Source organism: Rattus rattus, chromosome 4 (assembly GCF_011064425.1).
Source record: "Rattus rattus isolate New Zealand chromosome 4, Rrattus_CSIRO_v1, whole genome shotgun sequence".
NCBI classification, from domain to species: domain Eukaryota; kingdom Metazoa; phylum Chordata; class Mammalia; order Rodentia; family Muridae; genus Rattus; species Rattus rattus.
Window position 1 is genome coordinate 30,739,979 of NC_046157.1, and position 144,179 is coordinate 30,884,157.

Here is a 144,179-nt window from a genome sequence, read left to right on the forward strand (position 1 = left end):
TATCCCTCCGCCTTACACTCACTGTGGTGAAAATTACCCAGAAAGCTCTACATTTTCTGCAAACCACGGAAGCAGCAGAAACAGGAGCGCTAGAGAGGCCACAGAAAGGTGCTGCGGCTCGTATTTGGATAGCAGCGTCAAAGCCAGTTGTGTTTGAAGCATTGCAAACTGACAGTTCTCCTGCACAGCCCGCTGAAGCTGGTCAGGGCCATTATTCCCATTTCACAGAGGGGGAGATAATGGTGCTTTACATTGGTGTTGCTGTTGTTTGAAACCTTTTGAATTATTTGTGTCATCTGCTCTTTAAAGGATTACCACAAGGCAAAGAGGGTTGCTGATATACTTCCTCTTAATGGATGAAACAAGCCTGAGGCAGGTCACGTGGGGCAGCCTTTGCAAACTTCATTTTGAAATGAGGTTCCCTAACTTGGTCTGTAGAACAAAGACCCACTTCTCTGCTTTCTGAACTGTTCCCACTTCAAATAGTATTCAAATATAGTACAGTTTTATAATCCGATGTAATTAGTTAAATTTATTAGATGTATATATTTCTTGTATGCGTTTATCTGCGAGAACACGCATGTGTGGAATTCAGAGGACAGATTGCTCCGGTTCGCTCCTTCCATGAGGCAAATCCCAGGACTCAGATCTTCAAGTTTGACAGCAAACACCTTTAGCCATTGAACGACCTCCAAGACCCAACATGAGTACTTTGCTAACAAAAAAAAAAAAAAAAAAAAAAAAAAATTACAGTACAGGCAAATTTATTTTAAAATTTTTAAATTAAAGTAGCCTTTTATGGCAAGAAGGACCCTAGAGACTCAGGAGGGTCTTAGGGGAAAAGAAAACAGTGGTCAGAACTCAGACAAGTAGAACGCCTTAGGCTCATGCACAGAGTCCTAGACCAGCTGTCATTTAATCCCAGATGGCCTCCATTTTATCCCTGTTCTCCAGGCTACCTATCTTAGGGTTTCCATTGCTGTAAGACACCAAGACCAAGGTATCTCATAAAAGACAACGTTTCATTGGGGCTGGTATATAGGTTCTGAGATTCAGTTCATTATCCTCATAGCAGGAAGCATGGCATTGTCCAGGCAGGCCTGGCTCTAGAGGAGCTGAAAGTTCTACATGCTGTTACAAAGGCAAACAGCTGAAGATGGCCAAAACCCACCCCCATAGTGACACACTTCCTCTAACAAGCTCACACTTACTCCAGCAAGACCATACCTCCTAATAGTACCACTCCCTGGGCCAAGCATATTCAAATCACCACATTTCATACCCTGGCTCCCATAGGCTTGTTCAAACACAAGTGTCTATGGGGGAGGGGGGCACAGCTGGCCATAGTATAATGGAAAATACATTTAGTTCAGCTTCAAAGGTCCCCCTAATCTATAGCAGTCTCAACAATGCTAGAAGTCCAAAGTTCAAAGTCTCTTCCAACATTCATCCAATCACTTAACTGTAATCTCTTATAAAATCAAAGTCCAAAAGCAGCTCATATGCTTCCAACACCACAGGATATACATTAGTATTCCAAAACATTATAGTGAGGAAATATTTTTCCAAAGCGAAACTGCAAACCAGCTGGGCAAACTCCAAAGTCATCATCTCCATATCTGATGCCAAAGCTTTCTCCAGAGCTCCAACTCCTTTCATCTGTGTTGACTGCAACACAATTCTTTCTTTTGGACCACTTCTTCTCCCTATTAACAGCTTTCCTCAGCATGTATTGACGTGCATCCCACAGCTCTGGGACCTCTAACATCTTGAGGTCTTCTGAGATTCATCCAATTATTTAACTATAATCCCCAAAGCAAGACAAAAACCAGCTGCACAAACTCCAAACTCTGCATCTCCCATGTTCGATGTCAAAGCAGTCTTCAGAGCCCCAACTCCTTTTTCATCTTTGTTGACTGCAACAAACTTCTTTCTCCTGGGCTGGTTCCACTTCCTCTCAGTAGCTTTTCTCAGCAGATATTGTTTAGCTCTGGCATCTCTAACATCTTGGGGCCTCCAAGGCAACTTCAACGTTACAGTTTCTGTTTCAATGTCTGAGATCCATACATGATCTGGGCTCCTCCAAAGGGCTGGTGCCACTTCTTCAGCTCTGCCCTCTGCAGCTTTCTCAGCTCAGGTTGATCCACTCCCCTGCCTTTGCTGCTGTAGGTGATCATCCCATGGTACTGGCATCTCCAATATGTTGGGCTCTTCCCCTGCAACTAGGCTTCACCAATAGCCAAGGCTTCATGGTGCTAAGCCTCAACTTGTTTGCATGACCCCTTCAGTCCTGGCCCATCAACCTTCACCAATTGCCTTGGCTGGACTCTCACAGTGCCAAGCCTCAACTACTCTCCCCAACCCTTTCATGCCTTCAAAACCAATACTATCTGTGTGATTCTTATGTATTATCAAGTCCAGCTGCAGCACAAGGTATAGTCTTGGCAATTTCTGAAACATAGTTGCTTTGTTCTCTCAGAAAACACTTCCGAGAGATTTCACCTCAGTGATGCTGGTGTTTTACTTTTCACTGCTAATTTCCTACCTCTAGCTAATCAGCATTAATTGTCCCAGTAGCCCCTTGTATTCTTGACTCTAACAAAAGCCAGAGACACATGCTGATTTCGATTGCTTCCAGGGACATGGACCCCTTGTTCTAGTACAGTATCACCAGCTTTCTGTTTTCCAACTCCTTCACTGACTAAACTTGGCTATCCTGGAACTTGCTATGTAGACTGACCTTGAACTAAGAGATCTGCATGCTTCTATCTCCCGAATTCAAATGCTGGGATCAAAGTCATGTACCACCATCCCTGGACATAAACTTTTCTTTACCTTGAACTTGCACTGTACCAGGCTGGCCCTGAGCTCAGAGATCTTCTTGCCTGTGCCTCCTGATATTAAAGGTGCATACCAGCATGCCTGGGCCTAAGCTTTTCATGGCCACTCTACCTCAAGTTCCAGGTCAAAAGCCTATGTTTTCCAATTCTGTACTGTAGTTCATTCCAGACTAAAAGTCCAAAGGAAAAAAAAAATAACCAAGTAACAGTAAAGCCCAACATGATATAACTATTCCTTGCTCAATGGTAAATGGACAAGCAGTAAGTTTAGCTGGGTGGGATCTTGCCCCAAAGTCACCATTCCCTAATCTGTTTATCTCCCTGAACACAGTACTCAGCTCTGTTCCACTTCCTGGTGCCCCTTCGATACTTGAACCATACATTTTGTATTTTTCATTTCTCAGCTTGCTCCTTTTCATCAAAATATTCCTCATAACAGTGAACTTTAATCACCACGCAACAGAATTTGCATCAGCCTGTTTGGAGATTTCTTTCACTAATCCAATTAGTCTAAATTTCTTCACCTTAGCCTCATGCAGACTCTTCAGACAAGAGCAAAAAACAGTCAGATTCTTCACCAAAATATCTTCCCAAAATTCTTCACAAAAATAGTCTGTAGGTCACATACTAACATTCTTCCCTTTTGAACATTTTGAGCCAGGCTGCCACAGTTCAAACCACCCTCGGCAACAGTGTCATCTATATTCCTACAAGGATGGCCCATTAGGTCCCACTTAGCATTCTGCTGCTTTCCAAAGTCCCAAAATCTACATTTCTCTAAACAAAAACATGGTCAGGCCTCTGGTACCAAATTCTGTCTCACGGTTTTCAATGCTGTAAAGAGACACCAAGACCAAGGCAACTCTTATAAAAGACAACATTTGGTTGGGAGTGGCTTATTTATTCCAAGGTTCAGTCCATTATCTTAATAGTGGAAAACATAGTAGTAACCAGGCAGGCAAGGCCCTGGAGGAGCTGAGAGTTCTACATCTTATTCTGAAGGCAAACAGAAGACTGGCAAAACTCACCCCCACAGTGACACACTTCCTCCAACAAAGCAACACTTCCTAATAGTGCCACTCCCTGGGCCAAGCATATTCAAACCACCACACTACCATCCCACAGCTGTAGCTCCAGATGCACAATTCTGCCTTTTGGCATTCACAGCTGAGGTTTTTGGCTACTCTCAACATTCATTTAAAACAGCTTCACTGAATAAAATTACTAACCCTTCATGGAGAAGTGTTGTTTGACAGATCACTAAAAGGAAGTATATAATATTTGTCTTGTGGCTTCTGGTGTTTAAAGAGCATTGAAGTATATAAGGTTCTTATAATGATGCCAAAAGGTATTAGCAAAATGTCAACTAGCTGTTCGACTCAGCAAAAACCCTCCCATAAAACAAAAGTCCCTCTGTGGAACAATATCTCAAGATTTGTTTTGGAAACTCCATCTTCTGGTCTGCCTTTGAATATACGTGTATATATTTAATTCCCGGATGTAAATCATTTTATGGATGTTAAAACAAACAAAATGTGCTCTTTAAACTCAGCTGTAAAATGTCCTTTAAAACACCTTTTCTCCTGTAGTTTGTTAATGAAGTGACAATATTAACAAACAGTTGAGGGTTTCTGCTCAGAAACCCTCCTTATAAGCAGGGATTCTTGATTTACACTGTAGAAAAAAACTTCAGGACAAGTCGTTATGTAGCAAAGCTGATATTTAATAAAATTTGAATAGGAATGGCATGTAACTGAAAGAATGCTTGCTTAGCATGGACAAGGTCTTGAGTTCCAATTATAGCACATCATAAATCAAGTATGGTGATAAATGCCTGTGATCCTAAGTGCTCCAGAAGAGGAAGAAAAATGGCCTTGCTTATGACCTCATCACAAACTTATGAACTTGCCAGATAATCTCAACATGAGCCTTAGGTACATAGTGAATTTTAGGATACCCGGGTTAATGAGTCTCTCTCTCTCTCTCTCTCTCTCTCTCTCTCTCTCTCTCTCTCTCTCTCTCTCTCTCTCAATATAGATTTAAACACCAACATTAAGAGAGAAAGATATGGTATATGGACATGGTAGGTCATACCTGTAATCTAAGCACTTGGGAGACTGAGAAAAGATGATACCAAATTGGAATCCAGTCTAATCTACATCAAGACCCTAGGTCAAAAAAAAAAATCAACAACAAAAAAAAACAAAAAAACAAAAAACAAAAAACAAACGAAACAAAACCAAAGAAAAAACAAAAACAAAAACAAAACAAAACAACAACAACAAAAAAACTGAAATGAGGAGAAAAGAGACAAAAGCATTTAGGAAAGACTGTTGTATGTTCCCAAAACTGAGTGTAGGTTTCTTAAGAATAAGAACCTCTTCAAGACAAGGGCCCCATTATGTAGCCTAGGCTGGCCTTCAACTTTTTGGCACTTTTCCTGCCTCAGTCTCCTGCCTAGAATCAATAGATGAGTCAATACATCGATTGACTTTTGGTGGCTTTTGAAGTTATACTTGTCAAAAGGTTTTAAAGATCAATCAAAATTGGTTTGGTATTGTCTTTGTTAGGATCACTATTGCTATGATGAAACACCACAACCCAAGACAACTTGGGGAGGAAAGGGTTATTTGGCCTATGTTCTCTTATCATAATCCATCACTGAAGGAAGTTGGGACAGGAACTTAAGGAGGCCTGAAACCTAGAGGCAGGAACTGATGCAGGGGCCATGTCAAGGTTCTACTTAGTAGCTTGTTCCCCATGACTTGCTCAACCTGCTTTCATATAGAACCCAGGACCACCAATCCAAGGATGGCACCACCTATAATGGTTTGGACCCTGCCCTACAGGCTTGCCTAAAGCCCAATCATATAGAGGCATTTTCTTAATTGAGTTTCCTTCTTCTCAAATGACTCTAACTGGTGTCAAGTTGACATAAAACTATCCAGCACTTGTGTCCTTATTTTCACTTTTTGTTTCCTTTTGTTTGTTTGTTTGTTTGTTTCGTATGTGTATATGTATTTGAATGTATACAGGCACAGTTGTGTATACTGTACAAATGCAATGCACACATGAAGTTAACACTGGTGTCCTCTTTGGTTGCTCCACTTTATTCATTGAGTTAGGGTCTCCTACTGGACCTGCTGCTCATCAATTCCAGCTACCTAGCTAGCTTGAGAAGCCTTTGTCTCTGCCTCCTTAGTGCTGGGATTACAGGTGGCTGCCTCATCTCCTTGGCTACTTATATGGATTCTAGAGATCTGAACTATGTTCCTCATATATTCAGAGCAAGTGACTTAACCACTGAGAAAGCTATCACACACACCCTTTTTAAGGAATGGTTTTTAACACTTGTAGGTAGGGCTATCCTGGAATTTACTACATAGCCTAAACTGGCCTTGAATTCAAGATAGTCCTCCTGCCTCAGCACTCAAGTGTTGGGCTCACACTCATTAACCACCATACCCAGCTAGGACTTTTTTGAAAATTAATAAAACTTCACTATGCATAAGAGAGTTGTTTAGTGTCATATCCTATTACTCTGATAAAATATACTAAGTTAGATTTTTTTTAAAAGGGTATTTAGCAACATAGGAGAAAAGGGTTTATTTTTTGCTAAGAATTCCAGGTTACATTCCATTATAGCAGGGAAGCTACAAAAGCTAGAAAGAACTGGTCACATATCCATAGTTAAAAGCAGAGCACAAAGAATTAATTAATGCAAGCATATTAGTATTCAACTCTTTTTCTACTCTCACACAGTTCAGAATTCCCTTCCTAGGGAATGGTGCCACCCACAATGGGCAGATCTTCCCACTTTACTTAACAATACCAAGATAATTCTGGACAGATAGGCCCATAAACCAATCTAATCAAGACAATTCGTCTCTGAGACTCCTTTCCCAGATCATTCTAAACTGTGTCAAAGTAACAATTAAGACTACCTATCACTGAAATCAATATACTGTTTTAACTCTAAATATGTTCAAATCTTGTACTGTGCATAGGGTCAGGTCACAGCCTATGCCTTTACAAGCCAAGTTCAGCCCCTGTTCTTGATAAACTAATTAAACAAGCCAAAATAATAATGAAAAGAGGAGAAAGAAGATTTATTCAGTGAGACCATATACATTGGAAGATGTAAAAGGGATACAGTGATACCCCCTGACCCCCACTAAGTCCATCTTCAGGGTCCTAACAAGGACCAGGTATAAATAGAAGGTAAGAAATATACACCACTAAGCAGTCCAGACAAGCTCTGTGCTCCCACTCTTTTGCATGGTCTCAGCCCCAAATTTCTCCTGCAAGGCCATCTGGCAAATTGTACATCTTTCTCCAGAGATGAAAATTATATTTTTTGGGACCCATTGCTTCAATAGCCTGATAGCCCAAGAGACAGGTACATGTATCTCTAGACTAGTAAATTCCTGCCAGGCAGGCTAGTTCCAATCCTGATTGTGTTGAAGCTTTCCCCCTTTTCTTTCCCTCCACTCCCTCCTTTGTCTTTTCTTTCTCTTTTTTGTCTTTCCTCTTTCCCCTCCTTCCTTCCTCCCTCCCCTATCCCTTCCATTTTCTTTCTAGAAAGGGTCACAAATTGCCAAGCACACTCTGGAACTTACTGTGTAGCTAAATAGGATCTTGGACTCCTGATCCTCATGACTCCCCAGTGTCCAATCACAAGTTTTACAGTTATGGACCACCATATCCAGCTTGTAAAGTTTTCTTGACTATCCTGAACCAGCAAGAATAAGGTTTTCTTGATTATCCTGAATGGTGAGGTGTTGAGTGGGCGAGGCACAGAGGAGAAGAAGTGAGAAATAGCAAGGGACTAGGGGAAACAGTCAGGTCTCCAGAAGCTGCAATCTTGACTCCAGTGAGGTGCTATCTCCCTCATCAGACTAGCCTTGCCAAGTGCATTCCTGAACGAGGGCACAGACCTAAAGTTCCCTTTGTCCTCTCATGAGAGCCTCTGAGGAAATCTTCGGTTGGCCTGACTCCCCATTCTTGATTCCCAGCAAGCAGCATAGGAAGCTGACTCTTCCCCCTCCTGGGTTCTTGTTCTTTGCTGTTTTCTTTTTAAAAATTCTTTATTAGATATATTTCTTTACTTACATTTCAAAGGTTATTCCCCTTCCTGGTTTCCTGTCCATAAGCTCCCCATCCCTCCCCCTCCCCCATAGAGGTATTCCCCCATCTATCACCCTTTACTGCCCCCCATATTCCCTGCACTGGGGTCCAACCTTGGCAGGACCAAGGGCTTCCCCTTCCACTGGTGCCCCACAAGGCTATTCTCTGCTACATATGCAGTTGGAGCCCTGGGTCAGTCCATGTATAGTCTTTCGGTAGTGGTTTAGTCCCTGGAAGCTCTGGTTGGTTGGCATTGTTGTTCTTATGGGGTTTCAAGCTCCTTCAACTCTTTCAATACTTCCTCTAATTCCCCCCAAGGGGGTCCTGTTCTCAGTTCGGTGGTTTACTGTTAGCATTGACCTCTGTATTGGACATGCTCTGGATGTCTCTCAGAAGAAATCTATATCTAGTCCCTTTCAGCATGCATTTTAAAGCTTCATCAATTTTATCTAGTTTTGGTGGCTGTATATATATATATATGCTACATGTGGGGCAGGCTCTGAGTGGCCGCTACTTGAGTTTCTTCTATCCTTCATCAGAAGAAATGTTAAGGAAGCACCAATGATCTCCACAAGGCGGATCATGCCTGTAATCTCAGCACTTGGGTGATTGAGTCAGTAGGACAAAGAGTTTAAGACCAGTGTAGGCTAGATAGTGAGTGAGTTACAGGTCATGAAGGGCTATGCGATTGTTTCAAAACAATGACGGCAGCAACACAAACTAGACTATAGACATACACAAACACAACTTTTAGTTTAAAAAAATTAGTATTCAGAAGTCGAATAGTTAATATTTTCGTGATTCTGCGTTGTCAAAGTTGTCAAGGGGAACAGGAGACTTGTAGGAGAAATAATCGAAAGTCAGTTAACTCTAGTGAATAATTACAGCCCACGGGAGTGCTTACTACGTCCAAGTCATTCTGACAGACATCAGGACTAGAAAAAAAGCTAAACAACTTCCAGAAAGTGCATAATCATTAGGAAAAAAAAGGAGAGAAAGAGAGAGAGAGAGAGAGAGAGAGAGAGAAAGAGAAAGAGAGAGAGAGAGAGAATATTAAACAGGGTTCATTGTTAAGTACTGGGATGACACAGGGTGGCCCAGAGTTTTGAGGACACAGTGAAGGGGTATAGACAGAGAGGAGGGAGAGGCCAAAGGATGTAGGAAACATTCAAGGAAGAAGTTGGGTTCTATGAAGAGCTGTTTCTGGAAAATGGGGGTGGGGTGGAGTAGAAAGACAGGTCTTGCAGGGAAAGCATAAGCCAAGCTAGGACAATGAGTATAGGAGAGAGAACAAAGTCACACCGGAAGAGCACGTGAGAATAAATGGACACACAACACTAGTACTTTTAAGTTAACCTTCACAGCAGACTAAGGAATTCAGACTTCTGCTGCTCTCTCACTTGGGGGCTGAATGCCTCCCAGTGCCTTGGGAGCAGAGCTGTGACTCCAAGGCTCTCCACTATTACGCCAAGGGCTCTTCACTCTGTGTTACCTATTATTATCATAAATCAGGCAAGCTTGTTTATGACCAAAGTGCATTAAAAAGTTAGCCCTTTTCTTTGGATGAAAGAAACGATTGTGAGTTTTTAGAACAAAAGGAAATAAAATTACATGATATTGTAGAAAGATTACTATGGCAAAGAGGTAAATAATGGGAAAACAAATAAATCATTTAGAGAAATGACTGAAATCAACTATCTAAGCAAAAATAAGTGGGAGAGCTTGGCAGCAAACGCATGGGCTTCCTTAACTCCGCGGCTTGGCCTACACATTCCTTCCAAGAACCTATAATCCTAGGACCTGGGTGGGCGGCCAGACAACCTCTTAAATTATATTTCATTACTTTAAAGCATCATCAAACTTTCATAAGCTAAACCTGTTCCTACCCCACAGATTCCATCTACAAATTTTTTTTCTGAAATGCCTTGAGTAAGGAACTTAATGGAGTCCTGAGAAGACGACTAGAGCACTTGGACCCTCCTTAAAGGCTACACTATATTTTAAAATATTGTATTCTGAAGCCAGTGTGTTTGCTTTGTTTGAATCCAGGCTATAAATGATGCGTGGGCGTTTCAGGACAGCTGCCTAATGGCTTACCATTCGGCTAAGTCTGTTTGGCAGGATACCTAGCCTGAGTTTTACATAACTGAAAGCATTCGATGATTCTTAGAGGAATATATTGTCTTACTGGTATTAGGGCTGTCTTTAGCTTCCAGGGTAAGATACCATGTTTCCTTCCAGGCTTTGTGCTAGATAAAAGAAAGAAAGTTCTAGTCTCAACAGAATCAGGACCCAGGTATGTCTGGTTCAGAGTTATTGCTTGAGGTGAATGAGGCTGTGTGATGCTTTGAGTTCTACAGTGATCTCTCTCTCTGTCTTTGTCTCTGTCTCTGTCTCTGTCTCTGTCTCTCTCTCTGCCTCTCCCTGTGTGCCTGTCAGTCATTATGTCTCTCTCTGTCTCTATGTCTCTCTTTGTCTCTCTATCTCTGTCTGTCTCTGTCTCTCCCTGTCTCTTTCTCTGTCTCTATATCTCTCTGTCTCTCTCTGTTTCTCTACCTCTCTGTCTTCGTTTATCTCTGTGTGTCTCTTTGTCTCTGTGTGTCTCTTGGTCAGGGTCACTCAATCTGTCAATCTGTCTGTCTGTCTGTGTTTCCCTCCCTCCCTTCCTTCCTCCCTTTCCCCTTCCTCCCCCTTCACATATATGTCTTTCCCCCTGTGAAGGTATGAGGAGAGGATAAGGCACTGAGATGAGGATGCAGGATCAGCCTCTTTTTGGTTTTGTCATGTCACATCAGTAAGGTTTATTCCAAATCATTTCCAACTTTCTTTCTCTAGTTCAAAGAAACAGCAAAATCTGCTGTGTAATAGGGACCTCCAATAGGAGGTCCCTATTACAGAGTCTCTATTACATAGAGTCACACAGGCAGTGGCAGTTGCTTCTAGGAAGAATGTCAGCACTGTAGCAACTGTGGACCTTCAGGAGCAGAAAGGGAAGCACAGAAGTACTCCATCTTGGAAACACATACGTGCCTGGCCATGAGGCAGCGGAGCTGTGTTTGGTCCATTTATTTTGTTTTCAGATCTTGAGCCAAAAACCATTCTTGGCTGTGTGGCCCAACCCTGATTGCACCAGGGGCTGGCTGACCACTGGAGAAACTGGGTAAGACAGCAGAGTCTTAAGCAGGAGATAGTAATAGTCTCTTACCATATGCCCTCCCTGTGTTTGTGGTCCATCATTGTGACCGCATAGTGAGACAGATGTACCCTGGCTACATTTGTAAGCTCGGGATCTAATCGGAGCCTTTGAGCTTTTGTGCTTTTCAAATGTGTTTGGCACGACAAGTTTTTGTTTTATGGAGAATTTCCTCTAGCAATAACAGTGTTCCTATAGAATATTCTAAAGGAGATTCCCCCACATTGATGGTGATAATGTTTGTTTTTATAACAGGTCTTCCTCTTATCCTGTCTCATCCCTGCAGCCAGACCCACCCAACATCTCATGCTTGAAAGCCCTTAGCACTGAGACAGACACTGTGATTTCAAGTGCTAGGGAGCCACCTGCTGGTACTGAAGCCTCACTTCACACGTAGAGATTACCATGCAGTTTCCAAATACACCACCAGGTCTAAACCGCCAGCACCAGGAGCCAGTGAGATGCTTCCTGTGGTTCCTAGCTCAAATGCTCAAATCCTGGGTGTGACGCTTCCTATCCTCTAAGTAAACTTCCTGGGAGGTTTTATGTCCTAAATATTTGAGACTGAATCTGTGAAAAAAAAACAAACAAATTCAGACTTGGGAAAACAAAAAAAGAAAGAAAAAGTTAGGAAGACAGAGCAAGCAATTATTATTCAGTCCAAAGTAGCAGAGCTCAGCTTATGTGGGTAAGACATGTTTACTTTTTTGTTAATTATTTATTCCACCAGGCATTTTCTTCCTCCTAATCGTTCGTTCTCTTAGCATTTGCCATTCACTCCCATAGCATTTCTGTGGAACACTTGTCCAGGTCTTGACCCTAAGCTGGGGTCCAAGGGCAGCCTCCTCAGTGCAGAATGGCTGAGTCCACTCTTTTTGCTGTTGTTAATAAAATGCCTTGCTTTCATGTGTCTGTGTAGAGGGGTGCGGTGTGCCACAGTGTGCACGTGGGGTCCCAAGACAATTCATTGGAGTCAGTTCTCTCCTCCCTTGTGATTTCTGAAGCTTGAACCCCAAGGTTCTCAATCTTGGTGGTAAGTGACTTAATTAACCAGCTTGCTGGTATAGCCTTGCAAATTTTAATTTAAATGTTAGACCTCGAGGTGGACAGATGGTTTGGTGGTTAAGAGAATGTTATGCTTCTTTGAGAACTGGAGTTCAGTTCCTGGAATCTACAAGGATATCTAAGACCTACTTCTGTTTTTCCCTCTTATCACCATATACACAGAGGGACAGAGATAGAAATAAACAAGTACTTTTAATTCCAAAGCAGCAACAGCAAACAAAAGTTTCATTTTAGTAGAATAGAGAGTAAATGCAAGTTAAATATTTATTACCTATTTACTGACTTCTTTATTTATTTAAGACTGGATCTCATGTATCCCAGGGTGGCCTCAATATATAGCTGAGAATTACTTTAAACTTCTCATTAACCTGACTTCAGTTTCCAAATGCTGGGACTAAAGGTGTACACCAGTTTAGGAGATGCTGGAAATTGAATCTAGGCTTCATGCATACTACACGAACACTCTATCAATTGACCCACATTCCCAGCCGCTGAAGTTTTAAGTATTTGTTGTATAAGTAAGTAATGGTCAAGCCCCATTCCCAATGTACAGGTGATGGTAAGAGGTCCTGTGGTGGTTTAAATAAGAATGGCCCTTATGGGTTCATGTATTTAAATGTTTAGACATCGGGGAGTGATACTACTTGAGAAGGATTGGTGGTGCTTTGTTAGAGGAAGCAAGTTACTTGGTGTGGACTTTGTGTTTTCCTACAGATCAGGATTACTGAGTTCATCATGGCCTCGGTGGGGAGAGAATGACAAGATTCCTGCCCCTGGGACAGAGACAGCGGTGTGGGCTTCCATGAGTGTCAATGGCTGCCACAGGCATAAGGCTTGTTTGTATAGTAATGTACATATCTTTACATTCCTCCTTCAAGGAATGTCCTCCCTGTTATCGATTTCATGATCAGAGTCCAGAATCTGACAGTACCAGGCAAGGAGATGAATGTGTGGCAAAATGGGAAATGCTGGGACCTTCAAGATAGCCCTTAAGGCTGTGGGAAAGAACTCTAAAAACATGAGTTTGAAAATATATAATTTCTCAACTATGCAAAAATAAGTATGCAATATGAATTATGAGGGGCTTCAATAATCTAAAGGAACAGAGGAAGCTACAGTATGAGCTACCTTCTCAGAAAGATACAAAGATAGGCAAATTCCTGAGTTCAAGATCAGCCTGGTGCACAGCTAGTCCAGGCCCCGGTTGATAGAAATGGTAATTTCAGGACGGAGTCCCACCCAGGTATCTCATAGTCAGGAAGATCTCTGACTTCTTTTGCAATATTGAAAGAAAATGTGGGCTTGCTGTTTCTTAAGAACTAAGGGGCTTGGGTCACCAGACCCTGATTCTTAGGGTAATCAAAAGGAAATGTGGAGTAAATGACTGGATTGATATGTAAAATAAAAACCTGGGTTTATGATCTGCAGTAGGTGACCTATCCATAAAAAAAGGTTTTACAGGAGAGAACTGCTTGGAGACCTGTCTCAAGGACTGCATAGATAAAGAGCTGTTTAGAGATTTCCAGAGAAAGCAGATCAGAGGAAAAGAATGCAGAACAGAGAGAAAGCAGGCTAGAAAGTTGTCTCCAGAAGAGAATAGACTGTCAACTTGTACCCACAATTTGACTTCAATTTGCTTTCGCCATTCTCAGACACCCCTTCTCTCAGAACCCATCTCCACGCCGAGGCTGGTCCTTGACAATGGATCAGGATGTGGCTTTCAGCTACTTCTCCAGCACCATGTCTGTCTGCCACCAAGTGCCAAGATCCCCATGATGACATTAGACCCACCTCTGAAACTCTAAAGAAGTCTCATTAAATACTTCTTTTATAAGAGTTGCTGTGGTCACGGTGTCTCTTCACAGCAATAGAACACTGTGACTAAGCCAGGTCTCTAGGAGGAGAAGGGAAAGTGAGTACAGAGTCTGTTGTTCCAGCTCCACTTGGGTACTCAGAGGTGCTCTGAACTGCAGCCAACTTCCGCTGTGCTGTGCTGTGCTGTGCTGTGCTGTGCTGTGCTGTGCTGTGCTGTGCTGTGCTGTGCTGTGCTGTGCTGTGCTGTGTGCGTGCGTGCGTGCATGCGTGCATGAGTGTGTGTGTGTAGGAATCTTGTTGTGAGACTGATGTAAACTGTGCACTATTTCCATAGTTCCCACTAAGGTAGCAACCAAAAGCATTGCCTCAGGGTTTGGGTGAAGAAATGAGGTTTTACTCTTGGTTGAAGTCTGGCCAGGCACAGCATAACTTCTTTTGATATGAAATAGTTTAATGGGGGGGAGGGGCTAAGTCTGTCCTGGAGTTTTAGGGAAATCAAAGAACTTTATTCATTTTTTTTAAGAAATAAAGGGAAAAAAATGATTGAAGTTTTGGTGGATCCCAGCCAGTACCTAGGGCAGAACAAGTCTCAGAAATGAAATGAAAGGAGTGAACTTGCTAGATAAAGACTCCTTCATTTCCTTCTGAACTTTCAGATGAAGCCATGCTCAGAAAACAGGGAATTCTCCCTCATAAGCTTGGCCCCAAGAAACAGGCTTTCGCGCTTGACTCCCAGTGTCGGACAAATAGGCTGTTGGTGAGTCAACAAGCGTGTTCTCTGAGGTCCTCGCTTAGGCACTTTTTATTTAAACTTTCTGTCAGGACTTGGGAGCTGGGGATAGGAGAATTAAACTTTTGTGGCTATCCTGGGTAGCATATTGAGACCCCTATCTTGGAATGAAACCAAACCAAAACAAATTTGTATTTGAAAATAGTTGCAAACTTAGAACAAGGCTGAAATAAATAAGTATACACAAGACAATATTTTCCTGTTCCTGGATTAAAATGATTTTTAATAATTCACTCCCCTCACACTACCATTTGCTTCCTTTCTCTGGTGTGAATATGAATATTTATATATGTTTAGGCAGTCATTTGCAAACACACCCATTTGATGATTTGTGTATATGCATATATACGCCTTTGATACTCAATATCTCACTATGTATTTCCTACAAATATTAATGCTCTCCTAGCACAGCAACAGTTGAGTTGGAAGTGCAAGATTTGCAGATTTTCAGCCCACACTGAATTGTTCTTAGATGCTCTAACACCGCTCTTCATAGTATTTTCCCCCTTTTAGCAGAAGATCCAGTCTGGTACAGCAATTATCATGTCTCTCTCTCTCTCTCTTCTTTTTTTTTCCATCTAAAATATTTTTAGAAGTTTTCTTTGTCTTTTAGATAGTGACACTTTTGAAAACTACAACGCCCTGTATCTGATTCGAATAAGAAACATCTCCCATGGACTGAGTATCAAAGCTTAGGTGTCTGGCTGGTGGTGTTATTATGGGATGTTCTAAAACTCTCGGAAGTGAGGATGAGCTGGAGGAGGTGGGTGCTTGGGAATGCCTTTCGTTGGACTCGTTCACCTCTGTTAATCTTTCTGTCTGCCATGATATGAGCCACTGCCAAGTGTTCCCATTTGCCATGAAGTTCTGCCTTCTGTGGCATGGACTCATGGTAGCCAACAGCTATGGCTGCAGACCTGTGAACCTATGAGCTAAATAAACCCTCACTCTCTTTGTTTCTATCAGCTCTTTGGTCATGTGAAAGACAAAACCAAAGCACCTTTTCCCTCTTAACTCTTTGTTTCTCATGTCTTAATGGGATGTTACTTTGTGTACGGAGTTAGTGCTTTCCTTCTCTGTCCTAAGACTGCATGGGGGATGTGTGCCTCCTAGACAGGCACGGGGAGGGGCACCGTGTCCCTGTGCCCTTCAGTGGAGACATATTGTGGTCAGGTAGTTGTTTGATGTCTCTACTGCTTCCTTTTCTTCTGCTACCTCTAGTGAGCATCTACAGGAAGACAGAAACCATACAAATATCCTGTTCTTCACTCAGACTTCCTCCTTGGTTTAGCATCTGTGAATGGTTCTACAGTGCTTCAATGATAATGATGACTACAAACTGATAGCCTTCCAATTCTAGGGCACCCATCACATTCCCAGGCTACCTTCGTAGTCTGTTGTAGGCCTCCACTTGCTTACCTGCCGTATGCCGGTTGCCTATTTCTGTGATGATTTGTGTGACAGGTCTCAAGGAGAACTGGACCCTTCTTAAGGGATGAAGTGCCATCAGCTGTCACTGGTTTTCAGGACTCAGAGCCCTCAGCCTCTAAGTCTCTTAGTTTAGTCCATGAGTCCTTGTCACTCAAGTGGCCCGAGTGACTCCCAAACCTGAGGAGGTTGCTCTTCGCCCAAACACAATTTCCATTGAAATAGTGCAAAATACCCCAATCAGCTGACTGGTAAGAGAGTTATGAACTCTGGTTTTACCCAATGGTTTTGAAACCATTACTAGGCTTAATTATGCTAGTGTTTAAATTATCCTAGGACTGTCTGGTGGAGTCCCTTGAAGCTGCTTCCTTCATTCTTTTGAAATACTCTAGCATATTCGACTATGTTATTATCTGATAGCATTCCAAATGGGCGTTTTGGACCTATTTATGCCAAGTTATTTTTGATTAGATATTTCTATGAGAAATTCTAGATCCTTTTCAGTATAAACTTATGTCAGAGGTTGCTGGTATAGCTTAGCAGAAAAATACGCTTGTCACCAGGCCTTATGACCCATTTGATCTCTGGGACTTACATGGAGTAGGAGAGGACAGGTTCACATGGATTGTTCTCTCTTCATATACACAGCAACACACACACACACACACACACACACACACACACACACACACACACACACACACCATACACACACATACATGAGATTTGGCTAAGATTGACAACAGCAGCATAAAATATAGATGAACTTCAAGATGGGCCTCAAGGTATGTTATTTTCGAAGAACAACTATGCATCTTCAACTATGCATGTATGAATACATATATACATGCACATGTACATACACACACACACATATATTACTAAGGAAGTAATGAGTTCAAACTGAGTTTTTTTTGTGTGTGTTCCTTTTCTTATTTCATAATTATCCTCTCTTTTCCCAGAGTCAGACCTGAACTCTCATCAATAATATATTTATATATTCACTCAGTTCTATTATATACATATACAAAGTAGTTTAAAGTTTTGCTTTGCTCATAACCACAACCAAACAAAAATAAATTTTATTACAAAGGATTCTAGATTTGTTTCCAGTTTTCCCATTTTTCTCTCTCACTTCCACCCTACATCAAAATAAGAATGAGTAATCAGTATTGTCTGCCTAAGTTCTTGAATTAGTTCTTTCTTCTTTCCTTTCATTATGCTTGTGGTATTTATCTGAAATGCAAGTGGATTAGTCTGTTTCCATTTTCATTCAATGCTCTTGCTTACGTTCCTTGTTCTGTTTTCAATTTTATTATTCAAATGGGTCAGATAGTAACATACTTCTGTCCAATGAAATTATGGACACTCCCTTCTTATTTCAATCTGTGCCTCTTCTTTATCATCACAGAGAAGCAATCGCATGATCTTTTGGTTTATCTTTCCTTTATTTCCTTCTGCTAACATATGACTACATAAACAGCTTATCTCTTAATAAACCCATGACCAGTTGGAATAAAACAATTTCAAAGTACACTCAACACACCTAACACATTGAGCAGGGTAACTTGGCACCACAGAAGAGTATAGGGGCTTCACTGCTTCCTGGATGGGGAGTACAAGGAACTGGGCATTGCACCTCAGTGAAGCTGACACGTATCAACAGAACACATCACACTCAATATTTCTCATCCAGGAAGAGATCAAAATCTGGAATAAGGTTCCAACTGAACATATATTGCTCCCACACCATCGTAAAATTGAAACATTACCCTCGTAAAGTTGAAAAACCACAAACTGAATCATTGTAAGTATAGACCCAACAAAATATTAAATATTTTTTCATTCTTCCTTCATTATACATAAAGAAAACTTATAACATATTTTTTGTACTTTGCCCTTTTCAGTTAGTAATGTCTCATAAAAATTACTCCCTCTCAGTTGAAGGATCCTCTCTCTCTCTCTCTCTCTCTCTCTCTCTCTCTCTCTCTCTCTCTTTTTAAAAAGCTGCACATCTACATTTTTTTCAATGTCTACAAGGACTTATGTGTAAAGTGAATAGTCCCAGGATCTTTAAGAGGCAGCCTCTAAAAGGTGGCTATTATCTCCTTAGAGAGTATGCTCCTCATAAAGGATTAACTCCCCCGATGCCCCTTTTCTGCTTGCCTTTTGAATTTTAGCTAAAGAGGGAGCAGTTTGTGACATGACACGCACACCCCTGCCGTGATGCATTTCTTCATCACAGACCCAGGAGGGATGGACTGAAAGCTCGTTGTGAGGCAGAACAAGCCTCTTCTCTTTGCAAGTTTATTATTACAGATACTTGTCATACAAACCAGAGTCTGACAGGCACAACATTACTCCATTTTAAGTATTTATAATAGTTCATCCGGCCAATCTCACATGTTTAGACATTCAGACGGTTTCCTATACCTGGCAAGTACAGTGATGCCAAGAAGAAGCCCTGTCTATATAGTTTGTCAGCATGGAGAGCCTCAGGAGAGCTCCTCCTGAGGAATTGCCAGGTTAATGGAGAACTGAAAACACAGTTTTGCTAGATGTTGTCAAATACCTATCAAAAGCATCTGCGCCACTCATTATCATCAGCAACACAGGAATGTGCCCACCTTCCCAACCTTGATAGCAATCTCACCACCTTCAGTTGTTAACTTGACATACCTGGGAAAAGGCAACCCCAATTAAGGAATTAACTTCCATCAAATTGACTTGTGGGCATGTCTATGGGACATTTTCTTAATTTCTAATTGATGTAGGTGAGCCCTGCCCACTCTGAGCAGAGCTCCTCTTGGCAGGTGGTCCTGGGCTTTGGAAGAAAGCAGACTGAGAAAACCATGGAGAGCAAGCCAGTAAGCAGCATTCCTCCATGCTCTCTGTTTCAGTTTTGCTTCTCCATTCCCACCTTCAGTTCCTGCCTTAATTTCTCTTGGTGGTGGACTATAATGTGGAAGTATAAGCCAAATAAATCCTTCCCTCCCCAAGTTGCCTTTGATCATGGTCTTTATTACAGCCATAGAAATCAAATTAAAACACAGCATATGGCTGCACTTGCTTGTGTCTCCATTGTTTTGGGGAGGACAAGTAGATCCCCTGAGTGTGCTGGTCAGGAAGACTAGCCAAACAGCCAACTTCAGTTTAAAGTAAGAGACTGTTTCTAAAAATAACATGGGAGTGGCTGAGGGAGGCACCCAGCATTGTGCTCTTGCTTCTATATGTATATATGTACATCTACTACTACTACTACCACTACCACTACCACTACTACTACTACTACTTCTTCTTCTACTATTACTACTACTTCTACTATTACTACTACTTCTACTACTACTACTACTATTACTACTACTACTACTACTACTATACCACCACTACTACTACTACTACCCACCTACCTATTACTACCTCCACCACCACATTACCACCACCACCCACCACCCCACCACCACCACCCCATTACCACACTCCACCACCACCACCACCACCACCTCCCATCACCACCACCACCCACCACCACCACCCACCACCACCACCACCCCACACCACCACCCCACCACCACCACCGCCACCACTCACCACCGCCACCACCACCACCTCCACCACCACCACCACCACCACCACCGGCCACCACCACCACTCCACCACCACCACCACCATAATCCCCACTCCCCACCACCACCCACCACCACCGCCACATCACCACTCCACCGCCACCACCACCACCTAATCCCACCACCACCGGCCACCACCACCACTCAATCCCACCACCACCGCCACCACCACCACCACCACTCTACTACTACTCTCACACACACACACTACTATACACATAATTTTATAGTAATATTGACTTCTTCTTCTTCTTCTTCTTCTTCTTCTTCTTCTTCTTCTTCTTCTTCTTCTTCTTCTTCTTCTTCTTCTCTTCTTCTTCTTCTTCTTCTTATCATTATTATTATTATTAACTTCAGCAATACAGGAATGTGCCCACCTTTCCAACCTTGATAGCTTTAATTGTTAACTTGACATATCTGAGAAGAGGCAACTTCAGTTAAGGAATTACTTCTGTCAAACTGATTTGTGGGCATCTCTATGGGGCATTTTTCTAATTTAAAAGTAAAGTAATTATCATGCTATTATCACCCATATTATTATTATTACTAATATTATTATACACAGTGGTGTGTGTGTGTGTGTGTGTGTGTGTGTGTGTGTGTGTGTGTGTAAGAAGAAATTTATCTCACAGACACCAATTCTTGTATAATAGCCTTAGGTTAGTGGGTCCTTACAAATTAAGATGTAAGACACATTTTTCTCATCTCCTTTGGCCAATCTGTTCTGGTGTTTCTGAATATTGTTTGTTAATAGATGAATGCCAAAATGCTGCTTCTGATGTCATCTTTCTTTTTGCTTGTTTTGAGACAGGATCTTAAAGTAGCTTAGGCTAGTCTCAAACTCACCATGTAGTAAAGATGATTTTGAACTTCTAGTCCTCTTCTGTCAACTTCCTAAGTGAATGGATTATAGACTTGCACCACCACAATTCTGTTTATGTTGAAACCCTGGGCCTACAGCGTGCTGAACAAGCACTGTACAAACAAATACATCCCTGGCTCTTGTCATCAGTTTTATTTAGTGATTTATTTTTCCTGAGAAAATACATTAAAAAGTTTGACAAAATTCAGGGCAAATGGGTGTGGGTTGCTGGCATTTATCAAGAGTGTCTGGTTTGGGTCCCCCATGTTGTTTCGTTTATACCTTGATATCTGGTTTATTGTTTTCAGTTTTGTTAGCTTGGGTTCTCACAGCCCTTATCACAATTTCAGTACACAGGCAGATTCACAGATAATTGCATTTGGTGGAATAAGTTACAGAAGCATTCTCTGTTCCTGCCGTCCTATGCTCCACTTGATGGCAATGCTTTCTGGATGCAGAATGCAGCCTTGTTAGTAACTGTAGCATCTGGACAGAAGCTGCCTTGTAGGAACTGGAGCTGAACTGCTTTCTTGCCCCGTGTTTCCAGCTGGAGCATCAGCTCGTTTCTGCTAGTTTGTGGCTTCTGTCCTGTGGTGTCAACTCTCGGTTGCCGTTGTAGCCGCCTCTGCAGGCTCTTCTCATCCTGTTGTTATTGGCATGGTCCTGGGTGCTACTGTCAAAAGCTCAGCCGCACTGTTTATGCCCCTGCCTTGGAGGAGAGTCTCTATGTTTCTGCAGTCTGCCTCCCAGTTCAAGGCAAATCTGCTTCCAAGAATCTCTTTTGTTTGGAAGCCCTGAGAAACATCCTTTCATCATCTATGACATTGGTAAATTGTTCTAGACTTTCTGTTCGCTTCCGGTTTTAATTACTCTCTTTTTGTGTTAGCTACTCATTTCCCCTTTCTTTCTAGGCCATCCTATCCTTGGGGATCAGTTATTTCTGCCTTTGTTCTGTTTTGTTTTCTGTCACAATTTTTGAAATATATTGCCTAGACAGTTAAAAAAATCAGTAGTAACTTAAACCTACTTGAAACGGGCTGTTTCTGTAGTGAAAATAAAAAAGGGGGTATGGAAGCAATCAAAGACAGGGAGCGCTATAGGTGGGAAAGTGGGAACTGGGCCACTGGACTGGTGTTGCTGCTTTCAGTTGTGTGACCTTGGGCAAGTCAATGGAATAGATCCTTTACCTATTTATTTGTAAAATGACCTTTACCATCCATCTTTGTCAAGGATCCTATGATTTTAAAGACTTAGAATGCAAAGTGAATTTGGTGAGATCAACCATATCTTCTTCAGGTAGAAATAAAATGTAGGCTAAATCAGAGAAAGAGCTCTTCTTTGATTGGGGAATACTCTTTATCCCTAAACTTGGGCATTTGCCATTAATAAAAATACACATCTCCTGATCTGTATGTTCAAATTAAATATTGCTACAACAGTGCTATATGGCAATTATAAGATTTCTGTGATATGCAAATATTTCCTTTATGTGCCTGATGAGCTCATAACTGAGAAGTTGGATGGTCTAACCTAGGCTTGGCTTAATGGGTCTGTTCTACACCATGAGTTTCTCACCTTACTCTTGGTATTAGCAAGGAATCTTGTACATGTCTTTCAGCAATGCAAAAAACAAAGAATAGGGCTGGAGAGATAAGGTTCAAAGTTAACAGCAGTGGCTGCTCTTCCAGAGGTCCTGAGTTCAATTCCCAGCCATCGCATTGTAGATTGCAATCATCTGTAATAAAATCTGATTTCCTCTTCTGGTATACATGAAAACAGAGCACTTGTGTAATAAAATAAACAAATAAATCCTTTTAAAAAGTGAATAATTCCAACATAGATTGAGTTTCCAACCTTGAGTTAGTCATACTACAATATTCCATTGATCAGAACAAGTCACATGGCCAAGATCATTGTCAAGATGAGATAATGGTACAAAGAGCTGAGAAACTTGATTTGTCCATATAGCAATGTAATAGAAGACAGGGTGACTCAAAATCGAGTCATAACATGTGTGTATGGCATTTTCCTAGTAAAAATGAAGGTGGTGAAGACATGTACACTACGGAGTTAAAACTTTGGTACTTCTGTAGAACATAATTGGATATTTTAGTGTGTGTGTGTGTGTGTGTGTGTGTGTGTGTGTGTTTGTGTGTGTGTGTGTGTGTGTGTGTGTGTGTGTGTGTGTGGTGTGTTTGGAGACAGGATCTTCATGTAGCTCAGACTAGCACCAAATTCTTTACGTAGTAAAAGCTGGTCTTGATCTCTTGATCCTCTTGCCGTCACCTTCTGAGTACATGGATTACAGGGGTGCACTCCTACTCCTGACTCTGACTCTGTTTCTAAGAAAGTAGTGTTGCTGTTTGAGACTGGCTGTATAGTTTTATTTGTGCACACTTCAAGCTGTATCTGAGAACACTTTCATTTTGCCCATATGAGGGCCATCAAACTAGTCAAACGGCAGAAGAATTTGCAAAGACTGACCAGAATAAGATTAAATAAGACCAAATTAAGCACTTCAAAAGAGAGCTAACATAAAAACACCAGCACACCTGTTATGGAACTTAAAAGTTACATAGACTTGTATTGTACTGTAATATCATCTCTCCCGCTACTGAAATTATTTATGCATCTCCAACTCTACCACTTTTTATCTTGACACATCTGCTTGTATTCATGTCTCCAAGTAGAGCAACAAACCAAATGAACAATCAAATTTAAACGCATTGCTGATGATTAAGTTGTTTAAATAAAAATAATAATTATGGAACAATAGTTACATATGAAGCAAGTGTTTGTTACTTCAGAACCCGTGAGGAATTGAGAATAATTAAAAGAGGCAAATGGTTTACTTTTCCATTTGTTGAGCTGTATTACTTATCTACTGTTATGTGGCAAATTAGACCCAAATTTGGTGGTATTAAGCTTTTTCTTTCTCTTATAATACTAACAGGCCCTAAATTTCGAAGAAGCATAGCTTGGTGCTGTGTCTCTCATGAGTCATAGCAGCCTTTGAAGCTGTAGGACTCTGGTATCAGAATGGCTTGCTTACGGGGTTGTAAATTGATAGATTGTGTTAACAAAAGGCCCTGTTCTAGAGCAGGTAGCTATCAGTAGAGCTGCTTGTCACCATGGCATGAGACTGGGCTTTCTCTAGAGATGGCTATTTCTGAAGTACCTTATTGGTTAGACCAGGTTTAGACCAGTCAGTAACTCTTGAAATTGTGCAAGTGGATGAGGACGAATGCAGTTACATCAATCAAAGGCTGCATCCCTAGGGTGAGGTATTTACTTCAATACTGGTTCAGAGAAGCCAGCTGCATTTAGTGTTGGTGGGGATGCAGAGGTGTGAACCCCTTTGACATTTTGATTTTACACCTTGAACTCCAAGTGAGTTTGTTGGGTCACATTCCTCGCTGTTGTGGGATGAATGCAGCCTATAGGTCACAAGTTGAACATGCCTGTAGAGAATGTGGATCTCAGGAAGGGCGATGCCTGGGGTCATCTTGGGGCTGAACACCATGAGAGCCAAGCATCTAAGGTTCTGATCTGTGAGCAAAGACTTGCACTATCTGTGGTTCTAATCATTGTCTTACCACGTGAGTCAGCAGAGAGAGAGCTGATGCTGGCACCTCTCTCCATAGAGAGGAAGGTTTAATGGATTGGGAATGGTATTAGATGGTCTTGGAATGCACAAATTCGAAGTTGTTTTCATGTGCAGTCAGGGATAAGCACATTGCCAATGAACAAAATGGTTCTCCTGGGGACTAAAGTCCACTCAATATTTTCCTCTGATTGTATCTGTCAACAACATCTGTTCTTCCCTCCTGGGGCAAGGAATGTGGGAGAGTTTGAGGTGGCAAGGGAGATCTGAATTTATTCAGTTGCAAAGTGCTGCTGAACACAGCATGTCTGGCTAAGGAGACCACTTTCTCCTTCGTTCATAAATTGTGCTTGAAATGTTTCAGAAAAGGTTGGTAGGATCAGGGTCAGCCCTTCCCTTGGAATCTACTCTGTTTTAAGACTGGTCAAAGCAGTGGGTTGGATGAAGATGACCATCTCCAAATAAAAGCCAGACTAATGGAAATCAGATGAGTTGGACAGAAGTTGGATTGCCTGTATACTTATGTAAGAGTGTCTTGGCAGAATGATGCATGCATGCGTGTGTTCACATGGGTACCCAAACACAGCCACAGTCAGAACAGATAATACAACTGCTCTTAGCTTCAGGCATCAGGGAATTTTATATCTAGAATGCAGCTGGCTTGCAGGCTCCTTGTCTTCCTAATCTTTCTCCATTCTGGTACATGTGGCAGGAGCTTGGGCTGAGTACGATAGAGAGAAAGGGTCAATGAGGATTGGAAATATACAGGGTAATGTATTATCCTTCAGTGAAAGCGAGTGACAGAATTTCAGCATGAGCAGCTTTCTCAAACATTTGGAATTACTGTTAGAACTCTGATGTTTTGTCTTGGGATTATCTGGAGTGGGGACGAAAGTCAGAGAGAATGGCAATTTTGGGCAGCTAGTTTAGGATGATAGAAGGCATTCAGAAGATTTTGTGTGGACACATCTATGGCTTGTTTGTAAAATATCTCTCACAGAACTTATGCTTATGCAATTTGGTCCTCAGCTGCTGACCATGTCAAAGGTCATGGAACCTTCTGGACATGGGATCTGCCTGGAAGATGTAAGGGGAGAGGGGAGGGGTTGAGGGGTTACAGGTTGCCTCTGATTCCAGCTGAAGTTCTGTTTCCTGGCCAGTGTCATGGAACAAGCAGCTGTCACATGCCTTTGCGACCTTGCCTTTCACCTCTGTGGTGGACTGCATCCCCCAAATGACAAGCTGGCATCAGCCCCTCTTTTATTAAATTGCTTGCTGTTGGGAATTTGGTCACTGCTGCAAGAAAATTCAACCAATACAAAACACATGCTGGAAATCACTGTCCTCCTCCAGTCAGAGCATTAAAGTAAACAATGGAGAGACTGAACTTTGAAAAAGATGACAGCAGCTTGATGTACACTTCTTCCACAAGCAAGCAGGTTTCTAGAACTTGCACTGGGTGTGGGCATTGCTTTATTCTCTAATGTTTATTTACACCTCGGGTGTTTGCAGATGAAAGGGGGGCAAGGTGCTGGGAAAACAACTCTTTTATTTCCAACATTCATTTGAGCTGAAGCAGAGCATGTCTGGCTGGCGGCGATATTAATATCGTACGATATCCCCCCTCCTACAGGACCCCAGTCCTGCTGCACTGTGTCGCAAGGCTCAGAAGCTTAGAGGACCTCCATCTCATGACAAAGCATGTTGCGTCCAGTGGGTTCCTGAATGCACATGTACTTGATGGGAGGTGGTGGTGGCTTGAAAGGTGGAGGTCTTTCCAAGCTAGGAAGGAAACATTTCTCTTTCAGTGCTGAGAATATGAGGTGGTATTTTTTTTATTAGAGATATACTTATGAGGAAGAGATACAATCTTCATTTTCATAGAATTTTGGGGAGCTTAACTCTGCAAATTATCTTATTATTTATTATTATCATATTATTAATGAATATGGAGTTCTATTTATCACCTATTAATTGTACATATAATAAATATAAGATGTGATATAACATATTGTAATACAATATAATGATAAATATACCACACACACACACACACACACACACATATTATTGTTAATGTTTATAGTTTGCAAAGTGATTTTTATCCTGGCATTATTTATTTTGTACCTAAGAATTATTATAATCACTGTTCCACAGACAGAACTGAAGCACAGAGGTTTTAAGACACTTGCTGAAGGGAAGCAGGCCAGCAACTGAAGTCTTGTAACCAGATCCCATAATCTCCATGGCAACTGCCTCCTAATGGAAGGAGTTTTACTCTTACATGGGTAGAACATCCCTCCTGAGACAGAAACATAAAATTCAAGGACTTTTTCGTTTGTTTGTTTGTTTTTGGTTTTTTTTTTTTTTCCTTTTTTTTTTGGAGCTGGGGACCGAACCCAGGGCCTTGCGCTTCCTAGGCAAGCGCTCTACCACTGAGCTAAATCCCCAACTCAAGGACTTTTTCAAACAGCAACATTGCTAACTCTACCCTCAACCTTTATGTATAGACGCACGTACACACTGAGGATCTGGTACGGGTGGGAGGCAAGGTGTTCCTACTCCTGGGTTAGTTGGCAGGAGAAGGCACTCTTGAAGTTGTCTTTGTGCAAAGTTCTATCTCATATTAGCACAATGCACCTCTGTCTCATGTACACCAAACGTCCGGGTTAGTGCCAGGTTTTATTGTGCCAATGCTCAAGTGTTTTGATAGCAGAAAATAGGTACATATTTGTTAGGTTGTTTTTATGTTTATGCTCTGGCGGTCAATAGCATCCCAACTTAGAAAGAGATTTGGCAAAGAGAATGGGAAGGAGAGAGAGAGAGAGAGAGAGAGAGAGAGAGAGAGAGAGAGAGAATATTTTGCATATTTTGTCCTTATATAATACATTTGAACAGAGAGTAATTTAAAAACTTACTATTTGTACTCCCATTTATTTTAATATAAATGTCACTAATTTTAAAGAGATTTATTTTTATTTTTGTCCATGCCAAGTAGGAGTGCAGAGACACTCAAAGACCAGAGGAGGCAATAAAGTAACTGCTCCATGAGGTTGTGAGTTACACAGATGCTGGGAACTAACCTTAGGTCCTATGCGAGATCAGCAAGTGCTCCTAAGCCCTAAGCACTAGGTCATCTTTCCATTCCTCTAGTCTCTAATTCTTATTACCTTGTTTGTGGATGCTTCAAGGGAGGCTTGGAAATATATCAAAAGGTGGACTTACATTTTTTAGAAAAAATATGAATTTTTATGGTCATAGAGTGGCTAAGATACAGTCCTTGGATTAAAAAAAATAGAATATTGATTTTATTTTTGAGACAAGGTTTCTCTGTGTGGCTCTACCTGTCCTGGAACTCATGCCGTAGACTAGGCAGGCCTCGAATTCATAGAGATCCTCTTGCTTCTGCCTTCCTAGTGTTAGGATTAAAGATATGAGGCACCACTGGCCAGCTGATTTTGTTTTTAATTAACATGAAATATTTGTTATACATAGTCACAGAGCAGGAGAGTTCACTTTGGCTTCATAACATGACATTCCCATCTTCAAACATGTTGGGCCATATTTATAACTTTCCTGGGATGTATGTGGTAGGCAGGATGCCTGTTTGGCATACCTGTGATGGGCTTCAGGGATACACTGGGAAGAGGATGTGGTGTAGCAATGGCTGCTATCAGAGAGCAGACACAAGGAGAGCAGCACTCTGTATTGTGCGGGCTCCTGGAATCATGGACTGGTTCAAACTCATCCCCAAGAGCTGAATCAGAAAAGAGAGCGTTACCATTGCATGTTACTTCAGACGCCTGAAGAGAGAATTTAGGAAAATAAAGTAGCCCTTTCCCCCTTCTTGTGGCAAAGGGGAGATAGGCAGGAGACACCCTCCCCAATGGAGAGCAGCTGCAAAGGTCTTAAAAATTATGTCTCTTATTCAATCTCACACTAGAGCATCTGGGCCCAGCTGATCTAGTCAGCTTAAAAATGCATGGAAATGAAAAAATAATGAAGATTAAAAGGAAACAATCAGTTTTAGCTCCGTGGTGAGGGGAGGCTCCGTTCTTGTTTCATGCCTACTGACCTGTGCACAGCATCTGCTGTTCTAGAGAAGCAAACTGGTGCAGAGAGAGAGAGAGAGAGAGAGAGAGAGACTAAGTCAGGATCTGTGCATTGAGCCCTCACTGAATGATCTTGGGAAGATTGTGCATCCTCTCTGAGGTTCTAGAAGCCTGGCTTGCTCATTAAATTGTGAGAGGAAGGCCCTGTAGTTTTTGTACCGAGTAAATATTTTATGATGGAAAATGGTCAGCGTCTACATATCTTGATATACTCACATTTCGTTTTGATACTGACACCATTTTCTCACTCCAAGCCCGAACAACAGTATGCAGAAAAATAGCAAAGTCGCGACAGCCACAGGCCAGGACATTCCATCTCTGGGTTTATTAACTGTGATTCCTGAAGTAGGCATAAAAAGAGATGAAGGTTATTGCCGAAAAGAGAGAGGGACCTCTGTAGCTCTTTATAGCCCAGTAGTTGAATATTTGCTCAGCATGCATAAGGTACCATGTCTGATCCTTGACTTCACAAAACCCATAAATTTTCATATGAAAGAGACATATTTTCCCCAAGTATTATGGGGTGTTCATCTACTGTGGCCATACATTCCTTCTTATAGAAGACGACAGGCAATAGTTGAATAAGTTTCTTGTCAGCAACATTCTAGGACTACATGAACACATGTCCCTATGGCTTAATGATCGTGCTTTCTGTGAAGGTTCAAACTTCACTGAAGCCCTCGCTCTTTCTAGGTGTAAAACAGGGAATTCAATTTTGCACTGACATAATTTTTATTAGTTGAGCTCCAGAAGTACTCTTTATTGCAACAATCTTTCATGACTCGAATTATGTTTTCATAATATTTCTTCTACTTTTCAACTAGCTAATTCTTATTCCCTTTCTCCTCCTCCACATTTTGACTTAAAATATAAGCACTTCATCAAGTTTCCTATTCTCTAGTTAAACCCATGTCCTTCTGTTAGATTGTGAAAACACTTTATCAAAACTCTTGTCACAAACAAGTTTAATTTTGCTGTATTTCTTTTTTACAGGTCATCTCCAATAGACCATAATCTGTCAGACACCAGCATCACTGTATACTCAGCAAGTGCTGAGTTTCTGAAAAGGGGCTCAAAAGTATTTGCTGAGTAAAGAAACAAAAAATAAAAGACCTCACCTGTGACGTGGCCATGTTTAATTTTAGTAGTTCCATTTGCAGTTGTGAGGACATCCGGAAATTCTTTGGTTGTATGGATGATGACATCTAGAGATATAAAGGCAACAATGAATCTATCTTGATAGTCATTTCAATAAGATCAACTGACACAAACTCATAACTGAATTTCAAGTATTACTAGGAAAAATATCTCAATTTGAATGGTCTCTGAATAGCTGACTGGGCTAAGGAAATGTTTTTTTACATTCAATTTAATTCTAAAGACCTTGGCAAAGCAAGGCTGGAGATCTGGGATCTATCTAACAGTTGCCCATGAGTGCAATTTCCTGACTGTTTAAAGAAATGTATCTGTAGATTTCTGAATAACAGCCATAATCTCACATGTTAGCTGAAATTCAGCTAATTAAAGTACTGATTCGCCATGCTCCAATAGAGTAGAAGGTCGTCTTCAGAGATTCTTCTGTGTCACTCCAACTTTCGCAGGTACTCACCGTGAGAAGTTAAGCTTGCATCTGAAGGGGCTGAAGTGTATGCGTCTGTAGGTATCCATGAAACTGCTCGTGGAAGAAGATAAGCAGAGTCAACTTTTCTAGTCATAGTTTTTTGCCTAAATAATTAATCGAATTTAACAATTTGGAAAAAGTGTATTAATGGACACTTAGTATAATGAGCATTCTTGCAGTATTTGATTATTCCAAATAGAGTGGGGTTTGAAGGGATGTTAATGGCTTTAAGCCTAACTAATTGGGAAATTAGTGGGGAGGTTGGAAAAGTTTTGATGACAGACGTGTTGAGATTTAATCCCTGGCACAGTGTCTACGCAGCACCTAGAGGCAAGCCTTTCTCTTGAGTGGATGTGCCTCCTCTAAAAGGTGTTGACAATACTAGACCAGTGAGAAGGGAGCCTTTTCGAAGTGTCTTTACACTTTACACTACAGGAGCTTCTCCCCTGATGAAGGGTCTAAAGACCCTCATGAAAGAGGCTTCTTATCGTGCTCATCCTGGTCTTTCGACTTTGTGTTATGTGAGGACCTAGTAAGGTCTTCATCAAATACCTACCTGTATCTTGACCTTGAGCTCCTAGCCTCTAGAGCCATGAGAAAAGAGAAAAGATATTCATTGTCTTTGTAAAACATGTGGTCTTGTTCTCCCATAAGAATGAAAGTGGACTGCATTAGTCATTTTGAAACAGGGAAGAATGGAAGAAAACTCTCCCAGAAAGCAGAGTAGGCTGTCAACTGCTTTCATGCTCCTCCCATGGAGAAGCAGAAAGATGGGAAGAAAGGAAAGCCCCCATGTGTTACGGTGGCTTTGGTCATGTGACCATGTCAGTAGAACTTGGACACCCTGCTGGAGCATTTGTGGAGAAGAAAGACATTAGTGCTTGTGGATCTCTGGCATTTCTGGTCAACACTTAACTGCGTCAGTAGTGACCTAACAGACCTCCGTAGCCACTGCCTGGCCTTGTTAGTCCTGGCACGGTGTCTATGCGGCACCTAGAGGCAAGCTTTTCCCTTGAGAGGATGGCAGTGAACTCAGACAGCATACATGCTTTTGGAAACAGAGCTATCAACTCAGTTTCACTCATTGTTCTATCTCTAGAAAAAAAAAAGACTCATGTTTTGACCGGCACTTGACTTGGAAAACAAGCATCCAGAAGAATGTAGAGGAAGACGACTACAGAGGTGTATGCTTGCCGTCAATAGAAACACTCTGTACTTATTCATTTAAAATACTACTGGTGTAATGTTTCCAGTCGGGGCCTTTAATGTGTGCCAAGACCTAAGCAGTTGAATGGATGAAACCAAAACGTTGTTTTCTTGCTGTTTCCTGTGCTTGTCAACAGCAGCTGCCACGATAAAAGCAGCATATAGAAGCTGCGTCTACTGCTGTATAACCCTCCGACCCTCCTCAGGGACCTTGAATAAATTTTGTTCTAGATAGTATGCTGAGATCTACAGATGATCGACTGATCATTTGCTTAATGCTCAATTTTTGTGGTTAAGCGATTATGAGACAGTAATTTTATTGACAAACACGCAATGACTAATTAAGAAACAATTGGGAACAGGTCAGGATTTCTGCAAAGTAAAGGTAGCAGCAGATTTGCTTTCTCTCTCTCTCTCTTTCTCTCTCTCTCTCTCTCTCTCTTTTCAGGATAAACTAATTTTTCTCAGTATAGTGTTGCTTTGATATCTTACTTTCACAGCCTGGAATCTTGTGGTATCCTTTCAGATTATATTTGCAAGAAAGGATGGAGTGTATTATTTTATGCTAAGGTAAAAATGGTTGAATAACTGTTATCAATTTAGGACAAATTTGTATTTTAAGCAAAAATATTTTTTCACTGTGTGTTTATTGTCAGTGAATCAATGAAGAACATTCTATAATAATTAGTAATCATTGAACACTAACGATTTTGTCCTAAATGTGGAAAGGAATTTTGTTTCTTATCACTACTGATTTTTTTCTTAAATAAAAAAAAACAAAACAAACTTAATACAATTCAAGAAGATGGTTAAAATCATCATCACAATCCACACCAATTATATACGTAGTGGTACTTAAAATTATGCAAATTGGTGATTCAATAAACTTAACTTTCCACCAGTGTAACATTTCTTCTGCGAATAAAACATATTACAAAATAGAATAAAATTAAAATGCAAAACCCACTTTGGAAAAGGAGAGAGTTATTTTTACGCATTTTATTTTATTTGTTTGGTCTCTGGACCTCTCTATAACCAGACTGGCCTCATTTTTGTCTTGATTCTTCTCTCTCTCTCTCTCTCTCTCTCTCTCTCTCTCTCTCTCTCTCTCTCCCTCTCCCTTCTCCCTCCCCCTCCCCCTCCCTCCCCCTCTCCCTCCCACCCCTTTCTCTCTCGTGCTGTCATTAGAGTCATGAGCCACCACACCACCTTGCTTGCTTTTTGCTTTAAGAGTTATTGTTTTATTTGTGTTATGAATTTAGTGGTAGTGAGAGAAGTGAAAAAGAAGCTTCCATTTGATGTGACTTTAAAACACTTGAAATGGGTACTGAACGAATTTCAACACCAAAGTCCTTCAGCAAGATGAAGAGATGACTTCTCCTATTTGCCTTCCTCTTTTCCTTGTGTATTTGGCATGTCTGCTTGTGGCATGGGCACATGCTCATGTGGATGTGTGTATACATGGAGGTGTGATTGCATACAGAGACTTGGGTTTAATTTTGAAATTATCCTCAATCGCTCTTTCCCCTTATTCATTGAATCAGAATCTCTCATTGAAGTCCAGGGTTTTCTGATACAGCTGGTCCAATTAGCTGGCTTGCTGTTGTTGTTTGGGCCTGGGCACCTGCCTTTTCCTTCCCATGCTAAACTACAGGCAGACTGCCACACCCATATCATATTTACATGGTCTCTGTGAGTTTGAAGCGAGGTCTTCATACATACAAGGCAAGCACCTAACAACTGAACCCTTCCTCCCGCTGCTATAAATAGTTTTTATATTGCTTTCTCCCAGGAGAGAATAGTCTTCCTGAAGCATGCTTCTGTACCGAATTCTCTATAAGGCAGAGTTGGCTTCCTCCAATGACCTGCCTTTTATTAAACTGGTAGATTTATGAAAGATCACCCAGACGTGTCACTTATATATCCAACTTTTAGCTATCTCATTTTCCAGTTTTTAGTCTCCCCTGGGGAGTCTTCTAGCATAATGATGCTGAGTTCTGTGTTTGAACAAAATGTTCTATGTTAAGACCGCATCATGATTGGTAAATACCTGAGTTCATCATCTTTTAAATATTTTGAACATCTGTATTCATTGAAATCCAGAACGAGCATGGCTTTGATGTGGGAATAACAAACACCAGAATGGTCAATAGCATTCTCTTGTATGAAACCAATATTAAGCCACAACTATGAACATAGGGATACCATGTTGTAGAAGCTCATGTAAGCCCTTATATCCTTTGGCTCCTGGTAAAGTTTGTTGATCAGGAGAGGGCACTTCTCACCTACAGTAAGAGTTTAATCAATTTCAGTGCATCCTACTTCATTAGGTACCGTCACTTTTGCTAGTTACTTAAGTCCTGTTGACAGTTGTCTAGGAAATTATAGCACATTAGCAACTGCTTCCAATTGTGGTTAAATCTACGTTGAGTCATATCTACGTCCATTATCTTCTGAGTTCTTGCAGTTCTTTTTAAGAAGTAGTTTTGTTAAACCATTGTCTAAAGTTGGCATATAAGCATTTGCACGCCTATGTGCCATTAGACTTTGTTCTAATGTCTGCAGTTCCTTTGATGAAACCACAGATAATTTCTGTTAGTCGTAGAGGGTTGTCGATGTCAACTGAGTATGTGAGAGCATTTTTGCATCATTTTATACATATGGATGACTTTCCTCATTTTCACTCTTGAGTCAGGGTCTCACAAATCCCATGTCAGCCTTGAATTTGTTATGTACTTTAGGATGACTTTGAACTCCTGATCTTCCTATTTGCACCTTGCAAGTGCTAGGATAGTAGGCAGGTATCCTGCCATGGTTGACTTTCAATGAGCTGTTTCTCAGCTGTCAAATCTTCGACCAGGGAGTATTTTTAAGTCCTTGATTATTTTGTATGGAACAATGGCTGAGGTGGCAAAGAACATCCATAGAGAGATGCAGGGATCTGGGTGGTCTTTCATTTGCCCTGCTTTTCCAATCAAGAGGGACATGTATGGATATGGGGTCGTCCTACACAGTGGTGCTAACTACTGCATCTGGTTTTGCCATGGCCAGTCAGGTCACAGATGGGAGCCTCACAAGGTACCCAAACAGAACATTAAGATAGTACCCACAGTCTTTGCAACTGCAGGAAATGACATTCTAATAAAGTAGAAGTTTCAATTGGAGATTTAACATTTTCTCTTGAGACTGACTTCAGAGGAAGCAGTGGAGGGATGGGAGGTAGACCAGGCTTTAGAGGAGAGAGAGTAGAATGGGATGTGAGCCAAGAGTGAAAAGTGGAGGTCAGGAACGTAGAATTTAGGCAGCCGAATCAACAAGGAAAACAACAAGGACTACAAGGGACACTGCATCACTGCCTGAGGTTCTGAGAGGACTTGATCCTGCCACCACTGACTCATTGAAAGCCTCCTCCCTTTCATTTCTGAAAGAGGCTTTCACTACATAGCACAGGAAAGTCTGGAACTCCTGATCCTCCTTCCTGACCCTGTTGCCTTATCTCCCCAAGTGCTGCGATTGTAAGTGTGACTCAAGTCTAGTCTCCTCATCTTCCTCTGCTGGAGGAACACAGAAGGACTGCTGTACAAAAAGACTGCTGTACAATCCTTAAGCTGTATTAATAACAAGAATCTGAAAAAGTCTAGCCAGGATTAGGGGCAGAGTAAGAAATACATTTGTAAAACTGAAGAAAGCAGCAAAACATTCAAAAGTTAAGTAATTTATGGTCTACGGACACAAAGTTTTTCAGGCATCTGGTAAAGAGGGTGGAGGGGGCAGGATCTAGTGATGGACAGCTGCAGCTCTAGACAGCCTGGTGGCCAAGCAAATACTACTAGGCTGGAAGCTTGTGTCTGTATGCTGTGAGGGCACTAACATTTCTGGAAATTTCTTTTCTTTTTTTCATTTTATTATCAACTAATTTAATAAAAGTAAAGTATTATGAAAATGGAATACTACTCAGCTATCAAAAACAATGGCTTTATGAAATTCATAGGCAAATGGATGGAACTGGAAAATATCATCCTGAGTGAGGTAACCCAATCACAGAAAAACACACATCGTATGCACTCATTGATAAGTGGATATTAGCCCAAATGGAAATTTCTACAGAAACCAGTTAAAGTACCTTGTCTTTCCTCGAAAGCTAATGAACACCGGCTCCTCTCTTGGCCCCTACCACTTCTGAGCCCCAAGCTGCCTGCCCCATTTTTTGGCACACTGTGTGCGGCATGTTGTCCCACAAGACAAAGTGAGGCCAGGCTGTCTGGGAAAACCTCAAGGTGTTGGATAGGATCTCTCAGCCTCATGACAAGAAAAGGCAAACAATGGCTCCTACTGCTTTCAAGGTTGTGCAACTGACATCTATGAGAAAGTTTGCTTACCTGGGGAGTCTGGTTCCTGGGGTCCGGTGGAAGTATGAGGCAGGGAGATCCATTTGGGAGGAGAGGTGGAAGGAAAAGGCTGAGATCCACTATCAGAAGAAGAAGCAGCTCGTGAGGCTACAGAAACAAGAAGAGAGGAACATGGAGAAGAAAGTCAGCAAGTTTACAGAGGTCCTAATGGACTCCTGGTGTGAGCCCAATAAGGATTGTACCTCAGAAAGAAAAAAAAAAGAGCACAATAAAATCTATAAAAGTCAGTAGTGGTAACTCTGAGTCCCATAACATGAAACTGTGTATGTATGTATGTATATACATGTCTTTGTATATGCATGTTTATATGTACATGTGTATGTGTGTACATGAATCTTTGTGTGTATATATATGTGTGTGCAAATGTCTATGTGTGTATGTGTACACATGTCTGTGTGTGTATGTGTGTGTGTGTGTGTGCACCCCTGTGTGTGATATGTGTGTATATGTGTGCATGTACACATGTGTACAGGGGTGTGTGTGTGTGTGTGTGTGTGTGTGTGTGTGTGTGTGTGTATGTGTATGTATGTTTGTTGTTGAGCATGAGCTTGCTGACTTTGGTACTATAATGAGTCAGAGGCTTCAGGGCATGGAGACCTGCAATGCTTTTTTGCTAGTCTTCCTCAGACTGACTGGTTTCAATGTGGCTTTCAGCTTCACTAGACCAGGTGGATGGCAAGGGAAATCAGGAAGAAAGTAATTAAGATTCAATTTTCCACTCCATGGCCTGATCACCTGAGCACTGAGGTGAAAATGTGTTCCAAGAAGTGATTAACCTCACCCATGGTGCTGTGAAGGTGGCCTGGCAGAATAGCCCCATTTTATAGGCCCTTAATGTAAAATAGGCATTTCAGTTCCAGATACCAGGAAATCCAGAAGCTGAAGTAAAGTAGGATTAGAGTCCAAAAAATTTAAATCCTAGCGTAGATCTCTTTAAGTTAATAAACAAAATGATAGCACAAGACTGCATTACACATATTCTTATAAATGCAGATAAATGCAATGCAATCAAAAGGGTAGCAGCATTTAAATATGCATGAGGTTCATAAAGTAAATCTCCCAAGACCATGTTCACAAGCAGCAAAGGACCTAGAAACAGAAATCTATCCATTATCATTCTTTTTCTTCTTGTAAGTACTTCATAAATCTATTGAAATAAGCATATTGAGAGGAGAAAAAAATCCCATTACCAATGTTTGTCCCCAACCTTGCCAAATGCATCATCCAATATTGCACGTCACATTACGGCCCGATTCAACTGGCAGCGACGTGTTTCAAAAGAGTCGAGGAGTGAGCAGTCAATTTCAGCTTTTTGGATTCTAATGGATTTTCGTGAATGATTATAAATTGAGCAACCCACTGGGATTTTTTTTTCTCCTTTTAAACTTACAGAGTGAGAACAATCATATTTTATTCGAGAAGTATTCAGAATGTGGGTCTGCACGGACAGTGAAACATCCTTTGTCGGACGGATGTCAGAGTCCCTGTCTAGACCTTAACTGTTTCTGAGTTCATTTGAGAATAAGAACACTAGGGAGATGTCCGTGGACAAATGAAGTTTTCAAATGGTAAAGAACAGAAAATGCGAAAGACCACAGCAGTTCGTTTCATTATGAACTGCATGAAAACAAAAAAGACTAGGAATGAAGTATATAAACCATAAATCAAGACAAAGCCACATGGGATCTTTGTTTCCTAGTTTCTGAGAGAGAAACTGCCTTGGATCACCGCTATGCCCTACCCTATACTGATGTATAGGATAGCAAGAGTTTTCTATTCGTCGTTTTCCTTCCTCCTTTCCTCCCTTTCTCCCCTCCTTCTGTCTGTACCTATATCCCTAACACAGTCTAATATAATAACAATATTATATTAGACCACCACAGATAGAACTAGGTGTGGTTGTACACAGGCCTCTAATCCCAGCACCCACGAGGCAGGAGGAGCTGAGGTCCAATTCAAGTCATCCTCAGGTTTATAGTGAGTTTGAGGCCAACTTGAGCTACAAGAAACATTGTTTCAAAAATAAGGTACACATTTTCCAATTAAGTAAATCCTTTCATTTTTCTGTGTCTCTCTGTGTGTCTGCTTGAATCATCGTCTGTCTCCATAAGCAATTATCCAGGCGTTCACTGTGTGCCCGTCATTGTAGATAGGAGGGTACGTAAGGCAGTGCACAAGAGGTCAAAAGTTCTAGGTTCATGTTCTTCCATATTCTATATCCTAGTAGAATTTAAGAAAACCTCATAAATAATGAAATGATCACACATTAAAAAGCATTATGGTGTGAATTAAAATATAAAATAGCTTATGTGCACAATGTAAGTTTATCTTGGAATTCGGTCTTTTCCAATAACAGCCTCAATAAACTTTTATGGTCACGGCTATGAAATTTCTACCCTGTAACCAACAAGTATTCTTTCGTTTATCTGAATGTCTGAATAGCTTTCAGTGGTGTTCCAGGGACTTGTGCAGGTGTCACTTTAGGGACTGAGGTTACAAGTTAAAAAAAAGTGCAGGGGAATGTTGAGTGGGGGCAGTAAGGGGGGATGGATGGGGGGGAACACCTTATGGGGGAGGGAGGAGATGGGGCTTATGGACAGGGGAACTGGGAAAGGGAATAACATTTGAAATGTAAATAAAGAAATATATCCAATAAAAAAAGTGGCTCATGACATTTGGTCACAGGGCAGTCACATAACAAAGAGTGAGAATAATGAATAAGAACAAAAAAAAAAAAATGCCCCAGTAGCATGAAGATTGTAACTTGCTAGAGTACCAGCCTATGGGAAATGGAGTGCAGCAATTTCCTGGGATAATGGATTTTAAAAATTTAAATCAGCATGCCGGCCATTGTTGCCTCTTCTCTATGCTGGGGTCCATTCTGCAGAACCAGATAATAAAAACTGTTTCACCTTTGTTAGTCTCTTGAATTTGTATTTAAAGAGGGAGGGTTTTATTTTTTTCTCATAGAAGGATGTCAGTCAGGGGTCCTCCTCTATCATCCCATTCCCCTGGCCTGCAACCAAGCCTTGGCAACCTTGTCTTTACCTGGCTCCCCCCCCCCCATTCCTCTCTTTACAGCTGGGCTGAAAGGCATGCATAGTTATGCCCGACTCTTGCTGTGAACAATGGGCATCTGAACTCAGGTCCCCATGCTTGCCCGCATTGCGCATACTGGTTCCCACTGTGCCAGCCCCTCCTGCCTCTCCATACACAGATATAAAGTTATTGGGCCCTTTCCATTGTGAGATTTGTGACAAGCATCTTCTCCCTCAGTGAAACTTGCATTTACAACATTTTAAAAAAATATCTTCTCATGAACCAGATTTCTTATTCTTTTTGTAATTAATTATTTATCCATTTTACATCCCAATTATAGCTCCCCGGTCTCCCATTACACAGCCCTCCCCCATCCCCTTCTCCTCTGAGAAGGGCGAGGACTCTGCTGAGTATCAATCCACTCCTTCATATCAAGCTACTGCAGGACTAGGCACCTCCTCTCCCACTGAGAGCAGACCAGGCAGCCCAGTTAAGGGAGTAGGATCCATAGACAGGCAACAGAGCCATGGACAACCTCTGCTCCAGTTGTTGGGGTACCATCATGAAGACCAAGCTGCATATCTGCTGCTATATATGTGTGGGGGGGGGCAGGCCAGCCCATCCTTATTCTTTGGTTGGTGTGAACCAGATTTCTTAGTTCTACCCTAACTTATCATTCCTTTTTAGAGCTAGGAGAAAAACCATACTTTTGATACCTATTTTAATGTTTTTATTTTGATATCAAGATCTCAAACTATTCTTAATCTTACTGTGAAGAAGTTCATTGAATTGTACAGACTGGTTAGTTTTGGTCTGTGAGGTTTTGGTTTCTATAGTTTTTTTTAATAATAAAGTTTATAAAATTAAAAAATACCTTCAACAATATGCAACTTGCTCCTGCATAATGTGCAGGGTAAGAGTGCATTTGAATGCTTCTTTTCTTACAAATTACCAATATTGCAGGTATGTTTGCTGCAAACTTCCTTCTTTTCACCATCGTCCACTGTGGCATACGTCATCTAAACCCCACATATCTGTGCATCTCTTTCAACATTCCCCCATGTGGGTACTGCATTTTCATGCCCTGTTTTGGGGCACTAAGTTTAAACACAGGTATCAATTATAATATATCCAATAAAATAAACATTAAATTATGGAGGGTATTCAATTGCCTAATGATGGAAGCATGCGATGAATGAAAGATTATGATTAATCCAGCTCTGGGCCTGAGGTCCACCAAAGAGATAAAAGAAATAAATAAAGGCTGATACTGTATGAATTCTTTTTTCTCTCTCTTTTCCTGAGGACAAACATCCAGGGACCTAATGACTGAGCCAGCAAGTACAGATTTTTTTAATAGGTTTTAGATATATAACTTAAATGCTGTTCAATGTGGGTGCTCTAGGTGCCACCAGTTAAATTTAATTTGCACCGGAGGAGGCCAGCCGTGCCTTCGCTTCTGTTTGTTCTGCTTTCATGTTGCCTCCCCTGTGCGACTCTTTGTCTTTTGTAATTAAGAGGCAGTATGTGTCCTCTTGGTTGTTTCTCGTTACAATGATGCCTTGGATAATATCTTCTATTTAAAAAATATAATGTTGAAATTTATTCTTTGAGAAGTTCATACATGTATACAGTCTATCTAATCTATCATATATCTCTTCTTCCTTTTTATTCTCCCTCTCTGTGTCTCTTTGTGTCTCTGTGTCTCTGTGTCTCTGTGTCTCTGTCTCTCTCTCTCTCTCTCTGTCTCTCTCTCTCTCTCTCTCTCTCTCTCTCTCTCTCTCTCTCTCTCCCTCATTATTGCTACCCATAGACGCATAAGTATGGACCGCCCATACTCATGGATGATCACCTATCATGGACCACACCCTTAAAGAAAATCAAGTCTTTCTCCCCAGCAGCCAGCAACTGTCTGTCAATAGCTCTTCATCCAGGCCTGAGAGTTCATTCGCTTTCCTTTTTATTACTGATATGCATATCCTGACTCACTTGGGCTTTCCTACACATGTACTACGAATGCTCTCTAACATACTCCTTGGTTTTTGGTTCTATCACCTTTCCTCTTTCCCACTCCCTTCCTCCTTCCTATGCCTTTCAGGAGACAGGCAGTAGTACATCAAGTCTTAAGAGCGATCTAAGCAGCAGAAGATGACCTTGAATTAGCTGCATGGCTGTTTTTGAAGTCTTTATCCTTGCTTTTCCACTCCCCAAATGCTGGGATTACAGGTGTGTACCATTGCACCTACCTTAGGCTCCTCAGTTTCATGACAATTTCCCAGGTGCCATGGCAGTCCCTGCTGCCCATCTGTGACTCTCCCCATGTCTGTGTATTGAGTTTTCTTCTTTGTACCATCAGTTACCATATATCTGTCTCTCCTCACAAAGAATTTGGGACTTAGATCTGCCATGTCTATGTGTGTATTCTAGTCACCTACATTTAAATATGGTAGGTGATTTATAAATGTTCAACAATATGGTTATGAACATAGGGCATAGTGGATGTTGAATACATGTGCTGGGGTGAATGAATGGAAGACCCATGGTAATACTCAACAGTTCTTGGCATCTGTCCCACTGGAGGGCTGGGAATAGTTGACATCTTTAGTTGTCATGCTGGAATTGCTGGCTGAAAAACAAAATTATTTTTAGAATCCACCTTTTTTTCCCTTATAAAGCTGTAATTTAGCTTTGCTTTGATGTACTGCTTTTAATGTGCAACTTTGGGAACAAGGCAAATGTCCTCTGCTCAGATCTAATGGTTCTGAGGTCAGTGCTCTGTGTTTCTAGTTTAATGTTATCTTGCTACCGATGTGTTTCCTTTTCTATCCTTGTAACTCGGTTACTTATATTACCTTAAAGTTCCTTGACAAATGAAAAGTATAGTATAATACATACTATCAACTTTTACTACTAAGACTACAATAATAATCTTATCCATACCTAGTCACTACAGGCAAACTCAAAGTCAAAATACCAGCACCAAATGAAAAACATAGCCTTTACACAAACCTTAATATTCTAGATATCACAGTAAGATGTATGAGTTCTTTGGAAATGATACATAGAAGGAAAGACTTACTATACTCACTTTGAGGAGTTGGGTCTGGTGTCAACACATTTTCATCTACAATTGTCATTGAAGATGTAGCTAGATATCCTATTTTTAAAACAAAATTTTGAAGTTGCTATGAGTAATTATTGCCACATATTTAATGAAGACACTAAACTTAACAAGATCGTCGTTTGAAGTCAATGAGTCTAATGACTTCATTTTCCAAATGGAAAGAAAACCAGCACATGAGACTATATGCTTACAGTTATATAACAAATATTCACATCATTCCTTAGTTCTTCTGTTAAATTCAGACATGTTATATTCAATCTTTGAGGCATATATTGATTCAGTGTCTACTCTGTACCAAACACTGTTTGAGGTCCAAAGGTAGTAGCAATAAGTGAAACCAAAGTTTCTGTCTTCGTGAAGTTTACCTTACATTTCCACAAGGATCAAACATTTATACACACTAACTATGGTTTCATACTTATATTGATTCTTAACTTACAATAAATTTTCATAAGAATACATTTCAACATACCATGGTCTCATATTTATTTCAATTCTTGGCTTACAATGGATTTCCATAGGAATGTATTTTTACATACTATTTTTTTTCCATTTTTCATATTTTTTTCCATTCTTAGCTTATGGAGTAAGTCATCTTCATCTTTGCATCATACCCTTCCTCTCCCTTTTTGCTTCCCCTGCCACAAAAGTGTGCTTCAAATTCACTTAAGAACTGAATGCTTCTCTAGAGAGGAGGCTAGAGAGACGCAGGAGGAAAAATACCCAACCACACTCTATCGAAACCATGTCTGCATCTCCTTGAGAGACGAACTTTTAATATATTTTTGTTGTGTGCATTTTTCCTTTTTTCCCTAAACATACCTAAGGTGGCTTACATAAATATGCAGCAAAGAAACAAAACACTGAATAGCAGGGGAAATAAGGACAGAAAAAGTTGAGTTCAATTGAAACCAGAATAAGGATAGGGCACAGTATGTATCACTTAGTGTTTTTGTTCTCTTAGCAAATAGAATCCCACATTTGGTCTGGATTTTCTAGGGCAAATGTTAGAAAATAAAGAATGTATATTGTTTGCATGATGTGTACTATAAGATAAACTAAGTCAAATTTATAAATTATTCTTTTTATCATAATAGACAAGAAAGATTTCCCAAGTTTTCATAAGATGAATGCTGTGTGAGTTGTATGATGTCCTTAGAACATCCTTGCAGTATCATAGCAGTGTTTTCTCATGCTCACGAGAGTAGAGAACAGTGTCCCAGATTCCCAAGTGTCTCAATTATACATATACATTTATATAATTCATATATACATATACACACATACACATATACATATATATGAGTATATATGAGTACACTGTAGCTATCTTCAGACACATCACAAGAGGGCATCTGATCCCATTATAAATGGTTGTGAGCCACCATGTGGTTGCTGGATATTGAACTCAGGATCTCTGGAAGAGCAGGCAGTGCTCTTAACCACTGAGCCATCTCACCAGCTCCTGCCTCAATTTTTTAGGAAAAAATTTTAACTGCTGAGCCATCTCTCAAGTCCTAGAAAACTTCTCAATTAGAGAACATGGATAATGAAACTTTTGGGAAAATGTGTACAGTAAATAAATGGTGCATGGTTTGTACATCTACCAGTGGTTCACATGCAGAATTATCTACAGTAATCAATTCTGCAATGTGGCCTGCTAGTGAAGTCCAAAGAGATGTGATATCACGTATCACTGCATACAAACTGTCGACTGTAGGGGATCGCTTAGGAGATGCTTTATGCTACCTGGAAACTTGAATAGGCAGCAACATCAGTAAGGGAAGACCTAGGGTTGGGAAGGACCTCAGGTCGGCCATGTGTACTGACTTATGCTAATGTTACTGAACTCATTCAGAATCTGGGCCACTCCATCATCTATTCACAGACAAAACTATGGCATTTGTTAAGGACTTAGAACATATGAGCCCCAGGAAACAAACGGATCAGTGAAACCCAGCCCCTATCTCCAGGGCACACAAGGCGGTTTCGAGTTTATTGGGCTTCTGCTGAATTTTTGTTTTTGTTCTTGGCCTGTACAATTTCTCATAGGTTGTTGAAAGAATGACCATTCACTATAAGCCATTATTAATCACATAGAAGTAGAGTTGAATCTGTTTGGGAAAAATAGCTGATTTTTAAATAACTTCAATTTATTCTCTTTCCTGCCAGTTTATATCATGGCTTAGGATTAATATCTGTTTCTGTTCTTGGACTACATCTTTTTCCTGTATTTATGATATGGCTTTCTAGGGTTGGGAATTTTTAATTATTTCTTTTTTAAAAAATTTATTGATTTTTTTTTACACTCCAGATTTTATTTCCCTTCCTGTCCACCCTCTGACTGGTCCACATCCCATACTTTCTCTCTGTCTCCCACTACCCACCCTCACCCCCATCTCCACAAGGATGCACCCACCCCACCCACCCCAACAGACTTCTAAATCCCTGGGACCTCCAGTCTCTTGAGGGTTAGGTGCATCTTCTCTGACCGAACCCAGATCTGGTGTCCTCTGCTGTAAGAACTTGTAGACCCCACCCGTTCTGCAGAAAGACAGGGCATCAAGTGAGGGATGGGGTTGCTATCCCACAGTCAAAACTCTGACCCATAATTGTTCCTATCTGGAAGAACTGCAGGGATGGAAATGGCAAAGAGCCTGAGGAAAAGAAGGTCCAAGGACAGGCTCAAGGGGGCATCCAGCTCTAGGACTACATCGTAACAGTCAACCCTCTGCAAGCACTCGGATTGGCAATTATTTGCAAGCTTCTGTCCTTCTGGTACTGGAATTGAAATGTGGACAATTACTCATCTGCAGCCTACATTCATGGAGGAGACATGAATAATTGGTGCAGACATGGATGAGTTTGATAATTAACTGAGGAGTCCAAATATGGCAACACATAAACCTATGTTCTCAGACCAGAAATGTCATGGGATAATTGAACCAGGGAAGGGCAGGTGGAAACTCCCCCTACCTGAGTGGTTTGGAAAGCTTATGGCACCTGCCTGTCCCAGGGTTGGATGCCTCCCATTCCTCAGGAGTGCTTTGTCTTTCTTGTGTGTGTAGAAGATGGTCCATCACAAGGCATATCCCCAATGCCAACAGCAATAGGAGAGCATAGTTCAAACCCAGGCTACTGGTGATAGCAACATCCTTTCTCCCTTAAGGCTTTGGATTTGAATTAGTTTGTAAAAGTTGGGTGGGCAGGTAGGGGAGCACCCTCATAGAGTCAGGGGGAGGGAGGAGGGTATGGGGGGTTGTAGAGGGGAAACTGGGAAAGGGGATAACATTTGAAATGTAAGTAAGTAAAATAACCAATAAAAAGAGTCATTTTGTCCTAGAACCCAACCTGGAGATTTAGTAACTCTAAGAGATGATGTCTGGTAACAGGACCACTGCATTCATGAACCTTCAGCAGTTGTGGTAGGCTGCACAGGACCAAGGCACTCAGTGTCTGTGCTTGAAGGGAGGAAGGGCTCATAGGCCTTCACTTCTAGCTGAGGTTGACAATTGATGGCTTATTGAGAATGGAAAATCAGTTTTCTTTAAAGGTGTGGCCCTTGATAGGTTGACCAGGTTTCAGTGAGTGGCCAGACAACTATGAGTACACAAACTGAAATCACTTGGCTAATTAAAAATAAAAAGGCACAGAGGAGTTTGGAAGGGTTGGGGTGGGGGAGAGGGTGAGGAGTAGTTCTTAAGGGAGTTAGGGGGAGGAGTCAAGGATGAATGATTAAAATTCATTGTATGTATGTATATATGAAATTATCAAAATCTAAAAATGTCATAGTTTTAAAAAGCAATCATGTCTGTCTCTTGATAAGCAGGGAAATATTTAGTTATTTACTTTGCATCTCAATATCAGCCCAAACGGAATTTTCTTTTCATTTCTTGAAACATGAACACCAGTCCTATTTCTCAGGATTCGGATGGGGCACTTGACTGCGGTCTTTTCTGGTTCAAGGGTAAGAAGGCCTCAGCACAAACCTCTTGATTGTCAGTGACTGATTTTATATTATAACACATCATATAGGCAAAAAGTATGACAACCCAAATGATTGCTATGTTTTCTGGCTGTTTATTTGTCCGTCAATGTGAAGACTTATTGTTATTAAATTTTGCAATTGTTCAGACATACATCATTCTGATTGTTGTTTCTAGGAAGAAAAACCAAACCAAACCAAGCAGCCACTCATCCGATTTGTTTTGTTTATACTTCTTCAGAACCTTCCATGAGGTTAAATGAGGTTTAAAGCCTTCCAGTCCATTTTGTTTTAACTCTTTAAAATCATCTCACTCTTTTATAGTTTCTGTAGACTATTCCTGTGGTCTGGGTTGAATAGAACAAACAGAAATATGTTCTATAAGAGTTAATGCTGCTGTCATTTGGCATTTTGTCCACTGCTTCTTAGCTCACCTCCTTGTTCATCTTCCTAGAGACTGACCACCTGCCTGCTGGAGAAAGGGAAGATGGCTAATATGTCAGAAGCTCTATAGTTAAGTAACTTTTTGAAAATTCTGAAATATAACTCCTACCTAAGTGTCCGTGAGGTGACAGTGGCCATTTTATGTTTTATATCCTGAGTTGCTTGAATCAGATTAAAGTTAGCCTGTGAATGGAAGCCCCCTTCTTACTTGCTCCTCTTCTCTTTTCCCTAACTCATGTTCCCCAAAGGAGAAAGGAACAAAGATTGGGGGTGGGGGGCGCTGGAGGCAGACCAAGGCATGACAGAGCTGTTTCCTCAACTTCACCTTACACAGACATAAAGCACAAAGCCAGTTCATATCCACTCTTGCAGCTGAGGCAGACCCACACTTGCAGTAGGGAGAGAAGAGAAACTCTGGACTAAATGAGCTTTTTCAAGTTTTGACACTACATTTGACAAGACTTTTAAATTATTGACATACGTCTGTTCTAGTGTCTGCAAAGGACCAGACGACATTTATTATATGAAAACCATCCCCCCAAAGCCAAGTAATTTGTCTGAAATTTCTTCCAGAGGACAAGAAACGACTCAACAGAGCTCATTTGAACAGAAAATGATGGAGAAAAAAAATTTTTTTTTGCTACTCAGTCCAGCTTATGTAATCAACCAAGTACAGGAATAAAAATGATTTGCAAGTTCAGTTAGAACAATGTGGTTTGTCAAACTCACTTATCTAAGACTTTCCTTATATTCCTGCGATATTGGCTGAAAATTAAATTGTTTTTATATTACAGTGTTTTCTTTTGGCCTTCTACTTCATCACTAGAGCATCTACTGGATGAACTTGAACTATTCTGCTTTATTTTTCTGTGCAAAGGGGAATTACTCTCCATCAGCTCCCCTGCCATTAAATTCAGTAGGGAGACGGTAGAGCTGTACTTAAGAGTATCTGGGCCACATAAACACATTCAAAAGAGCCTTACCCATCCCAGTGGTCAGCGTGAGGTGCAAACTGCCCTTCAGAAAATGTGAAGAAGACACATATATAGATATCCTAAAATCATCACAAGACGTTACAAGGGAGGTGGCTTGCCTAACAGATGTTAAAGGGTTAAAGGGACCTTATAACACTATATTATTGGTCTGAAAATGGTTTGAGACCAACTCAAAAAAGATTACAGCACTTAAGGCAGAGTTCTCCACATGTGCTGTATAATTGTAGACATGATAAGTGTTAATAATAGTAAAAGTTGGTCACTTGGGGCTGACAAGATGGTTCAAGCAGTAAAAGTATCCACCATGCAGTCAAGGTGACCTGAGTTCAATACCTGGGGCCTAGAGTAAAAGAAAAGAATCAACTTCCAAAACCTGCCTTGCCCTCTGAGACACATTTTTGGCCCAGAATTTTCTAGAGTTAAAAGACAGCACTGACTTTCCTTCCTTCCTTCCTTCCTTCCTTCCTTCCTTCCTTCCTTCCTTCCTTCCTTCCTTCCTTCCTTCCTTCCTTCCTTTTGGTATGGATGTTATAGAGTCATACCCAGAACAAGGATTGTGTTAAGATTGCTATAGGAAGAGGCAAAGAATGAAAGGGAGCTTTTTCTTCTGACATGTTACCAACAAAGGAAACATGAGTCACAGTTCCTGAGAATAAATTTCTCAGGAACCACAGGTTTGCAGAAGAGAAAGATTAATGGAGTTTTTCTGTGTGACTTCTCTACAGCAGCAATAGCAACTTCAAATGAGTTTGGGTTTATCCACCATAAAAGTCATTGGTTGAGCCAAAATCGGAACTGACAGAGGCAGTAGGCCTAAGAATCTGACTGTCTAGGCTCTGTTCTGGCTTCTGCATGACTTTGCTTTTGCTATTTAACCTTTATGTCTTAGTATTCTTTCCTGTAAAGTAGGGGGCAATAGTATTTCAAGTTTGTGCTATTGGGAGGGTGAAACGAAGCAATGCATTTATAGTTTAGAATCATCCCAGACACTGGAAGAGCTCAACCAAAATTAGTGCCACTGATCAGCTGTTTGACATAGCCATGGCAGTGGGGGAAAATGGCTAGATTATTGCTAGGAGAAATCCGTAAGGCACTTGTGTGACAGTTGCCTAAAAGCTTTTACTTAACGCCATATTTAGTCGGACAATCTTGATACATCTTTTGTCATGGGATTCTCCATCTCTACAAATGCCTTGCTGCGACTGTCATCAATTTAGGTCACTTTAAATCAGCATCACCAGGTCAGTTCTTGAAGCTACCATTCACTACACACATATCTTCCTCTTTGTTTTCCTCACAAACTAAGCAAGAAGCCACAGTGGAACTGCTGGCATCCAGCAGTCTAAATCCACAGCCCATTGGTTTACCTCATCTCCAGCTTCTGTTCTTCTCTGTGTTACATTTATTTATGTCTGTGCTTAAGATGACAAATGCAATCCTTGGAACTGGTTAAGTTCAATGTGTAGTTTTTAAATAACTAACAAACTTTTCAATAATAAAGTTGAGCAATTTTTGAAGGGTGATAATTTTTTTGAAGACCCATTTTGCATCTCCTTTATTGAGCCTATCCTTCCCTCCAGACTCTGTGCAGACCTCCTCAACTCCATTTGCTTACTTAGCATGGTACTCTGAGTATTGCTGTCCTAGTTGTTTAGAGGGGTGGTACTGATGGTGCTGGAAGGATGAAATCCATATGTCCATCGAGCATTAGATCTCTAAGCCACACCCAAGCCCTCTCTGTGGTATCCTTTTTTTGTATCTATATATGTATGATGATGGCAGAAACTAAAGGAATTGCCATCACACATGGATCCCCAGTATCCTCTACCACCTTTCAACTCTCTCTGGAGCTGCCTTGCTTTAGAACTCTGTCCTGACCTGCTGGTGCTCTTTCATGATGCTTCCTTCTGATCTCCAGTAATGTGTCTCCCAGGCCTGTTCTCCACTCATTTATGATGTGTGGGTTTGTAAGTCTCCAGCTTTGTTGCACTCCCTGAGTACTTAATTTCTTCACTCTTTGCTGCCCACACACGATCGTCCACTTTCTAAAAACTGCCTGTTGCCACAGGAAGAACAGGCCAAGGGCTAGAATCAGAGCAGACCTAGTATTTTACTCAAAGTGTACAGAGTTGGAAACCAGACTGCGAGGACCAGATAAGTGATTGAATGGGGCATAACATCAAAATCAATGTCATTGGGTCAAAGGGTTGGGTGTAGACATAGAAACAGGAGGCAGAGCCAGAGACCCTATGGCCCAATGGGCAGAGCGATGGGAGTCAAGGAAAGACTCATGCTTATAACTTTTAACTATAAGCTCTGTACAATAGAGGCACTGTCTAGTTCCTTCATCACTATAATATGGCACCTTAAGAATCCCCCAGTATATTGTAAGCACTCTGTATTGTTTGTAGAATGAATAAATATCTTGAGCGATCGGCACAAAGACTGCAGTAGGGACTCAGCAGCGTTAACTGGCTATCATGTAGTTGAAGGAGGCTTCCCTGGGTGGCTCTTGAGGTTTATTTGAGCTCCATTGTTCTTCTGGAAGTAAAGAGTATTGTATCTTTGACCCCCTATATTTGTTTTAAAAAATTGCCTTTCATTGGCTACAAGAGTAAGACGTGTATGCTTGCAGGCAGACATGATGCTTTGTAATGCTGATTGAACTCCCTAGCTCCTTACATCTTAGAGTTTAGAGTGAATCAGAGCCTTCTGAAGTTGAGTTCCGTGTCGTGCTCTGTCTGGATTCCTTTCTTGCAAAAACCTTCAAAGGTGGCTCCTATGAGATTCTGACTCAGCAATCATGAGTCTTTTACAATGACCCTCTATGGTGATAAGATGAAATGGGGATTTCTTCATAGTAATCCAGTGATTGGGACAAGCAGAGAAGTTTAATTTAGGTATGTTTGATCGGTATTGATTTAACACGGTCTCTGGCATATAACACTCCGGCAGAAAACTGTTGCAAACATAATCTGTAGTGTCCATCCACCTTGATGAGCTCTCAATTGAATTTTGTAAAGCAAAAGGTATCTGTTCTAATTACACCTGGGTCTGATTCAGACTTGGCTCTGTTAGCATTTTGAGCTAAACACTACTTTGTGGTGAGAACTGTGCCATCCTGTGTTATACAATGGCAAAGAGAAATCTTCACTTCTGCTCACAAGATGCTAGTGGCATCTTCCCACCTCACTGGGCCAACACCAAATCTGTCTGGACACTACCAGATGCTCCCTCATTGTGAGGAGAACACATTATTAAACTCTGATCTAAGGAAGTTCTCAGGCCCATGAAGTGGCACTTTACTTGAAGGGGGGCTTGGGTTCACCATAAACTTCTCAACTATAGCACCTTACTTGATCTCACACACACACATACACACACACACACCAACACACACACACCAACACACTACATATAAATAAGTATACTGCAACTTCTCTATTAAATTGGAAGCTGTACTTTTTCTGTTTTATATTTCTTCAAATATGAGTGGTCAAATGTGACACTTAACATGTTGGCTAACTCCACAAACAAGCCAAAGAGAAGGAATTCTTCTCAGGATGTAAATGCCAAGAGAGTATTTTTTTCTATTTTATTTATTGCTGCTTTCCAGCATCTAGAATAACACTTGATGCTAGTAATAACTGGTGAATGAATTGTTACTTTATTTATAAAATATACTTTAAATTAAAATACAATTATATTCTTATGAAAAAAGCTGTTTACAGAAGACCCATCCCATTTCCTAAAATATTATCAGAGTGATTAAGTTGAGCTCAATACTATCTTTAGCCTGTATTTTCCAGTCTCCTTCCTTGCTTCTCTGATGTATGAGGTCATCTCCTTGACCAAGCTTATCTACTGATACTTTCTCATGTGATCCCAATCATGTCATTTTTCTCTCAGAAAAATTTCAAGGTCTTCATCTGGTCAAATAAATATGGCACACACAAGATTCCCCACCCCCGTATGTTTTCTCCCACGACCCATAGGGGCCATTGATTACTGAAAGCATGGCACTTCGTGCTTTGAATTATTATGGCCCTATGTGCATGTCATCTCTCATGTAGCCTTCAAACTTCCTGAAGGCAGGATAAAAATGCCATTATTTTAACACCATGGGATTATTATATATACTATTATATTTATAGCATTTCAAATATTTGATGACATGTTAAAGTACGATATTCTATTGTTTATTTGTTGAGTTATTCAATGAATATTTATGACCACCTAGACATCTTACCCAGGTATGCGTTAGAAGACAAAACAAGTATATCCTGGGCTCTTTGAGTATTTATATTGGTTGGAAAATAGTGTTACTGAGTGCAGTAAGAAGCAGATTCAGAGTCAGCAGACTGGCATAAATACAGCCTCTGTCACCACTAGGTGTTGATCGTGTTCACTCTCAGTGTCTCCGTGTCCTGTCTGGGGTAAGGAAGGGCATTTGCTTTCTCTGTTATGCATATATGCAAAGGAGGGCAAACAACATTTCACTAATATAAAAAATTCAAATGATACAGCCTAGTGACTTATATTTGTCCACAATTCCTACTCTTACCATCTTCAACAGATGGCGTCTCAGCCTTCTTCCCTGAGAACAGACTTGTTTCTAATAAGTTAAATAAGGCAGAGGTGATATGCAATCACTAGCAGGAGAATAGAATACGACAAGTTAATAATAATAATAAAAAAAAAAGGCACGTTTCGGTAGCCATTATTCCTTGAAGCATTTTGTCAAAGGGAATCAAGCAGCTATACTGGAAGCAACCCTAGTGAGAGAACCATGCAGTCCGTCTAGCAATGACTCACCACACTAAAATTCCTAAGTTGCTCCTGGATTCCCAGCTCCTGAAACCATTTGAGATGCTTTATAACTTATTAGGTATCAGAATAATTTTCACATAGCAATATAAAAAATACATAGGATACAACAGAGGTTTAAGATATGTATGATTATTATTATTTATTATTATTATTATTGAATCTGCTGATGTTTGCTAATGAACATGCATGTCTCAGTTTGTTGTAATTCATTGGTGAAACAACGGCCATTGGAAAATGGTAGCTTCAAAGAGAAGGAGGAGGGTGAAGACAGGGAGGAAGGAGAGGAGGAGCAGGGGAGGAACGGCATAATGAAAGACTAAGAACAAGAAAAAGTCCGCTGGCTTTGAAGCTTCTGATGGGTGAGTTGCAGGCGTTGCTCACCTGCCACCTGCTTCTCACTTTCTGCAAGGTAGCTGCGTGTGACAGTGACTGTAGGCGAAATGCAAAATGCTACCAGCTAAAGCAATTATTCATTCCAGCAGCCCGCTTTTATTTTACTCCATTTCGGCTCTCATTTCCAGACAAAATTGATAGTTTTAATTAAATATGAAATGAAAGTCATACATATACTTTAGTTTTTTTAAATCCGAGAAGGTCGCCATGCATCTCTGTAATGTACAATGGACACGGACATGGCGATTGAGATTTATTTGTCCCAATGCCTACCTCTGAGATTCCCTGCCATTTATGACTTTGCCATAGCAACGCTGACCAAAGGCTCCCACAGTTAATGATGCCATGCTTGGGTGGGCTGAATTCACCGCACTCACTAGCCATCTTGGTGAATTAATTTGAGGCCAGACAAATTTAACATAAAATGCTCTGTCTTGGCTCCCACTATCCCGATTTGCGGCTGTTTTATTTAACTCCCCAGTGAGAATACAGCTGTGGAGGATCGTCAGCGTATTAACTATTTAATAATGAATAGGGAATTTAAATTCCTCATTGAATATTTACCAAACTCAATTTTTCCACAGCTTCAAGTGTTAACTCTTGAAAACTTTGAGGACAATTACTTTGCTTCAAATTCCATAGCGAGGAAGGGCATAAATGATGCAAATCTGCTAGTTCCAACCACCCGATTAATTAAAGGATTAATTGATTATGTAAATTAAAAGTAGTCTGAGAACATTCTTACTTGTAGGAGATACTTCGGCATCTGGAAAAGTTTGTGCACCCAGGGTAGAACCTGTCACATTGGGTAGACGTTTCGTTGGGGCAGTCCCAGAATCTGAAAGTGTAAAGCAGATATTTACAATGGATAAAATATTGTAAAAAAAATACTTACTCGGCTCTAAAATACTTTAATTTCCTCATTATCTAGCAAATCAGTATTGAGGACTTGCTATGGGTCAGACAGTGAGATGCATTGGTGAGTGGGGAAGGCAGTAAAATGTTTTTCATTGGTATGCTTGCATGTATGCATGTAAATTGAAGCTAAGGTGTGTTGTTTTATTTACATTTTATATTCATTCTATTTCCTTCAACCATCATTAGTGTGCTTTACAAATAGTCCCACTGGAGAAGATTTTAAACACTCATTTTGTTTTATGTACATGGGAGTTTTGCACGTTTGTGCAACCTTGTGCACCAGGCAGCTCCCTGGGAAACCAGATGAGGCACAGGAACTCCTGGATCTGGAACTGTAGCAGAGTAAGTGTAATGTAAGTGGAGAAAGTTGTCCACTACGTGGGTGCTGGGAATCAAATCCAGGTCCTCGGGACGAACAGCATATCCCAACCGCTGAACCATTCTCCTGCCCCTGAAGGATTTTTTTTTAAAATTACAATTATAAGGAGGACTTCTTGACTTTTAAAAAATACATATTAAGTGTAGTTGGTTAATTTTTTATTCTGGATGATTTTCATGACTTTTCTAGACACAACATTACTGCTTAGGAAAATCATTAGATTAATAAAAGGATCATACTCTGTTTTTGCTCGCCATCTAGGATTTGTTTGACCTCTTCAAATGATATCCCAGGCTGGGGCCATGTCACATTTCCAACTTTATGTCTTGGTGTTGATTAGCATGTTTCCATCTCTCATGAGCTGCATCCAAAAGGCAGATGTTTCAGCTCAAACACAGGAGACTCATGAAGACTTACTGGTCATTGTGCTATTTTCTGACATTTTCTCATTTTCAAGCTTTTTTAATATAAACCTTTTTTAAGATTGCAGAGTTCTAAGGGATCTTTGTGCTATGCTCTTTTCCCTTACTGTTAGTGCTAGCAAGGATCTTGCCACTACGTTCCATGGGTCATGCCCCTCCAATGAAACAATGGGCTTGTCCCTCGCTGTATTTGCAGATGTTGATAATGGAAATGATGTACATAAAAGTGGCGAAAAGTCAACCTTATGTGTCTGTCTGATTGCTTTTAGATTATCATCATTGTCTTCTAATACAGCAAGTTGAGAAGATGAAGTGTGGAGCTACAAGACAAATGCCTACATGAGCTTCTCAGTGGAAGGCTTTTACAAAGCCTGTAATCCAATGTCAACACTCAAATCCCACCCATGCCCTATGCTTATGAATAAAGTATGCTTGGATATACTCATACTACTTTGTTTACATGTTGTCCATTATAGACTGTGTGCTGTAGTCCTTAGTGGAGAGTTATGATCAAGTTAATATTATTGACTAAAAAATAAAACCTTTACTGTCTCATCTTTTACAGATGAAGAGCTAATTCCTAGAATTAAAGGTATTGATTATGTTCAGTTCCAGTTCTCTACAGTGCAAGGCATTGATATTTCATTGATGAACATTTTTGTTTAGAACATAATTCTTCTGTATATAATACACAAATATCTTTAGAAGCTGAGAGGATTAGCTTCTCAGTTCATTTTGAAGATTTTTTTACATATTGATTTTTATTGCATATTGAGAAGAGTTCTTTGACCCATGTCTAGATTCCACAAGAAATCTGAACCAGAAAATATCTGTCTGGTTTCAAACTGGACTGAAAAGTAGAAACATTGCCTTGGTCAAAATAAAATTCAGGGCTGTAAAAAAGACATGTTTTCAGCCTAACAGAGAAAAGTGATTTTCCCAACACTCGGATGTACAATCTGCACAGTTGCCTCATGCACATTTCCAGTCATTGCATGGGCTGCAGTGTTGGAAGGGGTGGGCTTCTGGTCCTAAGCAACTCCATCCTTTCTGAATTCTCTACTGTGTGAAGTCACTCTGCTGTAGGCTCAGGAACTCTCAGAAATCACTTCAGACACAGCAGCAGCCTTGAGTCTGGGCCACAAGAACTGAGTCAGTTAGTTTTGAGCCTTTCTGTGAACGAATATCAGTGTACCAGAGCTTAAATGCTCTACCTAAGAAATGAGCTAAATCATTGGGCATGTGGGATCTTTTCTTCCTAAAGTGTCACCTACAGACAAGGGGAAGAGGTTCCTCTCAGGGTCTGGTTAGAAATGTAGAACTCAGCCCCAGACTTACTGAATGAGAATCTACATTTTAACAAGCTCCCTCAGTGATTTGTATGCATATTAAATTCTTAATTTAGGTTTTCAAGAACCCTGGGAGCAGTCACAAATAGGAAGCTTGTCTCACTGCAGGAAGTCATGAGGCAAGAAGTGTTTATCTAGAATCTTCCATTTTAATGCTTAGTGTTCCTCTTCTCTCGGCTATAGGGGTATATTTCTGGCTTTCTCTATATGCCAAAATGATACATGATAGAAATTATGCATCAAGTACACATATAGTGCACACACACACACACACACACACACACACACACACATCACTAGTCAACCTTCAGCTCTATCACAGATGGCTTGATTTCAACAGTTATATCTGGTATTAAACCCTGATCAATGTTAATGACTGCTACGATATTTACAAAACCAGAGAGATTTTATAATCAACTTTTAGGTTAAAAGCAAACAAAATATCCTTCTCCTCCTTCTCAAAGAAGCAAATAATCTAGAGATGCTCCAATAAGAGGAGCATCTCAGAGGAATATTACCTCTCAGCCTTCAGTATTATGATCTTTGTCCTAGACCAAAGGACAAAACCTCCTAGAACAAGGAGAAAACTTCTCCCATTTCCCCACTGAGTTTCTTTTCTTTTCTAGAAAAGTCTCTCAGTTTCTCTCTTCTGGCCCTGAGAGGGTAGGTTTTTCTTCTCTTTTCATTTCAGTATCTTGTCAGCAATAAAAGCTTGGTGTGGCAATTTTAATGAGAAAGGTCCCCCAGGGGTTCATGTATTTGAACACCTGTTACCCCATTGAAGGGTGCTATTAGGGTAAGGTTTTCAGAACTCTTGAGAGGTGGAGCCTGGCTTCAGAAAGTCCATCACCTTGGAGAGAGTTTGAAGGTTTATCTCACCTCACTTTATTGTGCTTTCTGTTTTCCTCCACCCCTCCCGTTCTCTCTGTTCTCTGTGTGTGTGATTAGCCTTAGTGTGTTCAGTCAGCTTCCCGTTCCTGCCAACATGCCATGCCTTGCCCACCACTGATGGTCTCTACCCATCTAAAACTCAAAACTCTTCCTTTTCAGTGATGCTTTTGGTCATGGCATTTTTGTCATAACAACAACAAAGTAACTGATACACATGGCAAAGCAATAATTTATGTGACATGCACCAGGGGTGTACTCCAGAGTTCAGAAAGCATCTGGTAGGACTACCCCAGAGAGCATGTCTGCCAGCAGTGCTTATGAACCTGGAACTCATAATGAAACATGACTCAAGAATGCCTTTGCTGTACGGAGCCCTGATTGTGCCTTTAGACTCATTCACAGTGATTTGTGTTTGAATGGGATCATAAGGGAGCTATAGTTTTGCAAAACTCCAAGATTTACTGTGTTCACTATCTCATTGCACAGGCTAAAGGTTCATTTGGTGATTAAAATTTACCTCATGGCTCTGAGTTTAAACTTATACAATAAGAAGGGCTTCCATGAAAAATATGAATTACAATGAGTTCAGGGTATGATAATCGGTATTCTATTTTACTTTAAAGTCTTTCATTATTTTCTGATATTTAAAGAAAGCATGAAAAGACATTGGTTTGGGGTGGTGGTGGTGGCGGTGACACATGGGAATAGTATTTTGTTTAGGAACCAAAGGTTTTAGAGTCTTTTAGGTCATGGCTTCAGATACTGCCAAAGCTCTTGGCAAATCCACATGCAGCATGGTAAACTTCATATTGTTCCAAGACTGCAGCCCTCCTTATGTGTCGTCTTCTAGGAAAAAGCTGTGATTATTCTTTAGGGACCTAGGTAAAGTCGAGGAAGGTTGTTTTCATATAAACTCATCATAATTTCTGAAGGAGTGCCTCAGAATTTACAGTGATTCTTTCTCATGTTTAAATACATGCACACAGCCAGAGTCACAGGGGATAATGGCTTTGACTCAGCATGGAATGGAGCCTGCTTGTGAGTAGTGGGAAAGGATTTGTGTTAAGACATGTAGTCCTTCGTCTAAAGATCCAGTAACCAACCGTTATATCTGTAAGGACTCTGTCAGGGCACTATACAAACTGTCCTGTGTAAAAGCCTTCCTGTATAAATTAGTATGGTTTTATGAATATGATATAGACAACATTTATGAAGATAGGATAATAGTTAAAGTCCTACAGAGCTATAATAGTGATTTACAAAGCTGTTTTCTTTGGTCCAAGTACTACTAAATATGCACATTTGATGGCTATCCTTACAGGCTTTCTGAAATAGTCATAGCCATTGTTATTGTGTTTGCCAAGACATTTGTTATATTTTATATAATAACATCTCAAGTATTTTTTGTGATTCAGGGTAGTAAATCTTCTGGTTATTCAAATTTTGTAATAACTGGAGTGGCTGAATATATTAATTTTTCTAGTCATAAAAGTCTCCATGTAGATATTGTGCTTCTAACAAGGGTAATGAAGTTATTATGGTTTGCATGTGTTGCCCATATCTAAATAGTGAATTATGCATGCTGTGATTACTTAAATATTTTCATTGTTTACATTTATTCATTTGAGTGTTTGTTTATGTCATAGCACACATGTGAGGATCAGAGGACAACTTTCCAGAGTCTGTTCTCTTCTTTCACCACATGGGGTTTGAGGATGGGACTCCATTGTCTGTCTTGACAGCAAAGTGCCTTGACCCCCCCCTGAGTCACTGACCAGTCCTAAGTATTTTTATGACTTAGGAATTTTAAGATAGCTTAAATTTCAATTAATCATAAGTGCTATTAATGTTCATTGGATGATAAGTGAACCAGAATGCTAGCTTGTTAAACAAAATAATTGGTTGGCCGTGTTGCCTCATGGCTCTAATTCTTGTACTTGGGAGGCTGAAACAAGCAGATTGATAGAAAGTAGAGACCAGCTTATGCAAGATACTGAGTTCTAGGCTACTGTATCAGCAAACTGTAAAGCCTGTCTGGGAAAAAAAAAACAGAAAGAAAGTAAAAATGAATATGATAATAATAAAAAATCACTGTAATTGTATAGAAAAGGAAATCATCTGATTTTTTTTGAAGAAATTATTTTTAGATTCTACATATGAATTGTTTGGGTTATATAAAGAGCTTTCTGGTAGAGTACTGGTGTGAAAAAAAAAAACTTCTATCCTTTGTAAATTAGTCATGTTCTGAGTTGGTGGCATTCGTGGCTAACTCTTACTGACTTTATTCAACAGGCAACTCACCCAAGGAAAATGTGATGGGTTGTGATGAAGTATTCCACATTTTATTTCCAGGGCCTGGCGACAGAGCCATACACCAAACTGTGATATTGTTTGATTGGGATGGTCTATTGTGCATCCTTGTTAGAACCGACTTCAGTTCCCGAAATCCGCTACTGCTATTTTTTTCTTCATGTGTAATGTATATTCCTGCAAAAGTCAAATGAAACCTGATTAGTCACGGACGTTTTCTGGATCAGCCAGACAATGATGCCAAGACACTGCAAAATAAAATTTGCTTTTACTTTGTTTTAGAACGAGGATCTCCCTTTGTTGCCCACACTGGCCTTTAACTCATGGCTCAAGGTGTCGTCCCACTCTGTCCTAGTAGAGAGTCCACAGACTTATTCTGCAACACACAATTAATTTATAGTAATGGAGACTCTCAAGCAGTTAGCCTTTAGCTTCTGAGAAGCAAGGCCCACTTCTTAAAGCTGGAATTAATCTGAGCCATTATTATTATTATTGACCCATAATCAGGCTGTAATATACATTCATTATATGCGTTTCCTTATGACTATGGGTCCAAGGACTTGCGGGTAGATTATTACAACCCATTAGTGCCATTTAGTAATGGTGAGATTGGTGATTTGTACTTGAATTGGTTTGAGCATGTGAAGGGCTCTTCTGTAGACTGCTCATACAGTAAGAATATACCGAATATATACAATTAATACAATATAAAAGCTAACATCCTGGATATGAGCCTCCCACTTTTGTGCTGCTTTGTGTATATTGGTTCCCTAATTTAAGGAAGTGTGTGTGAGTGTGGTTCTCTTAGAGTGAAGGCAGAGTGTGTTGTGTGAATTGGCCCTCCTCATCCTCATCGAAATGTAATGGATGATGTGTATTCTAATTCTGGTACTATATCATACTCTTTTCCTGTATATTGATAGCATTTCCAGTTTGGGTCCCATGAGCTTTCTCTAGAATCTTATAACAATCACTGTTAGGATAACTTCCAAATTGCATGCACTGTAGCAGTAAATTATGATAAAAATTATCTGTCCCCGCAGGACAGATCATTCTGAACTCACGCAGAGTCTTTACAGTAAAGCTCCTTTTTTCTTAATTTTTTGAGGCTGGGTTTCGTGTATCTCTGGCCTCAAACTCATTATGTAGCCTAGCATGACCTTGAACTCACGATTCCCCCTTTCTCTACCTCCCAAATGCTAGGATTGTAGGTCTATTCCAACGTGCCTGGCTCACATGAAAGGCGTTTGCTGCCAATTCCGCAGTAACTAGTTGGAAAAGTATTAGCTAAGTGCAGTTGTATGCTGACGGAATTCTGATCACAACATCTGGCCTCTTATTTGAGAAAGTAATAGGCGTATCCTATCTGGGTGCTTCATTTATACAGTGTTTACTTAATAGGAAAATACACTTACCATAACATTTAACACATAATTTTGGGAGGATGTTGTGTTATCGTTGGCATAAACTGCTTTTCAAGTGAACTCTTTAACCAGGAAAGAGTTCGTCAAGGGGATCGATATAATCGCCCAGCAGCAGAAGCTTTAATTTTAGAAATTAAAAGACATAAATGAGCAAGAGCGACGTGACTCAGTTATTTTTCATCGTGGTAAAGGGATGAGTCAGTGGGAGGCCTGTTGTCCAGGCACAGATGCTGGATGTTATGCTGCCATGGTTAGCACCTATGAGAAGTACTATGAAAATACTCTGTGAAATTGTCTCAGTGTGGATTCCTGCCCCAGGGACTTAATCCTTTCCAGGAAATTTCTTCCTTGTAAAGGAACTAACTCTTTTATAGCCATCACTCCTGCTGCACCCTTAGGTCCTGGCCCAGATATTTACAAGAAACTGGGAATTATTATCACTTGATTTCAGTGGTGTCAGGAAAATTGAAGATGATCTATTAAAACAATAAAGAAACATCAGAGCAGATAGAGATGCTACAAAGGCAGAGATATTTTTTATAACTAATTATGTTTATTTCAATGGTTTTGTCCTCATACGGGATATTTGCTTTTACTGACACAAAGTTAATAAAGCGTGCGTTGTCTGAAGAAATCAACTTTTATTCTGAAAATGTTGCTTTCTCCTCTCTTGGAGGAACAAGATGATATATCAGAAAGTGATACCTAGTAGGGAAGATGATGTTTTCCTTGGAACAATTACTTTCAAATGCCAAGGTCAACCTGGACACCATGGCTTTCTAACCCTTGGTAATGCCAATCCATTCCCAGGACTTTGTTTCTTTACCTTCTTCACTGCCTTGAAAAAGTCTTCCATCTATTAACCAGATGATACTTGCTTTGGGGAAAACATTCTTCAGAAGGCAGGTAAATACCCTCTACAATGGATCAAAAAAGGATTATTTGTACATTTGGAAGAAATTCATGCTCACTATGTCTCCATTTACATAAGACAAATTAGTAAGAAATGATTCTGTTTACCTTTACCTGTGCACAGGACATACAAGGGCTATTGCCATTAGGGGTCTTCGCAGTTTTTTGGCTAGAATCCTAGGTCAATTTAGGAATGTAAGGCTATTCTAATGTTAGATGAGGTTTACGGTTTCTGAAAATCGGAACTGGTACTAAGTTAGTACTAAATGGAAATCAAAGTGTAGAAGGAAGGGACCACAGCAGGCACAGAACAGAGAGGAAATGTTGCAAGACCAAGAGGGAATTGAGCCATTATTTTTGTTTCTGAAATAGCATAAAATACAATCTGTAATAATGGTCGTATAAACAATTTTAAGGGAATATATGATTTTGGAGTTTAAAAGTCTTCATAATACTTCTTGCCTTTGGTCTCGATTCTCTAAGGCAGAGCATGCATGCTTTCCATTGATAGGTAACAAATAGCAAAAATCAAGGTATCATGTGGATAAAGGAATTAGGATTAATTAATGGTCTTTCAGCCCAACAGGTTCCTTGGTAAAACATTTTGGTTTGAAATAAACAACACATAGAAAGATGAGTAGCACAGTGGTTTGTAGGAAAATGCCCCCACCCCCAGTTATACATTCTAGTTGGTGGACTGTTTAGGAAGGATTAGGGGTGTGGCCTTGTTGGATGAGGTGTGTCACTGGGGCTAGACTTTGAGATTTCAAAAGCCCACAGCAGGCTCAGTCTTTTTCTTTCTGCTACTGCCTGTGGATAAAATTTAACCTCTCACCTACTGCTCATGTCTGATTGCCTTCTGCTATGGTCCCCACTGTGACGGTCACCGGCTCACCCTCTAAAACTGTAAACAAGCCCCCTGCTTTCTTTAATAAGTTTCCTTGGTCATGGTATCTCTTCACAGCGAAAGAAAAGTAATTAAGATAGGTAGCTATGTTACTAAAGCAGAGAAATAGACACAGAGTTAATTAGATCTCATTTTCAACACCTTTCAGTTTTGGAACATGCTGATTTTACTGCATGTGCGGTGAACATACCCAAGTATGTTTGTTAGTTCTCATGATTTTGTCTTATGATCTATAAAATTGTAATCCCACTTCTAATTATCTATTTTCTTATTACCAATGTGTGAATTTTGCATATGCCTGGTCCTGTTCTTTGTACCTAAATGTTTCCCACAATTGTTGAATCTGATAATAGTTAACTAGTAAAGAACAGTGAACTCTCTGTAATGCTGGCATGCCAATCTACCAACTAATTACTCTAAATAAGTCAAACCTTTAAAGCTGGAACACTAAACTCAAGGGCACCAGGAGACATCTTTCTGGTAGACACCTCTTCACATGCAGTTTCCTGCCTCTCAGTATATTGCAGTTAATTAGGAAAAAAAAAAAGACTTCCAAAGGTTTGACTTATATATCTTGGATAGCAGAAATATTGTAGCTCTCAGTATTTCTGATTTTTGAAAACATTTGCTTTTGATTTTCAGACAATTTCATAAATGTGACTGGGTTGCGGAACTGAGAAAATTATGGGCTGGGGACAAAGCTCCATGGTAGAGTGCTTACATGGAACACACGGCACTCTTGGTTTGATCTCCAGCATGTTTTGAAGTGCTACTTTTCTCCCTTTTCTTAAAACATCAAAATTAAAACTAGGTCCCCTAGATTATATACTTGTACTAAATAAGAAAAATTTAGTTTACTTAATTTATCAAGATACCAAAAATTCATTTTTATGTGCTGCTGGTCCACAGGGGAGTAGAGTGATTTAAGAAATAAAATGTTAACAACAAAGTGGTTACACATTGTGTTAAACCATGATTTTAGATTGGAGAGCAAGGTTTATATAGCATCACTTGGTGTATGTGAGGATCTGTTCACTGGGGGCAACTAGATCTTGGGGGCCAGCATTTAACATTTGAATGCACAGCTCCAGACCAGCCCCCCAACAAGACCTGGTTTAAATGAGTAAGAAGAGACATGCTAATTAAATCAGAAAGAAAAATGGAGTAACTATGTATAGTAGTGTACATGCACACAAAGATTATTTTCACAGACAGGACAGGTATGGACCTAGATAGTATGGCTATGCCTGTTAGGAAGTGGTGAGCAATGCATGCCTGCATAGGTAAGATGGGTTCTTTAGCCAAGAGGAAAAAAGTACAAATTGGAAATGTGGTCCTGGAATCTGGGACATTCTGGTAGATGACTGAATGTATGATTGCTCATTTTGTAGCTGGGCGTACAGTCCAAGGAATCTGGCCCCACCTCCTCTGTGTAGTATATAACCACATCTCTCTGATCTATTATGAGAAAACACCTCTAGGCAGCTTTTATTAATCATTCAAGGCATGTTTGTCTAAAAAGAGCACAAAATAGCACTGAGCCAAGATCTCCCCAATTTCTCGCCTCACCTTCAAGACTGATGATTCTAAGACCTACAGACCTAAGATCTACAGGAACATGATAGCCTCACAACTGTATGTAAAACTCATAGAATGCTAATATCCCCTAGGTTTTGTAGTCTCTGCTGGACAGATGAACTGTCGAAGAGATGCTTGGAGCACATCAGTTATTTCCTAAGCTCCCTTCTTCCTAGAGATAAAAAATAAAAGCATCAAACACACCATGTTAAGATGGCCTTTCACTGTGCAGCCCACCACCATCTTTTTGGCATTGTTGACTTGCCAAATAAATATTCTTCCTCATTCCATTATGACTGTCTTTTTTGAGAGGTGAGTGGACAGGCTAAGTAACAATTCATGCACAGATGAAATACTGAAATGATAAATGTCTTGTTTATCATCTATGAATATATCCTAATTACTATGAATGCATTGTGATGGCAGTTTTTTCCATTGTGATGGATTATTTTAAGAATAATTTTGAAAGCATTAAGGTTTTTTAAATGTACTTAGCTTACTGTTTTTAAAAAAAAAGATTTATTTATTTATTATATATAAGTACAATGTAGCTGTCTCCAGACACACCAGAAGAGGGCATCAGATCTCATTACAGATGGTTGTGAGCCACCATATAGTTGCTGGGAATTGAACTCAGGACCTCGGAAGAGCAGTCAGTGCTTTTAACTGCTGAGCCATCTCTCCAGCCCACAATAAAATTTTAAACTTAGAAACAGAGCCACTGATCATTGACCTAACTCTATTTTGTCTCTCTGTGTATTTCACCATCTAATTTTCTCCTTATGTCAGTGTCTCCTGCAGTTACCCTGGGTCCCAGGAGACAGAACCTATTAATGATCATCTTTTGGAGAAGGGGATGAGCATCAGTGAGCCTTGCAGGACAAAGAAGTCCCCAATGGGTATTGCTATCAATATGGTAGGGCACCCTGTGAGACGACTCGGCATTTCATGAGAACCAACTTATTCCTTTCATGTAACAACAGTGAGGTACATTGCGAGACCTCCTTGCAAGACCTGGAGCTGAGTAGTCACCAGCCACGGCACACTAGGACCATAGGGCTTCATTATTCACGCCTCACCTTCTGAACCATTCCAAACAATATACTACCTGTCGCTTGTATGTCAGGCAGGGGAGTCATGGCCTGAGGGGTCACCATGGGTACCACTGGTTTGAATCCCTCCTCCCTGACTGTTCCTGCTAGATAATGCCATCGGCTGCTATTCGGACACTACTGAATTGAACTGCTGAAAGTTCAATTGTTTGAAAGGGGATCCAGCTGCCACTGCTGACCAATGAACTGAACTGCCAATTTCCTGATAATGCAGATGGGTTTACTCCAAAGAACTGTTTTTTAACAGGTCCACTTCACCCATGTCCTTTCTTTTCCTCTACCTCTGCTGGGTAGTGGACTAGAAGGGAGGTTAAAGCATTTAATAACCATCATTAAGAACAGAATTTGGGGGTTTGGGGACTGTCGAGGGCTTCGAGCTGGATGAATGAATACATTTCTCATTCATTTATGAAATGGCCCAATAAGGAGAGAGACATCAGATGGGTTTTCAAGATGCAGTGTAATTTTCTATTTATTTATCTGAATTTGAAATGGGTCAAATAAGGAAAACACCTGTTGTGAAGGTGCTTAGGGAAAGTTTGGGTGCCTGTTGGCTTTGCAGGCCATTGTGTCAGGAAAGGAGAGATATGGGAGGCTGGGGCAGGACAACCAGGCAAGCCTAGTCTGAGGACTTGCCCATTCCCTTCTCCTCCTAGCCTGCCAGATGCTCCTGTTGAAAACAGCTAAGCTTGCTGTTGAGAACCTTAACCACAGAGAGCCCTCTGAGGGCCAACTATGCTGGGAAATATTTTACTTATATCTCAAGAGGCCTTTTGGTTTCTAGTCTCCACACTGTAGCAACTCTTAAAAAGCAAGAGTCTCCTCCCGTCAGCATGGCTGTGTGCCTTTTCACCTGTGAGGGCCTACCTGTGAGCACCCTGAACACTGTCAGCACGGAGCCTCTTCCTCCAGCCCTAAAATACAGTCATCTGGCAAGAGGCACAGGAGCAGGAGGCAGCTAAGAGGGGAAATCAAGGGAAAGCCTGATGTTTGAGTATTTAAACGCGCTTGTCATAATGGGTGTCTAAGAACACTGAATTCACTCAAGAGAGTTGTACTTGTTGCTTGTGGGGCAGGGAATGTCTTTGTTACTAGAAATCTGTTTGTTGAGGGGAGACCAGCTTGTATGGGGGGTGGGTGGAAATAATGAGTAAGTTGGCTATTTTGCTAGAATGCGACTCATTCTAGTATTCCAGTAAAGCAGAAAATTGAAAACTTCACATAGGCAGGTGTAGCCAGCTTTAGACCATTATTGTGAATTTCCAGTCCCTCCAACCATCCATCAACCTCATTGTTCCACTGAAACATTTTGCATACAACTAGGCACACTCTAGTGACAGCTGTGGAACAGGAGACATGGGGAGGCCAGGAGAGGATGAGGAAAAGACTAGAACCAGGATTCTGCCAAATGGAGCTTGAGAGATGAAGTCAGTAAAGTGGGTGACCCCGTATTCCAACTTGACCACTGCTGTCACTTGGGCCCCATCCCAAATATGCTATCTGTCACTTATGTGTCAGGCAGGTGAGTCATGGTCTGAGGGGTCACCATGGGTACCACTGCCCTGTCAAAGCATCTGAGGAGCACTGGCCGAGAGGAGTTGGATTAAGGTGGCTACATTCCCATGGGGCAGCACCATGATCCTGCCTCTGGCTCCTACAAATATGAAGGTTGACTGGAGCAAGCTCCTGGAGCAGGTGGATGCCCTCATTTTATGGGCCAGCCAGAGGGAAAAGGTGTTGTAAAATTATAAAAAATGCTGTCTTTTACCCTGCTTAGATCCGGCACTGCAGTGCCCCAAGATATCTGCTGGATATCTTGGTAGAAACACATCCCAACGCCATGGCGGCCCAGTGTGTCTAGCCGCTGCACACTCTCTTATTTAAACCGCCACATGAAAGAACACACAACACAATAAACTCTGATCCAATTGATGAGATAAATTGCCCACCTAAATATACAAAGCCCTGTACACATCCATCCCTTAAGAACATTCATAACAACCTATAAAAATTCATCGTGAAATTCTAACCTTAGACTCCATATTATTTCAGCGGCTACTCTGCCACTCTTCTGTCTCCAGACCTTTCCATTCCAGTCTCCTCCCCTTCCCTCAAACTTTTCTCCAGCCCATCCTTCCTTCTCACCCAATGACAGACCTTGTTCTATCCTCACCTGTATGACGTCCTACAAAAAGGAAGTGCTAAGGATGGAGAGGACCATAGAATGGTGGGAGAGGAGTGGGAGAGGAAAGGAACAAGCATTGGAGGAAGAGGGAATGGCCATCCTGACGATGAAGTAGGGGAGAGCTGTGAAGGAGCTATGCCTGCAGCCAGAAAAGGGCCTGCCTGCAGCAACACATCCCATCCATTCTGTCTAAACTCTGCTTGTTCTGAAAACACTGGGTTTCACCATATTGGTTCTTGCTCAACTATGAAGCAAAATACTGTATGGGATGCTTTGAAGAAATGAGCAATCACTTGAGGTAATCTTTGCAGGTATGGGCAGACCAAACACCTATCTACAGGTTTCCCAGGGTTTGCTCACCTATGGATAGGACTTCAAAAGTCACTAATGAGACACGCAGGTTACTTTGTTGTGGGTGTCGAAGTTGTTTCAGGTCAGAATGCGTTGGTCAGCATTTTTGGCCCCTGGTTTCAGTGGAGTGGAAAATGGGAATGGAATGTGCATACCTGAGATTCTCACCCCCAGAGAAGCAGAGACTCTGCTGCAGGATAGAGCATTTGCTTCCATTCTGCTGGTCACCCAAGACAGAGGACAGGGGTTATTCCATGTGACACAATGATGGGAGGACTCAGCCTTCCACCTGAGTTCTCTGGACCTTGCATTGATCTCCTTCTCCTCTGGCCTTAAGACTTTGTTTTGTTCCCACATCAAAGGTATTTCAGCTGTATTACCTTTCTGCATCTTTTTGAGATTTTCAGCAATCCAACTAAAACTAATTAATGTATAATTAGGGCAGAGAAAATAAGAATACTTCTTAGTTCTCTGGGCTTAAATGTTAGGAGTAAAAAAATTGTATGTTGGCCATATGGGTCAGAAATTCAAAGGCACCTGCTGGACAAGCCTGGTGACCTGAGTACTGTCATTAGAACTCACTGTGGAAGGGGTGATTAACTCCTGAATGTTATCCTGTGATTTCCACATGTGCACCATGGCACAAGTGTGCCTGTACTCACACATACATAACACACACACACACACGCACGCACGCACGCACACATAAATAGTAATTAAAATAAAAATTAAAGAATGAAAATATTATAACTTTCTCACAAATATATAAAATTTTAATCTAATACCACATTAAGGCATGCTTTAGTTAGGTTTTATTATTGTAAAGAGACACATGACTGAGGGCAGTCTTATAAAGGACAGCATTTAAATGGGGCTGGCTTACATGTTCAGAGGTTTAGTCTGTTATCACCAAGGACTGAGGCATGGCAGCATGTAGGCAAGCATGGTACTGGAGGAGCTGAGAATTCAAAGTCTTGACCCAGGGCCAGACAGAAGACTGTCAAAGCTCACCCCCACAGTGATACACTCCATTGAAAAGGTCACAAACTTCCTAGTAGCATCATTCCCTGTGGGCATTCAAACCCATAAGTCTGTGGGGGACAAACCTATTTCAAATCACCACAAGGTATAAGAGAGGAAGAGTTAGTGAGTGTTATGTGAAACCCAGGAAAATAAAGGAAGGCAGTCTAAGGAGAAGCGAAGGAGAGGTAATTATAAAGAAAATGTGCTAAACAGAAGTCTGAAGAGAGGGAAGGGAAGTGATGCTTTAAGACAGTTTCATTATGAATAAAGAAAAGAGACTATGATCACTAGGGAGACTGAACAAAAGAGGACATTTTTAGGTCCCCAAGGCACAATTTTAATGCATTGACTTTGTTTCACGCCCAGAGACCAGACATTTATTTGAGAAGTAGGTTTTCGATTTTCCTTGTACCTCTAAAATATTAGTTTCATGGCAAGCCATTGTTCTCTGATATTTTATTAAAAGACTCATCTTCAAATGCTCAGAGATGCTTTGAAAAAAAAGAGAGAAATGAAAAAGACTCTAATAGTCCACATGGAGTGAAAATTTCCTGCGTTGTTGAGGCTATGTCTAAAATATTAACTTAGGAAAAGAATAAAGCCATTCCAGATGGGACTGTGGCCTCTGTGCTGGGACTGCCGGTTATGAGATGTGAGTGAGCTGACTCCTCTCAGTATTCTCCCTCCTTTGGATGAGTTGATAAATCCTCATTTTCACCTTGATAGGATTTAGAATCTCACTGGAAACACACCCTGGCTGTATCTTAGAAGGGTGATTCCAAAGAGGTTTAACTGAAGAGATAAGACATGTCCTGAATGTGGATGACAACATCTGGACTAAGGTCCACACTGGACAAAAAGGAAAAGGAGCTGAGCTAACGTCTGTAACCCCAGCACTCTGGAGGTAGAAGCAGAAGGATGTATCGCTTAAGGTCACCGGTGATTGGTGACATAGTGGGGTTGAGGTCACCTTGGGCTGTTTGAGACACAAAAGAGAGAGGGAGAGGGGTAAATTGAACAACAACATTCATCTTTCTCACTGTGGACACAGGGTGATCAGCAACTTTACACTCCCCTCCTGCCACCGTGGTTTTCTGAGAAAATGACTGTATCCCCCTGTTAAGTGGCAGCACATCCTCCTTTAAGTTGTTTCTGCCAGATATTTTGTTATAGTAATGAGAAGAGTAGCTAATATTGGCAGAGAGCTAAGGATGGACAAGAGGAGGGGAAGACAGTGTCTCCTAATCCCATTGACAATAGATGCTCTAGTATCAGCCTTCTGGAAACTGATGGAGGTATTGGTTTAAAACAGAACTGTAGTAAAATTACAGTTTTGCTAACATGCCATGCAGCTTGTATTTTAGAGGTGAAATTACAGTTGAAGTAGCAACAAAAAATAGGGTTGGGGGTCTCTACAACATGAGGAACAGTGTTAAAGGGTCACAGCTTTAGGAAGGTTGAGAACCACTGCTTTAGAAAGTCTCATGTCATCAGGTCCTTTCCTGTATGACTGACTCTTACTGACTTGTTAGGCAGTGGTGATAGTGAGACTGATTTTTCCTGTAGCTGTCTGTGGAACAAACAGAAGTCTGGACACCAGGCCTGTGGAAACTCAGGCTACATTGCAGCCCTACAATACAATTTGGTTTTCCTTTGAAGAATTGAATTTTTCCTGCCCACATGGTTTCCCAAGGTTAAGGCCGCTTTCAGGGCCATGTCTATCTGTTTGGGCTAAAGCTTAAGGTATTTGGCAGTGCACATGATGATGACTATTGGAAGTCACGTGCTCAGACACTTGGAGCCAGAGCCATTTTGTGTCACAAAAAGAGGTTGTCAAACCCAATCTCTTAAAAACAAATAAATGAACAAATCACATGCATGAGACTTAACGTTGAGGAACATATAAGGGTACAAGCTTTGCAACACTCGAACTAAATAAACACAAGTAACTGAATTCTACAAAAAGCCATCCAAGTTCTGCTAATGTCAGACTCTAACTGCCGTATTCATTTTATTTTTTTTTGTTATGGTCTGCTTTCCATGGGTTTCATGAATGCATATTCTCTTCCTCTCTAGATACCATAACCTTAACTTGTGTTTATTTCCTATGGTTGTGTTTATCATTTGCTTTACACATCAGTTTTCTAGATTTTTTTTATTAAAATAATAAAAGAATGTAATGATAAGGACATTGCCCATAGGGGTCACCAGGTTAAAGCAAAAAGCACAAGTCTGAAGGAGACACTGTGGCTTTTGAAAGTTCAAATTGCTCAATAAATTCTGGGGATTCTCTTGCCTTGGTGCATTAGCAGCTGTGAAGTGTGGGACTGTTTGGCCTCGCATCTTTTAGTTTAATGAAAAAAATATGCTACATGGAGGGACCTTAAAATTTAGGGTAAATCTACCTCTGTCAGCTGAAGGAGTGAATCTGGATGCTGTGTGACAACCTTATGAAGTCATGTCCACAAGAGCACAGAAGATAATATGCACAGTTAGACTATTCTCTATCGCTAGTATATCTGAGTCTAAAAGGCATCATTGTTAGAGTAATGCTGGGTCTTGTCTGTTTTACAGAAAAGATACACTAGTCACAAACGTTGCAGATTTAACTAATAACTGTAAATGTGGATTTTTATTTCCTCAGATAAAGGCATGAGATGAGAGCTATATCTAAGTTATGTGAATACATGGCTTGGCCTAAGCCCAGAGCATTTCTCTGTTCTAACTATCCCTAGACTAAGTCCTGGAAACCTTAATACAATCTAATCTTCCAAGCTGACTGATTCAATCCAACTTCTCTTGGCTGCTCACTGAATTGCTCTGCTTGGTCTCATACTAACTTTGGTAATATGTTCTAATTTTTGGCCTTTTCTCATTCTCTGGTATGTTCTGTCTTCACTCATGTCCAGCTTGTTCTCTTTTCAATCACTTTCTTTAAAAATGTTCTGGTAAAAACACACACACACACACACACACACACACACACACACACACACACACACACCCCTACTTACCTGCCTTTCTCTCCCTCCTTTGCTCTTTAGTAACTTATTCCTGTGCTGTTCTTATGAGAGTTGGGCATATCCTATCTCTGACTCATTCTGTCAAATATTTTTGTAATTCATCACTTTGTCTGCCCCTCAATTAGACATCACTTTTAAACAAGGCTGCTTCCTTCTACAAACTAACAACCTTCATTAGGGATTAAAGGTGTGTACTAAGGGTGTGTCTATCTTACAGTCAGAGCACATAGACTTAGAAGGTCTTTAGATGTGCTTCCTTGCCAGAGCAGCCATATTGCTGGATTAAAATTCCTCTACAAATAGTAATGTATCACATCTCATAACATATCGCGTTCCGAGCAAAATCTTACACCGAGGGCTCCTAAGCTTGGACCTTAAGTAATATATGGATTCTAACTTAATTCCTTTCTAGGAAATGAGAGGATAGAATTATCACCAACCCTTGTGGCTGCCAGGTGACAGGTGCTTTCCAAACCATTTGATCATTCCATCACCCTTATGAGGTTGAAGTCACCCAGTGCCCTCTTTTATGGATGAGGAAGATAAGGAAGTAAGGTTCTAGTTTCTCAGGTTATTAGACAGGGAGATGTCAAACCCAGTTCCAGTGGATTCTACCATGTGTCCTAGTTTTGCTTTTCTTTGCCTTATTTTGTGTCCTAGAATTGATCACAGAACAGATGTAGAAAGGCGCAAGTCGAGGAAGCGATGGGTGAATCAGGGTGAGACTCACAAGTGATTAGGGAAAATATACCCAAGCTATCTACTATGTGCCATGGACTTGGGAACTGTATATAGCTTTAATTCTCCTAACAATCTTATCAAATATTTATTGTCCCAACATTTTGGAGGCTCACAGTGGTTAACTATTTCCTGTAGTTGGATGGTACTTTAATATACCATCCATCAGATCCAGGCACCACGTCTTCTCATTGTCCCACCCTCCCTGGATGTATGCTTAAACGCACATTCCAGCTCAGCCTCCTTCTAGTAACTCAGCCAAACATTCAGGGTTTCCAGGCTTCAATTTCCCATCTATAAAATAACAGATGCTCTATTTTGGAGCCTGGATGAAAGCAAAACAAGAGCATATTAAATGCTTGGAATAGTTAGCGAGCTATTAAAGATGCAACACCAAAACTATATTAGAGTAAGGGGTTAGTAATGTTTGGCAAGATTTTCAAGCGTCTCCAGACATGCCATGGTTACGTGGAGTTGGAGAGGAGATGAATATTCACTGATTTCTCAGGGAATAATGCCTGCCCCTTTGCTTCCTTAGCTGACTTGCATGGGTACTGAAGAGGAAATTTTACAGCCGTGGGATGCAAGGCAAAGCACTCCTTTTTAAATTTTCAACTGGGATTCTTGGATCTGGTTTTATTGTTTCATATCTGCTCTGACATCATCTTACTCAGAATCACTGGCTCCAAGAATCTGCAGGAGGTTCTAAGAAGAAGTGAAAACATCTAGGGAAAGCTCTGTTGTTGGGTTATTTGTTTTATTTAAGACACTAAAAAGAATGAAGTTTATTGATAAACTTAGAACTTAATTGGAACAGAACATAAATAATTAAATCTGTCTTTATTATGTTAAAAATTATACTACCAATTATTAGACCCAGCTACTTGGATAATACATGTTTAAGGTCATTCGAAATCACCAAACAGAATTTGAGTCATGGTTTATGTACAGCTATAAAATTAAATGACTGATATCCAAGAAGATCAAAAATCATAATATTCTTGGGGTGAAAAGCAGCAAAAGTATAATCTGTCCATACCATGAAACAGAAAATACATGAGAAATTTTATTTTACGTTGGGTTTGGAAAAGCGTAGGGGAAGGAAGTCACAAGATAGCAAATGAAATCAGGTAAGTGTTGTGGGTCACAGTGGCACAAGCCTTTAATCCCAGCACTGGGGACAGAGGCAGCTTGAGGTTAGCCTGATTTACAAAGCAAGTTCCAGGATAGCAAAGCTACAGAAAGAAAGTGTGTATTAAAAAACCAAACAACCAAACCAAACAAAGCAAAACAACAACAACAACCACCACCACCACCACCACCCAGGAGTAGCCATGGTAACAGCAGCAATATGTATTGACCATTTTGCCTCAAGCCACACACTCCTTTAAGAATTACTCAGACATTGATTTCATGAATGAAACCACAACAAGCAGATATTATTATTGAGTCTGTCATATAAATGGAGAATTGACTACAGAGAAATGAAGTGATTTGTCCTGGGTCACACCCAGCTGGGAAGAGTGTTCAGATCCAATGACTGAAGGCTACTCGGAAGGGGCGAACTCATCCTGTTTTGCTTTCCCTTTTCTCCCACCCTTCCACTTATTGCCAGGGAAATAGGCAGCTTTGGGAGGAGGACAAGAGGGCCCCATTCCTCTTCTCAAAGCATTGGGAAGGAGAACTCGGGAGAACAACAAATTAAATGTCAGCTGAGCAAAACTCTTTCTCCTACCAGGACTTTACCAGGATTCGCACTGCTTTTTGTCCCACTTTCCCTCAGTTTTTAATCTCAGAGACATTTAAACAATTGAACCCCCTCCCTCCCCCCAGCCCTCAAACACACACACCAGAGAAGTAAGGCCTAAGGCAATAGCCACACCTTCTGAGAGCAGTTAGTCAAAGCAAGGATTTCTACACAGCTTCCCAATCACCCCAGCTTGTCTTCCTTAACTGCAGCAGTTGGCTAAGGGCCAAGGAATAAGGTCTTTTGAGGGAATGTTCCTGGCAACCATGCAATCTGACACAGCTTGGCATGTAATAGTATGAATATTCAAAGGATTCAAATGACTCACCTCTCCTAAGACATCCACGGTGGTGTTTTCCACAGTCATGAGGATTTCTGGCTTAGCTTAAAAGCAAACAAAGCACAGTTAGTGTCATTAAAATGTATACAGTGTGTGTGTGTGTGTGTGTGTGTGTGTGTGTGTGTGTGTGTGTGTGTGTGTGCATGCCAAAGAAATCAGAGAAACACTTCATAGTTGTTTGGCTTTCTTGGCACTAACAAATATCAGGAAATGGTTTTGTTGCCATGCTAAAAATCGCAAGTTCCTCAAAGTCTTCATTTCTAGCGCTTTGCACCTGGACACTGGAGACTGAAGCACCTTCAAGCCTGTTCCTGTTAGAGAAGCCGACCAAGCCTTCTATGAACCAGTTGAAAGACTGTTGCAATTCTCTCTCTCAAGTGGTTTGTGCGTCTGCTTAGCATTGATTTCTAGTTGCAGAAAGCTGCTGCTGGGTCTATTTATGACCCCCTGCCTCAGGATTCACTGAGAATATGAGGGAAGAAGGAGATAAATAACAGATGGGAAGTCAGTGGGAAAATATCCTGACTTCATTGCCCTGTGAGACATTAGATTATTTTAATAGGATTAATTTAATGCATGTGAGCACTCATGTGCTTGTCTGTCTGTCTGTCTGTCTCTCTCTCTCTGTGTGTGTGTGTGTGTGTGTGTGTGTGTGTGTGTGTGTGTGTGTGTGTGTGTGCAAGCTGTCTCATGAGGGCTATGATGATCAGAGGACCACTTTTGGGAGTTTGAATCCCTTTTCACCTTACATTCTGCGGATCAAACTCAGGTCACTGGGTTTACGTGTGTAAGGGCTTTTTGCCCACTGAACCATCTCACCAGCCCCTGATGTGTGTTGTGTGCTGTAGTTGAGTGCTGTCTGCAAGACTGATCTGTGAGCTTGAAGAAGTAACTGGTTTGATCATGCATATTCATTATCCCCCTTCCCCTCCTGGGCTTAGGTTCCTCCCCTGTGCAGTCTTTCTAGGATGACCTCTCTAATCATTATTAGTAATGTTTTTAGACTCCACATATAATTTAACTGCAGATACTTCTTTTGCACTATATTCTGATCATACTTTCCCTCCCTCGACCCCTCCCAAATTCTACCCACCTGCCCTACCGCCTTTTGTCTCTTCCTTTAGAAAACAATCAGATGAACAAAACAAATATCCAGAATTAAAAAAAAAATAACACATACACAGCCAAAAAGCACAAAATTAAAAGCTGTAATATACAAACAAAACACCAGTAAGACACCCCCCAAAAAATGCCCAAACAAACTAATATGAGACTAGAAGTCTTCAAAGATATCATTTAGTTTGTTTTGTGTTGTCCATCTACACATCTGGGCTTGGGGTCCTTCTCTTAAGGGTGGTAATATAACCAGTGAGACTCTACTGGGCAAAACTAAATTTTCCTTTGCAAACAGATGCCATTTGCCGATATCTTCTAGGGAATTATCTAGGCATGGGAGCCCCTGTCTACTCCTCCACCTCAGAACATGGGATCCCATCACAAATAAATTAAATTAACTCGATGTCTTCTTTATGGGGGGAGGGGTGTCCAAACCAAGACACAACCCTGAATTTGATGGATGAAAGGATGGCTCTGAGTCTCTAGAAGAGACAAACGTAAATGAAATTAAGGCCCTGAAAGAAACTGAAAGTCACAGGGCTAGTGATGAGCTCCGAACAGTCAAATTTCCAGGCTTTGAGTAGGGCGGAGCAAGCAAAGCCTCAGTAGCAAGTTGGTGGTGGATGCAAAGGGACTGGTAGCCTCTGGTTTGCGCTCTGCAGAGAGGACAGATGAGGCAGAGATAGATGGCTTGGGAAGAATCAAGTGGTACAGTGCTTGATGGATGGATCGGTGATACACTCGTTACTTAAAAGTTTTCAAATTTGGTTTTGGCTTATTTGATGCAGGAAAACACTACTGAATGAAAATCAGGTTTTATTTACTTTTTATCATCCACTGATTGACAGTTTCACTCTGTAGCAAGAGCTCAAACTTACAGTCCTCCTGAGTTCCCCATACCTACAGCCTAAATAAATATACCTATGAGAGGTACAGCAAAATCTTACCCAAACCTACTTTGCAGCTTATAGCATGCCTTATAAACTCGACATATTTAATAAAGAATTCCATTAGGCAGTTAAAACTTAGTTGCAAAATTAGCAGAGTTCTATATTTCTAAGCACCCTCCGAAAGAGTTTAAAGAAGAAGTGCAGAAGAAGTTCAGACAGAGAAATGTAGAAGCAGAGGGTGTTCTAAATGTGGGAAGTAAGAATATGCATCTCCCGGACCAATACCGAGAAGTCTGAGGACGGTAAAGACATACAGTCATGGTTTATATGTTTACAAGGCAATCAGAGTATGCTGTAGCACAACGATCTCGCCTGACTTAAAATGCATATTTCTTCCCACGTCCTGGATGTCTGCCCTTACTGGCTTGGCAATCGTAAGGCCAGATGAGTCGGTTTTGTGTTTGTGCTAAGATTGTCACACCCTGGAAGTGAACCAGCAGTGTTATTGATCCAACAACAGCAAGGAGCAGCCTGCTCGCAAGTCTTCATGGGAAACTGATGGTGATAGATGATGAGGATCTAGTCCACCCCCGAGGAGACACGGGAGAGAAGGGTGGTGTAGAAGAAAAGAAAGGGGAAAAAGGAAGAAAAGGGGGAATGTGGGTGTTGGGGAAGACAACAAGGCACAGGAGAAAAGCTCTATGCACGAAACTCCTCACGAAACACATCTTGCCCAGCTGTTTCTGTCTTTATAAATGACTTTGTTTTCTTCCACTGACCACGTTTTCTGACCACTAATGCAATGAAGCAATGCAATGAACAAATAACAGAAAAGAATGTTTTTATATTTTATTTTACTTTGCCTGCTCTGTCATTTAGAAAATTGAGGAGAAATCTAGCAGCCTGCACCCTTATCTTGTATAAAGTTTGTTTTCCCTTAGTTTACCTCATTAAAAAAGAAAACAATTGGTTCACATGGCTGCTTTTCCTTTGCCCTCCTTTAGAACGACTTTAAAAACTACAGGTCAAGGTCACAAAAATGAAAAACAAGCCAAAGCCTGAGGTTTCTGCTCAGCAATATTTTCTTGCACCAGGGAACAAAATACAATGCTTATTTTTTTTCTCTTCAGATTGCCCCTTGCAGTGTCCCTACCTTCTGAATGAGGTCTTGGTGGATTTCCCAGGTCAGTGGCACTAGGATCAGGCCAGAGAGCCTGCAGGCTCCACTCTCAGAAGCCCCTGGTGGCCTCTCATTGCAGTGGGCCCTGGCAGGGTTGCGGTGGGGCCTCCTGCAGTTTCTCTGGCTGTATTTACCAGCTTCTTTTTCTCATCATGGCCTTATTACACTTTGCACCAGAAAATAACTCACACAATTAGACAGCCCAGCAATTAGACTTTGGCAGTTATAATTAAAGAGATTTCCAGTACCCTTGGGAAACATTATGCCTGCAAACAAGATAGAGGCCACCAGGGAAGCTGACCTATATGTGGCTTTCTGGTGGCTTCATTCTATTAGCTGAATAATTATTCTTTAGCCTTCCACCTTTGTCCCCACCCCCAACGAGAATGATAGGATCAAGGCAAACAGAACTGCAGGAGTTACCCTATGTGGCTGCTGTCTAAGATAGGGCCAGGGTAGGGCTAGGGGTTCCTCTCATGGGAAGAGCATGGCCAGAGGCATTGGCACTGGGGTGGCAAAGAGATCACAGGGCAAGCTCCTTACCAAAAACCTTGACTGTGGTGGATGTCTTCCAGACTTTGAGAGGACTGATTCTCAGAAAGCAAGAGAATGTCCTGCCATCATCTTGGATTTGGACTGGGGAGAGGCGGAGTCCATAGTCTGCACCCAGCCCAACTCTGCCTTTAAATGATGTGGAATTGCTGACATGGTGATCGTAGGTGAAGAGAACTTCTTCCACTCCATCTTTCTCCTAGGGAGAGAGACAATACTCAGTTACAGAACACAGAATGCATCAACATGCCTCAACTGACTGCTTCGTTAACACTACTTATTTGTTTTAAATTATGTGCCTGTGTGTCTGTGTGCAGGTGCTCGTGACAGCAGATGCTTATGGGAGCCCAAAGAAGGCATGGAATTCACTGGAACTTGAGCTGGTATGATATACCCAATGTGGATATTGGGAACTGAACTCAGTTCTTTTGGAAGAGCAACCAGGACTTTAAGCAAGTGTTAAAATGGGGAGAGATTGAGTTTGCTACTAGAGAACGCAATGCTACTCTCACACTTGAATAACACAATAGAAATGTGTTCTAAACGGGCCTTGCCTTCAGGGTAGGAGAGAGTGCTAATAGCACACTCCAATGCTCACTGTTCAGATGCACTGGCGATCCACTCCCCCTCCGTCAGGTGGGGCGGGGGGTGGTGGTGCAGGTGGACAACTGGGAGGAGAGGAGGGAGAGGAAATTATAGTTGGGTTGTAAGGTATGAGAGAAGAATAATTTAAAAATGAAAAAGAAAAGAAGTGCTGGGGACACTGTTGGGGTTTTGATAATTAGACGTTTTTGTCAACTTCATATTTCTACTTTATCTTCTCTTCCCAGAATTCTCTGAGAAAAGGTCTGATTTAGCCTAGAATCAAGAGTAGGATAAAATAGAGGCAATAGGACTAAGAATGTAGGAATGTAACATTTTCAGAGTCTTGCACATGAAGGGAACTCCTGAGAAGGGGTTTAAACATTAATATGACTTTCATTCATTGACATTTACTGGGAGAACTCGACTCCTCTATTTCATGTCCATCATGTACTGACGAAGAATACTCCATATTATTCTCCCCCTACTCAGGATTTTCATGGCAGGCCTTGTGGTCACAATGATTGTTCTAGCCAGCATGGTGTTGAGCAGCTTCCAAGGGAGGACAGGACTCCTGAAAACCACCAAATCTGGGTGCTGGTTAAATCACCTGTCTAACTCAGTCTTCTCAGTCATATGCTTGGGAACTGTTCTGTTCCTGGCACACATTTCCTCTCTAGAGATTCACCTTCAGTCTGTCTAAGCCTAGGCCTAATCTGGAATTGACGAACATTTTTCCTCAGGGGAGTCGGGACTGAGAATGGCTGGTCTAAACCTAAACTTTCCAGATAAGTCATTATGCACAGGGTCCGTGGGCAGAAATAATGTGGGAAGCATGAAGAGAAAGCATTTGAAAAGATATAAGATAATGCAGGCAACCCTCTGTGATTTGGAACCTCTAGTTTAAAGAGTTAGATTTGGGGTAGAAGGAGAATCGAGGTTGGTGAGTGAATTTGGCCCAGGCAAATTTAGTAGAGTAATTATATAGAAATTTCCAGTCTACTAAATAACAGTTCTTATATAAACCCCAATTCTTTGGCTGAATTTGGCTGTGTTCATTATCAGTGTCATATACCAATGAAACTCTGGGGTTTCTTGAGAAGAATTACAGCCTGCATAAACCTTTCCCCTGAAACAGTTGCATCTCTACATCTTCATAAAGTAGTCTTAGGAGTGTGGGCTTCATCTTTCTTTTGAAGAAGAGCAAAGGGAGAATGTAATCCCAAGATTGGGGCCCAGGAGAGCCCTGAGAATGGAGTAGAAGTCTTTTCCCTCAACATCACAGATCTGAAGGTAATAGTTAAGGAAGTTGGCTCCCTCTGCAGGGCCCTCAGCACAAGGTACTGCTCACAGCATCTTGTATAAGGGCTGGTTTTATGGTGATTTTGGAGTTCAAAATGTTCTTGGAGAGACTTTCATGGGTATAGCTTCTAACATTACTAAGTGACACAATCTCACAGCTGACTCTGATCCTCTGGCTCTGGCTCTTACAATCTTTCTGTCCCTTATTCTGCAACATTCCCTGAGACTTAGGTCTGGAGTCTTTAGTAGATGTAGACACTGGGACTATGCTCTACAACTCTGCACTTTGATTGGCTGCAGTTTTCTGCATTTGCCTCTGACTGTTGCAAAGAGAAGTTTCCTTCCTGAGGGGTGAGGACTACACTTATCTGTGGGTATAAGGACAAATGATTGCCTACGCATGAGTTGAATGAGGACGACATGAATAGGCAAGACAGAATGGACAGGGAAGGGCACAACACCTTAAACCTACATAAAGAACTATGGGAAACTAAGGATTCTGTGAGTGAGAAAAATAGTCTCCTTTTCGGAAGATCATACTAATTGAGTATCCAATACCAAATAGCTAGCCCTGAAGACAAACATAAATTCATGTAACATCAGTTAATATAAAAAGAACGCTCGGGAGATGGCTCAGGAATAAAAAGCTAGGCTTACAAACAAAAAACAATGAGAAAAGAGGCCACAAATTTCATAATGAACAAGGAGGAGTATATGGGGGGGGGCGTTGGAGGGAGGAAAAGGAAGAAGCTAGTTACATAATTACATTATATATCTCAAAAATAAAGGAAAAAATGTTCTGGGCCTCTGAACTGTCAATCATGAATCAGAAAGAGACTCACAAAACCCTATTGAACTATTGATTATTGATGGATTCTAATGGGAGGGTAATAGTTGTTTTTACTTGTGAAACCACGGATGAGCCAGCCAAAGGTCACACAGATGGTTCTGGTTAAATTTAGTGGCTCACAAAGTAAAGCAAAAAGGCACGAATGTGGGAAAGGGTCTTGTGGAAGGAATGGGTTGACTGGGGCGGAGGGAGGGAGGTAAGAAGTGCCAAGTGGGTGAGGGTGACTTCAGTGCACTGCATACATGTATGAAACTGTTGAAGAACAAATTTAGTAAACGTTCTTTACTTTGCTTGTTTCTCCATGTGGTTTTCTGTTTGGGACGTTTCCATCTGTCTCGTTGTTAGAGGAAGAGGGTAGACACAGGATGGAAACTGGTAAAAAACTGCTTCTGCTTTTATACACCAGGGTATGGCTTGCTCTAAGACTTCCATTGATAAGGATACCAAACATCTACATATACCAGGGTATCCAACAGGCGTTCTGTTTCTTTTGCTTTCCCTTGGCATTTGGCAGTTGCAGAGGGAGAGGGCAGCTTTGTTTTTATAAAGGTGGAACTCAGCTACAACATGCCCTGAAGCCTGTAACAGAAGGAAATCCTGAGGGAGTGTAGAGTGGCGAAAACCTGCAAGTGAGTGGCTGCCATCACAGAACAAATGGGGAAGCAAATCTAGTTCAGATAAATCATCCAGTACCTAGAGCTGGGGTTGGGGATGAAGGGTGGGGGGTGGGGTGGGGGGTGGAGTGGGGGGTGGGGTGGGGTGGGTGGGGTGATTCTATAATTTTATAATCATGACTGCAAATAAAAGGTTAGATTTTCATTGTTACAGCTTTTTTATTTTAAACTGGTATTTTTTGGTTTGGGACTATAATATAATTATATCACTTTTCTCTTCTCTTTCCTCCCTCCCAACCCTCCCATATACCCTTTCTTGTTTCTTTTCAAATTCATGGCCTCTACTTTTAGTATTGTTATACACATAGACACATTCTAAAATCCATACATGCACTCTGCTTATTCTACAGAATATTACTTGTGTATGTTTTCAGGCCAACCATTGGGTACTAGATAACCACTTGGTGCGCTTCAAGCTGTTTAGTGCACTCTAAGTTCTAAGCACTGTAAAGCTTACTCAAGCCTATCTCATACCCCTCACCCTAGTCTTCAATAAATTAACATTAACTTTCTCACGGCCATGCAGAATCCGAAGGTCCTCAAATCAAAGGATTTTACAGCAGGGATGCTCAGAATCAGGGAAAATCATGCCTCAGGGCCATACATACCGAACAAATCTGAGCCACTAAATAATTTAAAAACGTATAAAACTTTAAGCATATCTAGAATGAGAAATTTAGGACAAATTCCAGAAAGCCTTTATACAGGTTGTAGGCTGCAGGACTCAGGGCAGGAGGCTGACTGAAAGGGCCTCATGTTTTACCAGCCCATCTGTGGTGACCAGCAACAGAGTACATTTCAACTCCTACTTGGTATAAATGATCCTCTGCCGGCAGACTGGCAGGAAACCACACATAGAGAGACTTTTCTTCTACTTTTTTCTCTCAGTTCTTCAGAAGAAAAATTGTCTACTTTTAAAACTGTTAATAAATACTTCAAAAACATTATGGGTTTACATCTTGATGAACCCTTATGTTTCAATGTGCCATGTAAATTTGATAACCACTTAATAGGTGGTCACTCAGTTCACTCCTCCCTAATTCTACCCCAATCACTCTGTGATTTTATGAACATTTCTGCTCTACCCGCATACATGGGAAATTTGGAGGATTATTGTTATGACTTATCTGGTTTTGTTCCTGTACCTCCAAAACTTCTTCCCACAGTCACAATGTTAAAAGTGCTGCCCAGACGGAGGCACTTGGCCTATGAAATCTCTTCCCACACGAATGAGCCACTGAAGGGACATGCGGTGATTGGGGCATAGCTCACTGCCAACACGACCATAACTACAAACAACCAACTGAACAAGCAACCAAACAAAAAAGGCCACACCCATAGCAAGCAAATAAACAAAATGGTGTTTGTGGGAGTAGATTTCCTGTCCTCCACTCTTCTACTCATGTAGGAGCATAGTCATCATCTGTAGGACAGCATTCAAGCAACCATCTTGGAAGCAGAGGGCACAGTCCCCAAACCAAGCACCTTGATCTTTGGATTTCTCACCTTTCAGAATTGTGAGAAAAGAAGTCTCTGTTCTTCATCAACTCCCCGGTCTCAGGTGTTTGTGACAGAAACACACAGTGGACTAAGACAGTTATAAAACCATGCATAACTCTGTTTACCCTGCCTCTGTTAACCCACCACCAGGTTACGTCATGACCTCGAAGACTCAAGAACCAGAGGTTGCTTGGAGCATACGAGTCCTCTGGAAATACAAATACAATGAGGTCTTAGCAAATAACCAAGTGTGCAACTTTATTTAAAAGTTTGATGTTTTGTTCACCATGAGTTTTCCTTATATACTTTAAAAATATTGTATTAAAATATTTATATTGATTGCTGACTTATATTTCTTTCCTGAATGTGGCTTTCCTGGATAAGGGCCTTCCACATCTCACCCTAAATTTAGCCCTTAGTTGCACAACCAGTAAGGACTTGAACACATCAGTTTCTCTCAAAGGCTCCAAGGCTCCAAGAAGGAATATGAATATGAATTTAAATTATATACAATGATTTAGTAGCAAAACTGGTGTGCTGGCGACTGGATAGGTCATATTAAGTCATGGAAAATCACTGCTACATATTCCTTTCAAGTGCAGCTAATGCTAAAATTCATCCATTGAGGTTTGTCAGTTTTTGTAGTGGGATCAGGATTTCCAGTTCTGCAGAGGGATATTGGTGCTGTTACATTTAGTGGTCTGTCTTGTCTCTGGCTGGCTTCAGATGCCCGGAGCCAGCTCTGAGTTAGCACTGGCCGCATTGATCAGAGCACTTAGCAGGTGTTGGGTGCTCTGAGCTCTTTCGTGGTCATTGCCGACTATATTGATTCCTGCTTCTCTATCTCTAGTTTACTCGATTCTTCACATTCTCTCCACGTCCTCTGCACCCTGCCAGCACGGCCAAACCTGCCAGCACTGTCAAAGCAGGCTGCTTGCAACACTCTTTACATCTATTTGCAGAGCAAAGGATGAATATATTTCTTACCACCATTAGCTGTTAACCCTGTTGTAGCCCTGGCTGTCTGTCATGAAACTTGCTTGGTAGATCAGGCTGGCCTTGAACTCATAAGAGATCTGCCTGCCTTTGCTTCCCAAGTGCTGAGTCTAAAGGCAGGCACTAGCATACTTGACTCGCACATACTTTGTATTTTGAAAACATCCAGGACAATGATGTTCAACTGCCACCAGTTAAGAGAGAGGGCATTTTCTAAATCACAAGGTTTCATATGTGCATCTGAAACCACTGCTTCTTCCTTGATTATAAAACAGCGCAAAAACTGAAGAAAAATAGGATGAAATGTTTAAACACTATTAAACTTCCTGTTTCAACCCTTCCTGGTTTGAAAGAGAAAAATTTGAAGCTCTTTTAACATTTTATTTACTCTTTGAGAATTTTATATATGTAGTCTGTTATTTTGATCATATCAAATCATACCACAATCCACTGTGAGTTCGTAAGTGGTGGTGAAGGATCTCTGTTTAGTTCATTGACTGTGGGTTGAAGTATTTCCCTAAGACATTCTCCAGTGTATAGTACTAACTTGTCAGTATAATTTCCAGGATCTTGCTGCAACATGTGTCTGTCTTTTGCTATTAGCTGTCTTCTGTTATGTGGTTCCATGTAACTTTTCAAAAAGCTTTTCTGGATTTATCCGATAAATTATTTTCCCTGAGTACTACTAATTTTTTTTTACATTTTATTAAAAACATATGACATGATAGAAAATATCCCTAATATAGTTTTCAATCCCTGTAGCATCTAACGCTCACATCGGATTCACATCTGTTTATTGGATTGAATTAAAATTTATACTGTGGGAAATCACAGGATGATAGTTTGTAATGAAAACAGAATATTAGGATGCATTTCGAAAGTCCCAGAATAAGCCTGAAGGATTTCCCTGATGCTGGTATGTGTCCTAGGAATTAAGTAGCGAAATTAGAATTTGCCACTCATCTACCCACCCATATCCCAAATACTCCCACATAGTCCTTGATTTCTTATATACCATTCCACTGTTCACATCAATGCTCACAAGTTGACCTGTGCTTTTTTAGGTAGTTGAATTATCTCGTGACCACTGAACGTTAGACACACTGTGTCTGCGTCTGACTATTCACTTCAGTGTAGTACAGACCTGAAATATAACTCCCCCAAAGCGAAGGATCTGCTCCACTTTCCATAGCTGACCATGAGACCATGTACGCATAGAAGATATATTTTTCAATGATATTGAGAATCCTAATAATAACTTCCCCCCTGAGGTTTACAACCGAGTTAATTAGATTTTAGAATTCCACATGCACAACATGACTTTTATTTTCTGGGGACTTGGATGATTTTTGTCTGCAGAACTGTTCCTAGGGTTTAATGAAACACTCGGGGCAGGAGGCCTTTTCTTTGCATCTCTTCAAGAGTTTCTGGGCTCAGCACGGCGGGTTCCTGTCCTGCTGAGTTTAACTTCATCATTTCTGCTCTTTACCCTTTTACTTAAAGCCACACTATTTCCTGTTTGTAAGAATTCGTGTGACCTCTGAAGACATTTAGCAATGATGACTGGAGAAGCTTCTTCTATTTCTTAATATAGGGGCATTAGATATTTTCACACCAGACTTAGTAAATCCTAGAGCCATCAGTAGTTAAGGCACGGCTGTAAGTCAGTGAAGCAAACAGATTTTGACATTTAAAAGGAGAGTGCACAGTGGGAATTTAATCAGCATATTGCCAACACAATATTCCCTTTGAAGGAAGGACTCTCTCAAAGGGATCTCTCAGTTTGTCATTATTACAATCTGGTCTTTAAAATGACAGTTTGGCTTGAGGGTCTGTTGATGTTTTAGAATTACCCTCCTTCTCTAAGTGGTTGGCACCCTCCCTGGCCCTCATTTATTCTAAATGTCTGGATGGGACCTATAGAAAATGTTTATACCACCTTCCAAGTTTCCTTGAAGGACATTAGTAGATAAAGGAGACTTATAGGTTATTTAGGATCTGACACATAACCAGCTGATTCCCATCGAGCAGCCAAACAGCACAGATGTAGAGACCATCAGTTTAGTACGAACATGGTGAAAAGGTGGCCGGCCCGAGTTCTGTCCCTGGGACTACAGGGTGGAAGACGAGAACTGACTCTGGCAAGTTGTCCTCTGACTTCGCACAACCCCCAAATAAATAAATAAATAAATAAATAAATAAATAAATAAATAAATAAATAAACGAATCTTTCAAAAGTCTCTACTCTTGTGACTTGTAGTGGTTTCTAATGGTCATGGTTTCCATGGAGCCCCTGCTTTAGGAAGAGAGTTGACTAATGATGAGTCATTCCAAAGCCTGATTCTCTCATACACAGATGTGTTTTTAAAACAAGATATTTGGTTTTATATGTGCGTGTGTGTGTGTGTGTGTGTGTGTGTGTGTGTGTGTGTGTGTGTGTAGGCATTTATGGGGGTCAGCAGGCAGGGTGTGTCTTTTAGTGCCCTCTGTTAGAGCAGTAAGCACTCTTGACTGCTGCACTATCTCCATACTTGTATTTTGTAAGCATTGAATTGGTTTTGCATTTCTTGATTAAAATAGCATAAGAGGGTGGCAATGCAGGTTTTGAGAAGTGGGGTCTATATCTCCATAAATGTTATTTGTAAAACAAATATCTGTGATCAAGGGCTTCTGTAAGTGGTTCCTCACTAGGGCAGCACCACACCTTGTCTCTTGTGCAGTCGTGGTCAGGTTTCTAATTTGAAATAGAAATCTACTTCTAAGAGCTAATTTCAGAGTCCCACTGCATACATCGCTGCTTGCCTAGTTAGAAGACACCTCAGTGCCCTTTACTTCCTTCCAAAGCCACTGGCATAATGCCTGTGCCTCATCAAGTATTTCTCTATTATTACTTGCTATTCATTTCACCTCATTAATATTTAAAGATCATTACAGTTATTCACTGAAAAGGGCAACGCTTACCACCAACCATGAAAAGGTGAACCTAGGTGAAATTTCTGAGGAGGTATTTTGAAAGCATGGTATTTCCAGAGTCCGATTTGTCTCTATTTCTATTGTACGGTTGTGTTCATCTTGTGTATCTGGAACAAAACACAAGGTGGAAGATTCATGGATCTCGGCATACAAAGTGCATTTTATCAAAGCGATGAAAAAGAGTTTGAAATAGAGATTCATCTATCTTCGAGACACCTCTGAAGTAAAGAGGCAGAATCCCACTGTAGTCCTCGTTGTTTAAATGGCAAAACTGAGCCAAGGGAAGCCTGGGCAATTACTCATCACTGAAAACCCACAGAAAAATTATTTAACAACCCCGCTCAGAATTTGACATGCTCTTCTGCTTTAACCCCAAGTCAGTCCATCCATCTTGAGGCTACATGTCCTCAATTAGAAAGAATATGACGTCTTATAACCTAGTTTCTAATTATATTTTAAGTTTATCAGGATTTTTTTTTCACGGCAGTTTTAGGTTCCCAACAAAACTGAAGAAAATCCTGATAACTTCCATGTGCACATACCTCTTTCCTCTACATACATGGTGTTTTCTACTGTCAGCATCTTGCAGAAGAGTAGTGCGTCTATCATAAGGAATGAACCTACATTCACAAAACATTAGCTCCCAAAGCCCACAGCATGCTGTAGCATCCCGTGGGTCCTGACTAGTGTATAATGATATGTGCTTACAGTAAACAGAGTAGTTTTACTGCTCTAGAAACTTCTCACCCTTCATTCTGCAGGGGTTTGGTCTCAGGAGAAAATCCTTAGGCACTCAAATTCCATATGAGCCAAGTGTACCCTAGATAACTTACGATAGAGATAATGTATATGACAAGCAAATAGGTCTATTATGTTTTTACCGCTAGGCCAAAGAAAGTGTACATGCTAATTATACATGCAATTTGTTTCCAAATATGCCCCATCTGAAGTTGTAGTTATGGAACCTACAGATACGGACAGTCCTCTACATTACTCCAAACCCATATATTTTTAGAAGGTCCTTGTCCATTAATATTATGGGATCTTAATTACCATAATATTTTCAACTTGAGTTATCTGTATAGCACCATCAAAATTTTAGCACATTTTACACCACTATTACTACTTAATTTTATTTAGAAACATTTTAAAATTGTTTTTGCTTAAAGATAGTTTAAACAGATTGTAATTCAGTTATTATCATTTATGATGATAAGAAAATAAATTCATATACTAATAATGTTTGAATGTACATCACTAAAATTTACAGTTAGAATTTTATATTGTTATTATCAATATTATTATTATTATAAATGGTGGTAGTAGGTTTTATTTACTATTTGATTTTTTGATATTGCTATATATCACTGACTTGCTTAGTACTTCAAATTCATCACAGTCTTCCTGCTTCAGGAATGAGGATTGCCTCTGTATGTCATAACACCTAGCTTTACTTTAGAAGTTGGTTTCATTCTGGCCATAACTTTTTAAAATATAACTTTGACAAACTGAGAAAGTAAATTAAAATCACCTAGAGAATATATTCAAGAACATTAAGCTACAACTTAAGAATGGGAACAAACTAGTAGACCAGGTAATGGCAACTGTTCAAAAAGAAAAGAGGAAAGCGGACAGCTTCCTACGGGCTTTAGAACAGAGAAATCCACCCTGGCCCCCGGTGGTTGATCACTTCACAGACAGGCTGACTAATCTGAGAACAGCAGCAGAGATGGGGAAAGGGCTCCAATTACCAGTTTCTTCTTGAGGAAGAGAAAGGGTCCCCCATCTGGTGACAGATGGGGCCCATGGAATGTCTTCAGTGCTGTGAAGAAACCCTTAGAAGAAGAATTCAGATTAAATGAGATGGACCCAATATGGGAAATCAAAGAGGAAATTCAAATAGAAGTGGGAGACAAAAGGAAAGGAAGCCCATCCCAACAGTCCCGCAGTGCATTGTGGGATACCTCAAAGACAATGGACTCTGCTTTGGATACAAAAATGGTTGCAGAGGAGCCAGCCAGGCTGACTTCCATGGTAAGGATAAGCACACACTTAAGCAATGGAAGGATGATTGTGGTAGGATGAGCTGTTAAGCTACAGTGAGAAAAGGGCCAGAGGATAAAATAGCATTAATGTGACAATAAAAGCAGAGTGCCAACGAGTCCACACATACATAAATAGGGCTACAACTTCATTATTCAAAAGGAGATGAAAGAATAAAGACGATGTAAACTGTAGAAAAATTGAAAAGACCGATAAATGAGTTCACCGAAGAAAAGATGACTCGTGAGAGATAGCCGGTGCTAGTCAAAATCATTTTCAAAAATCACGCTCGGAACGAAATGAATTTAGAGCAAGGCTGAAGCTATATATGCACAAGAGCTGATGTACTGAGAGAAATTTTACAAATCAAATGAGAACAATATTTAAATATTTTTAAAATAAGATACTCAAGTAATATGGTACACATGCGTGTGTGTGGTACTTTATACAGAGAGAGAGAGAGAGAGAGAGAGAGAGAGAGAGAGAGAGAGAAAGAGAGAGAAAGAGAGAATGGCACAAATGCTGAAAACCATAATTTAAAAATTTATTTGAAATAAAAAATGACTACAGAAAGCCTCACAGTTAGTGCTGATTTATGACTAATAATTGCTATAAGGAACTAGGTACTTATGAGAGGTCTAGTGGGTACACAATCCAGGTCTAGAAAATGAATAGGTATGACAGAGAGAGACTGGCTTACAGGGGAAAAAAGAGGTCCATTAGGAAAATAAAAGACAAGTACAAAATCGGGCAAAAACCACTAAAATTTAATACCCCTGAGCATTGACATGAAATGAAAAAAGATATTTTTCTTGTAAAACTTCTATTGCCTCCATCAAACCAGAAGTAATGCTCAGTCTTGACACCTATGACTCTTCACTTTGTCACCTGCACCCTTGGTCATGGAGAAATACTTTACCAGCATAAAGCCATCTGCAAAAGTCAGCAATTCTTTTCTCCTACCCAGAGTCACGGCCGCACACTCGGGACTTGGTTTTAGCTTTCGTACCTCCAGAACTTCGAGAGAATACATTTTACTTTCACTGGCCAGCCTGGGGTGTTGTACTAATGTCCAGCATAACAGTTAATGCAGACGACCTAGGAACAGGAGTCTGGGGACTGATGTAAGGTGTCCACATATTTTAGATTGACCGAGAAAGTACATCTCTGGGTAGAGAACATTGAAGATGGTAGTCTAGATGTCTTATAAGTGTTGCTAGCATGAGAACCCAACTCCAGTGACTTTATCCATTCCCAATGCTTGGCCTCTGTAATTAAAAGAGGTTACACTCAAATCCTAGGATATAAGAGAACAGATATACTGATGGTAGTTTATTTCAGTTCTTATACATTAAGTGGATAATTTCAGTAACTATAGAACCCCTTGGTGGACTGTGGCTCATTTTAGTATTTTGGACAAGTCTTCTGATCCCTGGTGTTACTGGTGAGAGATATTTTTGATTGTTTTCTGGGTGCTCCATAAGGAATGAGTTTTTTCTTTGTTTTTTCTGCTTCTGTGCTTTACTTATTTTATTTGCTACTTTCTCTCTGACATTCAGAACTACATAATTATTGTCTAGGCGGATGTGTCTGTGTTTACCTTATTTTGACCTTCTTAGCTTTCCTGGAGGAATAGATTAGCAATAGAAAGTACTAAAATATCGGACAACAATGCTAGAAAACCGGAGTCTTGGAACTCAACAGCAGTCAACTTGTTTCCCTTCCCAACTAGTACACTTTTAAAAGGGTTTGGTAAAGACATGAAGGTAGAAAAGAGGCTAGTTGGGAAGAAAAGGCTGCTAGCAGGAGTAGGAGGGAGACAAGAGAGGGCAATGTGGGTGAATATGATCAGCATACATTATTATATATGTGTATAAAACATCACGATGAAACATAACTATGTGTAATGAATGTATGCTGTTACAAACGTTATAAAAGCATCCTCTATTTCTGAAGAGTTTTACTGTCTGTTATGGATCTAAGTACCCCCTATCGTCTCAGAAACCACAGCTGATTTTTTTTTTACAAACTCTGATATAGTTAGTTCTTTTTAAGTAGATTCTATCCATTGACTTTGGAGTATAGTAAGGTGCCTTGAATTATTTAAAAGCACCCACGCCACAACACCAATACAAAGCTTCATCCAACACTCGCACTCTTTTTGTTTCTATGGATCAGGGGCTAGAAGCTGCATCAATACTGCTGTCCCCACAGTCCTGTCTCCCACTCCCTACTCCCCCTCCCCTGTCTCCCACTCTCTGCTCTTTCTTCCATCCGGTTCCTTTTCTGTTCCCTAATGCCACCAACACAAGCCCCCAATAAGTGGTCAATACCTTTCATGCTCCTAAATACAATCCAATAACCATTCACCTTCCCAGAAGTGTCAGGATTGATGGCTGCTGCTTTTATGCAATTATCTTTCTAGGCTTCTACGATCTGGTTCTCTCTTCTCGCTCTTGTCTGTCTTTTTATCTACTCCTCGCTGTCCTGTGGAGACATATCTCTCCACTCATCTCTGTGCTCTGGGTTGAAGCACCGCATGGTTTTTCTCATTTGATTTCTCTGCCTAGATTGTTTCTTTCACACCTAGAAATTCAGTCGTACCCTCTGTTCTGAAAACGTACTAAAACGGTTGACTCAGGCTTCTGTGCTAGTTGAGGGACATATAGCCAGCTGTGTCTGTGTCCTTATTCTCAACTTCCTAAGTTAAACATATGAAACCAAACTCACATGATGTCTGAACAATCTGGTCAGATTCCAGGGTCCCCTAACACAGTGAGTGAGTCACACATTCTGAAAACCAAATATCACGCTCCATGATTTGAATTTCAATTGTCACAATGCACTATACCAGCAGATATTATGGGCGAGCAACTTAAACATGGCCCTGATCTGGATACTGCTCCCCATCAATCTCTTTGCCCCTTACTCAGAGTTGCCGTCATGCCTCCTCTCCATTTCTGGTATTATATGATTTTCTAACTTGGTTGGACTTACACTATCCTTTCTGCTTTCCTCAATTCATTCCCTAGACAACAACAAAACACAAAACAAATAAAAACACACCTCATATTTGAAACGCAAAATGAAAAGTGTTAAAGAAAGCCACTTCAATTAGTTTCTATGGCTCCTGACTACGCTAATCTTGTTGGTTGACCTGCCTCGCTTTCAGTTGCTTTAACTGCATTCTTTTTGCCTAGTCGTCATCCTTTTTAGAATCCCATGGTTAATGTGGTTTCTGTGCCACAGAGTCTGCACATAGCCTGTTTGCTAATATTAATTTCTGGGTCCTCCAGTCTTAGTTAATAATGGCTCCAAGGGATGGGAGGGCCCTAAGAAACCATTCCTGAATTCCCCAGCTCCTACACCAGAATTCCCTGTTGTTGTTTAACATTTAATTGATATATATGTTACTTCTACTAGGCTTGGAGATGCTGCAAAATAGGCTCTCTTGTCTGCATCCCACATCATCACATCTAATCCACAGTCTCTTATACTCAGCAATATAATCTCTTAAAACCTATATGTTGGACAAAGACCGCATACAATAAGGACACTGATGAAAGTCAGTATGCAGGTTCAATGACATTAGTCTACTGAGAGCTTAACCACCTAGGTAAGACTTAGCTTATCAGAACTGAATTTTCTTTCTTTACTGACACCTTTATATTTTAAAAGAAAAATGGTGATAAACTTAGAATTCACAGTGCTATATCCTTTGGCTCGCCTGTTTTCATACACTGTCACTATTTAGTGCCTGCCCACATTTCTACCCTTTAATGATCCTTCTCTATAGTTCTGAAACTGCTATGTGATCATTTATTATTATTTTTCAATAATATTTTATTGATTTGTTAATATTAATATAACAATATCTGTTAATATTTAAATAAATTTAAAAGTTTTTGCGAAATTTATAGACACATACAATGTGGTGTCTTAATTATTTTCATTCCCTGCACCTCCCAGATCTACCTCCCACATCCTTTCTCATGTTTGTGCCCTCTTCTAAATTATTTTTCTAACCAAGGGCCCAATTTGTGCTCTCATATCTACATATAGGTGTGGAGACATTCACTGAAGTATGATCTATAAATCAAGGCCCAGAATCTTAAAGAAAACTGTCTCCCGTAGTATCTTCTCAGCTGAGTGGGAGCTTGCGCGGCTGTCCCCATGCATGCTGGAATGTTGACTGGTTTGGTCTTGTGCAAGCAACTACAATTGTTCACCATTATGTTTCCAAGATTAAAACGTTCCTATCCATTGCTATCATCAACTCCTCTTTTCCTTGTGATGCTGGTGATGGAACTCCGTGCCTCCCCGATGCTGGGCAGACAATACACCCACTGAGCTACGATACAAACCCACCTATTTCTACTGCGTGTATTAGTGCTACATCTTTATCTAATTCTTTCTCTACCACTCTTGCTTTGGGCAACATTAGCAACCTATGGGCTTTGATTGCAATTTGGGAAATTAAGCCATGCTGTACTCTTACAATTCACTATAATAACTACATTTTCATATGCTAGGAATGTACTACCTGAAGTACCATAGACTGAGTAGAACTCAAATTTTCTAAAGGTAGATTATTATAAACCAAGGACTAACTCAGGGAGCTATGTTCCTTCAAATAACTCTAAGACTCCTGATTCAGGGAGAAACATATTAAGTTGAAATGAAAATGAAGCAAATACCAAATTAATTATTCATCATATTTCCTTTTATATCCACAGCTTCTGCACCCACTAAGACACACAGGGACAAAATATTATGAGAAGGGATCAACTAGCTGCCTTTCTTCCTTGAGCCCTCAGGGGACACAAGAACAGGATTTAGGCACTTCCGGTTTTATAAATGGCCAGAAAGAATGACTCAGATGGCAAGAGAAAGAAAACAGGAAGAGGTGATGAACCTCCCCATCCTTGAGTCTCCTAGTCTCTCACGTATCTCTCCAGTTTACACTGGTTCATGGTCTTCATGCATTTTTTACACTCCATATGTGTGGCTTGCTTACTCATCTGCCTTAGCGACATGAATGTCTTGCAGAAGGTACAGTGGCAAGATAACATGCCATTGGGTGGGGACTTGTTCACACTGTCAGGGCACAGGCACGTCCTCTACTTCTCTAGCAACTCCTCAGCTCCATTTTGTCTTGGGTTTCATATCTACTTTGTTTCTCCTCTTCTTTGTTTTTGTTCTTTAATAGATTGTGATCCTTTTGTACCAGATACTCAATACTAATGCTCTGTATTTAACACTGTTGTTTCCCATCTGATATGGAGGATCAACAGCAAAAGCTCAGAAAGAAGACATTTCCAACCACAGGAAACATGAATTTGTCTCTGATTCTCCAACTATTTACAGCTGAAGTGGTTACAAACTTAACTACATTGTATCTCTCTCTCTTTTCTTAAAGTCAATGTCACTCACTTCTGAATACTACCTCTTTTCCATTCTTGGCTTCATTGGAACCATAATATATCGTCTCTTTTACAGTATATACCCCAGTTGTCCAGAAGATGGATGGTGGTAGGTTTTTAAGTACAGTCATAGCAGATACAACCATGTGACCACTTCTCAATGAAGTATTGTTCAGATCCTCAGAGATGTAATAGAATAATCTATTGGGATTGATACAATATACCAAAACTATGTCTAAATCTAAAGTCAAGGTGTACTTGTGTTAAGGTCTGACAATATCTCATTGAATTCCAAATTAGACCACTCTATAAAGTTTTAAATCTTTTTAATATGAATTAAGAAATAAAGTTACTCCCTGTATTGCTGCTGCTGCTGCTGCTGCTGCTGCTACTACTACTACTATTTTGATTTATTTATTTGTTATTTTATGTATATGAATGTTTGCCTGTGCCTGATGTCTGAGGAGGTCAGAAGAAAGCATCAGGTCCCCCAAAATTGGAGTTATAGATGGCTATAAACCATCATATAAATGCTGTGAATTGAATTTAGGTCCTTTGTAAGAAAAACAAGTGCTTTTAACTGCTGAGACATCTCTACAGCCAAACTTGTACCTTTAGATAGAAACTGTAGTAAGTGCTTTTAACCATTACCTTATTTAATTATCAAGATAATAGTACCCAAGAAGGTGGGACTATAATCATCTACATTTGTTATGTAAGAAATCAAAAGCTTAGAATCCTAAAATGATTGTACAGTGGGACTGAATGATGTCCATACTGCGTGGCACATCCAGTTCACTGCTGCCTACCTAAATCCAAAGTACCTACAGCTAAGTGTAGCTTTCAAAAAGTCTTCCTGTATTTTAACCACACTCCACCTATGCCATTGTCAACTGGTCTGAAGTTGGTTTTTGCTCCATTTGATGGAATTCTCCCTTACCCTGAGATGATCTAAACATCATTGTCTTGGAGCAGCAAGAGTTAGACATGGAGAGGAGTTGGGAAATCTAAACCTGATGTGTACCAGGACAGCCCCATGTCTCCTGCAGCAAGCCTTTCCTGAGCAAGTTTTTGTTAATCTTTTATTATATTACCAAGCTATTTCCCTTCTGAGTTTCAAACATTCACTTTCCAGTGCCATTCTCATTTGCTGTATTTTATTGTCATCTCTTCTCATTAGTAGGAATAGAAATCATTTTACTTTAGAACTGGGTCATGTAGAACAGGTATTAAAAGGACAGTTTCTGAAACAGGCTCAGAGAACTTAGAAGACAGGCTCCAAACCAGCATCATTTCTAGGCAGAATGGCCATAAAGCTTACATTCAGGGCTTCATCATGAATGCAGGCCTTGAAACCTGAACCGTCTGAATGTTCCTGAATGTTCAGGAGCTTTGATGGCCCATTTCCCTGCTCTAAGGTAAATATCCAGATTCACGTTAGTAAATTCACTCACAAAGTCACTCTACTTCCTTCATCTTGTATCCCAGCTGCTGTCACCACCATACAGGTATGCACAGCAGAAACCCAATGTTGCCTTTTAAGTGTCTTCTTCTTCACTCTATTTTCGTCATACATCCACTCTATGATCAAGTCATGTGTATTCTATACTCAATATGTAAAATGTATACATTCCCTTTCATGTCTACCTGAGTGTCATTACATTTCTTCTGGACAGCTGGAATTGATCTTTTAATATGTTCACATCATCTTCTCTTGTCCACTGTAAGGGCATTCTCATACTGAAGCCAGGGTCATCTCTTTATAACATGAACACAATCAAACTACAAACGTGATCTTAAACTCTTTTGGGGAAAAAAGCATTTCTTTTTATGACTCTTATGTAGATGTCATAGACTTGAACATTGCCAACAAAGTCTGGCATGATCTTGTGCTCATTGTGTCTCTATTGTATCCATACTTGCATAACTCATTTTCTTAAACTTTGCAAAACAATTCCCATGGTGGTCCCCACCCCGTTTCTAGGTCACTCACAACCTCTACCTTTTCTAAAATGCATTGACGACTACTCATTCCTCATTCGTCAATTTAGATGTTTCTTTCACAGTGACCATTTCCCCAGTCTCTGCTATGCTCTCAACTACTGTAGTCCTTGTTATTAACACTTACCACTGTTGGGACTTTACATTTATCTAGGGCATTATTTGATCTGTTGCTACTTTCCCTTATTTCTTTCTGCTAAGTCTTCGATGTTCAATACCAAATCTAGAATGTGCCTGTTGTCTTTGCATATTTCCTAAATGAATGAAAGGTACATGAAAGTCCTCCCTTAGGTAAATTATACTTACAGGGCTCCACAATGAGGTTGTAGACTGTAGTCTTGGTGCCTGTTGGATACATAGTGAAGCTGCACTCATACTTTCCACTGAGGCTGGAGGAGATATTCCTTAAGTTCAGAGTCCATTTTGTTGCATCCTTCAGAGTTTCTACCTCAGCCACTCGTGACTCACAGGCATCCCCCCACATACAGTGGAAGCCATATTGGGGATGATAAACAACAATCATGTCAATCTCATCTGTGACCTTGGACCACTGCATCTGGACCATTAAGTCTTTCTCCATTGTTTGGCAGGTCAAGTTGACATCAGAACCAGGCAGAGCATACACGTTGTTATCTCCAGCATTGAATAGTTCTTCCCATGCTCCTAGAAAGGAAGGATACGAATAATCAGTTTGCGTTATTCTCTTGGAATGGTCTTTTAGGTCTCGGTGCATGCCTGCGTGACTGAGTGCATGCGTGCATGCGTGCGTGCGTGTGCGTGTGTGTGTGTGTTTGTGTATGTGTGTATGTGTGTGTGTGTGTGTGTGTGCACACGCATGAATGTTCACGTGCGTAGATACCCACAGATCCACAGAACTCAGGCATTGGAGTTACAGCTAGGTGTTAACTGCCAGATATGGGTTCTGGGAACCAAACTATAAGAGCAGCAGTGAGCTCTTAATTGCTTAACTCCCTCTTCAGCCCCATAAATTAGGCCTGTTTAAAGACAGAAGTGCCTCAGCAAACTTAGCATGAAGCTGTTCACATAACATACATGAATATTATTGACCTTTCTGCATCAACATCTGTAATAACTAGTCTAAGTATAATAGTTTTCTTTTCAAACTTTATTTTCAAGTTTTTTACAATAAAGTGGCTTGTATTTTAAGATAATATGTTTAAAAGAGGCTTTTACATGTGCTATCTTTTTAATCTTCATGCTCCAAAAGATAATGTTGTTATCTTTCTTTCCTTATCAAAAAGGAAAGAAAAGCAGTGAGAAAAGAAGTATTCAGAGATGCACTCCCTTAAGAGAACATGAATTCTCTTCACAATTAGTCACACCTGCAGTTTTTCTTTAACATGAACTTCATAACTCCAAACTGCCTCCTGCATTCAGTCTGGCTGAGTAGAGTAAGAAACTTGACATTCATTCTCTCTAAGGATGAAGGGACCTTCATCTCCATGGAGTTATGTCTCCCAAGGAGAACGGAGCAGATGCCTCAGGTCGATGTTCCCTAGGGTATCATCTCTAACCATCTCATGAAATGCTAGAAATAAAGGCTTCTCTCATCAGCAACCTGACTGCAGGAAACAGACCACTCAAAATTTGTTCAGCACTGAGCCTTTGATATGTCTTCAGAAATGCTTCAGATGCCCCTTTAGAATTTACCATTACAGAAGTGATACATTATTGTGACAAGTCCCCCAGAGCTCACAAAGGGAATGGATAAAAAGATGACAAGTTGCTGAGAAGAAACAAAGGCACTCGATGGTTAGGAATTATTATACGTTTGTGGATGCACACAGTGTGTGTAGACAGAGGTTACACATCTGAATGTAACTCCCTAGGAGTGATTCTCCAATAGCATGCCTCTCAGCCTATCTAGATCACTAGTTCCAATGTGTCTTTGATTCAGAAACTCTTACAATCATCGTAGTCATACATAGGTAATTCTTTAGAAATTCAGGCTTTCAATACTACTCTTGTACCGTGGTGTTCAGAACTAAACTTTTCTCCTTCCATTTTGAAATGGGCCTTTCAGGTTCTGTTCCTCATGGTCATAAAGAACTCTGATTGGCTTTGCAAAGTACTTCTTGTATGTGACTGAGTTAGACTTAACATAAATCCAACCAGAAATGACACGGGTATTAGGGAGGAGAGACACTTTCTAATTTGAAAAGAAAAGAATTGCTTGGGGGAGGATTAAAGGGTGAACAAGGCTTTCTGACCATGGACATAATTGTAAGGCATCTTAGCATTTTGAAGTTGCCTTTATAATGATCCGGGAACATTTCCTCTCCAAGACACACAATTTTCTCATAACTCAAGACTCTTAGAAGAGGAAAAATGGTAAAGACAGGAGGCACTAACCATTTGCTCCCTTCTTAGTTTTAGTCTAGTGCACATTAGGAATCCAATATCGACTCTAGCATCTTTCCCATAGCTGTCACTTAAGCAGTTAACTGACAACCTTAGCAAGAACTTGTCCTTTAGTGATCAACTCCTGCAGGAGTCTTGAAGCATTTCAAAGGAGCAAAGGGTCCCAAAGCAGCCATCTGAGAAGACCAGTGTGACCGGAAGTCTTACCCCTGAAAAACTGTATCTGGATGATGGCGTAAACCACACAGTATGTCCATTTTCTTCCCATGGTCTCCTGAAGAGCTCATGCCAGCATTTCTGTAATGATCACAGGAGGCAATTGCTGTCTCTAGCTAAGCAAACTCTAGCCACCCTATTCGTGCTCAAAAACCTCAACTCTACCACAGGGCTCAGGCTGTTGATCGCTTGGCAAGTCCCCAGGAAATGAAATGCAGACAGGAAAGTAGTGTGGTTCAGGGCTAAGTATAACCTTCACAAGAACAATATAGAAACTGTTCTCTGAAACCTTGCACCTGTCTCACCTTTAAAAGACTTTTATATCCCAAGATTCTCTCCTTCAGTCTCTTTGTCAGTCAAGCTGCTTCTAAAATCGAAACAAAGGAAATCGGGTAGAGCGGTCTCCGTGTGCTTTTATACCTTTCCTTTCAAGAACGCAGTCATTTAGCAAACATGAGCTTGCTACCTCTCATTGTAGCATTTCAGTCTAATCTTAAGATATATTTCCTTTCCTGAATAGCCCCAGGGTGAAAGAACAATAGTTAAAGTATTTGATTTTAATAAAATCTGAAGAATAACAGGGAGTAATGTCAGCTATCTAACCGAATCCATTGTTTAGTTTCTTGTAGGTAAATCCACATTTCTTTTTTTTTTTTTTTTTTTTTATTATTAACTTGAGTATTTCTTATATACATTTAATGTTATTCCCTTTCCGGTTTCGGCAAACATCCCCTCCCCTCCCTTCCTTATGGGTGTTCCTCCCACCCCTCCCCCATTTGCCCTCTCCCCAACAGTCTAGTTCACTAGGGGTTCAGTCTTGGCAGGACCCAGGGCTTCCCCTTCCCCTGGTGCTCTTACTAGGATATTCATTGCTACCTATGAGGTCAGAGTCCAGGGTCAGTCCATGTATAGTCTTTAGGTAGTGGCTTAGTCCCTGGAAACTCTGGTTGGTTGGCATTGCTGTGCATATGGGGTCTCGAGCTCCTTCAAGCTCTTCCAGTTCTTTCTCTGATTGTTCAACAGGGGTCCTGTTCTCAGTTCAGTGGTTTCCTGCTGGCATACGCCTCTGTATTTGCTGTATTCTGGCTGTGTCTCTCATGAGCGATCTGCATTCACATTTTGATCATCCGTCTTGAGTTTCATTTGTTCTAGGCATCTAGGGTAATTCAAGCATTTGGGTTAATAGCCACTTATCAATGAGTACATACCATGTATGTCTTTCTGTGATTAGGTTAGCTCACTCAGGATGATAGTTTCAGTTCCAACCATTTGCCTCTGAATTTCACAAAGTCATTGTTTTTTGATAGCTGAGTAATATTCCATTGTGTAGATGTACCACATTTTCTGTATCCATTCCTCTGTTGAAGGGCATCTGGGTTCTTTCCAGCTTCTGGCTATTATAAATAAGGCTGCGATGAACATAGTGGAGCACGTGTCTTTTTTTTATATGTTGGGGCATCTTTTGGGTATATGCCCAGGAGAGGTATAGCTGGATCCTCAGGCAGTTCAATGTCCAATTTTCTGAGGAACCTCCAGACTGATTTCCAGAATGGTTGCAGCAGTCTGCAACCCCACCAACAATGGAGGAGTGTTCCCCTTTCTCCACATCCTCGCCAGCATTTGCTGTCACCTGAGTTTTTGATCTTAGCCATTCTCACTGGTGTGAGGTGAAATCTCAGGGTTGTTTTGATTTGCATTTCCCTTATGACTAACGATGTTGAACATTTCTTTAGGTGTTTCTCAGCCATTCGGCATTCCTCAGCTGTGAATTCTCTGTTTAGCTCTGAACCCCATTTTTTAATAGGGTTATTTGCCTCCCTGCTGTCTAACTTCTTCAGTTCTTTGTATATTTTGGATATAAGCCCTCTATCTGTTGTAGGATTGGTAAAGATCTTTTCCCAATCTGTTGGTTGCCGTTTTGTCCTAACCACAGTGTCCTTTGCCTTACAGAAGCATTGCAGTTTTATGAGATCCCATTTGTCGATTCTTGATCTTAGAGCATAAGCCATGGGTGTTTTGTTCAGGAAATTTTTCCAGTGCCCATGTGTTCCAAATGCTTCCCTAGTTTTTTCTTCTATTAGTTTGAGTGTATCTGCTTTTGATGTGGAGGTCCTTGATCCACTTGGACTTAAGCTTTGTACAGGGGTGATAAGCATGGATCGATCTGCATTCTTTACATGTTGACCTCCAGTTGAACCAGCACCATTTGCTGAAAATGCTATCTTTTTCCATTGGATGGTTTTGGCTCCTTTGTCAAAAAAAATCAAGTGCCCATAGGTGTGTGGGTTCATTTCTGGGTCTTCAATTCTGTTCCATTGGTCTATCTGTCTGTCTCTGTACCAATACCATGCAGTTTTTATCACTATTGCTCTGTAATACTGCTTGAGTTCAGGGATAGTGATTCCCCTGAAGTCCTTTTTTTATTGTTGAGGATAGTTTTAGCTATCCTGGGTTTTTTTGTTATTCCAGATGAATTTACAAATTGTTCTGTCTAACTCTTTGAAGAATTGGATTGGTATTTTGATGGGGATTGCATTGAATCTGTAGATCGCTTTTGGTAGAATGGCCATTTTACTATATTAATCCTGCCAATCCATGAGCATGGAGATCTTTCCATCTTCTGAGATCTTCTTCAATTTCTTTCTTCAGAGTCTTGAAGTTCTTATTGTACAGATCTTTCCTTGCTTGGTTAAAGTCACCCCAAGGTACTTTTTATATTATTTGGATCTATTATGAAGGGTGTCATTTCCTAATTTCTTTTCGGCCTGTTTCTCTTTTGTGTAGAGGAAGGCTACTGATTTATTTGAGTTAATTTTATACCCAGCCACTTTTGCTGAAGTTGTTTTATCAGCTTTAGTAGTTCTCCGTGGAATTTTTGGGATCACTTAAATATACTATCATATCATCTGCAAATAGTGATATTTTGACTTCTTCTTTTCCGATCTGTATCCCCTTGACCTCCTTTTGTTGTCTTATTGCTCTGGCTAGAACTTCAAGAACTATATTGAATAAGTAGGGAGAGAGTGGGCAGCCTTGTCTAGTCCCTGATTTTAGTGGGATTGCTTCAAGTTTCTCTCCATTTAGTTTAATGTTAGCAACTGGTTTGCTGTATATGGTTTTTACTATGTTTAGGTATGGGCCTTGAATTCCTATTCTTTCCAGGACTTTTATCATGAAGGGGTGTTGAATTTTGTCAAATGCTTTCTCAGCATCTAATGAAATGATTATGTGGTTTTGTTCTTTCAGTTTGTTTATATAATGGATCACGTTGATGGTTTTCAGATATTAAACCATCCTGCATGCCTGGGATGAAGCCTACTTGATCATGGTGGATGATTGTTTTGATGTGCTCTTGGATTCGGTTTGCCAGAATTTTATTGAGTATTTTGCATCGATATTCATAAGGGAAATTGGTCTGAAGTTCTCTTTCTTTGTTGGGTCTTTGTGTGGTTTAGGTATAAGAGTAATTTGTGGCTTCATAGAAGGAATTCGGTAGTGCTCCATCTGTTTCAATTTTGTGGAATAGTTTGGATAATATTGGTACGAGGTCTTCTATGAAGGTCTGATAGAATTCTGCACTAAACCCGTCTGGACCTGGGCTCTTTTTGGTTGGGAGACCTTTAATGACTTCTTCTATTTCCTTAGGAGCTATGGGGTTGTTTAACTGGTTTATCTGTTCCTGATTTAACTTCGGTACCTGGTATCTGTCTAGGAAATTGTCCATTTCCTGCAGATTGTCAAGTTTTGTTGAATATAGGCTTTTATAGTAAGATCTGATGATTTTTTGAATTTCCTCTGAATCTGTGTTATGTCTCCCTTTTCATTTCTGATTTTGTTAATTTGGACACACTCTCTGTGTCCTCTCGTTAGTCTATTAAGGGTTTATCTATCTTGTTGATTTTCTCAAAGAACCAACTTTTTGGTTCTGTTGATTCTTTCTATGGTCCTTTTTTTCTACTTGGTTGGTAAATCCACATTTCTGTGGAAGGGAGGAGTGAGGGGGTCTTCCCTGCCCCATGTCCTCCTTAGTTTGGAGGCCACATGGGGAAATTGCTTGTTGTCCTAGCAAGTGGCCTTTTTAGATGGAGGGCTGAGAGCTTTATCTGGCTAAGTCAAACCCATAAAGAACTAACTATATAGTGAACTCATGGGTATGCTAAGTCAGCTGGTCCTCGCAACTTTTTCAGGGAAGGTTAGCAATTCAGATCCTTGAAGGGAGGACAGAAAGGAATGTAACTGCCCAGGGTACTTTTCTTCATGGAAGCTGAGAATTCTGGTAAGTCAGTGATGGGACTTAATAAAACCTGCTGGATGTGTTAGAAAGATTCTGATCTGCGACATGGTGTCCCTAATAGATGAAGACAGATTACATACTTGGAGAGGAACTTATCACCTCTCATTACATCTGTCATAAAAATCCAATAAAAAAAAACCAAATTTACTAGATTCTTACTTGGAGTATTTAGACACTTCTTATTGCTTTAAAATGAGGAAAATTTCAAAAGAGAGCAAGAGAACGTCTTATTAAAACAAGAGAGTGTGATCTTTAGAGCTAGAGGTTCACTTGTGACAGAATCCCTGCCTGTTGCTAGGGTGGGTCATCAGAGGCACTTATAGGTGGCTGCTGACTGAATCTATCTTAGCTAGCTATTTATTTCACTCATGGTTCATGATTCTAACACCTAGGGATTTCTATGGCCTGAAGCCATCAACCTTTACCAGTTTTCCCTGGGGATCCATCTAGACTCTTGAGAAGACAATGCTCACATGACTGAGGCATATTAGTGGAATGCATCTGGTATTCTGAAGAGGCAAGACCCAAGTGGCAGACCCTCCATGGCTGCTTGCTTGCAGCAGGTGGCAGCAACAGCCTGCAGACCAGACTGGCTATCCCAGGTGGTGGGAATGGCCCCCACAGCATTTTTTGTCTTGGTAATATTTTCTAAAGGCCCTTTCAGCAGGGGGATAGGCATTGTCTGTACTTAAAAATAACTCTTCTATGAAGCCATATCAATCTTCCCTATTATCCTCTCTGCTCACCAAATCCCAAACGGCAACACAGCCTTTCTTCTGCCTTATATTCCAGCCTGCTGCATATGAAACAGAAGCTGTCAGTCTCACGATGCGAAGAGCAACCTTGAACTTCTTGAACTTCAGAGGCAAATTCGATTATTTACGAAGGGAGCTGGAGCACACATTCACTTCTGCTAGAGAAGCAAGCCAGGACTGTGTTTGGACAAAGTTTTTAAACAGCCTACGTAAATTACTCAGTTGGAAGAAGATGCTTTGAGAAGTAGAAAGGTGAACAAGAGGGAAACTTATTTTTTGTGGTTTCTACAGTGACCATAACCAGATTTTTTTCACCTACGCACATGAATTATTTTCAAATGAAACTTTTGTGAGCACTTCCCAGTGTGCTTGAAAACATAGCACTTAAAGATTCAGTTAATTAAAAAAATATTTATTGTGACCTTTCAGGAATCACTAAAGACACATACCTCTAGGTCATTTTAAATATAATGGAAAATCACAGGCTTTGTTCTCAAGAAACTTGACATTCTGTTCGACATTATTCTCAGGAAAGAGCATCCTTCTGTGTCCCACAATGAAACAAACAAACTCACCAAAAGTCACACCTGGATAAGATAAAACTCTGCCTGAGGAACACAGGACTTGCAGGAGGAAAGGGGGAGAGGCGTAGAGAGGGAGTGGCTAGGATCATCTCAAGTATGGAATCTAAACTTGGCCTTATGCTACAGAAGTCATCCTGGAAGAGACTGCTGAGTGAGTCCGGGCAGAGGAAGTAGGAGATGCCAACATTTGGGAGCACTGAAGTTCAAGACAGAATCAGTATGTGTGTGTGAGAGAGAAAGCTGTTTGAGGCAGTAGCTAGGTGAGAAGCAAAGGTATAGAGAGTTTGAAATACAGAGAACTTTCAAGTGTAGGCTATGAAGCATGACTTCTCTTCTTTTCTCCACTTGGAAAATAAATAGTATAGGTTTGGTTTTGTTGTTGTGTGTTTGTTTGTTTTTCCAGCATCTGCATAAGGTGATATTGCTTTAACATAAAGAAACATTTAAAAAGAGGAACAAGATGGGCATAGGCAAGTTGAATAAATGAAAGGATAGATAAGAGAATGCCTTGGATCTGTATAAGAATGGATTCTCCAATAATCAGACATGGGTAGAGGAGGACTTTAGGGACCCCAAACCTCAATGCTGAAATATTTGCTACTGAGAAACTGAGAGAGATGGAAAGTCATTGCATTCAGTTTTGTCCTCACTGAGCACCAATAGATAGGTCAAGTCAGTCACATAGATGGTCTTGGTTAAACTATGGGTCATAGAACAAAACCAAAGTCATGAATTTGGGAAAAGGACAGGTACAGAGGGGATGTTGATAGGAATGGGAAGATGATAAAAGTAGGGGAGAGAAGGTAATCAGAATATATTGTATACATGTATAAAATTGTCACAGAATGTAATCAATTGTTCTGATTTTTCAAAAAGGGAGACAGAAGACCTGTTGAGAATTTCTGTTATTCTTGTCGATGTAGGAAGTTGGCAGAGCTGTCCATAGTGTGAGAGCAGTGAGCCTTTACCAAAAAAGGGGAGATTGTGCACGCTAAGCCGCCCTAATTGATCTGTCCACAATACTCAGAAAAGTCACAGGTCTGAAATGGGTCCGATATGAATAATTCTTAGTAAAACTCTAAGACAATGCCCCATCTATTAAAACAATATAATATTCTCACCTCACACTGTCTACAACATTGAAATAAGATTATGAAGAGGAGTTCTAAAATTCAGACCGATCCTTCATTTTTGCAAGTCATGTGGCTCACTATTTGGCTGTTTTCCAAGAATTTTCTTTCTCTGTAGAAAACTGCTTTCCCAAGTCAATGCTTCCCCACTAATAGAAAAGTGGATGGTAGTAGCCAAGGCATCATGGCTTCTGTACTTGCCTTGCTTATGGAAACGACAGTGTCTACCGTGCTCCTGAGCGATGATGCTACCCTACCATAAGGCTCTGTGGCACCTTTCATACAGAACAAGATCTCTTTGAGCTCCATCTTGCTTCCTTTATCTGCTTCTAAGTATTGTCCCTGAGAGCAATCCTCAGTGAGTTCCCTGAACATGAAGCTCACGAAGTGTGTTCCACTCTTGTTGTCCTGATAAAAGCACCACAACACAACAAACTGAAAGGAGAAATGGTTTGTTTAGGTTTACAGTTTCATGGGAGGGAAACACACACGTTACAGGGAGGACTTGGTGACAGAACAGGAGACTATCCTGTTGTATTGTTCAGAAGCAAACAGGAAGTTGTGCTATGCTATAAACCCTCGAGACCCACCCCCGGTGACACACTTCCTCCAGCAAAGCTTCACCTCCTTGCAGTTGCATAATCTTTGTAGACAGCAGCACCTACTGGGGGAAAAGTTCAAATACATGAGTCGGTGGGGCATAGTTTCCATTGAAACCAGAATGGATGGTTCTTCTGGGATCCTGATCTAAGATAAGCTCTTACTTGACTAAATGGACAATAATCTCACTAGCTCTGAGTGAGGCAGGCTGTTGGAGACCCATTCTTTCAAAATTATGAAAGAAAAGGAAGCTCTTACCCTTCGCTGTAAGAAGTTAAACACAAAAAGAGAAGGTTAAAAGCTTTGCAAGCTAGAGTGATCTTTTTTTAAAAGGAACAGAAATAAAGATGACTACTACTACTAGTAGTAGTAGTAGTAGTAGTAAGAAATTAAGCAAAACTTTGATCATGTTGGTATTTTTAAAATATTTTTTTTAAATTTTCAATCAGCACATAGTTCCATGTTAGTAGCACACAGTGTGACACTTTATCACATATGTACAATTTATAGTTACTCAATAAGGGTACACACATGTCTATCCCAACCCTATACCATTTCCTTATATTTGAAACACTGAAAATATGTGCTGGTCATTTGGAAATATCCAATTAACTGCTATCTATAATAGCTGTCCCTCTGTTCTATAGAAGAACGGAAGCTATTGTTTTAATCTAATTTTACCCCTATATATATACTCACTGCCCTCACTTTATCCATGTTCATAGTAGTTTCATTTTTCACTTATAAAAGTGCCAATTATTGTATTTTAAATCATGTATATTTATTGGTTACATGATACAATCGTGTCTAAAATGTGGATTAGTTGAATCATATAACAAACATTTAAATCTATTTAGCCATTAATTATTTATGTACTGGACATTCAGTCATTTTGAAATATATTCCAAGATATTTTGTATAAATATGCTCTACTGTGTTAAAAAAAAAGCACAGAGCCTTGTTTATAACTCACTGAATTTTTATAGTACAATTATAAATTTCTTTTTTCAGTTTTATTAAAAATATTTTTTCTCATACAGTTATAGTTTTTATTACATATTTTATCTATCTATATATCTATATATCTATATCTATATCTATATCTATCTATCTATCTATCTATCTATCTATCTATCTATCTATATATAATCCTGATTATAGTTTCCTCTTCCTCCACTTCTCCCAGTTCCTCGCACCTCCCCTTTCCTGCTTGGCCACTCCCTTTCTGTCTCTTATTAAAAAAGAATAGACTTCCAAGAGAGAACAACCAAACATGACAAAATAAAATATAATAAGATGAAGCAGAAACTATAATATTGAAGTTGGACATGGCAACCCAAAAAGAGGAAAGAAGTCTTAAGAGCAGGCACAAGAGTCAGAGACCCACTTATTCTCACAGTCAGAATTCCCATAAAAACACTAAGCTAATAGCTATAATATATACACAGAAGACCCTGAGTAGGACCAATGTAGGCCTGAGTTTGCTGCTTCAGTCTTTGTGAGCTCATAAGCGCCTTGCTAGTTGATTCACAGGTTCAGTTGATTCGTTCTCCTGGTGTTCTCTATCCCTTCTGTCTTTTACAATATTTCTATCCCCTCTCCCACAGGATTTCCTGAGCTCTGAGGAGAGGGATTTGATGCAGACCTCCTATTTAAACTCTTCCTTCACATCACCTCTGGCTGTGGCTCTCTGAATCTGTCCCCATCTGCTGAAAAAAGCCTCTGTGATGATGACTAGGTATGGCACTGATCTTTGAGTATAGCAGAATATAATTAGAAGCCATTATCATTTTACTGATACTTTTTCTTTGACCAGTAATGCTTGCGTTTTTTGTTTATTCATTTGATTGATTGATTGATTGATTGATTGATTTTAGGTCTCTGTGCTATCTAGTCTCTGGTTCTTGGTTACTCAGACAGTGTTGGGTATGGGTTCCTTCTTGTAGAGTAGTTCTTAAGTCAAACCAGTCATTGGCTGGCCACTCCCACAAGTTCTGTGCCACCATTGCCCTTGCATATTTTTCAGGCAGGACAAATTGTAGGTCAAAGGTTTTGTGGCTGTGTTGATGTACACAGTTCTCTTTCTTTTGTTTACAGTGTGCATTTCCACACTAAAAAGACTAGAAGGTAGGGCTCAAGGCTCCAGGTAGTCATCAGCTTGACTGCTTCACATGAAATGTATGAATGTTATCCTTGCCAGTGTCAATTTGTGAAGAGAAAACCTTTGCTTTAGTATCAGCCTGGTTTGTTTAGGATTTTCATGGGACCACCTTGGCCAGCAAGTCAAGGAAATGCAATCCAGGCATGTCATTGGAAGACCTGCGTTGTTATAAGAGATGGAGAGTTAAAACTCCACTTCTCCTATTACTAGGGGTCTTCTTTAGGATCACCTTCATATATCCCAGGATGCTTCCACTGTACTAGGTTTTCAGACCATTAACCATATACCCCCAATTCTTTTTGTATTTCTCTGTATTCTGTGCCTTCCCTGAACCCTCTTGCTTCTGTCCCCAACTGTCCCAGACTACACAAAATCTATGCTTTTTCCTCTTCCCAGGGAAATCCATGCATGGCTCATAAAGAACTTTTAGTTGTATCCACTTACCTGCAAATTTCATGATGTAATATTTTAACAGGTGAACAATACGCTATTGTGTAAATATTTTCAGTTTCTGGCTATTATGAATAGAGAATAAATATAATGGAACAAGCATTCATTTTTTTTTTGTGTGTGTGTGGCAGAATGGGTTATCCTTTCAATATAAGTCCAAGAGTGATATAGTTGGACTTTGAGGTATATTGATTCCCAACCTTCTGAGAAACCAACATATTCATTTCCATAGTGGCTGTACAAGTATGCACTCCCATTAGCAGTGGAAGAATCTTCTCCTTGCTCTATCTTCCAAAGCATGAACCGTCACTTATGTTATTGATCATAGCCATCTGACAAGCATAAGATGGGATATCAAAATAGTTTTGATTTGCATTTCCCTGATGGCTAAGGATTTTGAACATTTGAGCCTTTCTCAGCCATTTGAGTTTCCTCTATTGAGAATTCTCTATATCTTACCCCATTTTTCATTGAATTTTTTGAGGTTTTTGGTACCTAGTTTCTTGAGTTCTTTATGTATTTTAGATACTAGTCTCGTATCAGATATGGACTTGGTAATACCATTTATTTTTCCACGCTGTAGACAGCTGCTTTGATTGATGATTTCTTTTGCTTTACAGGAGCTTTTCAGTTTTATGAGATCCCATTGATTAATTGTTGACCTTGTTGCCCCTGTTATTTGTGTTTCATTCAGAAAGTTGTCTCCTGTGCATTCAAGGTTATTCTCACTTTCTCTTCTGTCAGGTTCGGTAAATCTTGTTTTCCGTTGTGCTCTTTGATCAATTGAACTTGAGTTTTGTGCAGGGTAATAAATATGGATGTGTTTGCATTCTTCTACATGCAGACATCCAGTTAGACCAACACCATTTGTTGAAGATTTTTTTTTCCAATGTACATTTCTGGCTTCTTTGTCAAATTCAGTCATCAATATGTATTTAAATTTATGTTTTGTTCTTCAACTTGATTACCTTGTTCAACATGTCTATGTTTATGCCAATACCATGCAAACTTCATTACTATAGCTCTGTAATACAACTTGACATCAGGGTTAATGATACCTCCAGCAGGGGCAGCAGGTTTTCTTGTTGTTCACTGTTCAGGATTGTTTTATTTACCCTCTATTTGTTTTGTTGTTCCATATGAATTTGAGAATTCTCTTTTCAAGGTCTATAAAGAACCATGTTGGAATTTTGATGGGGATTGAACTGAATTTGTAAATAGCTTTTGGTAGTATGGCCATCTTTTCTATGTTAATCCTATGGATTCATGGTTCATGGGCATAAGAGATCTTTTCTTCTTCTAATATCTTCTTCAATTTCTTTCTTCAAAGACTCGAAGTTTTTATCACATGTTTTTTTTTTTCACTTGCTTGGTCACAGATATTTTATACTGTTTGGGGATATTGCAAAAGGCGTTATTTCCCTGGTTTCTCTTTCAGTGTGTTTGTCATTTGAATATAGGAGGTCTACTGGTTTTTTTGTTTGTTTGTTTGTTTGTTTGTTTGAATTAATTTTGTATTCAGACACTTTGTTGAAAGTTTTTATCAGCTGTAAGATTTTCTCGGTGTATTTTTTAAGCATCACTTATGTATACTATCATATCTTCCATAAATAACAATACTTTGATATCTTCCTTTCCAATTTTTATCCTCTTCATCTGTCAGTTTTCTTATTACTTTAGCTAAACCTTTAAGTAGTATATCGAGTAGATATGAAGTAAACAGTCTTGTGTTGTTCCTTATGTAGTGGAACTGCTTTGAACTTCATCAATTTCATGTTGGCAATTGGCTTGCTGTAAATTACTTTTATTATATTTAGGTGTGTCCCTTGTGTCCCTAATCTCTCCAGTACTTTTATCGTGAAGGGGTGCTGAATTTTGGGAAAGGCCTTTTCTGTATATGATGAGATAATCATGTAATTTTATTTCTTTCAGTTTGTTTGTATAATGGATTACATTTGCTGATTTTTCAATTCTTGAATTATCCGTGTATCTGTGTGATGAATATGATCATGGTAGATAATATTTTTGATGTGTTCTTAGACTTTCAAGTATTTTATTCAATATTTTTACATTTATGTTCATAAGGGAATTTGTTCTGTAATTCTGTGTTGAGTTTTGTGGTTTGAGCATCTGGGTAACTGGGGGCTCATAAAATGAACTAGACAGTGTTCTTTCTGTTTCTAGTTTGTAGAATCATTTGAGGAGTATTGGTGTTAACTCTTCTTTCAAAGTCTGGTAGAATTCTGAGGGAAAACAATCTGGCCTTGAGCTGCTGTTGTTTTTAGGACACTTTTAATGAGTGTTTCTATTGGCCTATGTAAACTGTTTATCTGATCTTTATTTAACTTTGGTAAGTGGTATCTATCAACTAAATTATCCACTTATTTTACATATTCCAACTTGGTGTAGTACAGGTTTTTAAAGTATGTCCTTGTAATTTTCTGGATTTCTTTTCTGTCCATTGTCATTTCCCCCTTTTCACTTCTCAGTTTATTAATTTGAGCAATCTGTTTCCACCTTTAAGTTAGTGTTGATAGTTTTGTCTATCGTGTTGATACTGATTTCTCTTTCAGTGTGCTTGTCATTTGAATATAGGAGGACTACTGTTTTTTGTTTGTTTGTTTGTTTGAGTTAATTTTATATCCAGGCACTTTGTTGAAAGTTTTTATCAGCTGTAAGATTTTCTTGGTGTATTTTTTAATTTTCAGATGTGTTGTTAAGTTGCTAGCATGAGATTTTTCCTTTTTTTTGTTTTTTAATTTAAGCACTTTGTGTTACGAACATTCTTCTTAGCACAGCATTCATTGTGTTTCATAAGTTTGGGTACAGTGTCTATTCATTTTCTGTAAGGTCATTAATTTCTTTATTTCTATCTTGACCCATTTTTCCATTCAGTACAGAGTTGTTCGGTTTCTATGAGTTTGCAAATTTTCTGTTGTTTCTGTTGTTTCTGCTTAGCCATAGTCCATGTGGTCTGAGAGATTGCTGAGAGTTATTTCAATTTTCTTGGATCTGTTGAGATTTGCTTTGTGTCTGAGTATTATGGGCAATTTTGGAGAAAGTTCCATGAAATGTAGAGAAGAAAGTATTTTGTGGTATTTTATGTGTGTGTGTGTGTTTAGGCGAATATGTTTTAGCTCCATTGTTTCTCTGTTTAGTTTTGTCTGAATGACCTGTCCGTTGCTGGAAATGGTGTACTGAAGTCTCCCACTGTGAGTGTGGAGGGTCAATATGGGACTTAAGCTGTAGTAAGATTTCTTTTTACAAAAGTGTGTGAACTCTTTGGAGCATAGATGTTAAGAATTGAAATGTAATCTTGGTGGGTTTTTCTTTTGATAAATATCCCTATCTGTTTTGATTAGTTTTGGTTTAAAGTCTATTTTGTTAGATATTAAAGGAGCTACACCAGCTTGCTTCTTAGATCCATTTTTTTAAAAAAGAATTTTTGTCAGTTTTTTTTAAAGACACATTTATTCAGTGTCATGATCAGACTCTTACATTTAGCAATCAACAGCATGGGTGAAAAAGGTTTACAGTAAAATCCTTTGTTGGAATGCTTTACACTTTCCACAGAACAGAAACTAAAATAACCTGTCATACAATTAGTCACAGATACAGTCCTGGAGTTTTTGCCCACACACATGAGTATTGTCTAAAACATGTCTTCTTTGTAGCAGCTAGGCCCTGCCACCACTATATTTGGCTGAGTTCACAAATCTGTTGTAACCTGTAGCTTCCCTGTCACTTCTCTGGTTCTCTTTTGCTAAGCTTTGTTTCCTGGCTGTAATTAGAGCCTCCTGCCACTGCCATAGCTACTGCTACTGATGGGACCTCCATAGCCACCTTGGTTTCATGGTTTAGCAAAGTACTGGCCTCCACCACCATAAGGGCCAGAACTCCTGCCTCCAAAGTTTGCTCCTTTCATCGGTCTAAAATTTGATGACTGGTTGTTGTAATTGCCAAAATCATTATAGCTGCCACCACCTCCAAAATTGCTTCCACTACCACCGCCAAAGCCGCCTCCGCCTCCTCCATTGTTATAGCTGTCATAGCTGCCACTCCCACCATAGCCACTGCCCTGTTTCCATAATCCTGTCCACCACTTCCATAGCCTCTGCTTCCTCCAGAGTAACCAGGGCCGACTCCTCCATAACCACCATCATTGCCAAATCCATTATAGCCATCCTCACTGCCACCATATCCACCACCACCATGGCTGCCACCAAAGCCACCACGACCACTAAAGTTCCCTCCTCGATCAAAATTGTCATTGCCACCAAAACCACCTCCATGACTACCACCAAATTTTCCAGAACCACTTTGACCTCTCTGGCTGGATGAAGCACTAGCCATCTCTTGTTTTGACAGAGCCTTTCTTACCTCACAGTTATGGCCATTCACAGTGTGGTATTTCTGAATAAAAATCTTATCCACAGAATCATGTTCATCAAAGGTGACAAAAGCAAAATCCTTCTTTTTTCCTACTGCCTCTATCAGTCATAATCTCAATCACTTCAATTTTCCCATACTGCTCAAAATAATCTCATAGGTGATGTTCTTCAGTGTCTTTAATACCACTGTACTGGCTAGTTTTGTGTGTCAACTTGACACAAGCTAGAGTTATCACAGAAAAGGAGACTCAGTTGTGGAAATACCTTCATGAGACCCAGCTGTTAGGCATTTTCTCAACTAGTAGTCAAGGTAGGAGGACCCAGCCCATTGTGGGTGGTGCCGTTCCTGGGCTGACGGTCTTGCTATAAGAAAGCAAGCTGAGCAAGCCAGTAAGTAACATCCCTCCATGACCTCTGTATCAGCTCCTGCTTCCTGACCTGCCTGAGTTCCAATCCTGACTTCCTTTGATGATGAACAACAGCATGGAAGTGTAGGCTGAATAAACGCTTTCTTCCCCAACTTGTGTCTTGGTCGTGATGTTTGTACAGGAATAGAAACCCTGAATAAGACAAACAACAATAAAGATCTTCACAGTTAAATGGGCACCTGGTCTCTGAGAATCTTCTCTTGACACAGCTCTTCCATCCACCTTGTGTGGTCTTGCATTCATGGCAGCATTCATTTCCTCCACAGTGATGTATGTGACAAACCCAGAGCCTCTGGATCTCTCGGTGTTTGGATCTCTCATTACCATACAGGTGGTGAGTGTTCCGCATTGCTCGAAATGGCTCCTCAGACTCTCCTCGGTTGTTTTGAAGCTCAGCCCTCCAATGAAGAGCTTCCGCAGCTGTTCTGGCTCCTTGAGAGATTCTGACTTAGATATGATGGCAGGGTGATGAAAGCCTTCAGCAATACTTCCTCCCTTTTGTCAGTTCTTTAGACTGAGGTAATGTCTATTCTTGATGCTAAGGTATATTCCTTAATGCAGAAGGAGAGATCCTTTTTTTTTTTTTTTTTTTTTTTTCTTTTTTTTCGGAGCTGGGGACCGAACCCAGGGCCTTGCGCTTCCTAGGCAAGCTCTACCACTGAGCAAATCCCCAATCCCGAGAGATCCTTTTTATAATTCATTCTGTTTGTGTCTTTTATTGGAGAATTAATACCATTGATATTGAGAGATATCAATCACCAATGATTGTTGATTGCTCTTATTTTGTTATTGGCAGAGTTGGTCTGTTGGTGGTGGGTGTGTGCTTACCTACTTTTGATTTTGATGCTGTGAGGTTATTTATTTCCTGTGTTTTTATGGGTGTGGTAAACCTCATTAGGTTGAAATTTTTCTTCTAGCTCTAGGGCTATAGCTGTAGACAAATATTGTTTAAATTTGGCTTTATCATGGAATAACTAAAATTTTCCATTTGTAATCATTGAAAATTTTGCAGAGTAGAGTAATGTGTGTTGGTAACTGTGGTCTCTTAGAGACTTAGGCACATCTGTCCAGGTCTTTCCGGTTTTTAGAGTCTCCATTAAAAAGTCAGGTGTAATTCTGCTAGGTATGTCTTTGTATGTGCCTGGTCTTTTTGTCTTGCAGCTCTTAATATATTTCTAGGTCCAGCCTATTTGGTTTTCTGTATAGTTCTTATATCTTAGTAGGATCTCCTTTGGGATAGGAAACTTTCCTTCTATGATTTTGTTGAAAATATTTTCTGGGTCTTTGAACTGAGATTTTCCTCCTTCCTCTATTCCTAGGTTTGGTCTTTTCATAGTGTCCCAGATTTCCTAGGAGATTTTTAGATTTAACATTTTCTTTGAGTGATGTACTCATTTCTTCTACAGTATCTTCAATGCCTGAGATTCTTCTATATCTTGTACTCTGCTGGTGAAGCTTTTCTCTATATTTCCTGTTTGAATTACTAAATTTTTCATTCCCATAATTCTTTCGTTTTGTGTTTTCTTTATTGATTATAATTCCTTTTTTAGGTCTTGATGGGTTTAATTCATTTCCTTCAACTGTGTTTTCCTTAAGGAATTTATTCATTTCTTCTTTTAGAACCTCTACTGTCTTCATAGAGTTGATCCTAAGGCCCTTTCCTTGTGCTTGAGTTATGTTGGGATATTCAGGACCTGCTATTATAGGTTAGCTGGGCTCTAGTAGAGACATATTTCACTGCCACTTATTGATTATGCTTTTACCCTGGCATCTAGGTGTCAGGGTATGAGATGATTATAGATCTAGATGATAATTGCTGGATTTCTCTTTGTTGGTTGAATGTTTTGTTTCTTGGTTTCACTCTTTTGATCAACTCTTTTGATTTCACGAGACTGGTGGCTGTATGTTGCCTGTTTTCTTGGTGTGTCCACAGCAAATACCTGCTCCTGTTGGAGGCTGGATACTGTTTTCCTGTTCTGCATATCTGGTATGTTCCTAGTGAATGTCTTCTGGTCTTAGAGCCTGGGATAATGGGATGAGTTTGAGGAAGAAAGTACGGTCGAAAAGACCCGTGTCTATGTATTTTTTTTTAAACTTTTCCCACTTCTCTTCCTAGTCTCTGGTGACTAGTATCCAATTCTCTTCTTCTACAAAGTTGACTTATTGGCTTCTCTAAATGCATGATAACATGCAGATTTGTCTTTGTCTTGTTTAACTTCAGTTTCATGCTGATGTCATTGCTATCCATGTATTTGCGAATGATAAGATTGCATTTCTTTATGGATGAATAGTGTTTTGCTGTGTCAATCTGTCACACTACCTATTTACAGAAAGACAAACAGGTCGATTTCATATTGGCTAATGTGAAAAGTACTGTCATAAGGAAGAGGTGCAATGAAGTGATGGCATAATGGTTTTACTCTCTGGTTGAAAAGTTTCTGATAAGGAAAAGGTACAAGAGGTGTCTTGAAGCCAGACCAGCTGTTCCATGGCCTCTTCTTCTCCATAGTAAATAGAAAAAAAATTGAACTCTTACAAAGGCACCAGGAAAATTTTATTCTACATGCCTCTGCTTTCATACACAGACATGTAACATTCTGTATGCATACTGTTGTTCTAGAGGAATGGAGACAAAAATCCCTATCTCAAGACTCATTTAGACCCCTTATTTCCTCACTTTTAACCCACTATCCTTTGTCTTCATCCACACTCGACCTCCTTCTCTATGTGTTGTCTTCAGTTCTCTAGACCTTTCCTTTCACTTCTTGCTTAAAATATAATCTCAATAAATTCTAGTAAGGATGCTGACAAAAGGGGGACTTATATGTTATTGGTGGGAATGTAAATTAGCATAGTTATGAAAATTCCCCCAAAATAGAAAAAAATTAATATACATCCCAACAATTCTACTATGAGACAAATTACCATTTCTGTTAAGAAAGACAGTGTCAAATGGCCAAAGTGAGAAAGAATATTTTAGTATTATCTTCCTAAGCAACAATGGTTTATGTATATAAGGACATGGTTTGAAGTTTGATGTTCAGAATAAAGCAATCTTTTCATTTCTATTGAAAATTTTAACCAAGCTCTGCTGTTAAGTGAATGACCTCAGTTAACAACATGTCACAACTTTACTTTTATGATTATCAAATAAGGATAATAACAATAGTTGTCCTCTGAGTTTGCTGTGGAGATTCTGAGGGTAAGGATATGAAAGTTCAGAGTCTGTTTCATACTTCCACTAACAATAGCACAGCAAGGTCTATGAATGCACAGAACAAAGGCTGAGAGGAAAAAGTGAAGATTGTTTCAAGATAGGCCTCTGTACAAATCAGTGATGGTGGACAGCTAAGCCATCTGATTTTTCTGGGCTTGCATTTCCTCATTAGTAAAGTAGTAAATGGCTAAAGATTACACAAATGAAAATAGCTTTCTAGTTCACTGACTCAAGACAGGCTTAATGGTCATCACTAAATGATTTGGTCTGCCATTAAGGTATAAAATATGAGATTTCCATGAAATATACACATGATAGCCAGTGTAAAGCAGAAAATTACAATAAATTATATGGATAAATACCTTTGCCCTGGCAGTTGTAGCCTATAATCCCTTAATGCATTTTTCCCTCCTGTAAGGAGGCTTTTTCTTTGACCTTAAAAATCAATGTTAGAGTGAATTAATCATATCCTGCTGTAGTGATTGGATTAATGGGAGATCTTACTAGGACTTGTATAAAAGCTGAAAGCAAATTGCTACCCTATGCACAGAACTACTGGGTTAGACATAGGAGTTCTATAAAAGAAATTTAAGATTGAATTAATAAATTCATTGCTTTGAAATCATGCCTCTAAAAATAAGTTGAGACTTCGAATCCTCTATTATTTGCCTTCATACACATTTTACAAAAAAATATTTAAATTAAAAGGGTAAAAAAAATTGCTGGAAAGCCTTCAGCCACCTGCCTCAATTACTTCCTGAAATAGTGTAGACTAGAATAACGTTAATACTTCCATTAAATTCTCTCCTGATGATTTTGTGTGCATGTTTGTGTTCCTGTATGTGCACATGTATGAATGGGTACATGTGTAGGACACAGGATTTTATCAGGTATCTTCTTCTGTAGCTCCTTTTAATTCAAGGTCTCTCCTAAATACAGAGCTCACTGATTTAGCCTGATCGGCTGGCCAACAAGACCCAGAGATCATGCTGTCTTTGTCCCACTAGTCCTGAGATTACGAATGCCTACAGCCATGCCTGGGTAATCAATTGCCTACTGCTATGGCCAGGTTTCTTTATATGAGTTCTGGGGCATCAAACTCAGGTCCTCAAGCTCATGTGGCAGACTACTACAGACTGAGTTCTCTCATCCTCCCCCATTCAGAATTTTAATTATTCCCAGAGCACTCAACAATTGAGTCTTTAGGCAATTCCGGAGAAGCTGTTAATGTTTCCACTGTGGTAGAGAGGAGGGTATAGCCAACCAACTCAGTCTCCACCACATATTCATGTTTTAAAATATTTGTTATAAGGGTCCAGAGAGGGATGAGTCAGTGCTGATAGGCTACAATAACTTTCTTCACAAAACAGGCGACCAAACAGGAATAAAACCAAATGAATCTATTTGTGTTAGACTGGCCTCAAAAATCTCATATTGGGCTTGGTTATTGAATTTCTTCCCAACTTCACATATTGTCCCTTATTGCCTTGGTGGGAGTCAGCGGTGGCCTTGGGTAGCAGTGTCTATGCCATAAAACATCTTAAATGGATGACATAATTACCTTGGACTCTTCTGCCTTTAGAGTGCCCTAAGCAATTGAGCGTTTATGTACTAGTGATGATTAGGACTTTATGGAGACCAGACAGGAATGCCTCAGAAAATTGGTTGCAGGAAAGAAAATGTGACTACAATGATACATGTCCTAACAAATGTTATTTACTGTTGTGTGCCTGAGAAAGACTCAAGGGATGTGTATGTGTTATCTCCCTCATCTTCTCAGACAACGGCCTATCCCAGACAATGGCCACATTGTCTACTTAGCACTTGCCGTCCCCTTTGGCCCAGTTGTGAGGTATTTCTCTTTCCCACATCAAGTTTGACATATGGCTACAGTCCACATGTTGTCAAGTTGGTTCTCTGATATCTTCAGACATAAATTTGATCTCTCTTGCTCAAGGCTTCAGTGTGATAAAAACAATAAAATGCTCACTTTAATTTGAATCATTAGTGGGCCACAGTCTGGGATTTCTTCCTATAATTGTAAGTTTGATGGCATGTACTAAAGTTGGCTAGTAGACTGAGGACATCATGTCTTCCATTAACAAGAAGAAAGGGGTATTGGGAGTGTAACTCAGCTGGTAGTCTAGCATCCAAGAAACCTCAGGTTTGACCCGAGCACTGAATAAAAGCAGTCTTGGTAACGTGTGCCTGCAATCTGTAAGTCAGGAGATAGAGGAAGGGGGATTTGAAGTTTAAGGCAATGTTACATATTGAGTTCTAGGCCTGCCTAGGCTATATGGGATTCTATTTCAAAAGAAAAGAAAAGGAAAAAGAAAAGAAAAGCAGTTGATGCAAGTGCTGGGAAGTGCAAGTGCGGGGTCAATGACAAGTACCCTTTCTTTAGTTGTTGTGGTGCCCTCTGGAGCCTCCCTAACCACTAGACTGTAGGGTGGTACCCCAGGCCTTCCACTCCTATTTGTATTTAATGAACTTTAACTTCTGGGATCAGTGTTGTTCATCCATGCAATAAAAATTCCACTCAAAGTTGTTCTTTAAATTATTTGACATTAGCTTTCCAAGCTAGTGGGTGTTCATAAACTTCTTTTCATATCCTTAGTTTTGGATAACACATCCACAACTGCGTCCTCTACCCTATTTCCCTGCTTCACCCAGGCTTAATCCTTGAGACACCAGCAATGCCCTCTTACCTCCTTCACATCACATGTAGCCTACTACCCTTCTAATATATTTTCAATTGGGTTGTGGGATAGTATGCATTTATATGGCTTTTCACACATTCTTCCTTTGGGTTATCCCTCCCCTCAGCTCCCTGATGCCCCCTCCCTCCATACACCTTTACCATTCCCTGCTTATGCCTTTATTCTCCCCTAGCATTCCTCTCTCTACTTTCTGTAGACATTGTCAAAAAGTCCATGCTAAGGAAGTCATAGCCCAGAGTTAAACATGTTCCTGTTACAATGCTCAATGGTCTTGCTTCTAAAGATTATGTTTCTATCCATTGACTTGATCTGCTCTTCAACCATGGCAGAGACGCTTTATTTGCATGGGTACTGTCAATGCAGAAATGTATAACTGGTCAGTGTGTTGAGAAGAAGAGTCTGAGAGCTCAGCTATAAGTGAGACACTCCACCCCCAACCCCTGATGCCAAGGCTAAGGGATCATCAAGGCAGAACAAATAGAAAGGACGTAAGATCTTGAGGATAAAGAGATGTCTCAGTGTTAAAGAGATTGTACTGCTCTTTCAGAGGACTTCAGCTCAATTCCTAGAACCCATGCTGGGGAGCTCATAACTGTTTGTAATTCCAAATCTAGAAATCCAAAATCTCTGGTCTCTGATGGCACCTGCATTTACAGACACACACACACACACACACACACACACACACACACACACACACACACACACTTTGAAAAATGATAAAACCAAATATTGTTAAAAATAATGTGAGAACTGGAGGGTGGGGGAAGTGTGATAATTTGTGTATGGTTGGCCCAGGGAGTGACACTATTAGGAGGTATGGCCTTGTTGGAGTGGGTGTGCTACTGTGGGCATGGGCTTAAGACCCTCGTACGAACTGCCTGGAAGTCAGTCTTCCATTAGCAGCCTTCAGATGAAGATGTAGAACTTTCAGCCCTACCTGTATTATGCCTGCCTAGATGCTGCCCTGCTCCCACCTTGATGATGATGAACCTATAAGCCAGCTCAATTCAATGGTCCTTTATAAGGCTTGTCTTGGTCATGGTGTTTGGTCACAGCAGTAAAACCCTAACTGAGACAGGAAGAAGACTGTGAAATGGTATCTTCCAGACATGATATGATTATTACACTCAGGAACGCACTGCAGCTATGGTTACCTACATAAGACTACGCCATCCAACAATTTCAGCATAGATGGGGAAGACATTCTTTCAGGTTTCACTCTTTCTGAGGAGTGATTGGCAGATGATAGCTGCTGAGAGAATCATTCCTTTTGAAGGCTGAGCCCACTGGTAGATTTCTCATGATCCAGCAGATTATCCTCTACCAATGCACAGATGGGCAACATCAGGTGGACGAGTAGGTGATCCCAAAATAGGGACAGAACATCTGGGGGGGGGTGTTACATGGATATAGAGACTTGGAGGAGAGAAATGGTGGCGAAGAAATCAAATATCATTGTGTATGTAATTCTCAGAAGCAAAGAAAAATATTTTAAAGTAAGAGTGTATATATCATCTTTAAGAACAAAAACTACAGATAACTAGAGTTGTTAAAGTGAATTTCTTGGGTCTGAAATATGTGAGTAAATAGTAGATGGGTAGTGGGCATGGACTGCCCCACTTTACAGGCAGTGAAATGAAAATACTTAGGAAAGTATCTGGGCGACGAAGCAGCTGAGTCGGTACACAGATGGAGTGACTAGACTATTAGCAGAAGCCTTTTTCTCTGTGAAAGGCAGATCACAAGACAGATTGTGGCAAAAATTGAAATACTAACAAATTTTTAAAAGTTTTTATTTTAGTCCCTGGCATGTTAGTTGTGAAAAATGGCAGAAGAGGAGACCCGGAGAAAATGTAGAAGTTATTTCTTGACTAGTGACTGAGACAATGGGGACAAGAAGGCTACGTAGGTAAGATTCCCGGTCAGCTTTGAGACTGTGGAGAAAATGACATCCGGACTTCTGCTGGCACCAGTAGCTCCTGATGTCAGAGGAGAATGCTCACTGGATCATGAAGCACAGCACGGCAAGGTGACAATGCCAGGGGTTGAAGGACCAGACACAAAGAGATGAGGGAGGACACATGTTTTGAATGTTGAATACAAAGGGAGAAATGGAACTGCAGACAGTGGCAAAAGAATGGGGCTAAGCTTAGGGTGAAAGGGACATGAGGTGGGGTCAGGGAAGGCCAGCTTTCTCTTGAAGCTCCATATTATTCTCCGTACTCATCAGTGCATGATTTCAGTACCAGCTTCACTGAGAACTAACAAATGAGCACTTGTTTGAGTGACAGATGAATTATACTTCAGTGGTTTCTTGACCCAACAGCATAGTGCTATCCGGGCTGGTACCTTCATGAGCATGAAAAGCACCTCACATGCCATTGTCTTCCTAAGTGAAGTAAACACGAAAAACACATCGCCATAGCCTGGAATGCTGAACTGGGATCTATTGGCTGTATTCTTAGGCCCTACAGAGTGTGAGCTGCCCTCTGGAGGAGGCAGGAGGCAGAACAACAACCTGGCCCCACAATGTGTCTTCAGGTAACTGTCACCAAGGTGAAGAAGTGATTAGGGCCTTCCTTCTGTGAAACATGACCTGGCATCACATTAGTGTTCAATTAGGAGCTAAGAGATGGCAGGAGGGAAATTGCCAAGACAAGTTTCACATCCAAGTACAAATGGTGCCAGCCCTCAGTTGTCTCTTTAATCTTTGGAAGGCTGCCAAGTTTCATCTCAGGACCTCTTTATTTCCTTTCAGGAGACCAAAAAAAAATCAATCACTTAATTCTTGATGAGGTTAAGGTGGAATATTAGAATGGATTAAAGTTGATTATAAACACGATTTCTCCTGCCATGCTTCCTGGGGACCAAGAGAAGTCTGTCAGACCCCTCATTAAAACAATTACTCTCACAAGCCAGTGATAGGATACATAGTTTATTGACTGGACCGAAGTCTAGATTGAAACCAAACTGGAGAAATTTAGAGAACAAAAACAGAAAAAAAATATACACGTAGAATCTCACAAACTTCAAAACTGCAAATTAGAGGGAATCTTTCTTATAACCAACATCATCTGTGGATGACGACTTATGTCTGTCAGTCCATCTATCTTCCTGTCTATATATTCATCCATCCATCCATCCATCCATCCATCCATCCATCCATCCATCCATCCAGCTATCCATCCATCTATCCATCTATTCAACCATCCAACCATTCCTCATCAGTCTCCTTTTTCTCTGTGTGTGTATATGTGTATATGTGTGTGTGTGTGTGTGCATGCGTGCATGCATTTAACATTAGGTGAAGACAAAGTTCTTCAGCTCTGGGTGGGCCAGGTTAGAGACCAGTAGTTGATCCCAATTCTCTGATCTCAGTGATATCTAAAAAAAATGGTGGTGTTGGAAGGTGAGCAGAGCATTAAATAAATGAGAGGATGCTGTGGGCCACAGAGACATTGAGGCCAGAATGTGCTGGGCTTTCTCCACATCCTAAGACAACACTTGTGCTCCTCCTGGCCCCTGTGCATTGCAAGGCTGGGTCATCTGCCAGAGAAGATTCCAGATGAGGCATTTCTATTATTTAAAAGAATGATCCACAGATGTGTAAAGTGTTTGCCATGTGCCAAGTGCAAGCTGAGGTTTGACAAGCTAAAGTCCCTACTGTGTGACCTCAGAGACATTGCAAGCTATTTTCTCATCCTTTATGAATGTTAATTGTGTCAATAAAATCCTTATGTGATTCTTTTTAACATTTTGAGCCTTCATAATGAGACTTCATTTTTAAAGAATTTTTCATAGACTAGGAGTGAATAACAGTTTAATGTAGTGTCAAAATTGGCATTTTTTTGTCATGCACAAAAAAATGTACAGTTATGACTCCCTATGCTGTGCCTATCCAACATTTTAAACAATACAGAGGAGTTTTCGTTAATCTGTGGAGCATGAATTCCTTCCATGGTGGTACAATGGGATCTGCTGTATTTGCTTTGTTATTTTAAGTGTCACATTGTTGCTAGTATCTACGTGGTTAAAAACAGCATTATTTTTGCTTCAATACTGATGTGCTTTAGTGGTACTTTTCTCTTTCAAGAAGACAGAGTTGGTGAGTTCTGAGAGGGGACAAGGACGTTTACTTGGTAACTCTGTGAGAGCCTGAGTTGGTAACCAAAGCCTTATGAGGACCTGGGGGAAAGCATGAAATGCAGGGTGGAAAGCAATGTGCTCCTGGGTTGTTACCCATGTCACTCTCGGAAGTGGAACAACCAGATCATTTAGAGAGAAGCCCTCCTCTCACCATAACCCCCAGGCTTAAAACTGAGTTTGAACTGTCAAGAAGTCTGCATTTACTGTCACAAAACTGGATCTTGACTCCTTGTTCTGCCATTTGTAGTTGTGTGAACTTCAGCAGGTTATGGCTTCACTCTTCTGTGCTGTCTCATCTGGTGTTGGAATTTTCAGGGTCTTGTAAATTGTAACAAGAATTTTCTCGGGTTTTTAGAGGTGTTTAGTTGACTCACCAAATGCATATGACTCAATCCAAAGCCTGAGGCAGTAGACATTAAGGAAAGCTTGACTCTTCTCAATAAAGGATGGATTTAAACTTATTGTGGGATCTCCTTTAGGGCCACTTATGCCATATTCAGAGACATGAAGGCAAATAATGTTATGACACCCTACAAAGCATGATTGTTCATAATGTATCCATGAAAATGGCTCTGACATTGAGAATGTTTTAGTGTCTCTAATTTTGTGGACCAGGAGACTCCCCTACAGAAGTATGGTATAACACCCAAGGTCAAACTGATGCATGGTGATTCATCAGGGATAGAAACTCTTGCATTATGTGTGCATCATGATGCTGTTTTGCCAGCACAATATCAATGATCCATGCTCTCCTAGTTAGGGTTATTGCTAGTCCTACTTATGTCACCATAACCAAAGCAACGTAGGAGGAAACATTTCTTTGACTTACATTTTCACACTGTGATTTATCACTAGAGGTAGTCAGGACAGGAACTTAAACAGGGCTGAAACTTGAAGTCTGGAGCTGGTTCAGAGGCTATGGAAGGGTGTAGCTTTCTGGCTTGCTCTCCAGAGCCCGCTTAGCCTGCTCTCTTGTTGAACTGAAGACCACCAGTTCAGGAATAGCATCACCAAAGCTGGGCTGGGCCCTTCCCATTAGTCACCAGTTATGAAAACACCTTATTCTGGATCTTATGGAGGCATTTTTTCAGTTGAGGTTCCATTTATTCAAATGACTATAGTTTTTGTCAAGTTGACATAAAACTAGCCAGGGCATATATACATGGCCATGGTGCCTTACAAATCTGGAGGTTAAAAAGTTTGAGTGTTTTCACTGTTTGGTCTGAGAAAATAGCTAAACCTGGAATGTGTTCAAAATCACAGAACAAAAGGGAACACACAGTCTGAATGACAGTGAATTTATGGAAGAGCTGAGAGCTGACCTGGAAGCTAACCGCTCTGGCGCCAAGTACTTCTCCATATTGCCTATAGTGGTCTGACTGACTCCATCCTAAATAGCTCTACCGGATGGTGGCAACTAAGAGTCTAGACATAATGGATGATATCAAAATAGATTTGAGGGGCTTCCAAGTTTAGCATCCACTAACCTTTTCCTAGACTTCTCTTTTTCAGATTGGGCTCACTGCCAAAATTTTAGAACACATAATATGTGACACACATTAGGAACCACTCACCCACTAGAGGACCGCAGCAGACTGTAATTGAGGTATTTGTAAGAGTGGTTTCCAAGACCAGGCTGAACAATTGAGTTGGGCTGGCTGACTGTACAACCAAAGAGGCTCTTCAAGAGAACTTTCTAAGACATAGGATCCCCTCAGGTTCCTCCCTGGAGACCTTATGTCAGTCACTCTGTGGTGAGGCTTAAGCATATCTATTTTGTAAAAGTGCCTCAAATGTTTTGATATGGGATCATCGCAGTAATTCAAGGAGGGAGGTGTTGAAAGGGTATAGAAAAAACTACTACCAAAGGCATATATAAGGGCTTCAATGCTGAGAGGATCTCTCTGTGGAACAGGTTTGGTGACATGGAAAGGTGTGGTTAGCATCTTCACTGCAGTCTGCCCTTCATAAGTAACTTCTCCCTCCTCAGTCAAACTTCATTGTTTACCCATCAGAATCCAAGTTTTCACTCTGAGACCATTTCCTTAGCACTTTGCTCTACTCACAATGGGAATTTGGAATGCCCTACCCCAAGCTCCACAGGAGTGACACTCCCCGCATGTAAGAGATTTAGTTCAATCCTAGGCTGATAAAACACTTTTCTGTGTTTTGTCCTGGGGTGGAGATTATAGACTGTAGACTGACTAGTCTTCAGTGATCCTCTTAACTAGTAGCACTATGTATGATAGAAATCCAATAAATACTGAGCACAGCTCCTTGTTATCAATATGACATCATCTAGGCTCTAACTATAAAAGGACTATGGAAATCCTCAGGTCACTGAGAACTTAGATTTACTTTGCCAGAGAATTTCAAGGCGTAATTCTTAAGCAAAATTTTCACAAGATAAAATGTCTAACATATGGTGTAACTTCAGGAGAAGAACAAGTGGCCCCTTGGCTTTCCATGTGTCCTTCCTTATTCTCAGATGGGCTCAGCCAGTGGTTATTAAACAAAAAACAGATGCTTCTCTGGGAAGCAAATTAGACCAAAAAGCTGCGTACCAGACATCAGCTCTTAAATCAACTGGGATACTTTGGGAAACATGCAACCTTTTGAGGCAGATTCATCAACAACTGCTTTGAGTTAATTGGGGGATTTATAAAACTGGAATGGCAGAGCAGGGAACAATGAACATGTCCACTTATTCTGGCACCCCAAAAATTCAAGACCATGCACAGGAGTCACTACCCTGAGGAACAACTCTGCTGTTCATTGAAACCAAGGAAAGATGGTTCTAGCGGACCTTGAACTTTGTTCCCTCTTGTCTATGGTTAAGGCAAGAGTGAGCAGCTTGCACATCAGAAGGGAATCTACTGCATCATCATGGCTCTAGGAGTAATCCTAGAGAGTATTTGTCTCATGAGAAGAGAAAGAGAATGCTCAGATTTATGGCAAATTATCTGCTTTAGGGAAAGGTGAGAATTCTGTATACATGTTAGGACTGTTCTTCAGATTTGTCTCTCTTGATGTATTCCTTGTGAACTTGCCTTAGTCCATGAAGAGGAGAGAAATTGCATGACGATAGCGTGGTGTTCAGTACAAAGTACTGAAATGTGGAAGTAGTGTGTAAATCCACATCTGCTTGAGTCTGAAATGTTAGACACTGATGTTTTCATTGCTTGGACATTGCATGAGTAGAGAAACTTTATCTGTTCCCACTTTAATGTAAACATTCGGTTTTCTTCAAATTCTCAGTATCCCCAGATTCTCGGAATTCTTTCATTCTTGCATTCTAGCAGACATAGCCCATCTATATAATCTTGTCAGTGTTCTGGTCCAGCAGCTCTTCTCTCTTCTGCATAGAGAATTCACAGTATGCATTAGACAAGGGTGTGCTCCTCTGGGAAAACAGTGTGTCTCCTTACCCTCCCACACTTTATTTTTTTACTTAATCATGTTAATGATTCATCTTCTTTGATTTCATTTGTTATATCTTCAGAAGAGAGGGAGAAGGTAAAAATAGGAGAGAGAGAGAGAGAGAGAGAGAGAGAGAGAGAGAGAGAGAGAGAAAGAGAGAGAGAGAGATTTCCAGATCCTAATACAGGTGTAGACTAGGTTCTTCAAGAGAATTTATGCAAAAATAACCCCAGTGAAAGTAAGGGAAGCCAGAATCCATGGTAGTGCATTGAGATACCCATAGTATCTTATAGCAAGGCACCTGACAGTATTGTGAAAGAAGCAGTAACAAGAGAGGTAGAAACTATGCCAAGGAGTAGCATTGGTGCCATGTAGCACCCTGTAGAGGTGACAAGTGGCCCACAGCACCCAGTAGGAGATACACTGGAGGGTCTGTGAGCTGACTGATGCAGGGCTCCTTCTCCTGGTCCACAACAATTGGAGTTCTTCGAACCCAACACCGATGAGTAGGTGTGCAGTAGAAGCATAAGAAAATGGTAGCTTGAAATTTGAGGTGCATTCTAAGAACTGAGGGATTGGTATGGAGCTAGTGACTCCATGAAGGGAAAGGCAGTTAGAATCAATGCAGATCATTTCCTCTGTGTCACCATTTTCTCCACCTGTAGTTTGAGTCCATGTTATAAAGTAACAAAAAAATCCCAAAGTGAAGGGGTGTGGTCTGAAAACACATAAACCACTTATGACAGAGAAAGGGCGGAATTATTATTCAGGTTCTCCTAGCAAAATGCAGGCAGAAATTAGCTCATTGTAATCTGAAGGTTTTTTTTTTTTTGAAGGACCCAGAAATCCGTGCTTAGAAGTCCTATACAATATGCCCATCTGCTATCTAGTTCAGTGTGCTCCTAACTAGAGGATCTGGACCATGAGCACTCTACGTGGTTCATTACACCATGATCCTGGCCTCCAGACTTTGAGCATTTGAGAATTGGATAGATTCAATGTAGTATTTGTGTAGTATAGAAAACTGTCTATCACTTGCATCGACTCTTTAGTATGGGCTTATTCTCCTTGGTGGAATGAATAGAGGAGCAAAGAATGGAAAGGTTGATGGGACTAATCCATTTTAATACTCAATAAAAATCTTTAAATTAGATAATACAGAGTTAATGACGGAAAATATACTGCATATATTATATATTACAATGTATACCTATTACATCTCTATATAATGGAGTCTCCATCCAGCATCACAGAACAATAAGAATATTGAACTGTAAATCAATAGATCTACATCTGAAAAATCACTGCACATCTCTAGATGTGTTTTTTTTAACCTCTCCAATCCAACTTTCTCACCCATGTAATCAGAAGATTGCACTTGACTGCCTCATCCAGTTGTTTCTACGACTTAATCTATGTCTTATTGTTCTAAATGGGTTAGAGCAGTGGTCTTTCAACTTCTTAAACCTAAGTTTTACAATTCAGGACTTTTAGAATAACTTTGGTATAAAAAGCCAACAAAGGTAGGACTTCGGGACTGAAGTTAGGTGAGAGAGAGATTTTGCAATTGTGAGGTATGCTCATTACTGTTCTCCTGGCCTCTTGAGTACTGCCTGCTCACCAGGTTAGAAACTATGGTGCTACTTATGGAGAGTGGGTACTAAAGCTCAGAGCTTAGGTACAGTTGAGGTCATTTGTTAAAGGCCAAATATTGAATGGCTCCTCGGCTGGGATAGCAGTGAACAGAGCTCTGGACCCAGCTGCAATTATTTCTGAGTGTCAGAGAGATGCTTTGGGGGAGGGATGAGGAATCAGACCCCACGGATCACCATTTTTCTTTTCTCTATGATTTAAAAAGCAAAATCTGTGAAAAAAAATTTTTTTGTCAACTTCATGCTCCTTAAAAATGTAGACCCAAAGAGTAGGGCATCCCTGGAGGAGACCAGAAAATGAAACTTAAATCAGACTCGGTGAAAGAAAATGCATTTTAAACTTTATCAAGGAGCATGGAACTGTGTCACATCAATAACAATTGCCCATGGGTATGATTTAAATGATGGCTTGGACTTTATCCCCATTGCCCTCTGTCCCCTCATTTAAAATAAGTGGCAAGGAAGGTTGACTGAGAAATGTCATCTAGGCTGTCCCATTCTTCTTCCAGCCAATTCAGACACAAAATAATGTTTATGTTTTATTTTGGTCACCTTTCGTTAGCATCCTAAGTGCAATCCATCACGCCCTCTAAAAATATTAGCAGTTCTTTGTGACCTAGAAGAAGACAGTGAGTTCTAAATTGACTTGCTGACAGAGGTAAGTGATAGCCAATGCCACTTTTCAGCTATTTTAGGAAGAGCCTGCTCGTGACTTAACCCTGACGGATGATTGTAAGGCACACAATGGGCGAAAAGAAAAAGAGGCAATAAGAAAAAACGTAATCATGTTATTTCCCATCTCCCTCTCCACCTGCTGCCGGGAGAGAGCATGGCGTGTCAGAGAGACCTTGACGGAGTTTATAATTGTTCCTTTATTTAGCATAGCCTAAGGCTGTGTTATCAAGGACTCTGCAGGCAGACTTGTTGAAACAGCTACTGAAAGGAAAGGATAAAGAATAGGAAAAGCAAACCTCTAGAATGATGCCTTTTCCCACATATGGGCATTACCTCCCCTTTATTCTTCAGCCACGTGTCATTTAGTCCACCTTACCTTCAACTTTGTTTAGGGTAAGACCATATTACTTTAGAGTTTAGAGATACATTTACCCCTAATGACATTTTTTAATTAAAGGTTTTGCTGTCAATTCAATAACATTTGTTAGTTCATCCAAAATGATTTACTGTGATTCCTTGAGAATCTGTGAGGCTCTATATACTACGTGCTACTAAATACTAGAGATGAAAAAAAAAAAAAAAAACAAGATCAGATTTCTTCCTTTTGAAGCATAATTTCGGTTTCCATATTAAAATCACAGTTTATCCTGCCACAGCCCTAAACCAGCATAATTCCTAGCTGCCTTCTAAATTCTTATCCTACACCCATGGTAAGCAGAGTTCTCACTGCTCATCAAAGAAGTATCTTTTTGCAGCAGAAGGAGATCTTTGCAGACATCCACAGCTGGCCAAGTTGTAGAACACAGCGGGTGGTAGGTGGTCGAGCCCCAACCGATACAACACAACCACCATATCTAAGACTCAGAGAATGTTAAGGAGGGACAGAAAGATCGTAAGAGACAGCACACCCAGATGTGTGCTGCGAGATAGCATCTTCTAGATAGGACAGGAAAGCTATACCCAGGAAATCACAGCAATACAGTTGCCTAAATAAGAACTGGAAAATGACTTCACCAGTTAATGTGCCAACAGGAATGGGCAAAATCTCAAAGTCCCCACTCATAGATGGAAAGCTATGTTAATTAGTGGCCATTGAAAATAGAACTTTTTTATCTTTCTGTCCTCTGATATTTCCATTATATGTGTCTTGTGTAACTGTCTCATGGTTTTTGGACAGGCTTTCTATTTACTCTCATTTCTCTTCACTTTCTAGTTTCTGTTTAAATATCTTCATGTTATTTGGGCTTTGTCCAGTCCACTAAAGGGCCATCAAAATCTTCTTTGCTATTAGGGTACTTTTATGGTTTTTATTGGCATATTAATTATACATAGTAATAGGTCTCATTATGACATGTTATGAATTCATATTGTGTATTTCCATCATGTCCACCCCTCCTCAGCTACTCTCTTTTGTCTCCTTCCCCGCCTCCTACTAATTTACTACTTTTCCAAACTAGTTCCCCATCAACTCTCCTGGGTTTTGTTACTTTAACGGCAATGTGGCAGACACTTTTTGAAGAAAATATCTCTCCCTCCTCCAACAACCATTAGCTGCTTACATATTCGTAGGGAGGTGGGGCATTGTGAACCCCTCTTTCCTCCTCACAGGATTTTAACAGGCCCAATTTGGGGCAGTAATCACAGTTCTTGAGTGCTACGAGTTCAAGAGTGTTATGGTCACGTCATCCTTATAGAGTATTCTCTCTCACCCCACAGCATCCTTTAGCTGTTATAGCCTCTCTGCTATCTCTCCTGCAGTATTCCCTGGGCTTTGGATGGGGTGTTACTGAGATCTCATTTCTAGCTGAGCACTAAACAGGCACTTGTTCTCAGCGGAAGTATGATCAGTTATGGGTGTCTGCAATTACCACTCCCCACTGTGAGAAGCTTTGACCAAATTAGACAGCAGAGAACTTTCATTTTTAGCAGTTCCTCTTGATCCTTTCTTAGACATTCCATATGTCTGCTTATGTTATCAGTGTGTTGTTGATGTAACTTTTTCCATCACAGCTTTGAGAGTATCGATCTTGGCTATTTTAGGTTTCTGCTCTGGCAACTTCAGAAATCTCTGCCATATGTGAGTCTGGTTCTGGAGCGTAATCTCTCTGTGTAGCTTGGATTCTATTTTATATTATTTATTTATCTTTTGGCTTGCTTTATTAACTTTTGTTAGAAGCTGAATGTCATGGAGAGAGAAGAGGAAATGAAGGAAATACCTTGCAGTTGTGTTGGCTACGCATTAGACTGTGTTTACTGAAGCTACAGGTGTCAATAGTTAATTTTTTTCTGTAATTTTTGTTTTTTGCTTGTTTGTTCATGCTTTTGTTTTCTTTTCTGTTGTATTCAGGTTTTCCTGCCTGAAATCTCTCCTCAGGCAGAATCCAAGGTTTGTACTGTGTTCATTCATTGTCCTTGTTATGCAGGAGTCCCGTCTATCTGGTGTGAAGTCTGTTTTGGGAAGTCTTCTACAATCCTGTGTTTAGCTTCCAATGTTTTCATGATCTTGTGTTCATGTTCTATAACCTTCCTAAGTGCATTTCTTGTCCTTCCTTCTGCTACAAATATGAAGCAGGAAGATGAGAGGGATCTTGATGCATGTAAAAGGAAAAGGAAAAGAAAAGGGAACCAGTAACCTTTTTCTGCAAAAAGCCAAAGAGGAAATATTTTAAGCTTTGTGGGCAATATGGTTTTCATTAGACCACTTAGGCCCGCTACTGTAGAATGAAAACAGTAGGCAATATGTAAGCAAGTCCATGTTGCTGTGTACTAATAAAACTTTAATAGTCATGGAGTGGAACACAGTGAGGCAATACTTCACTAAAGTGACTATAGTTCAAAAGGTAGAGATAAACAAATATTGGCATTGGTGTGCAATGATAGAAACAGCTTTTCATTTACTGTCAATTGGAATATAAAGGGCACGAACCACATTAAAAAAAATTTTAGTTCAATAAATACTTAAACGTAAACTTACCACATAGCACAGAAACTCAATTCCTATAGCCACAGGACGGAAAGAAAAAAAGCATCATCTTCTGCAAATTTACATGTGAAATGCTCATAACTGCCTGAAATGTGTCATCACTTACATGTCCACCCATTTTAAATGAATAAGCAAAATGTGATATGTACACATATTAGGATATTACTCAGCAATTGAAAATTAGTGAAAATATATACACATTTCAAAAAAGGACATTGAAAGTATTATGGGAAAGGAGAGAAATCAGCCATAAAAGACCAACAATTTTATAACTCCAATTATGGAAGGACTTAGAGGATCAAAAATCCTTAAACACATTCAACAGAGGTAAACTGTACCCCCTTCCTTGTGCTCCATTTTGCAGCCTACAACTCTGCCTGCATTCACAGAAGCCTGCCTGCATGAGGGACAACCAGGTAAGACCCTGCTCCAAGCCCTTGGCTGTCAAGTCCCATTAAAACACACTCAATAGTCTTAAACTTCACCCTACCCACTGGACTCCATTTTCCCAGAGGCCACTTTTGCACTAGGAACCCCAGTCAAATCAAAATGTATTGAAGATTCCATCACCACCAGAATGGCTAAGACCAAAAACTCAAGTGACAAGGTCATGCTGGCAAGGATGTGGAGCAAGGGGAATACTCCTCCATTGCTGACAGGAGTGCAAACTTGCACAACCACTTTAGAAATCAATTTAGTGGTTTCTCAGAAAAATGGTAATAGATCTACTTTAACATCCAGCTATACCATGCCTGGGCATATACCCTAAAGATACTCCACCATCCTACCAGGACACTTGCTCCCCTACTGCTCTCACATCCAGAGAAGCTTTATTCATAATAGCCAGAAACTGGAAACCATCTAAATGTCCCTCAATTGAAAAATGGATAAAAAAGAAAAGGGGGGTATAGTTAATCAGCCATTCAAAACAATGATATCATGAAATTTGCAGGCAAATGGATGGAACAAGAGAAAAAATCATCCTGAATGAGATAACTGGAACCCAGAAAGACAAACATGTTACATATTCAGTAGTGAGTGGGTATTACTCATAAAGAACAGGATAACCATGCTACAAACTACAGACCCAAAGAAGCTAAGAAACAATAAGGGGGCAGAGGTGGACACTTGAATCTCACTGAGAAGCAGAATAGCTTAGACATCAGGGGTAGATGGAGGGAGGGCACTGGATGGGCTGGAAATGGGAACAGGAAAGAGACAGTAGTGGTAGAAATGACTGGATTGGGGGTAGCATCTCTAGGATAATGGAAATTCCTAGCTATCAGTGAGGATGACCCTACTTAAGACTCCTAGCAATGGGGGACACAGAGCCTGAATCAGTCATCTCCTGTAACCAGGCCAGACTTTCACTGGAGGGATTGGGACACCAACAGTCACAGAACTTTACCCCCCCCCCCCAATTTGTCCTGCTTACAAGATATGCAGGGGTAAAGATAGAGCAGAATACGAGGGACAGGACAAACAGTGACTTGAGACACAGGCCAAGAGAGGGAACTCATCCCTGATACTAGTAATGATATTCTGCTATACTTGTAGACAGGAGCCTAGTGTAGCTGTTCACCAGGTAACTGATGGAAGCTGATGCAACCTGTTGATGGAACCAACTGATGGAAACCTACAGACACACATTAAGTGGAGCTTGGGGAATCCTGTGGAAGAGGAGAAGGACTGAAGGAGCCAGAGGGGTCAAGGACGCCACAAGAAAACCTACAGAATCAACTATCCTGGGCCCATAGAGGCTCATAGAGACTGAACTACCAGCCAGCGAGCATGCAGGGGAAGGGTCTAGGTCCTTGCAAATAAGAGTAATAATTGTACAGCTCAGTCTTCATGTTGGACTCCTAAAGCAGGAGCAGGGCTGTTGCTGACTGTGTAGCCTGGCTTTAGATCCCTTTCTCCTAATTGGGCTGCCTTGTCTAGCCTCAGGAGAAAAAGTCCTATATAATATGACTACATGTTAAGTCCTACTTGATATTCCAAGGGAGGTTGATATCCATGGGAGGCCTCTCCTTCACTGATTAGAAAGTGGGGGAGAGATGCGGGGTGAGTGAAGAAGAGGAAATAGGAGGTGCAGGGGTGCACAGGCAGGGGGAGCTGGGATGGGGATGTAAAATAAATAATTAATATAAAACCCCCAAAAGAATAGAGAAACATAAACACAGCAATTGCATTAATGGCTTGCCTAGAGCTAGACGTGGGAATGGGTTTAACTATAAACGAATGTGAAGGGCCCTCAATGGATGATAAAAATGATCTGAACAATTATGTGGAAATAATACAACTCAATGAATTTACCAAACATGATTGAATTATTCACTTACATGATGAATTTTATAGTGTATAAAATACATCTCAGTAAAATTGCTGTTGGTGATGGATATTTTATGAAAATAACAGATTCTCTACAGAAAAGCAAGTGAAATAAAGAAGGAAAACAGTACTATTATAAAGCATTGTTTTTGCCCTAGATCTACTAAAATAAACCACTCGTGAATATGATTTCCTCTCTTCTCCATCTGCTTAAACCTTCATTTTTCTTTATTATTTTTTACTTGGATTTATTATTATTCATTTTTGTGTTCATAAAAGAAAGCCTTTATTGACTATATTTCTTATAGGCATGTCTGATCTTTTGACATTGTTATCTATAAAGATCAAACCTGAGAGCTACAGGGTTTAGTTACTAAAATATTTCAGAAAACATCTTGTGTTTCAAGTAAACTTTTGACATTGTTTTGGGCAATGCACATAGCTCTTTGGGGTCGATTGCAGGCCATAGGGAGTAGCTTGGACATCTTTGAAAGTTGTATGTGTTTGTACTTTACCCAATAACACAAATTTTATGATCATTAGATAAAGCATATTCTGATTTTCTTATGCCTTTGAAAGTTGTATGTGTTTTTACTTTACCCAATAACACAAATTTTATCATCATTAGATAAAGCATATTCTGATTTTCTTATGCCTTTGAGCCACAGTTTATTATAAACTAGTTTTTAAAAATTTTCTAGGTATTTGGTGTTTTCTATTATTATTATTATTATTATTATTATTATTATTATTAAAAAACATTCTTTTAAAAGAATCACCTTTGAATGATTTGATCCTTTTGAAACTACTAAGACTTGCTTTGTGCCTGGCATTTACCCCATTAGTGACAAGTTCAGCGAGAAGGGTTTAGTTTTATTTTAATTTATTTTATATGTCTATGGGGGTTTTGCCTGCACATAAATCTATGCATATGTACATGCTGAATACCTGCGGAGGCTGGAAGACACGATATCAGGTCTCCTAGAACTGGGAATGACAAATGGTTGTGAGCAACCATGTGGGTACTGAGAATCGAGCCCAGGTCCTCTGGAAGAACAGCCAGTGAGCCTAACTGCTGTGCCATGTATGTATTCAGCCCTTGTATCTTTTCTTCATTTATCAAATTTCTTCAGTAAGCAAAGAGCCATGTTATAATCTATAGCTTTCTCATAGTAGATCTTGTGAAAAGCTACAAGTACTCGCTGGCCTTTCTAGCCTCCATCCTACCTCTGTCTAGATTTAAAGGACTGAACTAAAATAAATGAGCTTCTCCCATCCCCTGGGTCTCTCTTGTATGCATTCCTGGTAAATGGAGATGGCAAAAGATTCCAGTTTTCTCTGGCTACAAACTAGTTCCTCTGGATCTAGAGAATGGTTGCTTGTTTTTCTAACTTGTCTCTCAGAGCTCAGCGATTCCATAGAAGGGGAATCAAAGTCTTTCCAACCTTTCCAAGTTCATCAGTCTTGTTCAGGGTCAGAGATAGACTCTTGTGTCCTACAGCTCAAGAATGTATTTCTTAAGCTCATCCCTGGGGCTAATGAAATTGTTTGACATTCTACTTGGTTTTGGCATATGAGTTTCTCTTATCTTGAGTTAACAGTGATGTTACAAGCTTTAAAAACAAATTTACTGCATTTATTTTAAGACTACTTTAATAAAAAATTAGGAAAGTTGTCATTAGCATCTCAAGTCTTTCAACTATTAACTTCCACATACACCTAATACAGGCATTCTTTAAGTTTCCTGTGAGTATGGATCTAAATGGCATCTTCAGGTTTTTGTTGTTAGTGGTGGTTGGTTGAATGTGGGAAGAATTTAACCTGTGCGGGCAAGGAACTTTTTAACTTTATTTCTACACACAAGGAATACATGGAAGTCATAAAATAAACCCGTGTATCATATTTCAATTATTCAGAATTTTGACTTTCACAAATCCTTTCCTGGTATAACTGTCTGAATTTTAAAATAAAAGCCAACTTATAAATAAATTAGATGTTTTAAAGATGTAGAATTCATAATCTTGTTAACTACGGATGTCCTTTTAGTTCAATATACCAAGTGGTTTGGAGCATATGGTGAGGCGCTCAGCTTGGTGGTAGCATTATGTAGCCAATTAGCCTTTGACAATACACTATTGTCTGGAGGAAAGCAGGGGTTAATGAGGCTCCCAACACATACGGATTGTTCCAGCAAATATCCACTTTATTTATGCATCTTCCTTCCTTTGCGCATCAGTGTCTGACAGTTGACTTTATCAGTATCACGGTTATCTAATGACAAATGAAAATTGATATTACAGAGTCTATTTCAGGTCATCATACACATCTGGAGCATCAGCCAAGATCCCATCACTGCTGAAACTCCTCCTTCATTTGTGGCATGGCCACTTTAAGGGTAAAGTTTCCATTTTTATTTTTCTTGGTTTTGTTCTCCTTCCACATATATATCTTGTGCCAGGCACAGGGATTTGCTTTATAGCTTTATTGATAAGTCTTGTAATTGATAAATCAAGGATGGTTTGGATTCTTGGAAATTAAGTTTGAGTTTTCACTTCTGCCATATATGAGCTTTTGCATAGACTCACCCTTTCTATGCTTAAAAGGAGTGCAAATGAATAAGCTATTTGAATAAAACTTAATAAAAACATGCACATAGGAATAAGTTTTATTGATTTTGTACAGCTTCTTCTGAGACATAGTATTCTGTTACAATTGGAACCATCAATATGGAAGTTGCCTAGAACACTAAACTGCCACGAAGTGCTCTAAAAACTCCTATTCAGGGAGAAATTGGAGACAATTGCATTATTTGGAAGAAGCAATTATGAATCAGATAAACCTCTTAGAGTTGAGGGATAAACTTTCCAAGACATGTTCAAATATCAATAGATAACTGAATTGATTAGGATATTCTGTTTTGTTTTGTTTTTAGTTTGACACAAACTCAAGTTATCTGAGAAGAAGGAAACTCAGTTGAGAAAACGCCCTCATCAGATTGGTCTTTAGGTAAGCCTGTGTACTATTTTCTTAATTGATGATTAAGATAGATAGGCCTGGTGCACCGTGAGTAGTGCCGCCCCTGAGCAGGTGATTCTAGGCTATATAAAAGGCAAACTGTATTGCGGTGTATTTAAAAAAGCACCCGACCTGGTTCCCATGAGTTCCCACTCCGCACAGTATCCGTTTGCTCTAGCTGTTTCTGTTACTTCTTTCACACACTGTCCCCTCGGTGGGTTGCTACCATGTCTGTTACCATCACATTCCACGGGCCGTGCTAGCATGACCCCATGCCATTCTAGCCCCAAGCATTCTATAGCCTAGCACAGACTCTGTTCACATTCCCAATTACCCAGTGAAATCATTACTCAACAAACTAGTACCCAACAACCAGATTTATGTGTTAAATGCTCAATGTACAATACATCCACACAATTAACTTACAACCAATTGATAAGGATATAAACCACCCACCTAGGTAAGATATAGTTTGCTCATCTAGACATACAAAAACCTGTACACCTCTATTCCTTAAGAACAGTCATAACTACCTGTAAATGTGCAGAGAGAAATCTTAATATCTGCCTCCGTGTTAGCCTCGGCTGCTCCTCTTCTTGCTTCCGTCTACTCTTCTCTAAAACTTTTCTCCTGCCAATCCTTCCTTCTCATCCAATTACAGGCCTCGTTCTATCCTGTACCTGCCTTCACCTGTATAATGACATCAACCACTCTGAAGCCATGAGGAACAAGCCAACAAGCAGCATTCGTCCATGGCTTCTGCTTGAGTCGCTGCTTTCAGGCTCCTATTGAGTTCCTACCCCAGTTGCTCTGTAAAGTGAAGGAAACTCTTTACTACCCAAGTTGGTTTGGGTCATGTTGATCACAGGAATAGAAAAGCAAACTAGGATAGCCTCAGATTTTCTAGGATGGATTAATCAAGTTTCTAGCACTCTCTGAGAGCTGCCAATGGGGCTTTGTTCCCTTTTCAAAGAGGCTTTATTATGACGTTCCCAAGCATGTACAAAGTATTCCGAACATTGTTACTAATTCATTGGTCTGTCTCATTTTCTCCCTCCTTTTCTCTTTTCCTTTTCTAGAAACCCCACGATTGGATTATCTTTTAGTGCCCCACAAATCTTCCAGAAATGAGGAAAAACACATGGCTCTTTGCTGATTTGTTGCAAGGAACACAATGATCTCTAGTTCTACCCATTTTCTTTTCAAAACCATAATTATTTATGGTGGATTGAAAGTTATCTATCTATCTCTCTATCTATCTATCTATCTATCTATCTATCTATCTATCTCACATTTTCTTTAGCCATTCATCTCTTGATGAGCATCAAAGCTAATTTTGTGTTTTGATCCTTGTGAACAGGACTCTGCTAAACATGAGGATCTCTGCTAAGCAGACTGATTCTTTTGAGCACATGGTTAGAAGCAATATGGATGGGTCTTATGGGAGTTTTATTTGTAAGTCTTTGATGGGCCTCCATACTGATTTCCAAAAGAGTTGCCTGGATGTGCATTTCAATGGCAAGCAAAGGTTCCTTTGCAACCACATCTTAACCAGTGTTTGTTACTATGTAAGACAAACGCAAGATGGGACTTGGTCATCACCATGAAGGTATTCATCCATAGTGACATGGGAGACATAGTAAATGTAGCCAAAAGACTTTTAAATGCTTTCTCCGGGCATTCTTTGTATCTAATGTACAGATTAGCTCTTCCCGCTTCACCAAGCTACAACTCTTCCCATACTCATGGGTACCTCCCTGCTCTGTTGAGTACTAACAAAGATTTACACAGTCCTTTTGTGCTAGGGTCAAGCACACAATATGGACAGAATCTAGAAATTTCCCACATTCTTCTTTACTTGGATTGGCTGCCTGACATGCTGCTTATTTTAACTCCAGAGTCAACTTTGGGACCTGTAGGTAGGAAGTACAGACGCAGATGCTACTGCTTTCGTCTAAATCTAAGCACTACTGTTTTTGTCATTGTGAGCAGGTAATAATTCATAATAGCTGACAGTATTATTTTAGTTTCTATAAAAATTGTTTTGAGTCTCTGGGTCTCGGAGCAAACCCTTTTTAGAACAAAGACTATTTGTTTATACAGTGGGACTTGGAGGAAGATTTATTATATATTCATCTGAGAGAACTACAACACAGACAATTCAGGACTTTTAACTTTTTTAAGCCTCCCATGGCAGTGTGCTTCCTCAAAAAAAAAAAAAAAAAAAGCAATGTCATTTAACGAATAATCAACTTGTTATTTATTTCTCTGCTTTGGATAGACAATGCTAAGTCAGCCAAGGACATCTCCAGAAGGGTACTATTATCAATAGAAATTAAATGGTGTACAATACAGAATGTTCTCTTCAATTTTATTCCAAAAATAAGATGGAAAATGGTTCAATAACCCCAGAGTTCATATCTGATTTAAGATATTTTTCTCCCTGTAATTTGATTTAACTTTGGTCTTGTATAACATTTACACATTTCCAAGAAGATACTAACATAGATGCTGGTAATAATTTGTCCAATTAAAGATGATCCTGTTTGCCTTATGGCTTGAGAAGCACTTCAGGACTTGGACTTTCTTTTGCATGACTTTAAGCTTGGTGGAATTAGTCCATAGGTGAATTACAGAGCAATGAAGCCATGTATTTGTCATATAAAATAGATGAACATGAGTTTGTCTTTTTCTTCCTTGAAACTGTTTTAGAGCTCTTTAAAAATGCAAAGACAATGGATGGAACTAGAAAATATTGTCCCGAGTGAGGTAACCCAGACACAAAAGGACACACATGTTATGTACTTACTGATAGATGGATATTAGCCCAAAAGCTCAGAATACTCATAATACAACTCACAGACCATATGAAGCATAACCAGAAGGAAGAACAATGGACACTTCAATACTACTTAGAAAGGAGAACAAAATAGTCATGTGAGGTAGAGAGGGGAAGGGACCTGGGAGGGAGAATGGAGGGGGAGAAAAAAGGCGGGGGGGGCAGAATCAGGTATGTGAAGGGACAGAAAAGAAGTCCTTCGGAAGGTCAGGAAAAGAAATAGAATATGTAGTAGTGTGGGTGGAAAACTGGGGATAGCCACTAGCAAGTCCCAGATGCCAGGGAAGCAAGCGATTCCCTTAACCCAAAGGGAATGACATTAGCCAAAATATCCAACAAAGGGAGATAGAATCTATAGAGACCACCTCCAGTAGATAGGTACAGCCCCCAGTTGAGGGATGGAGCCACTCATGCATCTCAAAAATTTTAACCCAGAATTGTTCCTGTCTAAAGGAAACACAGGGACAAAAATTGGAGCAGAGACTGAAGGAAAGGCCATTCAGAGACCACTCCACCTAGGGATCCATCCCATATATGTCACCAAACCCTGACACTATTGCTGATACTAAGAAGTTATTGCTGACAGGAGCCTGGTATAGCTGTCACCTGAGAGGCTCTGCCAGCACCTGACTAATACAGATGCGGGTGATCTCAGCCAACCATTGGACTGAGCCAGGGGACCCCAATGGCAGAGTTAGGGGAAGGACTGAAGGAGTTGAAGGGGATTGCAACCCCTCAGGAAAAACAACAATATCAACTAACCAGACCTCCCAGAGCTCCCAGGGACTAAAGCACCAACCAAAGCATACCTGGATTGATTGTCCATTGCTCCAGCTACATATGTAGCAGAGGACTGCTTTATCTGGCATCAGTGGGTGGGGAGGTCCTTGGTCTGGTAGAAGTTTGATGCCCTAGCAGGTGTAGGGAAATGCTAGAGCAGTGAGGCTGGAATGAGTGGGTCGGTGGGGGAGCACTCTCTTAGAGGTAGGGATATGGGATTCTTGGAGGGGAGAATAGGAAGGGAACAACATTTGAAATGTAAATAAATAAAATAACCAATTAAAAAATGAAAAAAAAGTAACGACAAATTGGCAGTAGGATCACATACCTGTAATTCTAGCTCTCAGGAAGCAAAGGCCAGTGGGGCTTTGAGCTCGAGGCCAACCTGGTCTGCAGAATAAGTTCCATGACAGCCAACACCACATAGAAAAACTCTGACTTGACAAAAACAAAAACAATAAAACTGTGGAAAAGGAGGTTCAATGACCAGCTCAATTTGGGATCCATCTCAAGGGGAGGCTCCAAGGCCTGACACTATTACTGAAGCAATGGTGTCCTTACAGACCAGAGCCTGGCATGGCTGTCCTCTGAGAAGCTCAACAAGCAGCTGACAGAGACAGACACAGATACTTACACCCAACCAATGGACAGAAGTCGGGGACCCCTGTGGTTGAATTAGGGAAAGTCTGGAAGAAGTTGTGGAGGAGGGTGACCCCATAGGAAGACCAGCTGTCTCAACTAACCTGGACCTCCTATATCTACACTGAGTCACCAACCAGACATTAACTGGTCTGAGGCCCTGACACATGTACAGCAGAGGATTGCTGGGTCTTCTCAGTGAGAGAAGATACACCTAACCCTTGAGACACTCAAAAGGCCCCAGAGAGTGGGGAGGCCTGGCTGGGGTGGGGATAGGAACATCCTCTTGGAGAAGGGTGGGGGTGTGGGGGTTTGGGGAAAAGGAGGAATGGCATGAGGAACAGTTAGAGGGGCAGACCAGGAGGTACATAATGATTGAACTGTAAAATAAAAAAAAAAGATTACAGATAATTTTTTAAAAAAATTGTCAAAACAAAAATCTCAGTTTAACATGTGAACACAGGTATCCTGAGCTGGTCCTGGTTCAGTTTTAAAACTTCACCTTGACCTCCTTTTCCAAGCTGCCCTGCAACTTGAACATACATACACATTAAAAATCATCCCTTGTAACTGTTGTTTCTCAAGAGTGTTTGCTCTCTCTTGTTTCTGTGTCTTAATTTTCTCTGGACAAACTTGCCTTTTCTAGGTGTCTGGCTAGTTGGCTTATGTTGATTTCTCCTTAAAGACTAGGATCTCCACTTGAGCTTGCCTCTCCCCAGTGTTTCTGGTCACCTTTTCTTACCTTTACCATAAAACCTTTCATCATGCTTATAATTACTGACTTACTCAGGTCTATCTTCCTTGTAAGGTGAGGTTCGTACTAGAGGCACTGAATCAAATTCTCTTGCAACATCTTAAAATGCAGCATCTCTTTGGGTTGTGAGTGACATTTAATGTCTGTTTTGTGACTATTGATGACTCAATTAATCGATCGATTGATGGATCAATGAAGAATTCATGAGGGAAATCAATAGCTAGTCCTCATTCATTCACTAGCCCTAGTAAGAAAGAGGCTAAAATTATTCTCCAGAAACCTTAGATAAGGAATTTTAAGTTCAGAACATAGCTTTTCATTCAATAGCAACACACAAGCTCCTAAGTTTCCAAAATAGGAATCTGTCCAGTCAAGAGGAGAATCAGTCTTTTCTCTGTCCTTGAAGGGTAGTACTGTATATACTTATGGGGAAGCAAACTCAGATTGGTAATGGACTGTGGGTAAAGTTCACGGACGGCTACTGATAGCCTTTTATGATAGAGCTGATTTCAGTGAAGGAAGTCAGCACAGCAGGAAGCCATGAATAGGGAGGAGCAGCATGCCACAGTGCCCAGTCCCACACATCTGCTGAGACAACCAACATCCAAGACAGACGACAGAAGTTAAACTGACCATTTGTAGCTCTCCTTGGAATGTTGCAGACCTGCCTTTAGTTTCGTACATACCCCAAATACACATAGGTGTACGTATGGTCATGCAACCTAGAAACAGTAAGTGAACATCATTTATATCTAGGGAAATTGAAAGGAAGATTGTCATTTGTTAAAGGGTTTTTTTTTTCCTGTGAAAATAAAATTTGGATTAGTACATGAAGCCTCACTTAAAATCTCCCTATTACATGGAACACCAGAGACAGCTTGATTGATCACAACCAGTAGTAACTTTGGGGCAGACAAAGCCTTTCTATTTAGGCCAAGAAGGCGTTCTCTTGCTGCCATCACCTGCCAGAGAGCTTAAAATCCCAATGGCTAAGGAACAAGTTCTTGTCTCTGCGACACCGGGCTATTATACATTCTGTATTGAAATGTGTGCTGCTAGAAATGACTCAATCCGCCTGTAATGTATGCTAGAACTTTAAAGGAATCAAAAGTTCTAAATCACCTACTAGGTGAAAAGGGGAAGAGAAAGCTGGAAATTTCTGTCTAATTTGTAAATAAAAAGAGGCATATCTAGTCTTTGAAATGCTGCCCCGGGGCAAGTGAAAATCATCAGGTAGATCATGACCAGGGGAATTCACAGCAGTAGACATTGTAGGGCAGGAGGACATTGTGGGGACTGGGAAAAAGGAGGTGTCCAAAGAAACTGTGAGGATGCTACCATCAAATGCAACTATAAAGTATCAGTTTTTCAATGTAGTCTTAAAGGAAAGGCAATGTCTAAAAGCACCTAATAGG

General features: G+C 40.3%; 2 protein-coding genes and 1 pseudogene across 2 annotated transcripts; 1 reads left to right on the top strand and 2 right to left on the bottom strand.

Annotated features, from left to right (window-relative positions):
* Nucleotides 1–25,884: 25,884 nt before the first annotated feature.
* On the bottom strand, nucleotides 25,885–98,990 carry Cd96 (CD96 molecule). Its single transcript, XM_032899296.1, has 15 exons — nucleotides 98,789–98,990; nucleotides 96,506–96,862; nucleotides 86,721–86,839; nucleotides 77,847–78,054; nucleotides 74,106–74,161; nucleotides 61,028–61,118; nucleotides 58,769–58,954; nucleotides 53,254–53,346; nucleotides 41,826–41,894; nucleotides 41,292–41,363; nucleotides 35,669–35,785; nucleotides 30,072–30,134; nucleotides 29,581–29,667; nucleotides 28,679–28,802; nucleotides 25,885–26,132 (listed from the first exon to the last, which is right to left on the bottom strand). The coding sequence occupies exons 1-15, from the start codon at nucleotides 98,847–98,849 to the stop codon at nucleotides 26,024–26,026; spliced, it is 1,812 nt and encodes a 603-aa protein (XP_032755187.1). The 5' UTR covers nucleotides 98,850–98,990; the 3' UTR covers nucleotides 25,885–26,023.
* Zbed2 (zinc finger BED-type containing 2) lies at nucleotides 66,188–67,088 on the top strand (the record flags this gene model as incomplete). Its single annotated transcript, XM_032899177.1, is given in 4 exon segments — nucleotides 66,188–66,247; nucleotides 66,249–66,352; nucleotides 66,354–66,444; nucleotides 66,906–67,088. Coding segments are annotated over 4 exon segments (438 nt in total), but the record flags the coding sequence as incomplete, so codon positions are not given.
* A 13,568-nt stretch (nucleotides 98,991–112,558) lies between the features above and the next one.
* LOC116898304 lies at nucleotides 112,559–115,572 on the bottom strand (annotated as a pseudogene).
* Between the last annotated feature and the right edge of the window lie 28,607 nt (nucleotides 115,573–144,179).

Excerpts from the sequence above, each read along its gene's own strand:
- Cd96 (XM_032899296.1), bottom strand. The coding sequence starts at position 98,849 with ATGGGAAGAAAATGGACATACTGTGTGGTTTACGCCATCATCCAGATA. Across the intron at positions 61,119-74,105 it reads CCGTGGATGTCTTAGGAGAG|AGGGTATTTACCTGCCTTCT; the intron begins GTGAGTCATTTG and ends GATCCATTGTAG. Across the intron at positions 28,803-29,580 it reads TAAACATGGCCACGTCACAG|GAATCACAGTTAATAAACCC; the intron begins GTGAGGTCTTTT and ends TGCCTACTTCAG.